Source organism: Grammomys surdaster, unplaced genomic scaffold (assembly GCF_004785775.1).
Source record: "Grammomys surdaster isolate TR1022 unplaced genomic scaffold, NIH_TR_1.0 172, whole genome shotgun sequence".
In the NCBI taxonomy this organism is placed as follows: domain Eukaryota; kingdom Metazoa; phylum Chordata; class Mammalia; order Rodentia; family Muridae; genus Grammomys; species Grammomys surdaster.
Window position 1 is genome coordinate 8,559,121 of NW_021604620.1, and position 142,416 is coordinate 8,701,536.

A 142,416-nucleotide genomic window follows, 5' to 3' on the forward strand; every position below is an offset into this window, starting at 1 on the left:
CTTTGACTTTTGCTGTTTGTTTCCTTCCTGTTGTTAGAGCACATTCTGCCGGGATTGTTTTGCAGGTCCACTCAGCTGTTGAAGAGATGGACGGATTAGACGATGTTGAGAACAGCATGCTGTATTATAACCAGGCAGTCATTCTCTATCATCTGCGGCAGTACACAGAGGCCATATCTGTTGGCGAAAAACTTTATCAGTTCATTGAACCTTTCGGTATGTTATCTGTTGAGCCAGAAATATCCTCTCTTTCTTGCAAATTTCTCTATTGCTTTTATCTAGAGGACCTAAATCTGAGCTGTATGTCAGCATTTGAAGAGGAAAAAGAATCGGAGAGATACATAACTCAGTAGAGTACTCGCCCTGTGAATGAGAGGGCCTGAGTTCAATGCCACATGCAAATAGCTGGGGAGGCACACACAGGAGGATGTGCTGAGGTTGCTGGCCTGGCTTTCTTTCTTTCTTTTTTCTTTTTTTTCTTTTTTCGAGACAGGGTTTCTCTGTGTAGCCCTGGCTGTCCTGGAACTCACTCTGTAGAGCAGGCTGGCCTTGAACGCAGAAATCCGCCTGCCTCTGCCTCCCAAGTGCTGGGATTAAAGGCGTATGCCACCACTGCCCAGTCTGGCCTGGCTTTCTTAACAAGCTCTGGGCTAGTGAGATACCTGCCTCAGAACACTAGAGTCAAGGGCTGGAGAGATGGCTCAGTAGGAAGAACACAGCTGCTCTAGTGCACAGGTTCAATTCCCAGCACCCACACACGCTGCTCACAGTCATCTGTCAATCTGAGAAGATCTGATGCTTTCTTCTGGCCTCATCAGGCACCTGGCACGCATGGAGTGCATAGACATACATGCAGGTAGAACAACGAAAGTCAGCAGTCGCTAAGGAACAACAGCAGAGATTCCTCTGCCTTCCACACACATGTATACACATACTCAACTGCACACCTGTGTTACACACATAGAAGTGACCAAAAACAACAAAGCTGTTTCCACATTTCTGAATTTGTTTTCAGGCTACAGAAGGTCAGTTTTCCTTTAGTACTCTTACCCACCTGAGCTTTTAAGGTCCCCCACATGCTGTCACATGCCTGTAATCCTAGCCTCCTGGACTCTGGCAGGAGGACCAGATGTTCAGGGCCATCCTCTGATGCATTCTAGGTTTGAGACCAGCCTGGGCTTCATGAGACCCTATCAAAAAGGAGGGAGGACAAAGAGGGAGTGTCTACAAATGAACTGTTGGTTAGGAAAAGACTTCTTGTCTCTTCTTTGCTGTTCAATACTCCCTTAGAGACCTGGAGCCTCTTTTTACCTTAATTTACATGGAAGGTTAGGAGGGCTGGACAAATGGCTCGGTGGTTTGGAGTACTTGCTCTTGTAGAAGATCTGGGTTTGGTTCCCAGCCCTACATGGCAGCCAACAACTGTCTGTAACTGCAGTTCCAGGGGATCCAATGCCCTATTCTGGTCTCAGCATGCACCAGGAAAGTACATATGTACACACAGGATTTTTGGTCATTTTTGATGTGTGCACACAGGTGTGCAGTTGAGTATGTGTGTATATGTGTGTGGAAGACAGAGGAATCTCTGCACTAGGAATACACATATAACACTCATGTACTCTTTGAGTCACTTCTCTAGCCTCTTATTTTATTTTTGAGACATGATCTCTCTGTGTAGTCTGACTATGTGGACCAGCTTGGCCTGAAACTCTCAGAGATCTTCCTGCCTCTCCTGAGTGCTGGGATGAAGGCATAGAACACCATGTGCAGCTAAATTTTGTAATTTTTTTTTTTTTTTTTTTTTTTTGGTTTTTCGAGACAGGGTTTCTCTGTGTAAACCTGGCTGTCCTGGAACTCACTCTGTAGACCAGGCTGGCCTCGAACTCAGAAATTCGCCTGTCTCTGCCTCCCAAGTGCTGGGATTAAAGGCGTGCGCCACCACCGCCCGGCAAATTTTGTAATTTTTACTACTCGGGCTTTGTTTTCCTTTGAGCAATTTTGGGCTCATAGCAAAATTGAGAGGAAAGTACAGCTGTTTCCTATTGCCTTCCCCGGCAGCATTCGTAACTCCTCATAGTAGCCACCCCTTGATGGGCAGCTTCAGTGTGATGTTACAGTGGGTGAGCCTCACTGATGCAGTCCTGGCTTACATTAGCATTCACTCCTGATGTACATTTTGTACACCTGGACTAAGTACCTACCGACTGAGTAGGACAGTCGCTGCTCTGAAGTGCAGTTTTCTGCCTGTCTTCTCTCCTCTCCCACAGACAGTGAGCTTTCTGCTAGCTTTATAGTTGGACTTCTTCCAGAGTATCTGAGTTGTGACCCTGATAATTCATGTTCTTCATATAGCACATTTATTGAGTGCATAGACCAATGCTGTGAGCCACGGATGGCTCTGGAGAGTGGAGGTGTAGCGGTGAGCTAAACAGGAAATCGTGACCCTTGTCACTCTTGTTGAAAAAAGAGCAACACAGATATAGTGTGAGGTAGCTGCATGCTGTCAAGTAGTGCAAAATCAGCTAAGAAGATAGAGATTAACTAGGGACTCAGTAATCAAGCAAAGCCTCTGACCTGCCATGCGTACTCTGGTACATATATGCACCCCCACACACACACAGTGTCACACTAGAATAAATAAAAATTGGAAGTGTTAGGCGAAAGTGCTGGACTTGAGGCTTCTTCCCACTGCATGGCTGACTGTACAATGTATGTGTGTAGATTGTACATGTACAGGTATAGATTGTACAGAGACCACTTGCTCACTGACTCCCATGAGAGGCCTGGAAACGCAGTAGAATAAGTGTGGTGCTGGGATAGCATGCTGCTTTCAGTCGTAGCTTTAGTGGCATCTTTTGCTTAAGGAAAGATGTGTTTCATTTTGCAGAGCTGTGTCCTGTTTCTGGGTAAGCAGAGATATGTGCTCAACCTTGGATTGTAACTTTTCCTATTTGTTTGTGTGTTTGTTTTGCCAGAAGAAAAATTTGCCCAAGCAGTGTGCTTTCTGCTTGTAGACTTGTATATATTAACCCACCAAGCTGAGAAAGCTCTGCATCTTCTTGCTGTCCTAGAAAAAATGATTTCACAGGGTAGTGGCAGCAAAAACGGGAAGAACGAGGTGAGTTCCAGGAGTCGGACTTGGAAGTGTGACCAATGTCTGTTGTGTGAGAGAGTATCCTAGCAGCTTATGGAGATGGAATTCACAGAAACCAGTATATGTCTGACCTTTGTAAACTGCCATGTCAAAATATTCCATTTATTAACGTTTGCATGTTTTACAGTTTTCAACCCAACAGGTGTGTGTTAGAGATTCTGGTTGAATGCTCTCAGCATTTTTCCTAAACTTTGTGTTGTGAACTATTTCATTTTCATATTTGGTACTTGTAATATTTGGTGAAATAGACCTTAGTTCAGTAGGGGTGTGAGTGTGTGTCGGGGAGGGGAGGTTGGTTCTGATCTGACAGTAGAAACACTGCATGCAGTCTTGTCCTCTAGGCCCTCTGCTGGGAAGCAGGGGCGGATGGAGTACAGTGAGCTCAAACAGTCTGACCTATCAGGAAGGGAGAGATGGAGCCCAGTAACTGGTGGAGAAAACACCACAGTGGGGTGAATGGTGGAGAGCCAGGAAGGGAGCAGTGTCTGGAAATGTGGGGAGTGGCTGGGGACATTTTGTCACTGCAGGGAAAGTGGGTCTGAGGTCAGGACCCTGGGAAATTGAGGGCTTCCTCAGGAAGCTGGGCTTGAGTGGTATTGGCCATGTTTATAGTAGAGAAGGGTATACGGAGACAGGATCTGCCTTGAGTTTTAGAAGGTTAGTCTGAGGGGCACCTGTGATTTCTAAATGGGTCCGTGGTTACGCTCATCTGTGAGTTTGCTGTTAGCATGCCATGTGACTCTCAGTCCCTAGCAGTAGGCTCTGCAGTGGGTTCCATTTGGAAATGGCCTCTGGATACTTGACTTGGGCACCCCGTACTTAGCTCATCTGGAAACGAGTGACAGTCATAACTATTTAATTGACTTTGTTTCTTATTTTATAGACTGGCAATAACAGCAGCAAAGACAGCTCCAACCCCAAGGCTGAGAGTGCAGCTCTAATAGAGGCTGCCAAGTCCAAGATACACCAGGTATGCATGCTCACAAGGTGGCCATGTGAGAGGCACATGAGCACTGACTCAAGGCCGGGTGCCACCTTGGGTTCAGAGGCTTGGAGTTGAGAGTGCAGTTATCCCTCTCAATACATTTTGCTTGAGTTTGAAGTAGCCTGTAGTGTATGATAAGGTAATATATTAAATTTTAAAATTATCTTATGCAGATTTGGATTTGTAGGTTTTGCTCAGGAGTAGAATGATGGCCTGCAATGCATGAAACCTTAGTTTCTATCCCCTGCACCACAAGAGAAGAAAAAGGAAACAAATATTTAAGATAATTTTAAAGTTGCTTTTGCATATCACTGGCTTTGACTAGGTTGTACGCAAATGAGGCTTAATGTCCTGGACTGGCAAGCAAACCTAAGCGTGTGTAAGTGACCCACCCCTCTCTTGTGTTTCCATTCCTCATTGACAGTACAAAGTCAGAGGGTATATCCAGATGAAGTCCCTGAAGGCATGCAAAAGGGAAATCAAGTCTGTCATGAACACAGCTGGAAATGTAAGTTCCTCCTGGACTTTCCTCTTGGTTGTCAGTGTCTGGCTTTCTTATTTAGACTATGAGGATTTGTCAGTTTACAAAGGTAAAATACATGTTTCTAACCCCGGCTCTGAGGGGAACAGGAAGGTTCGGGGCTTGCTAGCTTCCACCTACCATTGGAAACATGCTCCAGGTATTCTGAGTTCAACAGACTCAGCAGAATAGGGAGAAAGAGAATAGGACACCTGCTGCCTTCTTGTAGCCTGTGCACACAGATACATACGCCTACACACATACACAAGAGTAAAAAAATCTTGGGGTTTCTTTGTGGAAGGGAAGAATTGTTGTTTGGTTTTGTTTTTTGCTTTGTTTGTTTGTTTGTTTGGTTGGTTGGTTTGATTTGGTTTGGTTTTGGTTTTGGTTTTGGTTTTGGTTTAGTTTTTCCAGACAGCGTTTTACTACTATGTTCTGGAACTCATTTTGTAGACCAGGAATGAGTCCCAAACACTGGGATTAAAGGTGTGTACTACAACCACTCAGCTAATAAATCTTGTTTAAAAAAAACTGATAATTGTTGTGCAGTTTACTGCTTGTACCTGAAGTACCTCTACCTAGAATAATCCCTGGCCTATGATTGCTTACTGACCAGATCTCTGGACAGACAAAAGGCCAGACAGAAACAGAAAGGACTAGGCCATAGATGAGAGCGTGTTTATGAATAAATCTTGGCATGGAGCTTCTCAGAGGACAGTGTCCAGACCTTGGTGTTCATTTGCATTCTAAGTCAGCCCTCTCTGGAGGCCCTCCAGTGTAAAGATTTAATGAGAGTAGTACAAAATCCATGCCAAGAATTTTGGAATAGAAAGATTGGTGCCTGCAAACAAAACTTTGTTTGGAATTTCTTCTCTTTATATAGTAACATGGTTTCTTTTTATACTTGCAAGAATAATTGGTTGTTGGGAATTAACAAAAGGAGAACGTGAATCCTAAGAAAGAAAGGTTGGAGCTAGCTCTGATATAGTATTGGCCTAGCACCATACAGTCGTCCTTGGGTTTAGCCTCAAGCTCAGACAGACACACACACACACACAGACAGACAGACAAACAGACACACACACACACACACACAGCAAGGGGGGGTTTCAGTTCTGTCACTTAAGAGGTGAAGGCAGGAGGATCAGGAATTCAAGGCCAACCTGGGCTGAAGTATGACCATGTTAAAAACAAGAGCTGGAGAGTTGAGTCCGCAGTTAAGGGCACTAACTGCTCTTGCAATGTGAGTTCGATTCCCAGCACCCACATCAGGCAGCTCACAGTTGCCTGTAACTCCAGTTCCAGGGGAGCTAAAACCTGTCTCTAACCTCCAGTAGCACTGTACTCGTATACATACAATAATTAAAAGTGAAAATAAAATCTTTAAAAAAAAAAAAAAAAGACATCCATCTAGAGTGTGCACATAAGTAAAAAGCTTGGGTGTGGTGGCCCAGACCTACAGTACCAGCGTATGGGTGGTAGACTCGGGTGGATCAGAAGTTCAGGGTCATCCTTGGTTAGATAGCAAGTTCAAGACCACCTTGGGTTCCTATGTGAGGCCATGTCTTTAAAAAAAGCAAGGGTGGGAGGCTGGAGGGATTGTTTAATAATCAGGAGTACGTACTACTATTACAGGGAGACCTGAGGTTTTTTTTCCCATCAACCATGTTGGGTGGCTCACAACCTGCTATAACCACCAGCTCCAGGAGATCTGACATCATGTTCTGGACTTCATAAACACCCATACTCAGTGTGTCCCTCAATCCCACGTACACTTACACATAAGTTAAAAAAATAAAGCTTTGCCTTAAAGCCTATTGCTGTAAAGAGAGTTCATGACCAAGGCAACTTGTAAAAAGAAAACATTTAACTGGGGCTTGCTTGCCGTTTTAAGGTTTAGTTTGTAATCAACATGATGGGGAGAACAGAGAACAGTGGCATGCAGAGAGACATGGCACTGAGAAAGTAGCTGCGAATTCTATAGCAGGATCCCCAGACAGCAGGAAGAGCGAGACCTGGCTTGAGCTTGTGAAACCTCAGATTCCCCCCTCCCTGACATACTTCCTTAACAAAGCCACACCTCCTAATTCTTCTCAAGTAGTAATACTGAGGACCAAGCTTTCAGATATACGAGCCTGTGGGGTCATTCTTATTCAAACCATATAATCTTTTTTAAAATCAAAAGAAATAAGGAAGCCAGGCAGTGGTGGCGCACGCCTTTAATTCCAGCACTTGGGAGGCAGAGGCAGGCGGATCTCTTGAGTTCAAGGGTTCAAGGCTAGCCTGGTCTACAGAGTGAGTTCCAGGACAGCCAGGGCTACACGGAGAAACTCTGTCTCGAAAAAACTAAAAAACCAAAAAAAAAAAAAAAAGAAAGAAGGAAAACCACTCTCTAATTACTGTTCTACTGCTCTGAGAAGACACCATGACCAAGACAACTTACAAGATGAATTGTTTAATTTGGGGGCTCACAGTTCCAGAGGAATAGAGTCCATGACCATCATGGCAGGGAGCATGACAATCAGGCAGGCGTGGCGCTGGAGAAGTAGTTGAGAGCTTCCATTTGATCCAGGAGCACAAGGAATAGAGCTATCTGAGAGTGATTCCAGCTTTTTAAACCACAAAGCCTGGCCCCAGTAACACACCTCGTTTAACTAGGGATCAAGTTCTCAAATATATGAGTTTGTGGGGCCATTTTCATTCAAACTACCATGACCATCAATTTTGCAGTGACCATTAAAAGAAAAGTCCTAGTTTGTGTTGTAAAACTGCCTTTCAGGTAAGCTAGGCCCAGGGTTCTGTGCTTGTGTTCTCAACTCCTTAAGAAGCTTAGGCAGAAGATCACTTGAACATAGAGCAGGCCGGGCACAGGGAGGATGCTGGGAATGAAGACAGTCTATTGACACAGACTTTTCTCTTTGAGATTTTGGTATTTTAAATAGATAGCAGGTCAGTGAGCATTTAGAAATTGTTTTCTGTGGCATGATTGAGCTGATTGATTTATGTCCTAAACACTTCCGTGGACAGCAGTATGTCACAGTCGTGCAAAAGACAACTGAAAACAAATTGTAAATCACTTTCATATTCCTTTACAGTCTGCACCTTCCCTGTTTCTTAAAAGCAATTTTGAGTACTTAAGGGGCAATTATCGAAAAGCGGTGAAGCTGTTAAATAGTTCAAACATTGCCGAGCATCCAGGCTTCATGAAAACAGGTAAAAGAAAACTGGAAACCTTTAGTTAATCTATTCCTTCTTGCTTGGGGTGTTTCCCCCACCCCTTACACACCACAGGTTTCTTCAGAGTGACTTCCATTCATTCTTAGGTAGAAATGTTCTGAGCCTAATATGGTAGCACACTGTGATCCCATCACTGGGTAGACTGGAGGAAAGGCTCTTGAATTTTAGGCCAGCCTGGGGCTGCCTTTCAAAACTGTCTTAAAAAAAGGTTTTCATATTTCTTCCTGCAGAAAATGTATTGAGATTTTAGTGTATACATTGTTTCCACATTGAAAGAGGGTTCATTACATCTTTGCTTTATTTTAACCTTACCTGTTCCTCCTCCATTTTTTGTGGGAATGCTCAGGTATTTGGTTTTGTTTTGGGTTCAGTTCAGATGTGTATATAACCTGTACCTACAAACATGCTTCACCCTGCTCTACATTACTGTCTTGAGTTCTCTGGAGAGTGGAAAATGCCTCTACTCTCCTATGTCCCATTCTTTTAAAGAACCACTCTAATCCTTCTAGGTTTGTATAGCTTTGTGTCTTGTGTATCATCATAGGCTGGCTCAGTGTATTACCAATGACCTTGAGGTTTGGGTCCTCTACCTCCTCAGCAGTAGAAGTACAGGCCTGTGATGCCAGGGATGGATCCCAGGCCTAATGAGTGCTAGGAAGCACCTGACCTAGGAAGCCATATCCCTACCCTATTCCCCTGGGTTTTATTTCTGGTGTTTTTGTTGTGGTATAAAATGATCTCTCAAATCACAAGTATGCCATGAGGAAAGTCTCCTGCATGTTAAGAGCCAGGCATGAGGTGGACATTGAGTCAGTACAATTGTCCAGGTTGTTTTTTGCTTGTTCCTAATGTTGAAATCCTTAATTTTTATCCATTATGTAAATTTTGGTTTTGTTGTTGATAAGATATGCTTATTAAAGAATATTTAGAAGATAAAAATGTAGCTTAAATTGCCCATATGCCATACCTAGAATGAGTCCATTGAAACATTTTAGTTCTTGTCTTTTGTTTGGTTGGGCTTTTTTGGTGTTTTGTTTTGTTTTGTTTTTGAGATAGGGCTTTGTTGTGGGGCCCAGGCCAGCCTTCCTCTTGCTGTCTGTGATCAGACCCAGAATCTGAGTCATAAAACAGCTTTTCCATCACTGAACTCAATTCCCAGCCCTTTCTCTTCTTTTTAATATTCCTGCCTCATTTAAAGCTCAGGAGCATACAGCTTTGGGAATCCGGCAGTGAATATCCTGTTACCAACTCCTCGTTATGACCTGGCGTTTTATATCATGAGGGTAAAGTAGGGCGTGCTAGTAAATCACATTGACTGTAATTTTTCTTTGTTTTGAGATAGAGTCTCACTGTATAACTCTGGCCAGCCTCAAACTAGTAGAGTGAGATCTGACTCACTCCACCTCCCTAATACTGGGAATAAAGGTGTGAAACACCTTACCCAGATTCACATACAGCAGGCTGCCTTTGAACTGGCTGTGTAACCAAGGATAACCTTGAATGTTGATGTTGCTACCCCCACCTCTCAAGTGCAACGATTATAAGCATGTGCTGTCACCTCTGCCACCATTCAGGGCTCAGGAAATGATTTTGGAATGTTCATTCAGAAAGTGAAAGCTAAATTTAGGTTATTTTCATTAAGTCAAAGGGGAAAAAAAATTTACCAAAGTAAAGCATTGGAATGTAAAAATAAAATAAAAGCACAGATGGCTCAGTGGTTAGGAGTGGTGACTGTTCCTCCAGAGGACCTGGGTTCAATCCCCAGCACCCACATGGCAGCTCACAATTGTCTGTAACTTCAAGATCTAACACCCTCATATACACATACATGTAGGCAAAACATCAGTGCAGATTAAAAATTTTTTAAATGAAAGCACAGAAGGAAACTGGGATGAATATTCTACTTTGTGGTGAAGAAGGCTTACTTGAACATTACCCAAAATCTTGGCTAAGTAGCTAAAGATTTGACTACAAAATATGTTCAGTTTTTGTGATTAAAAGCACAAACGTATGTTAGCACACACCTTTAGTCCTAGCACTGGAGAGGCAGAGATTCATGTGAATTCAGGGTTGGCCTGGTCTACAGAGCAAGTTCCAGGACAGCCAGGACTACACAGAGAAATCCTGTCTTGAAACAAAAACAAAACAAGCCGGGCGGTGGTGGCACACAGCTTTAATCCCAGCACTTGGGAGGCAGAGGCAGGCGGATCTCTGAGTTCGAGGGTTCGAGGCTAGCCTGGTCTACAGAGTGAGTTCCAGGACAGCCAGGGCTACACAGAGAAACCCTGTCTCGAAAAACCAAAAAAACAAAAAAACAAAACAAAGCAAAAAACCGTACATGATCAAGTCACAGAACAAATGATAACTGTCGGTGGACATGAGTTTTTGAAACATGTGATATGTGACAAAGGCTTCTGTGACAGTCTCTGACTTACTAGTCAAGGAGCAACTGATAGGCCAGATGAGGTAGTACGTAAGCTAAGAAATAATGCCAGATGGCTCAGTGGTTAAGAGCACTGACTGCTCTTCCAGAGATCCAGAGTTCAATTCCCAGCAACCACATGGTAGCTCACAACCATCTGTAATGGGATCTGATGCCATCTTCTGTTGTGTCTGAAGACAGCTACAGTGTACTCACATATATGAAATAAGTAAATAGATCTTTAACAAAGAAAAGAAATAATGCCAGTTAGGTATGGTAGATGACACCTGCAATCTCTGTAGTCTGGAGGCTGAGGCAGAGAGATTGCCAGAAGTCCCAAGCCAGCCTCAGTTCCATAGTGAGTTGTAGGCCACCAGGACCAGTGTGAGACCCTCTCAAATAATGAGAATAGTGCTAGGGTCCTATCAGATGATAGAGTTCTCTATCATACGCAAAGCCCTAGCTTTCATCTCCAGCACCACACAAACCAGGTGTGCTGGTATCTGTGATCCCTACACTCGGGGAGGTAGAGGCAAGAGAATTAGAAGGTCATTTTCAACTAGAGAGAGTTCAGATGAGGCCAGCCGTTTCTGCACAAGGTCCTGTCTGAGGTGGTTGGTAGTATGATGGACGGTAGGTGGATAGATGGAGTAAATGGAGTGGACACTTGGGCTTAAGATGAAGCAGGCTTTGTGGACTCTGTTTTACTGCATACATTCTCCCTGCTACTCTTCACTTAATATATTCTAGCTGTTTCCATATGTGTGCATGTTCAACTCAGGACCTCATACATGCTAAGCCAGCTCTACCATTGAGCTAAACTCTAGCCTCCTATGTTTAGATGCTTCACGGTTTGCAGTTTGTACAGGATTTCAGAATTTCAGTGTGGATGTATGGCATATAGATTAAGTTACTGGTTTTTTTTGTCACTTGCTAAAAAAAATAAGATCAATAAAAAATAATATTTAGGATTGTTTTAGAAATCCACTAAGACAGGGTATTATCCTGTCAAGCACTTTGGGTTTGCACTATGCCTCATGAACTGTCCTGTAGGGACTAACTGACTTTCCAAATAGGTTAGCTAGCTGACAGCAACTAGGTCTGCTGTTTACATAAGGGACTAAAAAACCAAATTCTATAGATAAAGTAGTTTGTGTTGTTTTCAGGTGAATGCTTGAGATGCATGTTCTGGAATAATCTTGGTTGTATCCATTTTGCCATGAGCAAGCACAATTTGGGGATTTTCTACTTCAAGAAGGCTCTGCAGGAAAATGACAATGTCTGCGCCCAGCTCAGTGCGGGTAGCACTGATCCAGGTAAACTAGCACTGGGGACCTGCAGTGTCCTACTTGAGACACACATGGTTGAAATAGCAAGCATTGGGGAAGAGATCTGGAAGGTGGAAGATACATTCAGTCAGGGCTTGGAGGAAGAGACAAGTTTTGCTTTAAGATGTCATAATCAAAGGACTAGCAAGCATCCAGTGGACAGACTTGGCTCTGCAGAGTAGTTCCAGTCTTAGAAAGCAAAGATGAGATCCTGGAGCGAACTGACCAGCGCTTTCAGGGGGCCTCAGTTTCTTTAAGAGACCTGCCTGCAAGAATAAGACAAAAGAAGAATTGAGAAAGAATCCTGACCTCAAGCTTGGGCTTCCACATGTACACACAAATACACACATGAAAACACATAAGCATGACGGAAAATAAGAAAAGACCAAAAAAATTCTGTTACCCTCAGTTTGTTATGGACTTAAATCAGTAATCCTGCATGGTATGTCATCCAGTGTTGATTAGTCATTAGGATTTCTTAACTGTGGGCTAGCATTATTATAAATTGTTGGCAGAACTTCACAAGTGATATTTTGGTGGCATCTAATAGCCTTAAAACAACTTGCTGAAGTTTGTAATTTACATTCAGATTATATGGATCTTTGATCAGAAATGCTTAAAGTCAAGCAACTTTCTAAGTTTTAAAACCATAAGCACCTATTTAATTGACGAAAAATATATTTTAAATGGCAAGAAATCGTATTGTAGACTCTGAGTCACTGAGAAAGTGTAGCACATGGTAACAAAATGGCCAAGCAGTCTGAAGGAGGGTAAGGTGCTGTAGTTCAGAAGCCAGTGACTCACCTCAGCTCTCGGCCTCCTTGAAGCAACACTGTCAGAAGAGCTGACACAAGCAAGGACATCTCCATCCTTCCTAGCACAGACAGCTGACATGACTGGCAGGTACTTGTGGAGTTAGGCATGGAGAAACCACCTTGGAGAGAACAGTTACAGTTTCACAGTGGAGTTACTGGTACTAAACATTTACTTGCCCTATTCTCCAAATTTTATCACAAGGCAAAAAGTTTTCTGGAAGACCCATGTGTACATTGCTGACCAACAAAAGGTATGAGCTGCTGTATAACTGTGGGATCCAGCTGCTGCACATCGGGAGGCCTCTTGCTGCCTTCGAGTGTCTCATTGAAGCTGTTCAGGTGTATCATGCGAATCCTCGTCTTTGGCTACGGCTGGCTGAGTGTTGCATTGCTGCCAATAAAGGGGTAAGTACTATTGGAGTAGCTCTTTGAACCTCTATTTCTGCCAGGCGGTGGTGGCGCACGCCTTTAATCCCAGCACTTGGGAGGCAGAGGCAGGCAGATTTCTGAGTTCGAGGCTAGCCTGGTCTACAGAGTGAGTTTCAGGACAGCCAGGGCTATACAGAGAAACCTGTCTCAAGGAAGAGAGAGAGAGGGGAGGGGGAGGGAGGGAGGGGGAGAGAGGGAGAGAAGAAGAGAGGAAGAGAGGAAGAAGAAAGAGAGAGAGAGACTGCCTCTATTTCTACACTTGCTACATGGAATCTAAGACCTCATTGTAATGGGTGATATTTAGAAATACCACAGCACGGTATGGCTATCTAATTGGTGGGGTGGCTCTGCTTAGGTCTGGCTGCCATGTTCCACCTAGAAATTGCCAGAAGCCAGCTAGAAGTGGCCATAGGCCAAGCATGCCACAACTAGACCCACGAGACACCAGCATTGGGGATGGCTGTGCCAATCTGCCACGCTGTCCACAATGCTCAGCTGAGCCCAGACCATTCCTGCTATGGCTGAGGTACCCAGTATAAATGAAACTCTTAAAGCTTAAAGATTATCCAGTGGATTTATATATTTGGAAATGCTTAATTAACAAGATGCCCTCATAATTAGAATAGTTACCCAATATCTAACCTTAAATATAAGTTGCTACCCAGTACTGCTCTGGACCCATCTGTCTTCCTCCGTGGTCAATAGCTTCCTTCCTCCCAACTCCTCACTCCGCCTACCTTTCATACTGCCCAGTCACTGAGCTTTATTGCAAATGTGGTAGTGGTGGGGGGGGAATATCCTGCTACATCTCATTTCCTTTTTAACTGCCACCGAACATAGCAGTGCTATGCTATGCATTCACTGCTTAGCTCTATTTCTTGGCAAAGAGTTGATGGCAGTGAGGAGCCTGTGTCAGAACAGTAGTGGCTCCTGCTGGGCCTGGGCTGTGCAGTCTGCAAGCATGAGGATGGTCTATGTCCTGGGTAGTCAGAGAATACCTGGTTCTGATGGAGCAAGGACAGAGTACATTAAACAGCACTATAGCACTCCAGTGACGCACGTGGCAGTCACATCCTCTCTGACACACCAGTCCTCAGTGTCTAAAAATGGGTTGCCCCACATTGTTATCTCTGGGTTGGTAGCAGCCTTCTGAATCTCTGGTTGAGCGGGTTCGGTGTGAATTGGGTGAAATAAGAACTTCCAGGTATCTGAGTTCCCCTCGTCTCTCTTCCCATGTTCCCTTGGTATGTGAAGGTTGGAGCAGTTGGCTTCCTAAGCCTGGCACGCCTGCCCGCCATAGGTTACGTGGGATGTTGAGGTTCTTTACTGAGCAGCATTTTCTGATGAGCGGGTGGGGTTAATAGAAGCCCCTGTGTGAGGGGCAATTTTGCACCCAGTGTTTAAGTAGTTGACTTGAATGCATTGAATGCAGCAGAGAGGGGACTAATGCTCTCGGAAGGCTTTGATGACTTTTTTTGGGAGGGGGTTAAAGGGAGGGAGGGAGAGAGAGAGCGAGCGAGCAAGCATGTATGTACACGTGCTGGTTCAAACTCAGAGCCTTGTGCATAACAGGAAAGTACTCAACCACTGAGCTACTTCTTTAGACCTATACTTTGGGGTTTCATTAAGATTTATTTTATGTATATGAGTGTTTTCTCTGCTTATATGTGTGTACCACATATGTGTGCAGCCCACAGAGGCCAGACAAGGTCATCAGAGCCCCTGAAACTTGAGTTGGCGTGTGGGTGCTGGAAACAACCGGAATCCTCTGCAAGAGCAGCATGTGCTCTAAACTACTAAGTCAGCTCTCCCGTACTTTAGGTTTTAAAAAGTTTTTACAGAAGGCTTCAGGCAGAAGATTCTGTACCACACTGGGTATAGCTTGAGCATGTATTACCTATCTCAAAGCCAGCTTCCACAAGAGCCACACCCACTCCAACAAGGCCACACCTCCCAATAGTGCCACTCCCTGTGGCCAAGCATTGACACACAGGAGTCTATGGGGGCCATACCAATTCAGACCACCACAGTTCTATTGAGAGACTCTGCCTCAATAAACAAATAGGAGAAAAGCCTAGCACGTCTCCATTTTACCCTCAGGCCTCCAGACTCACAGACAAGCACATATGCATCACACATACAAATACACAGTGGGTGGGGGGATGTAGTTTCACAAAGTGGCTGTGACAGTAATCCTAGCACACAGGAGCCTAAAGCAAGAGAATTGCAATTTTGAGGCCAGTTGAGCTACAGAACAAAACTCTACTCACACAAAACACACACTCTTAATAATTCCAAAATTTGGTGCTGGAGAGGTGGACATTTGTTTCTCTTGCTAAGAACCTAGGGTAGGTTTGTAGTAATCACATGGCGGTACATAACTAACTGCCTGTAGTTCAGGGGATCCAGTGTCCTCTTCAGCTTCCGCAGGCACCAGGTGCACAGGTGCTACATATTCATATCAACAGGCAAACATTTGTGTACATAAAATAAATACATTTATAAAACATAATCATTGGGGCTGGAGAGATGGCTCAGAGGTCCCGAGTTCAATTCCCATCAACCACATGGTGGCTCACATCCATCTCTAATGGGATCTGATAATCTCTTCTGGTGGGTTTGAAAACAGCTACAGTATATTACTCATAAATAAAATAAAACTTTAAAAAACCAATACTTAAATTATTTGATCATGCCGGGCGGTGGTGGCGCACGCCTTTAATCCCAGCACTTGAGAGGCAGAGGCAGGCGGATTTCTGAGTTCGAGGCCAGCCTGGTCTACAGAGTGAGTTCCAGGACAGCCAGGGCTACATAGAGAAACCCTGTCTCAAAAAAACCAAAAAAAAAAAAAAAAAAAATTATTTGATCATATTTTATGCTATTTCTTATAATTTCTTACATTTTATCTTAAATATTTTTGTTTTCTAGACTTCTGAGCAAGAAACTAAAGGTCTTCCCACCAAAAAGGGAATTGTACAGTCTATTGTTGGTCAAGGATATCACCGGAAAATTGTTTTGGCATCGCAGTCTATTCAGAACACTGTCTACAAGTAAGTATTTTGCCATGAGCCACTCGGTCTCTATAAAAACACTGTTAATGCTGTGGTTTTAGTGGGAAGTAGCTTGGGCTTGATCGTTTCGCAGGAGGTGACATTTCTCTGTGATGACATTGCTACATCAGTAAACAGGCCCACACTGAGTGAGTTGCTCCGTCTACTCTAATTACGATTTAGTGCATCTGTGGGTGCTGAAACTGTCCAGATCGTAAGGAAGCAGGCTGTTCATCGCCAAGAATCAGAATGTCCAGAGAGGGCTTTTTTGTGTCTCCTTTTTAGATCATGTCTGCTTCCTACCTAGAGAATTGCCGCTCCTCACCCTTGTCCAAGGATTCAGCCAACCTCTGATTAAAAATATTACAAGCAAAAAAATTATAACAGTGTTGATCATGTGCTGACTTAGGTTTTCAGTTTCTTGGGGGAATAATTTGTGGGCATTTATGTGTACCACATGCATGCCTGGTTCCTATAGAACCAGTTCAGAAGAGAGCATCAAGTCTCCTGGAACACAGTTACACATAGCTCTGAGCCACCATGTGGATGCTGGAAGTCAAACTCTAAAAGAACAGCGGTGATCCTCACTGCCGAGCTGTCCCCAGCCCACCCCACACCCTTGGGTTCTTAGCATTCTTGTTCTTCCTCTGCTCTCATGGCTTCCTCTACTGTTCTCTTGCATTAGTACTGACAGTGCAGAGTCTCATCCTGTCCTGATGTATGTATTTACAGTCCTTTGTACTTTTATGTCTTGTATGAGCTTTAGGGTTGGGTTCTTTACCATTTGCTTATAACAGTTTTTGTTAAACTTTTTGTCCATTAGAGAAAGTTCAGTAACAGTTAATGATTCTGTTTTGTTTTATTTTGTTGGGATAGGATTTCTTTGTTTTAGTCAGCAAGGAGTGGTACTATTTAAAAGGATTAGGAGGTGTAGACCAGGCTGGCTTTGAACTTACAGAAGTCCGCCTGCCTCTGCCTCCGAGTGCTGGGATCAAAGACATGTGCCATCACAGTTAATGATTCCTTATAGCGGCAGAGTCTGGTTTATTTTTCTACAATCCGTTGAGCTTATTTGTCTTGCTCTTTGAAGTGATGGACAGTCTTCAGCCATTCCTGTAGCCAGTGTGGAGTTTGCAGCCATCTGTCTCAGAAATGCCTTGTTGCTGTTACCTGAAGAACAGCAAGATCCCAAGCAGGAAAATGGCTCCAAGAGCAGCAGCCAGCTTGGAGGGAACGTGGAAAGCAGCGAGAGCAGTGAGACGTGCAGGTATGCCTCCTACTCACCCTCTGCCCTGTCATTCTCCATTGCTGTCATGAACACTGTGGCCAAAAGCAACGTGGGAAGTGTCTTAAGGTGTCTGTTGCTGTGAAGACACACCATGACAACAGCAGTTCTTTTTTTTTTTTTTTCTTTTTTTTTTTTTTAAAGATTTATTTATTTATTTATTATATATGAGTACACTGTAGCTGTCTTCAGACACACCAGAAGAGGGCATCCAATCTCATTATGGGTGGTTGTGAGCCACCATGTGGCTGCTGGGATTTGAACTCAGGACCTCTGGAAGAGCAGTCAGTGCTCTTAACCGCTGAGCCATCTCTCCAGCCCGACAACAGCAGTTCTAATCAAGCATTTAATTGGTGCCTACTTACAGTTTCAGAGGTGTAGTCTATTCTTGTCACGGTAGGGAGTGTGGTGGCACACAGGCAGACATGGTGCTGAGTTCTACATCTGGATCCAACCGCAGCAGGAAAAATGAGATGCTGGGACCTGGCTTCAGTTTTTTTTTTTTTTTAAAGATTTATTTATTATATATGAATACACTGTAGCTGTCTTCAGACACACCAGAAGAGGGCATCAGATCTCATTACAGATGGTTGTGAGCCACCATGTGGTTGCTGGGATTTGAACTCAGGACCTCTGGAAGTGAAGTCAGTGCTCTTAACCACTGAGCCATCTCTCCAGCCCCTGGCTTCAGTTTTTGAACACTCAAAGCCCACCCTTAGTGACACACTTCCTCCAACAAGGCCACACCTCCTAATCCTGACTAAGCATTCAGATATATGAGTCTAAACTCAACCCATTCTTACTCAGCCCACCCTGGGAAGGCAAGGGTTCGGTCTTGATCGCATACTATTGAGGGAAACTAGGACAGGAGCTGAAGCAGAAGCTGAGGAAGAACTCTGTTGCATGTGGTTTTAAAACACATGCCCCTGCCTTGACAGCAGGCCTGAGTTCTGGCCCCTCCTGGCTTAGCTCCAAGATCAGAGCAGGGCTGCCACTAGCCTCATTCAGGGCTTGCCTAGGAGCTGCTGTTCTCACTCTACCAGCTCACTCTCAGCTTCTCTTGTGTTCCACCTGGCTTAGCTTCGCCAAGCTGCCATAACCAACCTGGCTTCTCTGTCTCCCCACCTTTGCTCCTCAGATGGAAAACACTCAGTTTTATTACTTTACAATTTGCCTACTAGCACAATTGCTAGGCACAGAATCTCCTGCCCTAAACTTATCAGCTAGCCTGTATCAGCTAGTCTCTGCAGACCTCTGGTGGCAGCAGCCGCTGGTTCTAGCTTCCCCAAGAGCTTACATGATTGTTTCATGCTTCTCCTTCCAAAGCCTGGCCAAAAAGCCCCGACTCTTTTTCTTCATCTCCTTTTCCTCCTGGGACCTGGAAATCTCACCTGTCCCTTTTGCCCAGGAATTGTCTCCTGGCCCCCTTTATTGACCAAGTCATTAACCAGTTAGGGGACCAGACCTCAGTATCAGCACCTCCTCCTACAGAACTCTGTTATTCCACATGGCTTGCTTCCCGTAGCTCACTCTGCCTTTTTACACAACCCAGAAGCATCTGCCCAGACTGCACCACCCACAGTGGGCTGGGTCCTTCTGTATCAGTCAGCAGTCAAGAAAATGCCTCTAGCCCTTGTTTCAGTTGAGGTCCCTCTTCCCAGGTTATTCTAGCATGTGTCAAATTTCACAAAAAAAACCTAACCAATGTACCCCACTTGGCAAAAGTCCTTCAGGACTTCTTTAGCAAGCCTGTCTGTCTGTCCTTTAGATAGTTTCCCAAGCTTCCTCCTGCAGTTCCAAAATTCACTCATACCAAAGGAAACACTTTCTGAAGAGAAAAAGCTAAGTAAGCAGAGTGCTGTGAGACAAGGTAGGCTTTTAGTTCTTTAAGGAGCGGCTTTGAGACCAGAGTCAGATATGATGGCACACACCTCTAGCCCAGTTCTGGGCAGCAGAAGGACAACAAGTTGTATACTAGCCTGGGATATGTAGCAAAACCTTGTCTGAAGAAATAGGAAAGAAGAGAAAGACCGTTAGGTTAACAGTGGGGATATTTGAAAGTCTTGTGGGTGTCAGAGACAGCATTTTTTTTTTACATTTGTTGACTATGAGGAGCCAACCTGGGCTGAGGTGGAATGTACAAGCACTTGGGAGACAGAGGCAGGCGGGCCGCCACGTGTGCTCCAGAGCGTATCTATGACTACAAATAATCACATACATGTAGTTTTTAAAACACATAATTTTTTTTTTAAAACATACCAGCTAGAAGTGGTGGCCACACCTTTTGTCCCAGCCGTCAGGAGACATGCTTCTATGCATGTTAGACAAGCACTCTGTCAACTGAACACAAAACAGTTCATTTACTAAAGCAATTTTGAGCTGGCCAGTGGTGGTGCACACCTTCAATCCTAGCACTTGGGAGGCAGAAGCAAGTGGATCACTTGAGTTCGAGGCCCTGGCCTGGTCTATAGAGTGAGTTCCAGGGCAGCCATGGATACACAGAGAAACCCTGTCTAGAAAAACCAACAAAGAAAAGGGAAAAGAAAAAGGTTTTTTTGTTTGTTTGTTTTTGTTTTTTTTAATTTTTTGTTGTTTTAATTTTTTTACTGAAGAAGAAGTTAAAGTGTGTGAAGGTTCTTATGTAGTAGTAGACATGTTTGCAGCTGGAGACTGTAAAAGTACAGTTGTGTACTGTGGAAAATACAGTAGTACAGAGGTTGGCTGTATGGAGTTAGCATGTTTGTAGTGCTAGGTCTTGGTGGGGTGGAGTAGGAAAGGGAGAACAAATGCACACACTGGTCTTTACATACCTAAGAGTCTTCCTCTGTTTCAGCAGTAAAAGCCATGATGGAGATAAGTTCATTCCTGCTCCACCGTCTTCTCCACTGAGGAAACAGGAATTAGAAAACCTCAAGTGAGTACCTGAGGCAGCGAGCATCCGCTGTGATGAGCACACTGCTCTTGACCTCAGCACGCCACTGCATATGCATAAGGACCTGTACACGGTGGACCCCACTGTGTGGGTCTGCACTGCCTGGGAGCATCCCGCATGACCTAACAATCCAGCCTTCCCTTCCCCCACGTCATTGCTGAAGCTCCGGGTTGTGCAGCCACGCCTGCCTTTTCCATGGGTGCTGGGAAGCAAAGTCAAGTCCCCACACCCACACAGCACCTGCTCTTACCCACTCTGTCAGCTGCAAGCCCTGTAAGCTTATCTCAACAAATTGGGATGGGGAGGCTGTGGTGCTGGGGAGGTAGCCAGGGATTTGTGTATGACTGGCAGAGGCTGCATCTCTACCATGGAGCTCAGCCCCACCCCAAGTTACAAGATCCTGGTTGGCTTTTATTGGACAACACTTTCTTCTCTGAAAAAGTAAGTTTTCTAATGAGCTAAACAAAGGATGTTGGCTCATATACAAAAAAAGGACTGAAGAAAACAAAGATAAATGTCTCAAAACTAGGAGCTGAAGAGATGGCTCAGGGTTTAAGAGCACTAAATCTCCCAACACTAATCCAGTTCAGGAAGCAGGAGGTCTGGGACTTGGCCTGCCTCTGCCTCCCACGTGCTTTTGGGTTTGGGGTTTTGTTGTTGGTGGTGGGTTTTGTTGGTGTTGTTTGTTTTTAATTTTTTAATATCACTGAGCCAGCAAGATGGTTTAGCCAGTAAAGACTTTTGCCCACCAACTCATCTCTTTGTGTTCAGTAACACTGAAGGCATCAGTACTGGGCCGTTTCCTATTTTCAACACAGCCAATGTGGGTAAGTCATCCTGACCATTTTTTAAGATATATGATCAATCTCTTTATTTATTTATTTATTTATTTATTTATTTATTTATTTATTTTTATTATAAGTACACTGTTGCTGTCTTCAGACACACCAGAAGAGGGCATCTGGTCCCATTGCAGATGGTTATGAGCCACCATGTGGTTGCTGGGAATTGAACTCAGAACCTCTGGAAGAACAGTCAGTGCTCTTAACTGCTGAGCCACTTCTCCAGCCCTGATCAATCTCTTGAGTATCCATTTTTTTTTAGTTTTTTTTTTTTTTTTAGATTCATTTATTTATTATATATACAGTATTCTGCCTGCATTTTTTTTGTTTTGTTTTTTGTTTTTGGTTTTTTGGTTTTTTTTTCGAGACAGGGTTTCTCTGTGTAGCCCTGGCTGTCCTGGAACTCACTCAGTAGACCAGGCTGGCCTCGAACTCAGAAATCCGCCTGCCTCTGCCTCCCAAATGCTGGGATTAAAGGCGTGCGTCACCACCGCCCGGCTTCTGCCTGCATTTATGCCTACAGGCCAGAAAAGGGCATCAGATCCTATATAGATGGTTATAAACCACCATGTAGTTGCTGGGAATTTAACTTGGGACCTTTGGAAGAACAGCCAGTGCTCTTAACCTCTGGGCCATCTCGCCAGCCTGAGTTTCAATTCTTCATTTGCACATAAAAGAAGACAAGTCCTAAAAAAATTCATTCTAAACAGGCTAAAGGCAGGTGATAGTTGAGGTAGTTACGAATCAGAGTCTCCTTCAAAAGCATCTAGGTGCTGAGGGTGGAGTTCAGTTGGTAGAGTGCCTTCTTGGCATTTACAAAGTTCTGGGTTTTTATCCCCAAAGCTAGCCCTGGTCACACAGGCCTGTAACCACAGCACGGTGAAGGTGGAGGCTGGAGGACAAGGTCAGGGTCATCTTTGGACATAAAGCCATCCTAGAATAGATAACACCTTGTCTCAAAAGAAAAGAAAAAGGCAGGCATGGTGGTTCCTGCCTCTGATCCCACCAGCTCAGAGGTAAATACCTGGTGTGTACATGGTAAGGCCCAGGACACCCAGGAGGATTCCATCAGGATCTGGAAAAGACGACAGCAGTGCTAGGGAGGTATAGGACACAGTGCTGGAACCAGCATGGGAAACATCTGTACAGGAAGTTAAAATCAAAGCACACAAAGTAAAAATGAATTTTAATTTGTCTTTTTTAGTAAGAGGTCCCAAATTGGATAAAAGGAAATGTTCAGGACAAACATAATTAGGCCCAGAGTAACTATTGTACAAGTATAAATCACGGGAGGTTAGGTAACTCCCTAGATCCTTTGAGTTCTTCCTCCATTGATTCAAAAGACTTCCTAAGGACTGTTGTTCAGAAAAAGAGTTCAACTGATAACTGAGGATATGCACAGTGCAGGAGACAAGCGTGTTTAAGGGTTATATTTGTCTTGAGATTTGTCCCAGGGCAGGGTTGGAGTAGGTGTGACCTGCTGGGTAGTTTGCATTGCCTGGTCTTTTCTGTACTGTCCTTCTTAGGGCTCAACCTACCCCTCCCCATTTCAATTGATTTTGGGGTTTTTTATTTTGTTTCTACTTGATATATAGTCATACTGTGTTACCTCTAGTGATTCTCCTGCCTCAGCATCTCTAGTGCTAAGGTTACAGGTATCTTATGACTTGAGTATGGTCCTGCTAAAGCATGCCTATCCAGTAGATTCTCCAGAAAAGAGCCTGCCCTGTCCTGTACCTATTTTCACTGTGTCCACCTTTGCACCATCCCATGTGCCTCCTGGAAAAAAAGGAATCCTGAGCCGGGCGGTGGTGGCTCACGCCTTTAATCCCAGCACTTGGGAGGCAGAGGCAGGCGGATCTCTGAGTTCGAGAGTTCGAGGCTAGCCTGGTCTACAGAGTGAGTTCCAGGACAGCCAAGGCTACACAGAGAAACCCTGTCTCGAAAAAACAAAACAAAAAAAAAAAAAAAAGGAATCCTGAGAAAACAGTGGCTCACACCTTTAACCCAGAGCTAGTGTGGCAGAGGCTGGCGGATTTTGTGAGTTCAAGACTAGCTTGGACTACTTAACAAGTTCCAGGCTGACCCAGGGCTAAATAGTAGGACCCTGTCTCCTGTAGGTGTGGGTGTTTTAGCCTGGCATAAGGTCTGTGCTTGTTATCCTAGGACCTAGGAGGGTGAGGGAAGTGAATGGAGAGGCCAGCTGAGGCTACTTTAGCAGAACTCAGAATGTGGGCAGGGCCTCTTGGGGACTGTAGATGTGGCTCATTCCGTAGATTGCATTGCAAGTGAAAAGCCCCTGTTTCTGATCCCCACCACAGCATAGAGGATATGGTGGTCACACTCTGGAGGTAGAGGCAAGAGAATCGGGAGTCAGAATATAGCTGACAAGTATATTATTTTTTTCTGAATTACTTGTAGAGAAGTAGAATAAGCTTGGCAGTTTGGAGGCTGTTTGTAGTTTTGTTTCTTCAAAATCTTATATTTTTCTCTTTGTTATGCATTGGTATTATTAGCCAAATTTTCAAATGATACTTGTTGTGAAATTGCATTGTAAAGACATTTTCTTTTGGAAAATGGTGATTTTAGCCATGTCAGCTTCTTTACCTTTAGTTGGAGTTTGCTGTATCTGGCTCGCTTTCCTTTAGTCCCCAGGGTATCCCTCAGATTTTATCCCTGGTTTTTAGTGCCTTGACTTCTGCCACTGATGGTGACTTGCTGCTTAAGGAGCCGTCCCCTTCGCCTTTTCTTCCTTCCTTCTCTCTCTAGTTGTTGTCTGAGGACTTAGCTAGCTCCTCAGGCCTGTGCTGTGGAGTGAGGGTTTTGTCAGATTCTCCACGGGGGTGGGGGGAGGCAGAAGCTCCAGTGTCTCTGCCCTTGCCTCTTCCATCTTCCAGTCCAGTGAGCTGTCAGATCCACTGAACGTCAGGGAAAACGGATCAGACAGCGACTCCAGGGTGTAGTGTGTGTTGGGGATGGGAAATATTTTAAGTAGCAATGATCGAAAGTAAAGTGTTTTCTGCAAGGGCTTAGTAGATAGAGCAGGGCATGTTTCTTTTTGTTGTTCAGAGCCTACGGGAAATACTGTTTTCTAACAGGAAACTGTGTAGAGAGGGTGCTAAGAAGTGATCTGGAGTGCATATCAGGCCTCAGGAAGAGGCATCATAAAAGTTGGTTCAGGGCAGTGAAGCTGCCTTAATTCCATAGCCCTTGCTCTAGATGCCAAGCAAATTTGTTGTATTTTTGGTGCTGAGGACTGAGGGTTAGCCAAGGTATCTACTGCTGAACCATCCCTGACCCCGGTTTTATATGGACATATTTAATGTTTTAGGAGGTTGTTTTGACTACTAGAATCTTAATGGTGCTGTGGTAAAGGCTTGGGAACATTCGCTCTCTGACACATAGGTGTGGTGTGGGCTTGCTGGAGACTGTCCTGCTGCAGAGCTTGCATGATGACTTCTGGACCCAGAGCCAGCTTGACAGTGGGCGGAAGCAGTAATGGCCACCTACTGTCAGGAAAGGCGAGGGCAGGTCCTTCCCGGTGAGCCTGCTCGTGTGGTCCTGTTGTGGGCACCAGGGCTTGCCATGGGAGCCAAGGAAAGACGGTCTGATGAAGCTCTTGCTTTCGTTGTTTTTCTTCTTCTTTTTTGTTTTTTTTTTTCAAGACAGGGTTTCTCTGTGTAGCCCTGGCTGTCCTGGAACTCACTCTGTAGACCAGGCTGGTCTCAAACTCACAGAGATCTGCCTGCCTCTCTGCCCTACAAGTGCTGTAATTAAAGGCGTACACCAACACACACGGCTTGTTGTTTTTCTTGAGACAGGGTCTTGCTGTGCAGTCCAGTCTGCCCTTGAGCACTGTCCCCCTGCCTCTGCCCCCAACGGCTAGGAATACAGAAGTGTACCACCGTGCTTGACATACATAGCCCATGTTCTTCAACAGTTACCTGTATACCTCCTAGAGAGTAGTACAGTATTGTATAAGTGTAGAAAACTGTGCTGCTGCTCTTAAAGAGCTTACTTTTGGCCGGGCAGTGGTGGCGCACACCTTTAATCCCAGCACTTGGGAGGCAGAGGCAGGTGGATTTCTGAGTTTGAGGCCAGCCTGGTCTACAGAGTGAGTTCCAGGACAGCCAGGGCTACACAGAGAAACCCTGTCTCCAAAAACAAAAAACAAAACAAAAACAAAAAAAAGAGCTTACTTTTTGCCTTCATTGGAAGAGCCACCAAAAAACTGGATTAAAAAAAGATTAAACTTTGTGAGCATCATTTAAACCCTGATGGTCTTCTTCAGCTGCTGGAGACGTGTATCCTCTGGCTGCATGTGCAAGGGTCTGTATTCAGCCCTAATACTAAATAATTTTGTTTTCCTTTCTAACAATACATGTGTGACTGTTAAAATTTGTTTTCTTTATGTGTATGTGTGGTTTTGCTGTGTGTACCTGGTGCCTATGAAGGACAGAAGAAAGTATCCTATCCCCTGGAACTAGAGTTATGGACAGTGCTGGGAATCAAACCCAGGTCCTCTGCAAGAGCACTCAGTACTCAACCTCTAGCACCCCCCTCCTTCTTTTATTTTATTTTATTTTATTTTTCTAAGTGTAACCCAGGTGGCCTAAAACACACTATCCTTTTGCTTCTGCCTCCTGAGTGCACTGGATACTTTGAGAATGTATGAATAGTGATTGCTGTTTTTGAATAAAAACAAGGAGGTGTTTGGACATGACCTGGAAGGTAGCTCAGACATGCATGCTAGCTCATTGGCTGAAAAGTGCTTGCCACCAGTAAGACCTGAGTTCAGTCCTCAGAACCTACATGGTAGAAAGAGAGAACCACCCCCAACAAACTGTCTCTGGCCACCACCCATGTAATGTAGCACATACATGTTCTCCATGTTCTCTCTCTCTCTCTCACACACACATACACACACACACACACACACCACACACACACAAGATAGTTTTATTCAAGTAAAAAGATTTTAAAATAAAGTAGAGGTAGGAAGATTGATGTGGCTTAGTTGGAAGACTTGCCTGCTACCCGTGAAGCCCTGGGCTCGATCTCCAGCCACACAAAGTAGTCAGATATCTCCAGTCTTAGTACTCAGGAGGCGGAGGCAGGGAGATCAGAAGTTAAAGTCGTCCTCAGTTACATAGTGAGTTGAAGGCTAGTCTGGACTGGATGAGACAATATCTTCTTCTACTTCTTCTTTTTTTTTTTTTTAAATTAAAATCGAAACAACCAGATACAATGACCCATGCCTGTAATCTCAACACTCAGGACACGGAGGCAAGAATAATAGGAGTTCAAGGCCATCTTTAGCCACAGAATGCATCTAAGGCAACCTGGGCTACATGAGACCTTGTCTTAAAGCACCACTTACTTAATCAAATAAGTAAGATCAAATAAATAAACAAGCCAAAAGAAGTATTAAGCAGCCTTGTCTTGTCACACAGATGTAACTACTGACATGCTTCTGGAGGTGAGATATGCCCGACCAGTCACTGTTCCCCTTCCTTGGTCTGCCAGGCAAGAGATGCCTACTCTAGGGACCGTAGCCATGGGGCAACCCCCTTTCCTCAAACCAGTGGAAGATTCCAGTAACCAGTAAGCGAGTAAAGTGGTAACAGGAGGTGGCGCAGGACTAAAAAGCCACTAGCTTGCCCCTAGTGACCCCCTTCCTCCAGCAAAGTTACACCTCCTAATGGTTCCATAACTTCCACAAACAGTGTTCCTGGCTAGGGTCCCGGTGTGCAGATACATGAGACTGTAGGGGACATTTCTCATTCAGAGCATCACAGCACTTTTTTCTTTTTGTAGTACTAGAGACTAAATTCAGGATTTTCCCTGTGCTAGGCAGGTACTCTACCACTAAGCTGTGTGTCCACCGTAAATTACTGGGATACTTATGTTTCTCAAGAATGAGATGGGCAGCCCAGCATGGTGGTGCATGCCTTTAATCCCAGCACTCAGAAGGCAGAGGCAGGTAGTTACCTGTCTTGAGTTTAAGACCAGCCTGGTCTATACAGTGAATTTCAGGACAGCCATGGCTATGTAGAGAGACTTTGTCTCAAACAAATAGGAAGTTTAGAGGGGCTAGAGAGATGGTTCAACAGCTAAGAGCACTAGAAGACCTGGGTTCAATTTCCAGTACCTACTTGATGACCTTACAAGCATCTGTATCTACAGTCCAGAGGCTCTGATGCCCTTTTCTGGCCTGTGAAGGACTAAGCACACTTGTGCTGCTCATACATGAAATAAAAAATAGTGATTAGGGGGAGAGGAATTGGAGAAAGCCAGGTGCGGTGACCCTGAGCTTTCGTCCTAGTACGCTGGAGGCAGAGGCAGGTGAATCTCAGTTTGAGGCCACTCTGGTCTGTCTAGTAAATGCCAGAAGGTTTGCATACAATCCTCTAACACTGGGGAAGCTGAGACAGGGGAGTTGCTGTGAGTTTTGAGACCAGCCTAGACTACAGAGTAAGACCCTGTCTTTGAGCAGTTGGTGGGCTCACGCCTGTCATTCAGCACTGGGAGCTCATGTGTACGGCCCATCTAGACTGTAAGTGTGGGGACAGTCTGTACTTTAGAGTAAGACCCTTTTCCATCCTCTAGTTGACGGTGTGTATACGAATTGGATCAGTGCAGAGACTAGCACGGTCCTGTAAAAGGACGCCATGAAAACTTGGGGGAGAGGGATGGGTATGAAAGGGAGCAAGGAGGACAGAATACACGGGAGGGAGAAAGGAGGGAAATGATGTCATTATAAACTCAATAAAAATATATATTAAAAAATAGGAACTATTTTTACAAGCTCGCCATGCAGCCCAAGCTGGTCTCAAACCTGAGACCCTCCTATCCCACCTTAGTACTGGAATTCTAGTGTGTTACCAAGCATGGAAATACTTATATCCATATTTGAAAAGTATATTTGGAAACATATGTCCTACATGTCACTTCACGTTTAACCTTTGTGTTTTACTTAGTCTCCCTGTATTTTTTTAGTTTACCTTTTGAGATTATGGTATAATTATATCATTTCCCACCCTTGCTGTCCTCCAGCTCCCCCCAACCCCCCAGATCTGTACAGTCTGCTCGGTCCTTACACCGATACTTGTTTTTGCAGCCTTTTAGTATTGGACAAAGGTACTGTCGACACATGTGTGACTCTAGTCTGGACTCCTCTTTTTATGTTGTAGGTGCTCCATCCTTGCTTGCAGTGCTTATGTGGCTCTGGCCTTAGGTGACAACCTCATGGCTTTGAACCATGCAGATCAGCTCCTGCAGCAGCCCAAGCTGTCTGGCTCTCTTAAGTAAGTATGACTTCACCTTCACTTTTGCTTGTTTCAGAGTTTCTTTTTTTTTTTTTTTTAAAGGTTTATTTATTTTATTGTGAGTACACTGTAGCTGTCTTCAGACACACCAGAAGAGGGCATCAGATCACATTACAGATGGTTGTGAGCCACCATGTGGTTGCTGGGATTTGAACTCAGGACCTCTGGAAGAGCAGTCAGTGCTCTTAACCACTGAGCCATCTCTCCAGCCCCTGTTTCAGAGTTTCTGATTGCTCTCTATGTGTCTTGCTTTTACTCTTCAGTGGGATATGTGCCACTGAAGAAAACACATGGGCAGGTGGAAGACTGTTTGTTAATCGTGGGACTTAGGAGGTGGAGGCAGGAGGATCAGGAATTCAGAGCCAGTCAGATACTTACCAAGTTATCCTGAGCTACTTGAAACCCTGTCTTGGGTTAAGAAAAGGCAGGAAGGAAGAAGGACAGACAAGCAATGGTAGCTCATAGCTGTAAGCCTAGAACTAAAAGTTAAGACTTTTAGGAGGAGGATTAGTTGCTTTTAGTTCAAAGCCAGACCAGGACCCTATCTTTAAAACAAAAAGTAATACCAAAAAAAAAAAAAAAAAAAAAAATCCCACAACTGCGGCTTAGGCCATAGTGTACTTAACCTTGAATGCATGGAGCCCTGGGTTCAGGTGCGGCATCCACATAGCCTGGACCACATGTGGCTGTCATCCTGGCAGTGGTGGTCTCGTGGGGCAAAGGGACCAGAAGTTAAAGGCTTGAGGCAGCCTTGGAAACATGGAGTCGCACTGCGGAATTTACTTCTTTTCAGACAGGACTTCAGTACGTGGCCCTGGGTGGCCTGGCTGCCTCCCTGTACTAAGACTAAAGCTGTGTCCCACTGTGCCTGGCTTAGGATGTGGGTTTTGTCTGTCTGTTTTCTTTTGTTTGGGGGGTTTTAGATTTAATTTATTACTAGTATGTGTGTAAATGTAGGTGTGTAAGGGCCACAGCATGTGTGTCACACTTAGCGGGAAAAGTCAGAGGACAGCTCCAGAGGCAGTTCTCAGGCTCCACCTTGTGGAGGCCAGCGTCTCTTGTGGGTTCTGCCATGGCACTGTGACGGGGTGAGGGCATGACATCACAGGCGGCCAGTCAGATGGCAGGCATGGGCTTTCCATGGTGCTCATACGGAGCTTAGAAGATAGCTTTGCTTGCAATTAGTTTTTCTTCTGACTTCATGGGGATTGAACTCAGATCCTTCAATGTTTTTGTTCTTGGATCTTGTTGTTTTTGTTTTGTTGGGGTTTTGGTTTTTTGTTTGTTTTTAGTTTGGTTTGGTTCAGTTTTCAAGATAGAGTTTCTTATGTAGATCTGTCTATCCTGGAACTCACTCTGTAGACCAGGCTGGCTTTGAACTCAGAGATCTGCCTGCTTCTGCCTTCCAAGTGGGTATGCACCAACCACCACCACCACCCAAGCTGTTGTTGTTTTTTAATTGTATTATTTATTTGTTTGTTTCTCTGTGGCATTTCTACTGATGGTGACTGAGGTGGTACATATATATGTTGGTGTGCATGTGGAGATCAGAGAACAGCTTACAAGGCTTAGCTCTCTCTGGCACATGGGTTGGATTCAGGAAATAGGCTTGTTGTCAAGAGTTAGCCTTCTTGCCGGGCGATGGTGGCGCATGCCTTTAATCCTAACACTTGGGAGGCAGAGACAGGCGGATTTCTGAGTTCGAGGCCAGCCTGGTCTACAAAGTGTATTCCAGGACAGCCAGGGCTACACAGAGAAACCCTGTCCCGAAAAAAAAAAAAAAAAAAAAAAAAGAGTTAGCCTTCTTGCTGGGTTAGAATAACCTAAATAAGTTTAGGTTTCAGGCCAGGGATGTGAAGTATGTGAAATGCATGCCCAATGTCTATACATTAAGCATTTCTGTGATGACCTGTTATTCAGACTGGAATTTGCATTTTCATTTCAGATTTTTGGGCCATTTATATGCCGCAGAAGCCCTCATCTCCCTGGACAGAATATCTGATGCCATTACGCACTTGAACCCAGAGAATGTCACTGATGTCTCCTTAGGGATCTCTTCAAATGAACAGGACCAAGGTTAATGAGGACACATTTGATCAGAGCTCGTCACTGTTGCCACTTCCATCCTGTGTAACTCAGGATGGGTAGGCCCTAAGGGTGTGGTCGTGAAGGGAAGGAAGTCTGAAGTCAGCTCTCTGTGCTTATGGCTATTGTTACTATGTAGTCATTGCTAAGTAAGGCTGGGAACTGCTTGTCACGTGGCCTAAATTCTCACTCAGAGGCTGATATGTTAGGATTCTTCCCTTCCCTTCCGTTCCCTCCTCCCTTCTTCATTCCATCCTTCCTTCTTACCTTACCCTTCCTCCCATCCATCTGTCCTTCCTTTCTTCTTTCTTCCTCGCACCCCACACTACCCCCCCCCCATCTCTTTTAAAAAGATGTAATCTCACTGTCTGCCCAGGCTGCCTTCAAACTCCTGGGCTCATGCCATCCTCTGACCTGGCTGGACCTTTTGAGTGCTAGGATTGCAGATGTTTGTGCCAGCTCACCTGGCTTAAGATTTATTTTGGTTTGGTTCTGACACTTTTTTTCTTTGATCTGATTCCACTGTGCAAGAGGGAATGGAGACATGGTTTTCAAACAATTTTCAGTCACGGTTAAGTTTCTGATTATGTGAAACCATGTGGTCCCCTCTGCATGACTAACTCCCGTGGGGTGGTGGTGAGGTTGCGTCCCGACACCTTTCACAGAGCCTCCACAACACCAAACGCAAATACCTGCACTCAGTAAGCTCCTACTTGGTAAGAACTTAGGTGTTTAGAAGATGTGCTGTTGTCCTGCCCTCAGATTTATTTTCATGTATTTGTAGGATCAGACAAGGGTGAAAATGAAGCAATGGAATCCTGTAAGTAAGAAGTTTTGTAAATCCTTAAGTAGCCTGGCCTGCATCCCAAAGATTTAGACCCTGCATCTCTGTGTCCTTCGTTATCTGTCAGCCTGAGGACTAGTGCTTTTGTTCCAAGTGCTCAGCCGTGGAGCGGTGCTCTCTGTCCTCTGCACAGGCCTTCATCAGTGTCTACGCTCTCTCCTCAGCTGGCAAGCGCGCCCCTCAGTGCTACCCCAGTTCTGTCAACTCTGCCCGGACTGTGATGCTCTTCAACCTGGGCAGTGCATACTGCCTGAGGAGCGAGTACGACAAGGCCCGGAAATGTCTGCATCAGGTGAGAGAACATGGAGGGGCAGACTTCGTCCACACCAGCCATCAGAGGACCTGGGTGTTTATGATGGAGTTTGTGAGTTTTTGATTGAGGTTTATGGTCAATTTATTAAACACTTGAAATATTTTTCCAGGTTTAAAATATTCTTGGGAACATGGTGGGACACTTTTTTTTATATATATATAATTTTATTTATGTATATAAGTATACCATTGCTCTCTTCAGAAGAGGGCATCAGATCCCATTACAGATGGCTGTGAGCCACTGTGTGGTTGCTGGGAATTGAACTCAGGACCTCTGGAAGAGCAGTCAGTGCTCTTAACCACTGAGCCATCTCGCCAGCCCGGGACACATTTTTAATCCCAGCAGTTGGGAGGTAGAGACAAGTAGATCTCTGAGTTCAAGACTAAGTTGACCTATAAAGAGTTCCAGGGCATCAGAGCCACAGTGAGACCTTGTGTGCTGCCTGGTTTGTATTAACTTTACAGAAACTAGAATCATTTGAGGCTCCTTAATTGAAAAAATGCCTCCATGAGATCTGATTGTAGGACATTTTCTTATTTACTGATTGATGGTAGGTGGTGCCATCCTTGGGCTGGTCTCCTGGTTCTATAAGAAAGCAGACTGAGCAAGCCAGGAGGAGCAAGCCAGTAAGCACCACTCCTCCATGGCCTCTGCACCAGCTCCTGCCTCCAGGATCCTGCCCTGTCTGAGTTCCTCCTGACTTCCCTGAATAATGGACTGTAAGCTGCAAGTGGAAATAAACCCTTTCCTTCCCAAATTGATTGGGTCATGGTGTTTATAATGGTGCATGCCTTCCATCCCAGCACTCAGGAGGCAGAGGCCGGCTTGGTCTATGGAGCCAGTTCCAGGACAGCCAGAGCTACACAGAGAAACTCTGTCTCAAGAAACAAAGATACATCATGAGAGAACCTGTTTTCTCACAGTATTAGGGAGACTGACACTGAGACTGACCCGACTCCCAGGAGACATAGCAGCTTCCATACATTGTTGGCTCACAGAGGTGACCTTGGAGTGTGTACAAGTTATGGGCTATGTCATGGAAAACAATCATGTGAGAGTTTGGTGGTATTTAGTCAGCATTTCAAGTACAAAATCAAACGATTGCTGCTGACCTCTCCAGCGAAACTTTGAGGGGCTGAGCACATGAGCTATAAACTGCAAAGAGGTAAAATGTCTTGTCAGTGAGGGAGCTTGGTATGCACAGCCCTTCTGATGCCCCCTGACCTCAGCCCCTGTGGCCAGCAGGGCTTTTGATCTGCGGTTAGTGTGTTGATCCCACTCAGGTTCTCATACGGCAGGTGGTCGTGGCTGCTGCCATGCAGGAAGAGACAGATGAGATCAGTCCTGTTGGGGTTTCAGGTTTGTTTTTGGTCTCTGTTCTTTGGGTTAATCCAGTGGCAGGGCCATTGTTAATCGGGAGGCCCACGGTATCTAGGACAAGAGAGCAGTGACCTGGAGAGTCAGAAAGGGCTCTGAGCTGAAGCTTCCAGAACCTACCCATGATTCCCAACAGTCAGCAGCCAGGTGCCATTAAGTCTCAGGAAGCTGTTACCTTGAATTCTCTTATTCTAGTAAAGGCTATTTAGAGAGACTGTGGTTGATACAAAGAATTACAGCAAATGGCCTGTGTTTACTAGCCCTAAAAGAAAATAGAATTTAAAGAAGAATATCATGCACATGTGTGTGTGTAAGTTGGAAGACAACTTAAGGTCATTAACTTAGTTATTTCCTTTACCCCGATCCATCTCAACACCCCTTTCCCCAAAAAATAAACATGTGAGTATACAGAAAGTGCAGCGTTGCTCCTGCACACATACAGCCACCCCTGCAGGCATAGATGGCACTTCCACTGTCTAGAGCTAGCTGTAGCCGCCTGTGACGGGAGAGGGAAGAGGTGCCCACCCCACTTATGGGGTGCATCTTGAGAGTGAGTGCAGTCTCTCCGGGCAGGCATGGTGGTGCACTCAGAGGCAGAGGTGGCTCAGCTCTGGGTGAAATGTGCAGAAGCCACACACCTGCATCCCCCCTCAGCCTCCCCAGCACTTCACATTTTCTGCCTGTCAGATAGGTGTCTACCTTACAGAGCAGTCATACAGAAAGAAGCTTCTTCCCAGCCCATATTCACATGTTCACTTGCCTCTCTTCCACTTGGGTGAACTTTGGTTGTTTATCATCAGGGAGTCTCCTGTCTTAGCTGGGCATAGTGCCATGCACCAGTAATCCCAGGAAGTCTTACTAAAAATTTAAAGCCAGGCTGGGCTACAGAGAGAAACCTTGCCTCAAGTAAACTGAAGGGGGGGAGGGGGGAGGGCAGGAGGAAGAAGTATTTGTACAAGAATATTTTCCTACTTGGATTAAAGAAAGAAGCAAAGCGGTGGGGAAACAGAGAGCCCTGAGACTCCAGGGGACAGACACAAGGAATTTACCTGTAACCTAAGCAACCAGACTCCGAATTTTAGTCCAGCATCAGAGGGGACTGCTGGTGAGCTGTGGTGCTGACACAGATTCAGTGGCAGTTTCTGCTTAAATCTGCAAGTTACTCCACTCAGGAAAGCACACAAGTGTTTGTTGAACTAGAGTCTTGCTTTGTAGCCAAGGCTAACCTCAAACTTGTGTTCTTCCTTTTGCCTCCCTTGTCCTGGGGGTGAAGCCTCTGCCGCACCATGTCTATCCTCATGCAGATGGTGGGGTAACTGCAGCTGTGATCTGTCCTGAAGAGAACAGCCAGGACTACACAGAGGGACCCTGTCTCAAACAAAAACAAATAATTAAACAAACTAGCTAGGCCTTCTGATGCACACCTTTAGTTCCAGCACTCAAGAGGCAAAGGCAGGTGAAACTCTTAGTCTGAGGCCAGTTTAGTTTACAGAGTTCCAGAACAGCCATTGCTACCCAAAGAAACTGTCTTGAACCCCTACACTCCCAAAAAAATTTTTGTCCTGAAGAGATAAGAGTAAACCTGGTCATGTGACCACAGTGTAGACTCAGTAGTGTGCAGTACAGCAGAGACATAGTAAGAGCTCCAAGGAAAGGAGAAATACGGCCTGTCTATACAGCCCTAAAACCCCTCCTACTGGGGAGACTGAGGCAGGGTGATTGAAATGTTAGGGTCAGCTTGAACAACTTCATGAGTGACCATCTTAAAACAATAAGAAGCTTGGCACAGTGGCCTTCAGTGGAAGGTGGACACACAGGTAGATCATTGAATTTAAGGACAACCTGATCTACATAGCAAGTTCCAGACATTCCATGGCTATGCAGTAAGAGACCCTTTCAAGAAGAAGAGATGTAAGATAAAAAGTCAAATCCATGAAGCAGCTGAGGTGGCTCAGCAGTTAGAGCATATAGAACACCCGTGTTAGGTGCTGACAGTCACCAGTAACTCTAGCTCCAGGGATCTGAAGGGATGAATTAAATCTGACCTCTGAGGAAACAGGGCCAGGAAGATGATTCACTGGTAAAGTCACTTGCTATCAAGCCTGATGGCCTAAGTTCAACTCTCTCAGGACCCATTGGTGGAAGCAGCTTGTCCAGTTGTCCTTTGACCTCCACTGTGGACTGTGGCACATACACTGCCCCCCCCACACACACACACTCACAAAGGAATAAACAAGGAAAGGAATTGGGCTCTAGAAAGATGGCTCAGCTTCTTTTGTTTGGTTGGTTTTGTTTTTTGAGACTTTTGTTTGTTTTCAAAACAGGGTATCTCTGTAACTCTGGCTATCTCAGAACTCTCTCTGTAGACCAGACTGGCCTTGAACTCAGACACCCACCTGCCTCTGACCCTTAATCTCCTGAGATTAAGGGGATCTGCTGCCACCACCACCTGGTGATAGCTCAGCTGTTAAGAGCACTTATCCGCCGGGCAGTGGTGGCACACGCCTTTAATCCCAGCACTTGGGAGGCAGAGGCAGGCGGATTTCTGAGTTCGAGGCCAGCCTGGTCTACAGAGTGAGTTCCAGGACAGCCAAGGCTACACAGAGAAACCCTGTCTCGAAAAATAAAATAAAATACAAAAACAAACAAAAAAGCACTTATTCTTGCAAAGAACTCAGGAGGTTTGGTTCCCAGCATCCACCTGGTGGGCCACAACCATCTATAACTCCAGTTCCCAAGGATCTGATGCTTCCTTCTGACCTCCTCAGTTTGTTGGGCATGGATATTGTGCACATACATACACATGCATACATACATACATACATACATACATACATACATACATATAAAACACATACATAAAAATAAACTGATCTAAAAAAATTTTTTAAACAGATAAGTCATACAGACCTGTAACTCTGAGCAGATAGAGGTCAGGGTTAGAAGTTCAGGGCCATCCTTGGTTGAATACTCTGGGATTTCTGTCTCAAAAAATAACTAAGAAGTAGGGGAGCCAAAAGCAGTGCTGGAAAGTGGGTGGAGGCTGGGTAACCTACATTTTCATGCCATACATAAGGAAAATACATAGAGTTTAATAGTAGGTAGGCTTCCAGAAAAGGCTATGCTAAGTGAGGTAGCGTGTTACTGTACCCTCTACCCAGGGTATGAGGCAGGAGCGTCACCCTGTGTTGAAGGCCTGTTATCCCCTTTTGGCCACAAACAGCCAAGCATAATAACATAGCTCCAAGCACAGGACACTCAGTGTGAGGCCATCCTTGGCTATGATATGAGACACTGTAAAAGCAAAGGCAGCTAGGAGACAGCACAGGTGCCAAGGGGTCCTGAGAACAGGACTCCGAAGTCAGCTTGCAAGCTTCTCATGGAGAATGTCTCTGGGGACTTTGTGTCTGTTGTGGTACTTAGAGTTGTATCTTAAATTGTTGGTTCTCACTGGTTGCGCTCTCTCTCTCTCTCTCTCTCTCTCTCTCTCTCTCTCTCTCTCTCTCTCTCTCTCTCTCTCATGGGCAAAGGCGGCATCGATGATCCATCCTAAAGAGGTACCTCCTGAGGCCATCCTGCTAGCCGTCTACCTTGAGCTGCAGAATGGTGAGTGAGTCTCTTCAGGGTGTTGACCTTCAAAGTACTCAAGAGTTTTGGTGTATCTGCCATCTCTCTTCAAATTCAAACTCAGGACAAGGCATGTTGGTTTGTCCCTATAATTAAATAAAGCCTGGTTCTCTTTAATGGACTGTTTTTCTAGGTAACACGCAGTTGGCCTTGCAGATGATCAAGAGGAACCAACTGCTGCCTTCGGTAAAAGCACACTCTGACGTGAGGAAGAAGACAGTATTCCAGCCTGTGCACTCCGTCCCGCCCATCCAAATGCCTGCATTCACCACCGTGCAGAGGAAGTGAGAGCTTGCCTTGGGGGAACTCTTACCTGAGCCCCAGGGTATGTTCAGGAGCCTTTCAATTGTCCTACAGGAAAGCCAATAAAGAAAATACAGTGGCAAAGGTGCTGGTTTGGAAGACAGTTTGAGACTATTGTACCGCTGGGTTTTATGCCAGAGGCTTACTTAAAATTAAGGACTCATAACCCACTTTCAGTTTTTACTTAATCTCTGCCAGTCTTTTAATTGTGAACCATTGTGTTGGTATGTCTGTGTCTAGGCATTAAAACATGTTCTTAACAGAACAGTTTTGTAGTCTGTTTTGAAATAGTTGAGCAACAGATTTATTGTCAAAGTTGGGAAAAAAAAAAACAAAAAGAAACATCAACTCTAACCATTTCAGAAGTTGACCTTGGAGTATTGGAGGTGAGGTAAATTCATGCTCACCTTCAGGGTCTTCTTAGTCACACTGCTCTGTTGCTGAGAAGAGATGCCATGACCAAGGCAACTTAGGAAGGAAAGCATTTAACTGGGGGCTGGCTCACAGTGTCAGAGGGTTAGTCCATTATCATCATGTCAGGGAGCTTGTGGTACATGTGGCTGGAGCTCAGAGCCACATCCTGGTCCATAGGCCAAGAGAGGCTCTGGGCTTGGTGTGGGCTTTTGAAACCTCAAAGCCCACTCTCGGTTTCACACTGCCTCCAACAAGGCCACACCTCCTAATCCTTTCAAATAGTGCCTCTCTGGTGAGCAAACGTTCAAATCTATGAGTCTCTGAGGCCGTTCTCACTCAAACACCACAGGATATAATTGAGTTTAAAGGAGATAACTAATACAATAAGAATCACTTACTGAAAAATCCTGACAGTAGGAATGGACAGATGGCTCAGGTGGTGAAGATCACTTGCTGGTCTAAGGAACCAGAGTTCTGTTCCCTCCACCCACGTGATTCACAGCTGCCTATGGCTCCTAGCCCCAGGAGTATCTGACAGCATCTTCTGGTCTCTGCAAGCACCTGCACAGATGAAGTGCACATAAGCTCAGTGCACGCTCACATGTGGAGAGTTTCCATCCAGCAACACGGGTGTTCTGGGAAGGGATCACGCCCAAAGACCTTCTGGGTCTGTGTGATCCAGCCGGGATGCAGACACACCCATAGTACACATCTTTAATCCCTAACAGTGAAGGTAGGGCTAGTTTATAGAAGGAAGCAGCCATGTTTGAAAGCGATATCTAAGTGAGGGGCTGACAAAGTGACGAATCTGAGAAAGATTTAACTGAATGAGTCAGGACACACCCAATTCTCACAAAAGTCAGAAAAGGTTTATTTAAAGCAAGGGGGGCAGGGTGGTGCAGTTTTGCAGAGACAGGTTACAAGTGCAGACAGGATGAGCTAGAGAATGAGAAGGATCCAGAAGATTAGAACAAATTACCAGAGTTTGAGGCCAAAAAGAACAATTCAGTGGGGAACTGAGAGGAGCCAAATTGAATCAGTCAGCCTGAAGAGCAGTTTGAGCCAGAACAGCTGAGTTAAACCAACCTCACAGTTTAGAAAAGATGAGCTTAGTCAGCAGTGACCCTCTAAGACGACTATTACATTTGTCGAATAAAAGTTACTTTTACAGCCGGGCAGTGGTGACGCACGCCTTTAATCCCAGCACTTGGGAGGCAGAGGCAGGCAGGTTTCTGAGTTCGAGGCCAGCCTGGTCTACAGAGTGAGTTCCAGGACAGCCAGGGCTACACAGAGAAACCCTGTCTCGAAAAACCAAACCAAAAAAAAAAAAGAAAAACAACAAAAAAAAAGTTACTTTTACACACACATAAATGCATAGATTGATAGGTAGATAGATATCTGGTATGGTGTGGCACTCCATTGATCCCAGCAGTCAGGAGGCAGAGGCAGGCCATTGCCTATAAGTTCATAGTGAATTCCAGGGCAGCCAAGGCTACATAGTGACACCCTATCTCAAAAGCAAAAAAATAAGAAACAGACAACAACAACAAAAACCCACCTCCACCACCACCAACAACAAAAAGAAACAATAAATGAAAGTCAAAACCAGAGAGACAGGTACATCCGTGATCTGACCTGCTTCAGCCTGTTCTAGTCTTAGGAACCTTAACAGGCACTTCAAGGATTCTTGCAGATCCCTTTACAAAGGAGCTGGCTATGTAGCCGTTAGTACATTAGTAGAATGCTTGCCAGCATGGACAAGGCCTTGATTTCATCCCCTGTACTACATAAACTTGGGTGTGGTGGTGCAAATCTGTAATCCCAGCACATAGGAGGTGGACTAGGAGTTCAGGTAGGCCTTGGCTACCTGCCAAGTTCAAAAAGGCAAGCAAGAATTTAAAAGTTTAAACGCTTTTCCACAATATGTGTTTTAAGATTGCCATCCTAACAGTTTGTTGATAGGCCACACACTAACTTTAAATCGGAAAATAATGTAGATATCCTTTAGAAAAGGTGAATTCCCTCCTCTGTTTACAGGTGTGGTGCTGGGCAGGTGTTTGTCTTGGTGTCTTCCCTCCCTTCAGACCCTGGGGTGGAGACCACTTTACCTCGGGAAGTGTATGTACCAGCTGTCTTAATTATTTTGGCAGCAGATTTGGGGCTCACAGTTTCAGAGGGCTAGAGTTTGTAATCATCACAGCAGGGAACACTCCTGGAGCAGAGCTCACAAGGCAGGGAGTGGAAACTTCACAGTTGGCCCTTGATGGCAAAGCTCCTCCAACATGGCCACACCTAACCCTCCCCAAGCAGTTCCACCAACTGAGAGACTAAGGGGCCTGTCATCATGTAAATCATCACAGCCACACCTGCTGGCTTCCCGAGCCCAGTCAAAGGCAAATGGTCAGAGAGCTTCTTCAGAATGGGTTTCACACTTGGCAGCTCAGGTGAGGCACATAGTGGAGCCAGGCTGCTTCAGGGGCTGTGGGAGAGGAAGGTTATTTGCAGAGGTTGTGAACAGAAAACTGAACTGAGCTCTGGCCCTCCATGTATAGGTGTTTTTCTGGGGTTTCAGTTACAGGCGCTTGTGAGCCATTGCTGAGTATATTCTAGGGTTGGAGGAGCAGACTATGGTCTTGTTTGAGACAGGGGTCTCACTCTGTAGACCAGGCTGGCTTTGAATTCACAGAGATCCACCTGCCTCTGCCTTTCAAGTGCTGGAATTAAAAGCATGTACCACAATGCCCTACTCAGCCTCCAAATACTGAGATTACAAGGTGTCTACCATCATGCCCAGCTTTCCTAACCCATTTGTAAAGAGCAAGTACCTTCTGTTAGCAACCAGTGTGAGGATTAAAGTGGGGTCCTTGGGCAGTGTTGTGGCTCACTGGGCGAGGCTCAGCAGCATGCAGGGAGTGCTGGGTCACATCCCAGCACTTCACAAGATTTGGGGTAATGGTGTGTGCCTGTGGTTATGGTGGCAGCATTCAGAGATACCAGAAGGTAAGGAATTCAAGGCCAGCCTGGGCTACAGAAGAGGCTGAGGCTGAGAGGCCAAACCTACTCCATCTTGGGACCAGCTTCCTTCTTAAGGGGGTTGGGGGGGAGCCTGAAGAACCCACAGCTGAACCCAAGCTGCATCCAAGTACCAGGAAGGACCCACGGCCAGAGTTACTCCCTAGCTGCTTCATAGCAAGTTAGTCAAAGATGAGTCTGATTGTTTCAGATGTGCTTTCAGACCATTTTTTATTATATAGGGTATTGCTTCAGAGCACCCACCTGTAGTCTTACAATAGTCATTCAATTAATTAGATGCTTGTCAGGATGGACACCCCCTCATTTGCTCCCATTTCCTATAAAACCTTGTCCCTTGGGTGGGGCTGCTTCACCAAACCATCTTGTGAGTTGGCGGTAAGTAAGCCCAAAACTCAAGTTTGTAATAAAGAGCCCTGACGTGATTGCATGGGAGTCGGCTCCTGGTTGGTCTTTTGGACTCACAAACGAGGCACAAGGCCAGCCTGGGCTACATAGGGCTCCATCTCTTTTAAAAGGCCAGATGAAATAGTTCAGTGGGAAAAAGAATTTACCAACAGCTAGATGGTCTGAGATTATTCCTGAGGTCCCACAGACTCAATGAATCCATTCCCCCTCTGCTGCCTGTGTGCCCTGAACAGTTGAATTCACACTGTTCCCCCTCCTTTGCACAAGTCTCTCTGAACCCTTGTTCTTGAAAGCCAACTGGAAAAGCTACTGAAAATGTCATGGACCCCATGTCAGTCTTGGCACTTGATTCTTTCCCTGGGACAGGCTTTACCTGGAACCAGAATCTTGGCTTTGTGCCTGAGCTTTACTGAGTGGCAGGGATGCTGTGGTCCGTGGAAAGAAAGGACCTGTGTTGGTCGACTCCACACAAACCAGTCACCTGGGAAGAGGGAATGTCACTTGAGGAAATGACCTCCCCAAGCTGACCTGTAGATAAGTCTATATGTCATTGTTTTGATTGTTGATGGATGTGAAGGTCTCAGCCCATTGTGAGCTTTACCACACCTCTGGGCAAGTATAAAAATGATATCCCGAATTAAACCTGGGAGCAAGCCCAAAGCAGTATTTCTCCATGATTGCTGCCTCTGCTCCTGCTTGAGTTCCTGCCCTGATATGATATATATTACATATATTCATTAAAAAGGGAGTGGGAAGAGTTCGAGGCTAGCCTGGTCTACAGAGTAAGTTCCAGGACAGCCAGGGCTACACAGAGAAACCCTGTCTCGAAAAACCAAACCAAAAAAAAAAAAAAAAAGGGAGTGGGACAGTGGTGGTGCACACCTTTAATCCCAAAGCTCACAAGGGAGAGGCAAGTGGATCTTTGAGTTTGAGGCCAGCTTGGTCTACAGAATGAGTTCCAGGACATCCACGAGTACTCATAGAAACCCTATCTCAACAAAGTAGGGGGGGGGGGTCCCATGTAGCCTAAGCTAATGTAACAACAAAACAACTAAAACTTTATTTACTTAGCTATTTTTCGGCAGTTGTCTTAGTCACTGTTCTGTTGCTGTGAAGAGACACCATGACAACAGCAACTCTTATAAAGGGAAACATTTAATTGGGGCTGACTTACAGTTTCTAAGGTTCAGTTCATTATCTTCACTGCAGGGAATATCGTGGCAGGAAGGTGGGAGTGGTACCGGAGAAGTGGTTGAGAGCTACCTCCTGATCCATGCACAGAGAGAAACCCTCAGTGACTCACTTCCGCCAGCAAGGCCACACCTCCCAATCCCTTTCAAGTAGTGCCACTCCCTGGTGATCAAGCCTTCAAACACACAAGTCTATAGGAGTCATTCTTGTTCAAACCACCACAGTAATGGAGATTGAACCTAGCACCCAAGACCATTATCAATAAGTTTTCTTTGGTGTTTTTTGTTTTGTTTTTTTTGAGGGGCATGGGGTAGAAATCAGGTACACCCATGCCTACCTTCAGCGACTCAGAGGCCTTAGCAGCTAAGCTGTGTCATCAGCAGATCCTTTAAAAGGTTCTGGCTATCATTCTGGCTCTCTCTTGGTGTCTCTGTCTCTCATGTCCCCTCTCCAAGACTGCCTTTCACCCACCCCCTCAATCTGCTTCATAAGATACGTTGCATGGTGTGATCTTTCTGGTATATCTTGCCTGTAATTTGCCAAGATACTCACTCCCACAGCATAAATCCTAACGGTAGTGGTGTTTGTTTGTGACCCAGGTTCTCTCTATGTCCTTGAACTTGCTATGTAGACCAGACTAGCCTCAAACCCACAGATCCACTTGTCTTTGCCTCCCGGCACAATAAAAAGCAGAGAATGGCAGATCTCTTAGGTCAAGGCCTGCTCGGGCTACAGGCTACAGAGTGAGTTCCAGGACTACACAGTGTAACCAGGGCTACACAGAGAAACCCTGTCTCAAGCAAACAAAAACCAAAAATTTACAAAATTGGAGTGACGTTGAAATATGGGAGACTGAAGCCATTCTGGTCTGTATAACAAATTCCAGGCCAGTCGGGGGTTCATAATGAGACCGGTCTCAAAGGGGCGGGGGTGGGGTGGGGTGGGGCTAAGAAGGAAGAACACGGGGCAGGGGTAGGGGAAGCGGAGCTGGAAGTATGGCATGGTTACATAGAGTGCATTTCGTGCAGATGACGGGGCTCCATTCCCAGACCCCACATGGTGGCTCAAAACCACCTATAGTTCCAGTTCAATGGATCTGACGCCCTCTTCTGGCCTCCGTGGGCACGTGCTGGCAAAATTCTCATAACGTAAAATAAAATAACACGCTATTTTTCTTTCTGGGCTTAGCGGTATTACAGGGTTGAAATGAGGCGTGCGTGCGTGTGTGTGTCTATGTGTGTGACCGATTACATAGCCCCATGGTTCCAGGGCCCTCAGTATTTGTGCCCCTCAGGCCCTTGTGGAGTGAAGATTGAGCAGTGGTTCAGGATAGGTGCCTTGGTTATTGGTCAGACTGGATCCTAGAAGCCAACTGGTCCGGCCTAAAGTAAACACACGCTGACTCAAAGCCCGGAGAGGGGCGCAGAAGCTCGGCCGGGTGCGAGTGGACTGCCACGGGAGGAGGCAGTGAAGTTCATTAGCCTCCTCATTTGGGGCAAAGCGAATCCGTGTGGTGACACACAATTGTCTTGGAGGATTTAGGGGGATTTGCCCGAGTGTCCCGGTGGGCCCCTAGCCTCCTCCTAATCCCGTGCACATTTCAGACTACTTAGGAACGCATTAAATGTCAAAGCCGGCGTTTAGGGAAATATCTACATTTCGTATGCATCGCCCGAGTCAAAAGAAAAGCCGAAACGAACCTTCCAGCATTTGGCCCGAGAGGCACTCTGTGTGGTCCCCAGTGTGAATGGGGAGGGCCGGGCTCCCCTCCTAGGAATGCAGTCCTTTCTCTTGGAGAAAATGCTAATGCTTTGTTCCCGCCTTTGCTTCCCCAGGCGCGGGGGCGCCCTGCGCGATTGTCACCGCCACATTAGCATGTGAGCAGCCCCTGTCCCCACCCCCACCCGCACCCCCCAGCGCGGCCCTGATTGGGGACTTCTGGGACTCGGGCCATGGCCAGCTGCCAGCATCTTGCCACTGTCCACATCTCCACTGAAACTTCAGGAAGCTAACAGAGGCAGCCCGCAGGTGGGGAGTTTTCTCTCCATACATGTTGACCCTTTAATATACGAGAAAAAGAACTTGATTGTGACTTTCCTACCAAGGAAATCAAAATCATTGGAACATCTGTGGTCCAGCTGCAATCTGTGTCTTTATGACCAGGGTATCCTGCACACGATGCGACGCTTCCTACGACTTCCAAGCTGTTTCCAGCGGGGACAACCGGGAAGGGGACACAGTGTAAAGGAATACAGCCCGCCCGCGGGATCCTCTTGGGAAGCAGCAGAGAGGCGAGGCTCGGGACGCAGGCAGCAACCCTCGTGAACCCCGGGACGCCGAGCGCCTCCTAGCGACAGCGCAGAACAGACGTGTCTGTCCTGTCCAGCCACCCAGCCCACCAAATTCTCCATTTTTCTTCACTGATAACTAAGCTTGCTTTACTCATTCCTTTCCACTTTATTCACTTCTTCTTCTATTTATTTTGTTTTACTTATTTGACTAATTATTTAACTAGTTTGTTTTATATAGCTTTATTTCGCCGGGCAGTGGTGGCGCACGCCTTTAATCCCAGCCCTTGGGAGGCAGAGACAGGCGGATTTCTGAGTTCGAGGCCAGCCTGGTCTACAGAGTGCGTTCCAGGACAGCCAAGATATATATATATCTTTATTTCACTCACGTCACTTCCGCAGTTAATGACCTTTAGCTGAGTAAACATGTGAGCCATTTCTTCTTCGGCCTTTTGTTTTTTTCATTGTTTAGATTTTAATTTTTGCCATAATATACGACTTGATGTATTTCATTTGCTTCGATTCCTTGACTTATCTTTGCTCTGTGGGTGAAGGTGTAAGATCCTTCTCTTTACTTTTCTGGGTCGTTTCTGCCTGAGTTTTTGGAGAACGGTTAAGAAAGGAAAAATACTTAGCTAAGTACTCCAAGTATTCATCAAGGGCAATATTTTATGCCTTTATGCCATCACTGGGCCAAGCAAGCATCTATTAATTGTATAAATACCATTAATAAGTATTTCAGCTGACATTGTGACAAACTCCTAAAGTGCCTATCATCCCTAGACTGAGGCAGACGGAATGCTCAAAGTTTAAACTTGGCTACGTAGTGAGTTTCAGGTCAACCTGAATGATGGAGTGAAAATTTGTCTCAAAACTCAAGCGATGGGGACTGGAGATATGGCTCTACAGTTAAGAACACTGGCTGGCTGCTCTTCCAGAGGACCTGGGTTCAATTCTCAGTTCCCACATGCTGGCTCACAGCTATCTGTAATTCCAGTTCCAGGAGATCCGACACCTTCTTCTGGTTTCCCCGGGGAACTGCAAGTGGTGCACAGACATACATGCAACCAAAACACCCATACACAAAATATAAATAAAATAAAAATCAAAGGAGGCTAGGAAGGTGTGGTTGGTTACTCGTGCCATTAATCCCAGCACTCAGAAGGCAGAGGCAGGCAGATCTCTGCAAGAGCAGTCAGTGCTCTTAACCACTGAGCAATCTCAGCCCTCCATCCCCTCTTCTGACTGCCACTTGCCTTTATGTAATTTGCAGACATACATTCAGGCAAAACACTCATACCCATGAAATAAAATAAATTTAAAAGAACAAACAAACAAACCCTGTCTATTTGGGAGAGTCAGTTTTCTATTGGTATGTAATCTCCGGTAGGTTGCCCATGCTCCAGTGGATGGCCCCACACCCAGACAAATAGGTACAGCATTAATTGGGCTCAATGGGAAACTATTTTTTTTTTTAAGATTTATTTATTTTATTTATGTAAGTACACTGTAGTTGTCTTCAGACACACCAGAAAAGGACATCAAATTCCATTACAGATGGTCGTGGTTCCTGAGAATTGAACTCATGACCTCTGGAAGAGCAGTCAGTGCTCTTACCCGCTGAGCCATCTCTCCAGCCGTCAATGGGAAATTTGAAGAAAAGGAGGGGGCATGAAATCGGTAGGGTAGTGTGGAGGAGGGGTCCAGTTGAGCTGGAGAGTGGACTGTGGATGTGTAGAATTGAAATACATGGTGTACATTCATAAAACTCTCAAATAGTTAGTTAAAAAGCATTACATTTTTCCATTTAAAAAATGTACTGGGTGTGTGTGTTTTGCCTGGATGCGTGCAGGAGCCATCGAGGCCAGAAGAGGGCGCTGGATCCCATGGTACTGGAGACAATTGCTTCTGCCTTGTTAGTGCTGAGATCCCATGTTTGCCCTTTTAACAGTGATAAAGGAGGCTTTTCTTTTCTTTTTTAGATTTATTTTATTTATTTATTTCATGTATGTGAGTACACTTTCACTGTCTTCAGACACACCAGAAGAGGGCATCGGATCCCTGTTACAGATAGTTGTGAGCCACCATGTGGTTGCTGGGAATTGAACTCAGGACCTTTGGAAGAGCAATCAGTGCTCTCAATCACTGAGCCATCTCTCCAGCCCAAGGAGGCTTTTGTTGTTCTTACTATTATTATATTCATTGGTGTTTTCCCTAAATGTCAGTCTCTCTGTGTGTGTGTGGGGGGGGGGGGCTAGATCCTCTAGAATTAGAGTTACAAACAGTTGTGATCTCCCGTCTGGGTGTTAGGAATTGAACCTCGTTCCTTAGGAAGAATGGCCGGTTCTCCTATCTGCTGAGTCATCTTCCCACCCCCTAACATAGGCTTCTCTTTGCTTTGCTGGATTTTAAAACTGAATGCCGAGGCAGATAGCAGGAACACAAGAAGACACGTTTCTTCCAAGCTTTATATAGACCAGGCCGGCCTGGTGCTCACAGATACCCGTCTGCCTCTGCCTCTGCCTCCTAAGTGCTAGGATTAAAGGCCTGTGCCACCACCGCCCTAAATAAAGGGTAAACTGACTTCACGAAAGCATCCTTCGTCTGTTGGTTTCCTTTGAGACAGACCATCAGTCACTCGGTAGCCCTCCCTCGATACCCTGGAGCTCATGATAATCTTTTCCACCCTTCCAAGCGGTGGTATGACAGGCACATTTTATCTGTTGGATTCCAATTCTATTACTAAAGCTCGCCACTGGGGGGCAGAGGTGAGCTGACAAAAGAAAAAACAGAACAAAACAAACGCACCAAATCCCAGCTCCCTCTCTTCCTCTTCCTAGCTGTGTGAGCCTCCTGTGCTCTTTGGCCTCTCTAAAGTTGTTGCCACTACAAAATGAAGGATGCGCTCACTTCCAGGGCAAGACAGAGATACTTAGTTATGGTGCCAAAGAAAGTGGGAAGAGGCCTCATTGCAGCCCCTGCCTGGCGGGAGGAAAGGCCCCTTCCTTTTTTTTTTTTTTTTTTTTTTTTTTTGGTTTTTCGAGACAGGGTTTCTCTGTATAGCCCTGGCTGTCCTGGAACTCACTCTGTAGACCAGGCTGGCCTCGAACTCAGAAATCTACCTGCCTCTGCTTCCCAAGTGCTGGGATTAAAGGCATGCACCACCACTGCCCGGCCCTAAAGTACATTTTAAAAAAGATTTATTTATTATGTATACATTGTTCTACCTGCATGTATACCCACAGGCCAGAAGAGGGCACCAGATCTCATGATAGATGTTTATGAGCCGTCATTGGGTTGCTGGGAACTGCACTCAGGACCTCTGGAAGAGCAGCCAGTGTTCTTAACCTCTGAGCCATCTCTCCAGCTCCTAAAGTCCATGTTTTTTTGTTTTGTTTTATTGTTTAACAGTCCATAGTGGAACATGCTTTTAATCTCAGCACCCAGGAGGCAGAGGCACATGGATCTCTGTGAGTTCAAGGCCAGCCTGGTCTACAAAGCAAGTTTCAGGATAGCCAGCGATACACAGAGAAACCCAGCCTCAAAAAAAAAAAAAAAAGAAAGAAAGAAAGAAAGAGTATTTACTTGTGGTCACACAATGGAGAGAGACAAAGGGACAGCACCTGTGGGGACATATGTTTGCCACAGATGAGTGGGATCAGGCAGGACTGGTTTGTCTCTCAACTTGTGGGTCCCAGGTATTCAACACGGGGTCATTGTGCTTGGTGGTGAGTGCTCTTATCCAGTGAGCCATCTCCTCAGCCCAAGTGAAGTTTAAAGTTGGCAGGGCCAGGGTGGAGAGGTGGCTCAGTGGTTAAGAGTAATTACTGCTTCTCCTCCAGGTGACCCAAGTTTAGTTCTCAGCACTCACAACAGTCAGCTCATGAGCTCCTGTTACCCTAGCTCCAGGGAGATCCCACACCCTCTTCTGGACTCCTTGAGAGTCTGCACTCACATGTGCATATACCTACACACAGATACAAGGATATGCCACATTAAAAACAAGGCCAATCGTTTACGGTTTTTGTTGTTGTTGTTGTTGTTGTTTGGTTTTTCGAGACAGGGTTTCTCTGTGTAGCCCTGGCTGTCCTGGAACTCACTCGGTAGACCAGGCTGGCCTCAAACTCAGAAATCCACCTGCCTCTGCCTCCCAAGTGCTGGGATTAAAGGCGTGCGCCACCACCGCCCGGCGGGTTTTTTTTTTTTTTAAAGATTTATTTATTTATGTATGAGTGTTCTATCTGCATATACACCTGCAGGCCAGAAGAGGGCATCAGATCCCATTATAGATGGTTATGGACCATGGTGCAGTTTCTGGGAACTGAACTCAGGACTTCTGGAAGAAGAACCAGGGAATCATTTACGAAGCAGGAACAAAGGAAAGCAAGTGGACACAAAGATGTGCCGTGTTGTGTGCCTCAGGGAAGTCATAGGTCCATTGAGTCAAGCTGAATAGATCCAGTCTGACAGCTAACACATAGGTTTCCTCTCTTAGGCAAGAAGAGGGAAGGGACTCTTCATTACGATGCAAAATGGGGGTGTTAAGTAGCGTACCCCCCAGGATCCCACTCTTCTTGAACAGTAACCCTAATTAGGTGCACCCGTGAGGGTCCACCTGCCGGACCGCGAAGGCAATCCCACTGAATTAAGATTCAATTAATCGAACTTTAAGGGCAAGAGAAAGTATTTGTTAAAAAAATCATTAAACAGTACATAAAAGGCTTTGAGGGGCTGGCAGGGACGGGAGAGCACAGCCTGGCTTTTGTTAAGGTACTTCGGGCCCAATGAGTTAACTTTTTTTTCAGGAATTTTAACAAGATAGTGGTCAAAGTGAAATTTGTTCGTGTGGTTTATTTAAGGTTTTACAAGGCCCTGCAAAGAGTCCGTCCCCTGGGTCTGGAAGCACAGAGCCGCTGACAGAAGTGAGATGCGGTGAGAGAGGGAATTTTCGAACATGTGGGCCACGAACATGTGGGCTGCCACAAAGAAACCCAAATGGAGACCTCGCAGGGTCCCGAAAGAAGGGCTGCTGGGAGCTGTCTTGGATCCAGGGAGCCTGAAAACTCTGCACTTGGGATCCTGGGAAGGAAAAACAAACGCAGACAGGAGATTATTGGGACAACCGATGAAATGTGAACGGACTGTGGATTAGATAGCAGACTTGTATCAACACGGGATTTCCTGATTTTGATAACCGCACATCGGTTGTATAAGATAATGCGCACCGTCCTTAGGAAACGCACCCGGAAGTGGTCAGGGTGAGAGGGCCAGGAGCAGAAGCAGAGAGTTGATTCGTAATTGGCAGAGCCTGGGTGGCCAGGTGCCCGTGAGTTAGTAGCATTATTATGGGTTTTGTGGCTGGGGTCTGTGTGCGTGAGATAGAGTCTTTCTATGTAATTCAACACAGCCAGGAACTGATGGATCCCCAGGCCTCCCAAGGGCTGAGATTGCAGGTTTCGGGAGTTTTCTTTGCAGGGTAGACATCTGGAAGGTGGCTGAAGCTAGAGCCACGTGCAAGCTAAGTATTGAGCTGTATCTTCAGCGTTCATTTTATTATTATTATTATACATGCCTATATGTGTATTTGTGTGTGAACGTGTGCGGGTACACTTGCACAAGTGTGTGTGTGTGTTCACACACACGCACGCATGTAAGCCAAAACAGATTGATATTCTCATCATCATCATCAATTACGTAATTTTGGCACTGTTGGCGATCAAACTTGGCACCTCCCATTGAACTATATCTTCAGACCCAAACCTTCCTTCATTTTTTCAATTTTGCCTTTTTAGGTTAACTTCTTTTATGTTGCTTTTGCCTGCTTGTAGTGCCTATGGAAGCCAAAAGAGGGCGTCAGAACTCCTGGAACTGGATTGCCCAACACCTTATTTTCTGAGACAAGGTTTCTTACTAGCCTAAAACTCATCAATCTGGCTGGACTTGTTGGCCAGCAAGCCCCGGAAATCCTTCTGTCTCTGCCTCCCCGTCACTAGGATTAAAGACACACTTCTGTGCCAAATATTTTATTTTATTTTACTTTATTTTATTTTGAGACAGGGTCTCACTGTGTAGCCCTAACTGGCTCACTACGTAGACCAGGTTGGCTTATAAAAGTCATATAAATTCCACCTGCATCTGGCTTCCCAAGTGCTAGGATTAAAGGTGCACCAGAATAGCCAGCATGCCCACCTTCTAAAAGGATGGTTGAAGTCTGGTGGTGTTAGTGGTGTTAGTGCACGCTTTTAATCCCAGAAACACTCAGGAGGCAGACACAGGTGGAATTTATATGAGTTCTAGGCCAGTCTGGTTTACACAGTGAGTTCCAGGACAAACTGCCTTTAATCCCAGGAGCACTCAGGAGGCAGATGCAGGCAGATCTCTGATTGAAGTTAGCCAGATCTATAGAGTAAGTTCCAGGACAGTTAAGGCTACTGAGAGAAACCCTAGATACAAAACAAAAGACAAAAAAAAAAAAAAAAAAATGGAAAAAATGTTGAGGGCCTGGAGAGATAGCCCAGCAGTTAAGAGCACTGACTGCTCTTCCAGAGGTCCTGAGTTCAATTCCCAGTGACCACATGATGGCTCACAACCATCTGTAATGGGATCCGATGCCTTCATTTATTGTGTCTAAAGACAAGCTACAGTGTACTCAAATACATGAAATAAATAAATAAATCTTTAAAACAAATTAAAACTAATTAAGTTTATTTTTTTAATACTTAAAAAAAAAAAACAAAAAAACCTCTGGAAGAGCAGTCAGTGTTCATAACCACAGAGCCATCTCTCCAGCCCCCAAGTTTATTTTAGTAATTTGTTACTTTTTTTTTTTTTTTATGTGTATACCGTGCACATGCCTGGTGCCTTCGGAGGCCAGAGGAGAGCATTGACTCTGCTGACAGTGGAGTTACACACAGTGTTGAGCCTCCATATGGGTGCTAGGAACCAAGCCTGTGTTCTCTTGGAAGAGCTGGCGTTCTTTACTTCTGGGCCTTCTCTCCGGTCCCTACTTGTTTAGTTAACTATTAATGTTAAGGTTGCCGGGCATAGTGGGACCCTGTAATCTCAGCACTCTAAAGGCAGGTAGATCTCTGTGAGTTTGAGACCAGCCTGGTTTACATAGTAAGTTGCAGGACAACCAGAGCTGCCTAAATAATAAATTAATTAATTAATTAATTAATTAATTAATTAATTAATAAGTTGTTTTAAGGCAAGTTCTCAGGCTGGCTTTGAACTCACAGAAACCTGTCTGCTTCTGCTTCCAGAGAATGCTGAGATTAAAGGAGTGGGCCACCTTCCTGGCTTGTTTTCTCTTTCTAAAATGATTTTCACCATATTTATTTAGTGTGAATAGGTGTGTGCACCTGCATTGCTGTACACCCACGGATGTGTAGGGGTGACTTACAGGAAGATGCAGGGCTCTCTTTCCCTCCATGGAGTTCTCAGCATCAAATGCAGGCTTGAGACAGTCTCACTGTATAGCTCTGGCTAAGCTTTACCCTGTAGCCCAGGCTGACCAGGCTCCTGTTGAAGTCATAGCAATTATCTTCCAGCTAAGTGACTGCAGAGATCCCAGGTGTGTGCCGCCAGGCCTAGACTCAGTGGCGGAGATCTGAAGGAGGATAGGTCACAGGATTGGGAAACTACAGACAGGGACAGGTCCCAAATACCGCCAGGCTAGGCTTGAGCAGACAACCTGGAGCCTCAGAGTCTGGCCCAGGTATGGTTTCGCAAGGGGCTCATTATCAACTGCCTGAAGGCTGCAGGCCCAGTCCCAGGGTCCCCTAGGATGGAAACCTCTGGAAAAGAATGTTAGAGAAAATACACCTGGTATAGTTACTGAGGCAAACTGTAAAGTTTCCCAGTAAGGCCAGAACCTGATAGCAACCTTACCCTACTGCCAAGCCTGTACCCAGAGGAGCCAAACTCAGCCCGTGGGAGAGATTTCTTGAGACGATTTATTACTTTTTTTTTTTTTGGTTAATTTTGGTTTTTCGAGACAGGGTTTCTCTGTATAGCCCGGGCTGTCCTGGAACTCACTCTGTAGACCAGGCTGGCCTCGAACTCAGAAATCCGCCTGCCTCTGCCTCCCGAGTGCTGGGATTAAAGGCGTGCGCCACCACCGCCCGGCGATTTATTACTTTTGAGACGATTTATTACTTTTATTTTTTTTTATTTTTTGTTTTTGTTTTTTTTAATTTTTTTATTTTATTTATTTATTTTTTATTTTTTTATTTTTTTAATTTTTTTTTTATTTATTACTTTTATATGTATGAACATTTCACCTGGGCTGGAGAGATGGCTCAGCGGGTAAGAGCACTGACTGCTCTTCCAGAGGTCCTGAGTTCAATTCCCAGCACCCACATGGTGGCTCACAACCATCTGTAATGGGATCTGATGCCCTCTTCTGTATGTCTGAAGACAGCTACAGTGTACTTGTCATGTATATAAAATAAATAAAATCTTTAAAAATAAAAAAGAACATTTCACCTGCATGTGCACCACCTGTGTGCCTAGCACCCTAGGAAGTCAGAAGTCAGCCTCAGATGATCCCTTGGGACTGGAGTTATATAAGGTTGTTACCTACCTTTTAAGTGCTGGGATTTGAACCCAGATCCTTTGGAAGAGCCACCAGTGCTCTTATCCACTGAGCCATCTCTCCAGCCCTATTAACGTTATTTTTGTGTGTATCTGTGTGTGGACGTATGCACACAGGAGTTGTACCTTCAAATGCTAGATCCCTAGAGCTGGACTTCCAGTTCATTTTCTTTTTGCTTTGTTTTTTGTTTGTTTTTGTTTGTTTGTTTGTTTGTTTTTCAAGACAGGGTTTCTCTGTATATCCCTGGCTGTCCTGGAACTCACTCTGTAGACCAGACTGGCCTCGAACTTAGAGATCCACCTGCCTCTGCCTCCTACATGCTGGGATCAACTATGTTCAGCTCAGCGACTTACTTCTTAGCCTCTAAGTCATCTCTCAAGGCCTAATTTGGTTTTCAAAAAGGAAGGAAATCTGCCTTTTATGACAACATGGAAAAGCCTGGACGACACCAGGCTAAGTGAAGGACGCTGAGCACAGAATGACAAACAGTACATAGTCTCATGTGTGGAATCTGAAAGCCGAGCACTGGCATGCATCTGTAATTCCACTTATTCAAGAGGCTGAGGCGGGAGAATCAGAAATTTGAGGTCAGCTTGGGCTATAGAGGCAACATAATGAAAATCTATTCGTAAAAGAAAATTGTGGGGCTGGAGAGATGGCTCAGCGGTTTAGAGCACTGGTTGCTCTTCTAGAGGACCCAGGTTTGACTCCTAGTGTCACATGGCTGTTCATAATTATAACTGCAGGCTCAGGGATCAATTGCAGGCAGATCGCTGGGAGACTGAGGGCATTCTGGGCTATGTAGTGAGTTCTACATAGGAAGGAAAAAAGAAAGTTGGAGTGGTTACGCCTTTAATCCCTTCACTTGGGGGATGGACGCATATGGATCTCTGAGTCTAAGGCCAGCCTGGTCTAAAGGAAGGAAGAAAGGAAGGAAGGGAGGGCTAGAGGGAGGGAGGGAGGGAGGGAGGGAGGGAGGGAGGGAGGGAGGAAGGAAGAGAGGGAGGGAGGGAGGGAGGGAGGGAGGGAGGAAGGAAGGAAGTTGTATAGTTAGTTGAGTCTGGTAGTAGTAAAGTGTTTGCCTAGCATACAGGAAATCCTGAGTTTGATCTCCAATAATACTTAAACTAGACCATAGTGGTGCAAGCATTTGGAAGACTGAGGTAGGAGGATCAGAAGTTCAAAGCCATCCTCAGCTACACACTCAGTTTAGAGACACTGTCTCCAAAACAAGCAAATAGCCCTCTTCCCTCAAATAACAACAACAAAACAAACAAAAACCTGTCAAGCAAAACTGGACCACAGCATGAATTAACCACAAAGAAATGATTAGTTTGTCAAGGTCAGGGGCTGAGGATATCTCAGGGGCAGAGAACTTTGGCCAACCCAAGGGAGACAAAGGGTTCATCCCTCCAGGGAAGGGAGCCTTAGGTGCACTGATCAGACAGAGGCTATAGGGAAAGCTGAGGGTAGGGTGGGGCTCTATTGTTCTAATGATTGATTTATACCTAGCAAATGACTTTACATTTTAGTAACACAGAACAATTAGGAAACTGGGTTTAGTGGTTCAGACCTGTGATCCTCACTCTGGAGAGGCACAGTCAGGGGAATTGCCACACATTTCATATCAGCAAGGACTAAATAATAAGATCCTGCCAAACAGTAAGGGTTGGCAAGATGGTTCAGTGCACAAGGAAGCTTGCGGCTGAGCCTAAAGATCTGCACTCACTCCCCAGGATCTATATGGTAAGTGGAGAGTGCCAACACTCACTGACTGTCCCCTGGGCTCTTACATGTGTGCACACATGCGCATACACATACACATATAAACAGACATACAAAAAATAAATAAAAATTTAACAAATTCAGGGCTGCAGAGGCTGCTCAGTGGTTAAGAACACTCTTGCAAGGCTGGTGAGATGGCTCAGCGGTTAAGAGCACTGACTGTTCTTCCAGAGGTCCTGAGTTCAATTCCCAGCACCCACATGGTGGCTCACAACCATCTGTCGTGAGATCTGATGCCCTCTTATGGGGTGTCTGAAGACAGCTAGTATATTTACATATAATAAATAAATAAACTTTTGGGCTGGAGCAAACAGGGCTGGATCTGAGAGGGAAAAGGGAAGGAGGATAAAAAAGACCACTCTTGCAAAGGACACAAGTTCAATTCTCAGGACTCACTTGATAGTTCACAATCATTTGTAACTTCCGTTCCAGGAGATATAATGTCGTCTTCTGGTCATGGGCATCAGGCATACTTATGTAGGCAAAATATTGGTCCATCATTTTAAAATTACATTTATCTGTCTATCTATCTAAGGAGCCATCTCCAGTGCCATGCCAAATACCAGTGGATTTGTGTTACTTCTAAAATTTACTCTGATAGTCACTATAATTGGGAAAAAGTTCAAAGATACTTGCAGGGTATTATAATTCTAACAACTTTCTGGATGTTTAGTTTTGCACACTGAGATTATGAATTTAAAGAATGCTGCTCCACTGAGCTTTGATCCTGGAGATACTGCTGATAAAATTATCCATAGCTGAGGTCAGTATTTTCATCTTGGTCAAGCTTCAAGAATGGTGTATACATAGCTTGATCATGCTAGCCCTTTTTGTCCTGGGAATACTTTTATTCCTGCCCATTGTGTTAAAGCTGTCTTTAACAACATCAACATGTTGGTGGCCAAAGTACATGGCTTGAAACTGAAAATGGACCCCCAGAGTTATTAACTTAACAGGCTGGCAAGTCAAGAACGGGTAAGATTCTGTACAAAGCCTTATGAACCTAAGACAGAAGTGTATTGCTTTTGATAATGCATATTCCAGGATGGGTAAGGAAGGCATTCTTGTCAGAATGACCTAAGACAGGCTCAGTCTTGTATATAAAATAAAAAAGGGAGAGAGGTGAAGAGCTTATGGGACTGCTTGGCAGGAATCTGACATTGGCCAAGGACAAGGAAATGGGCTTCAGGCAGGAATCTGACATTAGACCATGACAAAGAAGTAAGTTCAGGCAGGAATCTAATTTTAGGCTAAAACAGGGAAGTAATTTCAGGCAGGAATCTAAATCTTAGGCTAGAACAAAGAAGTAGGCTTCAGGCATGAATATGATTTTGGGCTAAGACAAGGAAGTAGGCTTAGATATTTTGGTTATCCTGACAAGCCCTTAGAAACAGTGATCTGCGGGACTGACCACAGGACTTTGTTTATTGCCTTGTTCCTTGACTATTTGCATTTATTGTATTGCTAGTTCCTCAACCTAGAACTGACCTTAATACTTGCATGTAATTAAAATGATATAAAAGCAAATCGGGGAAAAAATAAACCTGCCTCAGCCTCAGAACTGACTGAGGCTACAATGTTGTCTAATGGTCTTTTTTCTTTTTAATCCTCACTCCTGTGCTGGAGAACCTGTTGACTGACTGGTCTGGCCTGGTCTCTCTCTCTCTCTCTCTCTCTCTCTCTCTCTCTGTCTCTCTCTCTCTCTCTCTCTCTCTGTCCCATCTATTTATTGTGCATGAACATATGGGTGCATGTACGCCACAGTGTTTGTGGCGGTCAGATAACAGCTTGTATAGAATCAGTTCTTTCCTCCCACCTTGTGGGCCTCAAACTCATGCTGTCAGGTTTAGTTGCAAGCCTCTTTACCTGCTGAGCCATCTAGGTGGCCCTCCATCATTTCATTACAGCTCACAGTTTTGTGGATTAAGAATTCAGACTGACTCTGCTGGGCTATTTATTATCAGCTTGGAGAGGTTTCTTTCGAGGTGACTTCACTCATATACCTGTCTGGACAGCCAGGAAGCTGAGTACCAGTGACTCCTCTCTGTTCCATGTAACCTCTGGGGCTCTTGGTGGCTTGTCTCCAGGGTTAGGCTGAGAAAGCTGTGCTTCACCTCTTCTTTCAAAGCAGTGCCAGTTGGCTTCTAGGGGAGGGGCTTACAGACCAGACTAGAGACAGACTGGAGGGAGAGGACTGGGTAGGGACTGTCAGACCAAGCAACTTGAGGTCCATTATTTACTTTTTTTTTTTAAAGATGTATTTATTTATTTTATTATGAGTACACTGTAGCTGTCTTCGGACACACCAGAAGAGGGCATCCAATCTCTTTATGGATGGTTGTGAGCCACCATGTGGTTGCTGGGATTTGAACTCAGGACCTCTGGAAGAGCATTCCATGCTCTTAACCGCTGAGCCATCTCTCCAGCCCCCCATTATTTACTTAAAGGGGATCCCTGAGTGGAGGGACCAGGAAAAAGACTGAAGGATGATATTTAACAGAAACTGGGAAAAATGCACACAGCTTTTCCACCATCCATTCAGATAGCATTTAGAATTGTTTTTGGTAGTGTTTATTTTGTGTGTGGTGGCCTGTGGGGAAATGTGTACTGCGGCATGCACAGGGAGGTCCTAACACAATTCACAGTAGGTTCAATCCTTCTGTATGAATCCTGGGGTTCAAATCTAGGTTGTCATACTTGGTGGCAAGCTGAGCCATCTAGCTGGGTGCCCCCTAATGATTATTTTTAAAAGTTTATTTACTGTATGGTGGTGGTGGTGGTGTATGCATTTAATCCCAGCACTCTGGAGGCAGAGGCAGGTCCCTGAATTCAACTCAATGTCAGCCTGGTCTACAGAGTGAATTCCTGGACAACCAGGGCTACACAGAGAAACCCTGTCTCAAATAAACAAAAAGCAAAAAACAAAGTGTATTTATTGAGGGATGGAGAGATGGCTCAGCAGTTATGAACACTGGCTGTTCTTCTAGGGGACTCAGGTTCAGTTCCCAGCACCCACAGAGTTGTTCACAACCACTTGTAACTGTCGTCCTGGAGGATCCACTGCCTTCTGCCCTGCACAGACACTGCACACACATGGTTCATGGGCATACAGAAGGAAGAACACCCATACATATAAAAAGACTTACAAAGACTCTATTTACTGAGCTTATACGTGCCTGGTACTATGGGAAGCTCTGTACACTTAGAAGCTTATTTAATTCTGATTGGCTATTTGTATCATTACCCTTCTGTGGACAGAAAATTGGATGTACACAGATTAAGGAATCTCTTCCAAAGTCACAGAGTAATGGAACCAAAACTGGACCCAAAACGAGAGTTCTAGATCTTTTCTGTTTCTGAGACAGAGTCTCATGTAGCTCAGGCTAGTCTTGCCCTTGCTTGTATAGCCAAGGATGACCTTGAATTTCTGATTGTTCTGCCTCCTCCTCTTCCTCCTCTTCTTCCTCCTCCTCCTCTTCTTCTTCCTCCTCCTCCAGAGAACTGGGATCTACAGTCCCATACTCAGCCTTTCCCTCCTCTCTTTTCCGGCTAGTCTGAGCAGTTGTGCTTAGGAAACCCATTTAACTACTGCAGTCAGGAGCCACTTCTGCTCAAGTCCTGGTGCCTACTCATGTGGGTCTGGACGCTCAAGGACTCAAAGAACTGTTAGCATTTTTTCCCATTGTGTTATTTTTCTTCTTTCTCTCTTTTAAGAATTTATTTCTATTTTATGTGCACTCGTGTTTCACCTGCACACATGTCTGTATGAGGATATCAGATCCCCTGGAACTGGATTGCAGACAGTTGTGAACTGCCCTGTGGTTGCTGGGAAGTGAGCCTGGATCCTGTGGAAGAAGAGTCAGCGTTCTTAACCAAGAGCCATCCTTCCTTTCTTTGATGATGGTGGGCTGGCCTCTGGAGCCATCTTCTTTCTGACACTTACCTTCTTCCCCTTTCTAGCACCTCCCCCATCTGCTGACCCTCCCTTCCCCCCCATCTGCCCTCCCCTCCCCCACCTGCCTTCCCTCCCCCATCTGCCCTCCCCTCTCCCATCTGTCATTCCCTCCCCCATTTATCCTTCCCATCTAGTTTGCTCACTTTGTTTCAGACTTAACTAGGATTTTTCGAGACAGGGTTTCTCTGTGTTGTTCTGGCTGTCCTGAAACTCGTTCTATAGACTAGGCTGGCCTCAGATTCAGAGATCTGCCTGCCTCTGCCTTCTGAGTGCTGGGATTAACCGTGTGTACTGGTCCGTTTTAAAGTAACAAACCAGAAGCCTAGGAATTAGACTAGCCACTGGATTGCTTACTTTGAATGCAGGAAAGCTTTGATTCTTAGCACATAATAAAACTAGCTAATTTCGGCCAGGTGGCAGGGCTGGCTTGTGCTTTCACTCTTCCCCCCCCTGCCCCCCAGACAGGGTAGCCCAGGTTCTCCTGGAACCTGCTCTGTAGATCAGGACAACCTCAGACTCACAGATCTGTTTACCTCTGCCCAGCAAATTTTTTTTTTTTTTTAAGAAAACAAGTAACAAAACCTCAAAACTACAACAACAAAACTAAGGTCAGTCACAGAAAGGAAAAGAAACAAACTGAAAAGTACTTAAACAATGTTTACAGGCATGTCTGCATAGTAGAAAAGTACAGGTGCCCACAGATTCATCACTACTTTCCTTTTAATAATTTATTTTTAGGGGGCTGGAGAGATGGCTCAGTGGTTAAGAGCACTGACTGCTCTTCCAGAGGTCCTGAGTTCAATTCCCAGCAACCACATGGTGGCTCACAACCATCCGTAATGAGATTGGATGCCCTCTTCTGGTGTGTCTGAAGACAGCTACAGTGTACTCATAAATAAAATAAATAAATAAATCTTTAAAAAAAATAATAATTTATTTTTATTTTAGTACACTGGTGTTCTGCCTGCATGTATGTCTATAAGGGTGTCAGACATCCTAGAATTGGAGTTAGACAGTTATGAGCTGCCATGTGGGTGCTAGGAATTGAACCCAGGCCCTCTGGAAGAACAGCCAGTGCTTTTAACCACTGAGCCATTGCCCCAGCCCCACTACTTTCGGAATATTAATTTGTTTCTGAGACAGGTTCTCACTATGTACCCATGATTGTTTTGGAATTTGGTAGATAGATCAAGCTGACCTTGAAGTCACAGAATTCTGCCTGCCTCTACTTTCTGAGTGCTCAACTAAAGTTGTGTGAAGCGGTTCCTAGACAATTTTTTTTTCCAGGATGGATGTATGCATCTAAGAATCTTGTCTTCACGTATGTATGTGTATTGTGTGTGCCTGTTCCCAAGAGAGGGAGTGGGATCCCTGGAACTGGAGATACAGAGGGTTATGAGCAGCCCTATGGGTGCTGGGAACTGAGCTTGGGTCCTCTGGAAGCTCTGCATAGCAAGTGCTTTCAACAGCTGAACCCCTTTTCACTTCCTATCTCTTAAGATTACAACAGAAGAATCCTCTATTGCCAACAGGCATGGTGACCACTGTCTCAGACACTTGGGAGGCTAAGGCGGGGTGATTATTGAGGTCAATATGAAGAAAAAGTAAGATACCACAAGAATGTCCTTCCAGTGTATACCTCTCTCTCTCTACACACACACACACACACACACACACACACACACACACACACACACAGAGTTTTCTTTTCTTTCTTTTCTGAGACAGTGTTTTTCTGTGTAGCCATGGCTTCCTGGAAATCACTTTGTAGACCAAGCTGGCCTTGAACTCAGAGATCCATCTTCCTCAAAATTCTGGGATTAAACGGGGTGTGCCACCATTGCATGGCCACCCTGCAGCTTATTTTTTTAAGACAGGGTACCACTATGCAGCCCAGGCTATACTGAGCCATTAGGTTTTGTTAACTCAGCCTCCCAAATGCTAGCATTTCAGGCTGTGCCATCATACTAAGCTTTAGCCCCTAATTTTATTGCTTTGTCTTTTGAGATATGATCTCAATTTATAGCCAAGGCTGGCCAGGAACTGACAGCAATGTTCCTGCCTTAAACTCTGTGTGCTGAGATTACAAGCAGTGAGATGTCATGTCCGACTTTTGTCCCTCATTTTTATTAATACAACTTTTAGGTGCTGTAGAGATGATTGAACAGTTAAGAGAGCTTACTACTCGGGCGGTGGTAGGCACACCTTTAATCCCAGCACTTGGGAGGCACAGACAGGCGGATTTCTGAGTTCCCGACCAGCTTGGTCTACAGAGTGAGTTTTAGGACAGCCAGGGCTACACAGAGAAACCCTGTCTTGAAAAAAAACAAAACAAAAACAAAAAAGAGAGAGAGCTTACTGCTTGTTTTACTTAGGGTTTTACTGTTGTGAACAGACACCATGAACAAGGCAACTCTTATAAAGGACAATATTTAATTGGGGCTGGCTTACAGGTTCAGAGGTTCAGTCCATAATCATCAAGGCAGGAACATGGCAGCATCCAGGAAGCCATGGTGCAGGAGGAGCTGAGAGTTCTATGTCTGAAGGCTGCTAGCAGAATACTGGTTTACAGGCAGCTAGGATGAGGGTCTTAAAGCCAATGCCCACAGTGACACACCCACTCCAACAAGGCCACACCTCCTAATAGTGCCACTCCCTGACCCAAGCATACACAAACCATCACACCACTCCACCAGAAGACTGGAGCTCAGTGCCCAGCACCCATATCAGTAGCTTGAGAGATTCCTGTAACTCCAATGTCAAGACATCTAACACCCTCTTCTGTTTCCGGTGGATACCTGTACACACACCTGTACAACGTAATAAATCTTTAAATAAATTTGCATTACACTTTACATTTATTTGTGTGATGGACTCTTGCTGCCACAGAAGATAATTTGCTTTTCTCCTTCCACCATGTGGGTCCCAGGGATGGAACTGAAATTTCAGACTTAGTAGCACATGTCTTTCCTTTGCAGAACGATCTTCTGTGCCCAAATGGTTGTTACAAAAATTTTTTTTGAGGCCTCCCCAATAATTTTATTATAAACAGAAATGAGAGTTTCTTCTGGTCCTCATTTTGACATTATAAAGTCTCCCATCTTTGTTTAGGGGAGCTCTGCTCTGTTTTGGAGGACCAATGGCTTCTTCACTTCCACGTCCTAGGAGCAGAAGATGACAGATGTTCGATGGTGTTTGACCTGTGAAGCTCTGAAAAGCAGAGGGTCTCTGGTCTTTCTTCCCATGATGCTTCAGGTCACTTGTGGGCCAGGGGAGAGCCTTCATCCCTGCAGCATCTGAGCCCTGAGGGATCTGCTTCTTCAGCAGCCTATCCAGTTGAATTGATTCATGTTTCCAGAATATTCTTTTCTGTTGCCATTGTTGTTGTTGTTTTCCATGAATAAAAAGGCAGTATCTAGAAATTGTACCCTGTCCTTATCATTACCATCCAGGAATGCTTACTCAGATTGGAAGCTAAGTCCGCTTCTAGTCTTTCTTTAAAAGAAAAAAAAATGTGTATTTTTAAAATTATGCATATCTGTGTGTGTGTGGGGGGGGCGGTGGATGCAGATGAATCCAGGTGCCCAAGGGCAGCAAGAAGTTCAGAGACACCCAAAGTGGGGTTCTGGGAATTGAACTGTCCTCTTGACAGACTGCTGAGCTACCTCTCCAGTTCTTTCACCGCTTTCTGAGAGGTCTCATGTAGCCCAGGTATTGAACATCTGAGGGTCCAGTGTCCATCTTTTTTCTAACAGTATAATTTGCAGAGTGAAATTTTATACACAGCTTGATGGCATTTGTTTATGTATTTTACTCACGCGTTAATTTGACAGAGGGTCTCACTCTGTAGTCACCCTCAGCCTCTAGCCTGCTGAATTATAATGGGTACACCACCACACCCATTTTAAATAGCATTTTAAAAAAGTTCTGAGAGTAGCCTTTCCAAGTCATTCTTCTGAGAGCCTTGAAGTTCCACCCTCAGAACCGCCTGGGGCACCACCCAGATGGCCGCGGGGACGTCAGTGGGTCGCCTTCTCTTAACAGCTGCCTGGGCTCCCATTAAAACTGAGAGCAACCGGCCCCTTGGACGATCAGAATTCAGATTCGTTTAGTTCCATGCATCCAATTTCACAAGTGTGCGATGCTTCGAGGTCGGTCTCAGCTTTGTAGAGTCCTAGAGAAATGTAAAGGAAAGGGAAGAGAAAAAAAGGGGGTGGGGGGTAGTGTTGAGGGGGGGAACCCTAGCTCTCCGGGGCAGTGACCATCAACCTCCAAGAGGCAAGGTTTCAGAATTAAAGTCTTTTTTTCCTTTCTTTCTTTTTTTCTTTTTTTTAAATAAACGGAAGAGTCGCTCTGCGTTCCTCGCCCAGGAGGTTCCAAAGGTCGTCACACTGAGGCCTGGGGGGCGATCGTCTCCCCCGCGGCCGGAGCGGGGGAGGAGGGTGGTGGGAGGAGGGGAGGCGCACACAAAAGCGGGCCGGGCCAAGAGGGCTAATGTTTCCTGTTTGCCTGGAACCCCCTCCCCGGCCTCCCCTCCCCCACCTCTGCCAGCACTCGGGCGGAAGTGAGTTTGCTCCTTTGGAGATTAAAAGGATTCCGAATTCCGATCAGTCCCAATAACCCGCGTTCCGAGAGGCGGCAAAGCGGAGAAAGAAGGGGGACACGCGCACGCTCACAGCCCCTCGTTCGGGGGAGTTGTGCAAAATAAAGCCCAAAGCAACCCAGGAGACCAGGGCATCGGGAGAGCCTGAGCCCGGTAGGCGCAGCGCAGCCGGGGCCACCCGCATCCCCGCTCGGCGACTCGTTCATAGGAGGATGACGCAGGCGGGAGCCGCGGGCGGCGTTGGCCACGCGGCACCCGAAGTGGCCGCGCGGGTCCCTCGCGTACTCCTCTGATTCCACCAAGCCCGGGCGGGAGACTCGGTTCCCGAGGCTCCGGGATTGAAGGGGGGACCCAAGCGAGGGTGAAATGGCCCGATGACAAAGGAAATGTGATCTCCTTCGCTGCCCAGGTTTCGGAGAGGACGGCCGTGAGGAGGAGGGGCGCGCGGCGCGCGCGGAACGCGGATAACATTGCACGACGGCCCCGCGCGGAGCGGGCGGCGGGTACATCCAATATCTTCCCGCCGATGAATAATTCAGGGCGGCCCGCGGGGACCTGCGGCCCCGCGCCGCGGAGCGCCTGAGGCCGGAGAAGGGTCGGAGCGCGCGCTAGAGAGAGAGCTAGGAGGCCGGGGGACACACGGGCGCCGGGCCGCGTGGGGCGCGCGTGCGTGTGAGCGCATAGAGACCGCGGCCCGGCCGGGCTGCGCACAGACGCGGACTGTGTGGGGCGCGCGTGCGTACTTGGCACGCGTGCTTCCGCGGGCCGGGGGCCCCCGCACGAGGTGCAGCTGCGCGCCCGAGCCGACCGCGCCGCGGGGGAGTTTGCGCCTCGGCCGCCACGCAGGAGCTCCTGCCGCCGCGTCATGCGGCGGGGCGGCCGGCGGCGCGCGCGGGGACTCGGACTGCTGCGACTCCGGGACGTTTTCCCCTCCCTCCTGGAGACTCAATCCATTTAGCCGGAGGGCAAAAAGGGAAAAAAAAAACCAGGCAACACAAGCAAGACTCGTCGGGACCAAATTGTTTTGCGCCTCGGGGACCGGATTCCACGGCGGACTTTGAGACTTGTGCGGGCGCTCGCTTGCTGCGGTATAACAGTGCAATCCCGCCCTGCCGAGGTGGCTCAGTGGTCGCCTCCACCGCGTCCTGGATGCGCTCTGCTGAGTGAGCCGCGCGCCCTCTTCTTCGCCGCACGCCCTCTGCTCTCCGGCCCGCCTGCAAATGGCTTCGTTCCCCGAGACCGACTTCCAGATCTGCCTGCTGTGCAAGGAGATGTGCGGCTCGCCCGCACCGCTCTCCTCCAGCTCGTCCGCCTCGTCGTCGTCCTCGCAGACGTCCACGTCGTCGGCGGGCGGCGGCGGCCCCGGTGCGGCGCCGCGGCGCCTACACGTCCTGCCTTGCCTGCACGCCTTCTGCCGGCCGTGTCTCGAGGCGCACCGGTTGCCGGCTCCCGGCGGCGCCGGCCCTGCCGAGGCGCTGAAGCTGCGCTGCCCCGTGTGTGATCAGAAGGTGGTCTTGGCCGAGGCGGCCGGCATGGACGCGCTGCCGTCGTCCGCCTTCCTGCTCAGCAACCTGCTGGACGCCGTGGTGGCCACCGCCGACGAGCCGCCGCCCAAGAACGGGCGCGCGGGCGGCGGCCCCGGGGGCGCGGGCGGCCACAGCAACCACCGGCACCACGCGCACCACCCGGTCCAGCGCGCCGCCGCTCCGGCGCCGCAGCCGCCGCCCGGCCCGGCCGCCTCCCCCGGGTCGCTGTTGCTGCGCCGGCCGCACGGCTGTAGCTCCTGCGACGAGGGCAACGCCGCCTCGTCGCGCTGTCTCGACTGCCAGGAACACCTGTGCGACAACTGTGTCCGCGCGCACCAGCGCGTTCGCCTCACCAAGGACCATTACATCGAGCGCGGCCCGCCGGGGCCTGCGGCCGCCTCGGCGGCACAGCAGCTGGGGCTCGGGCCGCCCTTTGCTGGTGCGCCCTTCTCTATCCTCTCGGTGTTCCCGGAGCGCCTCGGCTTCTGCCAGCACCACGACGACGAGGTGAGTGCGCGTGGGGCGCGGGCGAGGGGAAAGGGACTTTTTTGGTGGATTTGTATCATCTCCATCCCCCCAAGTTTCTCGGAGAACCAGGACTTGACGACTGTTTCCTTCTCTGTGCATGTCCGAAGAGTCCCAAAAGTCGAGATTCCCTCCTTTTTTGTTTCATTTCGTTTCCTTTCAGTGGTGAGGTTCGAACCCAGGGCTTATGCTACTCAAGTCTACCCCGGATTCTCCGCCTCCCTCTTTTTTTTTTTTTTTCTCTCATTTTTTACTTATTTGTACACGAGGGTGTAGGTCAGGAGGTAATTTTCAGGAGTCGCCTCTCCACCCACTAGAACCCGGGGACCCAAGTCAGGTCTTTCAGGCTTTACGGCAAATGCCTCTTAATAAGTCATCTCTCCAGCCAAACTTCATTTATTAATATTTTTTCTCCTGTGCGATAAAATGTGCAGTGAGTTTATCTTGTTAGGCACGAGTGGTGAGGAGTTAAAGTATGTTTGTGGAGTCGTGGACTTCTTTTGTGTGGGCCCGCCAGAGGCCGCCCAACGTGCAGAGAGGGCTCTGGGGTGGGGAAGGGATGATTGCAGTGCAGGGTGGCTTCCCACGTGCGAGCTTGGCCGGACGACTTGATTTTTTTGTTGTCAGTTGCACAGGTTGGCATTTACCGTGTTGTCTGCAAGGATGTTGGTAAGGGGCCTTGACTGTGACATTTTACTAAGCAAGGAACCCCGTAATAAGTCCTTATTTTTGCTTCTACAGTTGTTTTACACACTATGTAAAGCATGTTCTGGTCGGTGAGTACCCACGTGCAGTGACCATGTGGCCTCCTGGGGGCCCTTGAGAGAGATAGAGGCCAGATTGGGACCACCGCAGTTGGGTCTCTGGCGCTGTTCCCAAGCCGGCCCCATCTCCTATCCCGCGGGGACCCTGTAGCCACCCTGCATCGTCATCCACAGGCGCTCAGTCTGCTTGCCTTGGAAAAACGCGGAGCCTCCTGCAGCTCGAAATGGGGGGGTGAGGTCTGAGTATCTGAGGGCAGCAGTGCAGCCCTCGGACCTGATTACTCCTTTGGGCATTATTTTTATTTTGGTATTGGACCACCTTCGGTTCCCGCGATCCCCACTGGAAGCTTGAGGGGAGAGGCTAGGCGGGACCACCCTTAGTCTTGATGGGTTAGGTAACCTTGCCTCGATCTGCATGTAAATCTGAGACCCTGTGCGATTTGCAGTGGAATTCCTGTCGTTTAAGGACAGCGGGGGGGTGGGGGGACAAACACAATCCCGCGTGGCTTAGCGTGGGATTGCCGGCACCGCCGCAGCGGGGTCCACATTCTAACGCGTTATTTGGGGAGGAGGGTGGAGTTATCCTCTGTCGTCCTTAAATTGACTGAGATTGGAAAAAAAATAATTTTAATGCTAAGAGAGTAAGCTTTCTTAAAAAGGTTTCTTTTGAAGTGAAGTCGATGACTCACTTCGGTTTTCAGACCAGGGTTGACTTCTGATTTCTCGTATTTGTGGTTGGATGTTTCTAGTATGTTCTTTCATTACTTTTAGAAAATCCCCTGAGCAGGAAAATAGAGCCAATTTACTTGATCCTAATCTTAGGATCAAATTCGAGGACCAGGCAGGGCAGAGCCCCCTGAAACCTGAATTGTTTCCCTCCACTGGGGAGAGGAAGTATTGAAGTGTCATCTTTTTTTGTTTGTTTGTTTCGTTTTGTTAATTTTTAGTCAAAGATGCTTCAATCGGCTGTAGGTGTTTGGTAAGGCTGATTTGAGAAGGACTAACTCCCTGCCTATTTATTTTGAGATAGGGTCTTGTCTTTTTAGCCTAGGCTGGTTTGGAACTATGTAGCCCAGGTTGGTTGGTCTCTGATGCAGTCAGTCATCTCTTCTCCCAACTTCCCAAATGCTGAGATTACAGATGTGAGCCACCATGATTGGCTTTACCTCAAAACAACACAAAACATTTTGGAGTAAGCAGATAGAATGAGTCTCTTGACGGCTTCTTCGTGTGAGTGCTTTCCTCTCCGCCTCCTATCACCTGTTCTCTGGCTCAGTTTTCTTCTGATTTCCTGTCATAAATACATACCTACGTTGGGGGTCTGAGACCATGTGGCTCTGTGGTTTTCCTTCCCAGCTTCACGGAGGTGGTCTTCTCTGCACACCTTTGAAGCCCCCCTTTATCCCTACAGAGGCCACCTTGAGGGAAAACCAGGCTTTTCCCTCCTCAGGGGATAGAGGCTCCTTTCCCATCCGTTTCTCTGCAAATGACACAGTTTCATTATTTCCCATGTCTGGTTTATCCACTGTAAATTATCGAAGCATTTGAACCACGTGGGAGAGGTGCTTTCAAACCTGGGCCGAACCCCAGATGTCTTTAAAGTCCCTTTCGGCGGCATGTGTGGTCAGGAAAGGTTAAGATTGGGGTCTATTGAAGGGAACCTCAGGTTTGCTGAGTGAGTTTTCTCAGCTTTTCATGAAAGCAAGACGCTTGGAGATTGTCAAGACTCTTGAAGGTGACAGAAAGGTACTTTGGATAAAAAGACCCACACGCCTCCTTTTCCCTCTGATGGAACTGATCTTTATTCTCCTGACTGGGAAAGAGTACCTGAGTCTCCTCTGTGTGTGTGTGTGTGTGTGTGTGTGTGTGTGTGTGTGATTGATAGGTGGGCTGCTGTCTTCACTTTGGGGGTGTGTGATAGATGGACCCCTGTCTTAGCTGTGGTACACAGAGCATCTCCCCTGAGTTCCACTGTGCCATCCTGTGTTTAAAATATATGACCGTGTTAAGTTAATCTCTCAACAGGACGAAATGATTTGGGGTGTCTTTCCTTTTGGAGGACTGACGGTGATGTGGCTGGAGTCCCTTGGTTGTCACCCAACTTCTCAGAGAAAAATGCAGTCTCTCCCTTGGGGAGATGACCTATCTTAGGTATCCCCCAAACCTCCAATTTGGAAACTGAGGCAAGATGTCTGAATATTCAATTGGTTTAAGTAAAAGTTACAAGGACTTTAAAACCCAGAAGAAGCCCGACAATTGGGTTATACCTGTAATCCCAGGATGAGTCAGGAGCATGGCTATGACTCTGAGGCAAACCTGGTCTACAAAGTGAGAGCTTATTTCAAAAGACTAAAAAATAAATAACAAATAAATAAAAAGTAGGCATTTAGGTTTCAGTCAAAGGGAGACATGCTCGCTTGGGCTTTTGCCTAGTTTTGTGCCTAGAGAGTCACTGTGTACACTCAAGAAGAGGGAGAAGAAAGTTTTCTGATTCTAGGGACAGGTCCTCATGACCACATGTGAAAAGCTCAAAGCTTCTGAGATTTTTCCCGTTTTCTGAGGTGTGTCACTGAGCTGGCTGCTACCACAGCCTACTGGGGACTCTTTCATCCCCCCCTCTTCCCAGTGGCAACCTAGGATGTGAGCCTTTTGCGACTTTGGAAGCCATATTGGGAAGGAAATCGGTATGCGTTGAGTGTCCCAGGGCTTGGTTCAAATGGCAGGACTCTTGGGGACCTGAAGGACAGGTAGGTGGTGCTGTATGACATGGCTTCCGGCTGTAGGGGAGGCCTCCCTGGGATTTGGCGGAAAAGGATTTTGAAATTTTGGATGGAAGGTGGGGTGAAGGTCCTGATGAGAGGGGTTCATTCTGCCTGAAGCTGGGTTCTGGAAAGATCTAGAATTCAAAACTGACATCTCAGAATATGGAGTCCTGCTGGGACTGACTTTCCCCCAGAATCCTGATCTGGCTCCAGGGTTCCCATCCTTTTGAACAAGGTAATTTGCTGCCTAAAATAATAATTGGTAAAGTTAGTTGTCTGAGTTTCTGTCTCTGATCTTAGAGTGAGCATCATCATGCCTGTATTCTGTATTGCTGCTGGTTTGTTGTTGTTGTTGCATTGAAGCTGCTTTTGACATGCAGGGACTCAGTGTCTGTATCAGTCTCTTAAAATTGTGTATTTTTGTGTGACTTACAAAATCTATGCAGGATGGTTTTAAAACCATAGGATTTTGTTTCTCATATGGGAAGATCAGAGTATTTTCTCAATACCCCCTCCCCCTGTTTTGTTTTTTAAGTCCAGATCTTCCTCCATATACCATACTGGTCTTCCCTCTTCCTGATTCTCTGTCTCTGCAGGCCAAAGGGTGCTGGATTACAGGAACACCATCCAGATAGACCAAAAAATACTACCCTTTCCTCATCCTACTGTTTCTGGTGGTCCTATTTATGGTAAACTTTGAATTTCTACCAAAAAAAAAAAAAAAACAAAAACAAAAAACAAAAAAACCCCGGGATTTAAATAGGAATCTCATTGATGGGAGAGAGATGGAGGTCCCAGGTCACACACAGTGCTCGAATCTCATTTGTGGGCCACAGAACTAAACTTTGAGTTCCTCGTATGTGATTACAGAGGCTGGTGCCTGTAGTTCAGCAAGAAAATACTTTCCATGAATGTAAAAACATGGCGGACACTTGCTGACTGTTAAACTTTGTCGATTGTTACCTGGGATAGTCATTGAAGTGCATAGAGCAGGCTTTCATTAGGACTAGTTTGGCCAGTCCATTCGTGCTGATAAAGCTGCCTCTGGACACAGGAAGAGGCCATAAACTGGAATAAACGGAGGCTATGGTATCTTCCCCGTGTGGGGACTCTTCTGCGTATGCTTCTGAAATTATCTCAAGGAGGGGAGGAAAAATCTGGAAATTGCGTAGACTTGATGGTTGTTTATAAAATTTGGTTTTCAGTGTTTGGATTATGTATTTTGGATATCAGTGAAGATATTTTAGGGGGGAGAGGAAACTTACAGACTTCGCTTTCCTTTATCAAGAACATTTTTCTTAAATTGTATCTGGAATAGGAGAATCTTGAAAGCGTTTGGAGACTAATGAAATTGCTCACCCTAGCCCCTGTGGTCCCTTTATTTTAGTCAGATAGATGCTATCTTTTTAGGAGAGAGTCCCAGCCCTTCATTCAGTAGTCTTGGGTTTGTTAAAACCCACCCCTTAAAATGGCTGCAAGTTTCTCCTGAATGCCTGAGCCTAGCCTTTTGTCTTTTAAAACACAACTTGATCGAGTGTGTGTGTCTCCTTGTAGGAGCGGCTAATGTGGGGCTTTTTTTAAGTTTGCCTGGGTGGAAGGTGTGTTGTTTTAATTTATTCGAGGTTTTGATTTGTTCCTCCCCATCCTTCGGTTTTGCTATAGTAGGCCCCAGCTGGCTTCAAACTCAGCTTTCCTGCCTCAGCCTCCCCAGTGGTGAGAGGGGACTCACTTTTTCAGGGCCACCTTGGTTGAGCTGTGCAGTTCTAAAGTTTAATCCCCTCTGGCGGCTGAGTCACGTGGTTCGCTCGCCCTCATTGTTTCTCCATCCAGTTCCAAACACAGGTCAAGGTTTATTGGAGTTGGGTTCATTCTTAGCAAACAGTGGTGGAAGATCATTGAGACGAATTTTACCCTCAACCTATAACACAAAGATGGCGTCCCAGGGGCTGTTTCACCATCTCTGTTTTGAAAGACCGCAAGAGAAGGATAGGGTCTAGAGTTACGGTTGCCATCGACGCAGCCTGATGAAGACCCTCCACAGCCTTTCTGATTGGTTCCCTCAGCTTTCAGTTTTTTCATCATCCCGCCCACCTGAGACCGGCTTGCTCTTCCTTGTGTATCCGTGGTGTGTGTGTGAGCGCGCACGTGCGCGTGTCTGTCTGTCTGTCTGTCTGTCTGTGTTTTCCACTGTGAAAGAGTGTGTTCTTAATCACCTTCTACTTTCATCTTTGAGACCCAGGCCTCTCAGGGAGCCTGGCTAGTCAGAAGTCCTGCCTGGAACCCAGGTCCTCAAGAATGACCAGAAGCAAGGTACCCCCTACCAGCAGTCTTCCAAGCCCATTTATTTGGTTTGAAACCAAATGAGTTGACTGGCTCTCGGATTAGGGGGGCCGTAGGCAAGGTGCTAGTTTATTTGCATCTGAAAGTGACTTAGCTTCCCTTCCTTGGGTTCAAACTTGGAAACAGGACTTGTTCACTACTGGTGTAGAGAGTCCAGAATAGGGAGAATGAACAGTTGCCTGGGGCTCTCCTTCACTGGAGCCCACTGAGTATTTTTGAGCTCTATATTAGGTTGCTAGTAGACTACTTGTTTTTTTCTTCCTTAAAATTTCTCAGGATTAGTTTTAACTGATGCTCAGGTCAGCCCGACCTATTGGTGTCCCCTCTCCCAGCAGCGATCCCAGCTTAATTATCATACTGACCCCCACCTCCAAATCTTGCTAGTTCTGTAACTCAGATGGCTCTGGAGGAGGTGGCCTCTGAGCCTGTCTGTTCTCTGTTAAAAGTTGATCGGGCGGTTTTGTCACCAATTAGTTCGTTCTGTTAATTCTGAGTGGGTATTGTTTTATTTATTTATTTATTTATTTTTGTGGTTTTGCTTTTTTTGAGATAGAGTCTCACTATATGTAGCTCTTTGGCTGATTTGAAACTCAGATCCTCCTGCCTCTGCCTTGAGTGCTGGAATGAAAGGTGTGCACTACCAGGCTCAAACCCTGTAATCTTTTTTTAAATTAGTTTTATGTGTGAGAGTACTTTGCCTGTGTGTATGTCCCTGTACCACAACATGTTCTTCAGGCTGGTGGGGGTTAGAGGAGGATGTCTGGCTGTGAGCGACCACGTGATACTGAGAGGGGTCCCTTGGAAGAGCTGAACCATCTCTCCAGCACCTCCTGTTGATTTTTGGTGACAGTCATTTCTCTGTAAGCATTTTCTTGGGATAGCTTGCGACCTTGGTAACAGTTTGAAGCAGAGATGACAAGAAGGAAATAGACTCAGGAGAGGGCCTTGTGGCTTTGCCTCCCTGTGTGTGTCTTGGATTTTGAAGCATTGGCGAGAAGCCCTAAGATGGGACAGTGATGGCTCAAACCTTTACTCAATCCCAACTCTCCAGAGGCAGAAACAGGCAGATCTCTTGAGTTCAAGAAGAGTCTGGTCAACAGAGCCAGTTTCAGGACAGCCAGGGCTACACAAAGAAACCTCCATCTTGGGGACCCCCCCCAAAAAAAAGGAAGTTTCGCATTGCCAGCTCCATTCTATAGCTAGTTAATTATGGGATGTCTGATGAGTTGCTTTCTGGCCATAACCATTTGCAGAGGTGAAAAAAAAAAGTTTTCTCTGGCAGATGGCTCATTCCTTAAGTTCTGTGCCTGGCACCCACCCCTGCAGCACACAACTGCCTCTGTGTGTGTCCACCCTTGTGTGTACATACACATAATTAAAAAAAAATAAGTTTTTCATCCAGGTATGGTGGCTCATGGACCAACCAGCTCCCCTGCAGCCCCTTTTAGTCTGAAGGCTGCGACAGGTTAGCCTGAGGCTCAGACTGCAGACTGCACCCAGATTCTGTACAAGTAAACCCCGGTTGTTCTGTCTTTACCTTTGGGCTTGGAAACCAAGGCCTCCTGTGAGCCACAGAGCACCTCTCCCTTGAGCCGTACCGCCACATTTTAACACCTGCAGTTTGATTCTGTGCCCTCTGGGATCCATGCCAACGGGAGGGAGATAGTGTTGATTTAGAATCCATCCTTGGCTTCTAGCCAATGTCTTTCCCAATGTATGCATAAGTGTGGGGTAACACGGTCAGGTATAGTAAAGATAAGTAATGCATTATTTTGTGTGTGTGTGTGTGTGTGTGTGCGCGCGCGCGTAATGTGTGTGGTGCACAGCGGAGGTCAGAGGACAACTTTACAGATGGAGTCCATTCCGTCTGCATGCCTTCAGATGGGGTCTCACTGTGTAATCCTTGCTGGCCTGGAACTTGCTGTGTAGAGCAGGCTGGTCTCAGTGAGATCCACCTACCTCTGCCTTCAGAGTGCTAGGATTACAAACTGGTTTCCTCTACCTTTATTGGCCTACTCATTCAGCCTTTTCTTGATGTAAGACATCGGTAGCCCAGGATAGCCTCACGCTCAGACATTGTGTCGGGGATTACAGTTGTGGTCCACGCCTCCTAGGTCCTGCTGGTGCTCCTTGTAAAACAATATTTTGTAGTTAGTTGTACCTGCTGCTGAGGCAGGGGGATTAAAAGTTCCCAGGCCATCCTAGGTTATTGCTTGCAAGACTTGCTTTTGGGGCAAAAGTTTCTGGTTGATGACTAAAGTGATACACTGAAGGGCTTTGGGTGGCTCCTTAGTCACACAGCCTGTGGCTGGAGAGGAAAGGGAGTAGGTCAGGAAGTCTCAGCCTTCTCAGTGGTCTGTTACTGAAATCCGAGTGCTAAGGATCATGGTAGCACCGGACAGGTCAGCTGGGTGGGTGAGGGGCTGAAAGTCTTGGAGAAGGGGGGAGGGGGTTAGATGTTGGCCTGACTCCACCTGCTGTGGGTGGAGTCTAGGAAGTGTGTTGGGATGGGGAGCTTCACCCCCTTTTTAACCCCTCAGGAAGGTATGAAGTTCCTCTTCCTGGAGCCTGGTGGACTATTTCAATGTATCAGCTAGGAAACTGTAATTCCGGTACCTAGGAGGCAGAGGCAAGAGAAATAAATTCAAGCCCAAGCCAAAGCTACATAGGGAAGACCCTGCCTAGACAGGATCAGTCAGATGGCCAAATTGGTCAAGTCTATGTCTGCCAAGCGTGAAGACTTGACCTCAGTGCCTAGGATCCCACACGGCAAGAGGGGAAAACTTAACCCCTTGCTGGCTATCTGGTTTGTCAGGCCATGGGTGCAAATAGAAGCAAACGGTGGACAGCAGCTTCCCACCCAGGTAGAAAGGTGTGGATTCCATTGAGTGGTCTTTACGTGGGTTCCTGTGGGCCATGGCTACGTGGCTACTCAGTTTGTGCTGAGTGCCACAGCTACTGGACCACAAGCCATTGCTGGTGAGACATGGTAAAGCATCTGTTGATTAGGGGAAGTCGAGTTTGTTTGTTTTAAAGATTTACTTATGTGAATACACTGTTGCTGTCTTCAGACACAACAGAAGAGGGCATCAGAACCCATTACAGATGGCTGTGAGCCACCATGTGGTTGCTGGGAATTGAACTCAGGACCTCTGGAAGAGCAGTCAGTGCTCTTTAACCTCTGAGCCATTTCTCCAGCCCGGAAGTCCAGTTTTTATTTCTTTGTAGACCAGGCTGGCCTAGAACTCAGCAAGCACAGAAGCCTGTCCCCACATTCTACTTCGGTATGGTGGCTCAGCGCTTGCGGGACCAAGCGTTTGGCATGATGACTCAAGCCTGTAATCTCATCAAGAGACTAGAATGTTCTCCTGGCCCATGCACATGGAACCAGCACACTCAGGCCAGGGTCGGGACTCCTCAGGCTCAGCGGCCTCGACCTCTTAACCCACTCACCTGTGAGCCTTTCTGATGACGTCATTGTGTTTGTTGATCATCCTTGCCTGATTGAAGGAAGGCTGAAACATGAGTCCTGAGGTTTGTCGGTGCTGTGTGGGTGGCTGCCCGGGAAGACAGCATGGAGTGTACAGCATTTGGTACTGCGTGTGGTTACAGATGAAAACTCAGTGCTGGTTTCAGGAAGGCACCTCAGCTTGGCACCTCTATCCCTTCTTCTGTCACTCGTGTCTTTGAATGCCTCTTCTGGCATCTGTTCTTCTAGAGAAGTGACTAATGGCTGCCCAGGGACTCTTATTTGGATGGTTTCCTTCATATAGATTTAGGCATATTTTGGCAACACCTGCTCTCTGTAAAAACTGGACTAGTCCCTCAGGTGTGGTGCCTCAGGCCTTTACTCCCACCCAGCCCTTGGGAGGCAGGGGTAGGTAGATCTCACCTGGTCTACATAGTAAGTTCCAGGACAGCCAGAGCTACATAGTGAGACCCTGTCTTCTAAAACAACAAAAGCAAACTACTCACTGTTCTCCAGCCTCTGGATCTTTTCTCTAGGATGCTGTGAGAGGGAGTTTCAGGCGCAGATGGTTACCTCCCTGTGAAGTGGGGAGGACTTAGTGGAGTCAGTTTTTCAGTCTTTTAAAAAAATTTAAAAGCATGTATTGTTATTTTTTTAGAGTTTATGGGTATTTTGCTTGCATGTATGTTGGCAGCGCATGCATGACTGGCACTCACAGAATTCAGAGGAGGACTGGAGTCACAGACGCTTGTGAGCTGCCACCTGGGTGCTGGGGAGCAGTCTGAAGAAGAGCTCCTGCTTTAACTGCTTGTCATTATTTTCAGCCCCTTATTATTTTTTTAAAAAATATTTGCCGGGCAGTGGTGGCACACGCCTTTAATCCCAGCACTTGGGAGGCAGAGACAGGTGGATTTCTGAGTTCGAGGCCAGCCTGGTCTGTAGAGTGAGTTCCAGGACAGCCAGGGCTACACAGAGAAACCCTGTCTTGAAAAAAAAAATTATTATTATTTATGTGAGTACACTGTAGTTGTCTTCAGACACAGCAGAAGAGGGCATCAGATCCCATTACAGATGGTTGTGAGCCACCATGTGATTGCTGGGAATTGAACTGAGGACCTCTGGAAGATCAGTCAGTGCTCCTAACCGCTAAGCCATCTCTCCAGCTCCCTTAGCCCCCTTATTTTTAACTTTATGTATGAGTATGTCTGTAGTACAGTGTTTGTGCTCACACAGAGGGCACAGGAGCCCCTTGACCAGACGCTAAGCTGCTTGGCATTAGTAGTATATGTTCTTGGTTTTCTTTTCTTTTTTTTTGAGACAGGGTTTCTCTGTGTAACAGCCCTGGCTGTCCTGGAACTCTTTGTAGACCAGGCTGGTTTCACAGAGAGAGCTCCGTCTGCTTCTGCCTCCCAAGTGCTGAGATTAAAGGTGTTCACCACTATGCCTGCTGCTCTTAGTGTTTCTATTGCTGTAATAAACACCATGCCCAAAGCCCACCGAGAGGAACGGGTTTATTCCACTCACAGTACATGGAACCATTTCTCCAGCTCCCAGCATGCATTCTTTGACTGAGGTGATACACTGGACTTTGTGCATCGGTTTTTGTGGTGGGTCTTGTTTTTGTCTTGAGGCTTACTCTACTCCAGCTGGTCTAGAACTTGCTCTGTTATGTAACCCAGGATAGCCTCATACTTAAGCAAAGTTTCAGCCTCCTAGGCAGGAGTCACTACACTGCTTTCTACTTTATTTTAATGTATTTATTCCTGTTGGTATAGGATCATTGTGAATGTGTGGTGTCGGCTTGTTCATATAAGCAAACAACTACATTAAGAGTACCCCTTTCCCACACTCCTACCTCCCCTTTCCCACACTTCCTCTACAGCCCTTTATTTTCATATCGTACATATATTTTTCTTCATATTTTGACAGTATTAAGATGATTATTTTATATTCGTGAATGTTTCAGCTGCATGTATGTCTGTGCATTGCATGCATGCAGTGTCTGCTGAGGCAGAAGAGCTAGGTTGTGAGCCACCACCGTGTGGGAGCTGGGAACCGGAACCTGGGTCCTTTTAACCTTGAATCCATCTCACTGGCGTAGTACAGGGAGGGGTGATGCATACATTGAGTGTTCCGAATTCTCTCCTTCCTTCCCTCCTTTCCTCCCACATTAGCATCTTACTGTCACCCAGGTTGGCCTTGAATTCGTGGGGGCTGGGTTTTTCTGCTAATTATTTAGGGGTGACTGGAGAAGCCAAGCACAGTGTTTGGATTTATGATGCTCATCTCTTCAGGGACTCTGCTCTTCGGCCCATAGAGCTTGTTTGTTTGCAGGCTGCAGTATGAAACCAGCTCTCTCCACCAGACCCTTCACTGTCTGCTCTGTGAGTTCTGTGCTCTGTTGAGTTCCCATATTGTTGTGGGGTGACTGTCTCCTCTCTGTTTGAAGCAGGATTGCTCTGTTGACAAGAGATACACAGATGGATGGACACTGAATAAATACTACACAGTCTGTGTGTAACTGGCAGGCCCCTTGTCTAGGACTCACCAAGCTTGGGTAGGAGTGTCCATTTCCAGTATCACAGAAATCCTACTTCAGCTGCTTTGACAGGAGCTTGGGGTGACAGTTTTGTTTGTATAAATCATGCTTCTTCAGTCACACTTGAAGATCTTCTAAAGACCGACCTTCGTTTATAGAATTCACTTACCCATTAGAATGCTGTTTTTCCGAGTCTGTCCAGCCCTTTAATCTTTCTCTGCCCTTCTCCTGGCTGTGTTCGGTTTACAGACAGATGAGTGAAGGTAACAGCTATTCCTGTGGCCGCCTTGTTCTGTTGGTGAACGTACATTCATCTGGCTCCCTCTTGTCCCGATTCGACATACCCCACTGTATGTGAATGTGTTCTTTAGGTTATCTGTAAATTCAATCAACTAGATAAATTCATTTTATATGTATGAGAATTTTGTTTACATATATGTATGTGTACCCACATGTGTGCCAGGTTCCCATGAGGTTTGGAGAAGGCATCAGATGCCCTGGACTTGGAGTTAGGGACTGCATAGCTATCCTGAAGAGCCATCTTGCTAGTCCAAATTTCTTTCTATAGTTTTTTTTTCTTTTATCAAAAGCACCAGATCCTAGTTTCTTCCTAGGAGCCCTGTGTACATAGAAAGTGAGTACTAACCTAACTGGCTGTCTGGTCCTTACTGTTAAAGGCGTGCTTGTGTCTGTCTCCGTCCGTCCGTCCCCTGGTCCTCACTCTATTGGGCTTGACAGGGATGTTTGGTCCTTTCCAGCCTCTCTGGCCTGGTTCCTGACTGCAGAACTCAAACAGAAGAGGCACATTTGAGATGTTAGGAGGCCCATGCATTTGCTCTTGAGCTGTACCCATCCCTAACCATTTCCTCCCGCTCTGTCTGCCCTCTCTACCACCAATCTAATGGAAGAAGAAAAATGGCCGATCCTGTTTTACTTCACCTCTCCCTGATTCCTGGGAATGACTGGGTGTATTCCCAGGAATGAGCTTTCTTGTGCTCTACTACTCATTTGGTATCTACTCATGTACTCTGGCCAATTTCTGATTCTCTTTGAGAATTCTGTTGTATTTATTTTTACATTGCACGGAGGTTAGAGGACAATTTGGAGCTTGTTTTTTCCTTCCACCGTGTGTCTTGAGGGTTGAAACTCCGGTTGTCGGGGCTTAGCCGCAGACTCCTACCGGTTGAGCCATCTCAAAGACCCAATAAAAATAGATTTTGGGGGAGGTGGTTTTTTGAGACAGGGGTTTTCTTTGTAGTCTTGACGATCCTGGAACTCACTCTGTAGATAGACCAGTCTGGCCTTGAACTCAGAGATCGCCCTGCTTCTGGCTCCCAGAGTGTTGGAATTAAAGGGACCCTTGACCAATAAAATAATTTTGATAAGAACATCAGCAATGATGGGTCTTGATGGTAGAAGTTGCCGTGTCCTGGCTCCTGTGCAGGATGTCTCCACCTGGAAGCCACGTAGTCTCCAAAGAAGAACCGTCAGCCTCTCTCCCCACCCCCTCTATTACAAACTTTTTGCAGTTTCTGGGCCAAAATGCAAATGGCCAGGCAGGGCACATTGTTTGCTACTGAGCAGATGCCCGCTGGGAGGCCAATTCCTCGAGGACTGCCTGGAAAATGTGGAGGTGAAGTCCATCCCATCCAGACGGTTCTCACTGACCACTGCCTTGCCTGACTCTCTCCTTTTGGGTGTTTAGGGACACAAAGAAGCAGAGTTAGTCTGGGAACCCTTGCATTGCTAGATTAGGGAAAGACAGTTACCCAGCAGCGCTTAGGGTATTTCATTGGTAAAAGTGTTTTATGCTTAATGGTAGATATCTTTAAAAAGTTAATCGAGCAGCTACACCGGGTAGGTGGTAGAGAAGCAGAAAGGCAGCTTTTGTGTCCTGTTACAGAGGTGACCAGGCAGGACAGGGGAGCCAGGAGCTCCCTTTGGCATTGACAGCTTGTTTTCTACAGGACTAATCTGTCTGAGGTCAGTTTCCTAGGCCAACAGCAGTTTTTTTCTTCAAAAAATGTTGATTTTTTTTTTTTTTTTTAGCTTCTTAACAGGAATGTAAACTGTGCAGAGGATGAAAATGGGGGTTGGCTAGGCAGACACTCTGCCAACTGAGACGTTTCCCTGGCCCACATCAGGACACTCTTCCCTCGGACCAGCTATTGTAAATGCCTTTCAGAATGGCCTTCCGCTGGTGATGAGGTCCCAGGGGAAGTGACCTGATCCCACCAGTTGGGAGCACGTGACTCTGGTTTTTACAGTAGGCTGCAGGCTGCTTCCTTCCTGCGGGGTCTAGAGCCCTCCTTTCTCACCCCAGAAGCCTGGCTGTGGAGGAAGGCTCCCCAGGACAGCCCTGTCAGGATGCAGAGTGGATTTCTCAGCTTTATTTCTTGTAATTCTTTCCTCCTGGGGAGTAGGATCTGAGTCTGTGGGAAATGGGTGGGATACAGGAGGAGTTAGGCCACGTGATGGTCAGATTTGGGGGGGGGGACTGTGGGTGGTACCCAGGGAAGAGCCAGCAGTGGTGGTCCCAAAAGACCTGGGAGCCTTTGAGTGATGGGTCTTTGGAAATCTGGCAAACGCCTGGGCACTTAAAGCTCATCTCCATAGACTATGAGTTCAACCAGTGTCAAGTTAATTAGACTGGCCGCAGGAAGCTGTTGTGTTCCACTGAATATTTGGTTAATTAAGCTGATTAAGTTATTTGAGAGAGTCTCTCACAGGCTATCCCCAGGACCCGCTGTGCAGCTCACGTTCTTGAACTTGTAGCAATCCTCCTGCTTCAGCCTTTTTAGGCCTAGGCTGTTAGTTGCTGTGCCTGCCTGGGTTGTCCCCACTGCTCTCAGAGAAGAGAACCATGTAGGTGTGTAACCACCCCCACCCCCACTCCCCAGAGCCTAGGTGGCTCAGCTGTCTCTCTCCCCCACCATGTGATCACCCTAGAGTCGGCAGGCAGGAACAGAGATGACCTCTCCTGCATTCTCAACTGCAAAGAATCTCTGGTAGAATCTCCCTGAATCATCTCCTATGGTGATGGTGATGCGAGCTCATGTTTAAACAACCCCACCTTCCAGGCTTTGAAGGGCAGGAGTGTTTGCCCTAGTTACCGCACCGAAGGAACACAAAGGAGACCCTCGAGAAGCAGTTAATGATTAAATCCAGGGCTTTGGGCATGTTTTCCTCTGAGATTGTTCCTTCCTGAACTTTGCTCCCTCACGCCCTGGGACTCACCCCACCTCAGCCAGCTTGTAGACCTTGGTTTTGAGGTTCTCCTGGAGCCCAGCATCCAGAGGACAATGGGTTTCTTGGTATCTCATGCCCTGTTATTTATTTTTCCTGCCGACCTGCATGGTCTGCTGTAGGAATTCCTCTCTGGGCTTTTCCCCAAAGGCTGGGAATGACTGCCGCTGCAGTGTGGGATAAAATGGCCTTGCCTTGGATTCGTGGCATCACAGAGTCTGGCCCTGCCCCTCAGGAGTGGGTATACCTGGCTGTGACTGGACCCCTTAGACACCCCTAAATTGGACTTAACCAGTTAGCTTATGTCCTGACTTCCTGGGTTTCCTTAAACAAAAGGCCTGTGAGTGCCTGTAGAATGTTCTACCCATATTAGGCTTAAGTTGTGGATTGTCTTAAATGCCAGCCTTTTCCTGTAAGGTGTGACTCGTCCCCACAGTTTATCAGGGAACTTCTTCCTCACCAAATGTAGACTTGAATTTCAGACAGACAATGAATTATTCTCACTTTTAGTATGTGTGTGTCCTCCCTCCATGCAGTGTTCAGGACGGTGGAAAGTTGCTCAGTTCCTGATGTGTGTATGTCAGTCTCATGCAGGAGATCCTGTAAGTGCCCCCTAAGGATCCATGGCTCCAAGCGTCATTTTCAATGTCCTTGAAGAGGACTGGGGTTAGCTGAACTGACCTCCCACCCATTCATGCTCCAGGCGAGGGAGGAACCCCATGTTTAGGTTCTGCCGGATGTGGAGAGCAGCCGGAAGAGCAGCCTGTGGCTCCCAGAGCTACAGCACAGGATTATGTGGACAATGACTCCCGCCATTCCTTGAGCTCTCCTTGAGCTGAGCCAGCCATGAGTCCACAGATTGTAATTCCAGAAGAGGATTTTAGGATTCCATTGTATTGTGTTTCTGTTGCTTGTTTTTATTCATTCATTCATTTTTTTAAAAAAATTTTTGTTTGTTTGAGATGGTTTCTCTATATAGCCCTGGCTGTCCTGGAACTCACTATGTAGAACAAATTACCCGTGAACTCAGAGATTCACCTGTCTCTGTCTCCTGAGTGCTGGGATTAAAAATGTACCAACGAAACCATCTGGCTTGCTTGGAATTCCTGAAGGTCCTCTGTCCCGCCATGAAAAGTATTAGCCAAGACTTCATAGCTCAGAGAGAAATTGCTGCAGGCTTGGGTGGGATTTGGTGCCTGGCCAGATCCTCACCCCGCCCTTTCTGGATCAGCATTGGACTGCCCAGTGAGAAATCAGATTTATCCTGTGTGGCTTTGTTCCCTGCGCTGGAGGTGGGTGAGGGTCTGTCCTCTTCCCCTGTCTGTCTGATCGTGGTATAGCTGTGTAGGTATGGATGGTCTATCAGGAGGCTCAGCGTTACTCGGGCCCCCAACTGGTAGATCTTTCCAGTCAGCATGCTTCTTAATTTTTTTTTCCCTTTTCTTTTTCGATGTGTGCATGTTTTGAGACAGGGTTTCTCTGTGAAGTCCTGGCTGTCTTTGAACTCACTCTGTACACCAGGCTGGCCTTGAACTCAGATCCTCCTGCCTCTGGTTCTGGAATGCTGGAATTAAAGCATTCAGCACCACTACCTGACACTTTTTTTTTTTAATTTAAAATTTATCTGTATGGATGTTCTGCCTGCATACATATCTACACACTATGTGGCAACAGTGCCTGCAGAGGTCGGAAGGCAGCAGGTGTCTCAGGAGTTACAGGACGTTATGAGTTGGATTGAGCTCAGGTCCTCCGACAAAGGATCATTAACAGCTGAGGCATCTTTCCAGCTCCTCTCACTCTTCTTGACTCTGCCTGCCTGTTTTGTAATTGTTTTTCTGTGCCAGGTGTGTGTTGTGAGGTATTCACCAGAGAAGACTGCTCAGATGTGGCTTTAACCCAATAGAAAGTCTTTATTAGCCAGCTGACAGCTACACTGGGTATTTGGGATTCCAGCGTAGCGCTGAGCCTTTTTTAGGGTGAGCTTTTAAGCACAAAAACCATGTTCTGGGCTGACATAGTTAATAATAACAACGAGCTAGAAGCAGAGCTGTAGAAGTTAAAAAAAACCAACAAGATTAGTACATTTTTAGGCTTTCCTGGAACTGTATGGGCTTTGCTGGATTAAGCCTTTGTTTTAGTTTTGGCAGGACTGGATGCTCTCTCTTGGAGGCGCTCCTGCCGCTTATAGCCTGAGTGGTACTTCTGTCATGGAGTCAGGTGTGCTAAGGTCTGGGGCCCTGTTATAGTGTGGTGGTGCTTTGGGCCCAAGCACCCCTGTGGCAGAGGCCATTCCTGCCACATGGAGGGAGTTCACTCAAGGCTGCTTTGGGTTTGTGAAACATGGGGCATGGCTGTGTATGAATCCCAGCGCTCAGGCAGAAGCAGGGAAGATCTCTGAATTGGTTCTAGGCCAGCCTGGGTGAGACCACAACATCTCAAATTGTGTGTGTGTGTGTGTGTGTGTGTGTGTGTGACTTGGCAGGCAGAGTTGATCTCTGTGAGTGCAAAGCCAGCCTGTTCTACATAGTGAGTTTCAGGACAGCCAGAGTGAAACTTTGTCTTAAAAACCAATCAAACAAAACAACCAAAACAAAATGGGGGGGTGGGTGGGTCTGATTTGAAGGGTTATTATCACCCAGGGTAAGGATAGTTTTTGATACAGCAGATCTGACTGATGGAATGTACAAGAGTTAAGCCATTGTACCGTCTCAGCACTTGGCAAACAAATGCTTACTTAATCCCTCAGTGCTGTGCTCTATTCTTGGACAGAGTCCAGACCCGTGCCAAGGGGCGGGCCAAGAGGACTTGGTAAAATAGCCACACCAAGCTCGGACTTGGCGTGGAAATCAAAGCATGAGGACCTTCAGGGTTGTTTCCTCCCTCCTCCCTCCCTCCTCCCCAGCCAGGTGTAGACTCTTCTCACAGCATTGCCTCCTCCTTCCCCCACCCTAGAACCTTCTATTCTGTAATTTGGTACAACTTGAAACCCCTTCTTGAGGTGGGAGGAAGTGGTTAATCCCCACTTCCTTCCCTGGAGTTTTATGAGCCTCTGGAAGCCTGCCTTACCCTGCCTTAATGGTCATAAATGACCTTCTCCTCTGAAGGCAGGGCCAGGCCCCTATCATTCTGTGCCTGAACCCCAAGCGGTTTGGCTTATTAAGTGCTTTTTGATGGCAGTAGCACTGATCTTCTGTAACTGGGAGGTGGAGGGGAAGCTTTAGCATCACCGCCATGGTTGCTGGAAGGCCAGCTGGGAATGCTGTGCCATGGCCAGCGTGGGGCTGCCAGAGTGTTGGAGCCGGGTTGCCAAGCAGTTGCTGGAGTAGGATGTATGAATGGGGTTGTGGACAGCCACGGCCTCAGCCTCCCAGCCTCTCTACTCCCAGCTCACTATATCTGGCCCAAGAGATACTGGACTGGTGTGTAGGAGACTATAAATGAAAGGAGGGAAAATGAGCTTTTGTGCTCTGGACATTAACATTGTTTGGCAGCTCTCCTAGGGTGCCTGAGTTTTGGTGCAAATGGCCTTTGGGGTTGCGTGACTCCTGGAGGCTCCAAGTGGTGTTTAAGTGCTGGGATGAGTGGGCGTCTGTGCTGTGCTCTCCACATGGACGTTGGTCAGCGGAGGGTTGATTAGCAGCAGTGCAGCAGTCACCACCTGTCCTGCTGATAGGTCCTTCTTCTCTCTGCCAACTAATAATCCTCCTGCCAGGGTTTTAACGACTGCTCAGTCTTCTCCAGGAAGAAGGCTTAATGCCCGCCTGTGTATGCTTATTCTGTTACCCTGCTGGGTTTGAGAGCTGATGCCAAAGAGGCACCCCCTCTAGCCTGCCCTCTTTCAGAATCTTCCTGAATTTTAGTGTTGCACAGATAACTCCAGGCCGTGGAGTCCTGGCTAAGTACTCAGTGCCCCAGTGCAAAATGAGGTATCAGAAAGACGACTCCTTCCCAAAGAAACAAGACTGGCTACCGAACTGAGAGCAAACCTCCTGCCTTGGCTTCCAACGTAGAAGGGGTAACGGGCATAGTAGCATCTTTAATTGCTACCTGCTTGCATGCTTGTCATATTTATTACATTCTTGGTTAGTGTGAGCCCTTAAATCAGAACCCTCTCTTGTTTCCTCTTTAATAATGAGTCGGCTGAGGCTGGAGCATGGCTGTGAATTGCAGGTGCCAGATGCTCTTCCTAAACTCTCAGATGTCCCCAGAGTCCCCGACCTGGCTTCTCCTAGGGAACAGGTTTGCTGTAGGTCTTATGGGTACTGCCCTCCCCCCACCAGATTCAAGAAACAGAATCACCTTGGGATCTTTTTGAGTGAGTGCTTGCATGCAAGCCATTGCCTTGGGCGAAACTTAAGCTGTTTTAAGTGGGGATGAGACTAGCTATCAAGCTGCTCCGCCCGTCTGTCCGTCTGTCCGTCTGTCCGTCCGTCCATCCATCCAAAATGTCTCTGAGCAAGAAGCATTACTTACTAGTGGTCCATTTAAAACTTTACACACACACACACACACACACACCCCTCTTACGTTTTTTTTAAGACATGGTTTCTTTATGTAGCCCTGGCTGGCCTGGAACTTGTTCTTGTAGACCAGGCTGGCCTAAAGCTCAAAGAGATCCCCCTGCCTCTGCCTCCCTAGTGCTGGAATTGAAGGAAAGGTGTGAGCCACGACCGCCCTGCTAACATTTTTAGCTCATCCCTGTACTTACTACTTAATTTTCTGGTGAGAAGACCTCAGACTAACTTCAGCAATTTTGAGGTAAGCAGTTCATTCACTGAAGTGACCAGTGCTGTGCAAAATGCTTTACTTGACATATTATTACATATGTGTGTATACGTACGAGTGTTAGGGTTCCCAGGACAACTTCTGGGGTCCTTCCACCGTGGATTCCTGGGGCTCATCAGTCAGCGTTGTGTAAGAGCTTTTTACCTGCTGAGCTGTTTTGCCTGGCTCTCAACTTTTTCAAATATTAATGAATAAAAATCATTTTGAGACAGGGCTTTGTTAGAGCTTTGGGTAGCCTAAGTCCTGATCTTCCCCCCCTACCCCCAGTGGGTGTCTTGAGTGGTGTTTGCAGTGCTGGGCATTTAACTCCTGGTCACCAGGTTCATCCACTGAGTCATTTGCCACAGTGCAGTGCAACAGAAATAAGATGCAGTATTTGCTTTTTGGGATGGTGTCCCCTAGCTGTCACAAATGATGGAATTTCTTGCTTGGGTGTTGGTGGCGGCACATGCCGTGCCCTTAATCCAGGCAGAGGCAGGCAGGTCTCCCAGTTTGAGGCCAGCCAGGTCTACAGAGTAGGTTCCAGGACAGCCAGGAATCCACAGAGAAACCTTGTTTCAAAACAAAAATGAAGGATGAAGTTTCTTTTGAAGAAATGGTGGAAGGAGTGCTCGAGAATACATGCTTTAGTTGGTAGTGTTAATCATAGAAGCGCAAGGGCCTGGGTCAGATCCCCAACACCCACATAAATGGTGGACCCGGTGGCATGTATGATGGGGGTGGGGTGAGGGGGGTTGAGATAGCAGATCCCCAAGCTAGCCACCAAGCAGTTACAGGTTCAGTGAGAGACCAACCCTGTCTCAAAAAATTGGGTGGTGTGTGATCAAGGAAGACACTGGCCTCTGGCTTCCACATATAGGCTCATAAAACATACACTATACATGTGCAGGGACAAAGTTAGGGCTGAAAGCTAGGCATAGCAGCATGGCGGCTTATGCCTATTGTAATCTTAGCACTTGAGAGCATTGCTAGGATATTGGGGTAGCCTGGGCTAGGATAGCCGCCTCCCCTTTCTCTTTAAGATGGTGGTGGTCCTTTGTTACTGAGTTTTTGTCCCTGTCCTATTGGCTGGCTGTTGATCTTGTAGATGATGTTTTCCTGATATGAGGGTAGTGAATATTTTCACACATTAAGTGTGCTCGGAGGATAATTGTGTTTTTCGTGTTTTGAGAGACTTCCACGTAAGCAGCTAGGCCACAGCTGTCTGCTCTCATGTATCTGGCAAGTGTGCCTCTGTCTAGCCTCCGATTTGTTCTCTGCACTCACTTGAGTGTGTGTCCTCTGCACTACCCCCAACACACAGGCGCGCTCGGAGACACACACACACACACACACAGCTGAGGTTAGCCCTGGGCCTGCCTTCTCTCCATCTCCATATGGAGCTCTGCTCTCTCAAAGTCATACCGGGAAACTCCCGAAACATGTTTCACAACACTTTGTGCAAGAGCAGAAAAGAGCTGCTCACTGAATGTGCTTGGCTCTCCTGGCCTTGGATTCCTGGTTGACAGGCTCATACCTCTGTCCTGCATGAGCAGGAAGCTCATCTCCAGCTGTGCTCCTGGGCCTGGGGCGTGTTCCTCCCTGCCCTCTTGTTCTGGGGTCAGAGGAATCCTGCCTAGGGAGTTCTGCAGGGTCTGGCCTGCCAGCTCTTATCTGGTCTCCAGAAGTCAGCTGGTCTGCCACTGTCCCCACCCTGCCCAGTACCGGAGGCTGAGTCATCAGGACAGGCTGTGCTGCTGGGGCAGGGTCCTCCTAAGAAAGGCAGGACACCTGCTGATTCTTAGCTCTTCAGTACTTTCACAGCTGACCGGTCCTGTCATTCATACAAATATTTGGGCAGCAATGCCCTGACCGACATTCCTTTAGCTTTGTCCCAGGCAGTATACCAATGCCCTGTCTCTCTCCTTCCCCCACCCTTCCCCTCTCCCCCCACCACACACACTCCTCCTCATTTTTTTTTTTTTTTTTGAGACAGTCACTATGCATCCTTGGTTGTCCTTATAGACCATGTAGAATGAGCTGGCCTTGAGCTCACAGATCTGCTTGCCTCTGCTTCCAAGTGCTGGGATTCAAGGTGTCTACCACCACACCTGGCAAATATATGAAGGTTGGAAAAGGGGAGTTTGGGCTGGGAAGAAGAGTTTGACCCAGGATACTAAAAACTTGCAGGGTTGTGTGGGGGACAGCTCTAGGCAGATCCTGTGGAGGCCTGAGCACATTCTTGGTTATTGTTGTTTTTTAATTTTGTTGTTTTTCAAGACAGGGCTACTCTGTAGAGCAGGCTATACTTAAACTCAGAAATTGGCCTGCCTCAGCCTTCAGAGTGCTTCATTTTCCCTGATTCCTGGGTGTCCCATTTTGGTCATGTGATTGACACTCTCTCATGCACTCTAAACTCAGCAAGCACACGGCTACTTAGGACTTTAAAAAGAGAGCCAGTCTAAACTTCATTATGTAGCACAGGCTGTCCCAGAATGGGGTGTTTCTGCCATGTTGTCGTCTTCCTGACTGGTAGGCACACCCTACCAGACCAGAAAAGTTATGCTTGTAAGAGATTAGAGCAGTCCTTCTCAACCTCTTGAGGTCGAATGACCCGAACCATAAGGGTCACCTAAGGCCATTGGAAAACAGATTTACATTATGATTCATAACACCAAAATTACAGTTATGAAGTAGCAACAAAATCATTTTATGACTGGGGTCGCCACCGCGTGAGGAACTGTGTTAAAAGGTCAAAGCATAAAGGTGGTTGAGAATGCTGAAAGGAGCCTGGGTAGGGCCTAGGAAATAAGAAATTACTCTTAATTAGACCATGGCTTTCCTCCAGCACAGTGGCCTCCTGTAGGACGTAGCTAAGTAAGATAGACAGGGTCTGTAACTCCAGGCTGGCCTGAAACTCAAAGATTGTGTGTGTATCTGGGAAGCAGAGCACTTTCATAACTGTGCACACAAATTGGGGGTTGTCCAGCCCTGGGATTATCAGAAACTTGTGCATACACTTTATTTATTTATTTGCCTGATTTTGAGACAGGCTCTGGCTAGCTTGGTACTCACTGTGGAGACCACACTGGCCTCAAACTCACAGAGACTTGCCCATCTCTGCCTCTTAAAGTGCTGGGATTAAAGGCATGGGCCACCAGGCCAGGTTTTGCTGTGCACACATTTAAATATTGGTACTATCTAGCAAAATGATGGTAAGCTTTTGTGGCTCAAAATAATCTTGGGGGGGTACTTCACTGCTATTTAAAGCAAGATAACCATCTGTTTGATTTCATAAGTGGAAACCAGAGGCCATTGATGTCTGTCTCTCTGTGCCTATACCAAACATCTAACTTCCCAAGTAGCTTTTTTTCTTGTGCATGTACACATGTGCCTTGGTGCCCCTCAACACACTCTCGCACGTGTACACACACACACGCACGCGCACACACGGGGTTTCTCATGTAAGTAACCCTGGCTGTTCTGGAACTCCCTCTGTAGACTAAGCTGGTCTTGAGTGCAGAGGTCTGGCCGCCTTGCCTCCTGGGTGCTGCTGGGACTGAGGTGTGCGCCACTACCCTGCCCCAAGCAGCTCTTTTAATGATTTATGTGTATGAGTGAGTGTTTTGCTTGAAGAAGGCATCAGATTTCCTAGAACTGAAGTTAAGGATTGTTGTGAAATCCACCATGTGAGTCCTTGGGACTGAACCTAGGCCTCTGCTGAGTAGCAAGCCCTGAGCCTTCTCTCAGACCCTCAGCACTGGTCTCTTAAGGCTCCCAGTGACAATCCACTTGAGTCCGGTACATGTTTCAGGGGATATGATAGATAATGGGTCAGGAAGACAGAGGCCGTTCGGAGATTTTGTATAGGAACCTGTGATTAAATGAGAGATACACCATTAACTAGGAGTATAGATTTATTTTTGTATATGATTCTCCTTAATAGTAATTGTTTAAAGTAGGGGCAAAAGCTAAAAGAGAAAATCATTTTAAGGCCTGGGGGAGACATTCCCCGTTAAGCTTGCTCGACTTAAATACTTTGGGAGTGCTGATGTCAAGGCAATATCTTAAATAGATTCATAATATTCCTTGCTCCCGTTATTACCGGCATGATTCCTGTCAGAAAATGGAGATTACCTAGAATGTCTTAGTTGCACTTACGACTGCAGTCATTCTCCTGTCCAGCTCAATTCTGGATTCTGGCCAGGCAGTGGTGGAACACAAAATCAGTCTGGATCAGGGAGGCAGAGGCAGGCTGAGTTAGAGGCCAGCCTGGTCTACAGAGCAAATTGCAGGATAGCCAGGATGACACAGAGAAACTCTGCCTTGAAAAACAACAACAAAAACCAAACAAATGAATCCTGGAAACTGTTTGCAACTATTGCAAGGTAATCAGCTCAGTGGCCTCTGAGAAAAACTAGCTTGTATACAGACTGGCCCTTTGGGTTTTAAGTTCACTTTTGTGGACCAGTTCTCTGAGTCCTTGAGCCATCATTCTCTGGCTCATCCTTGTGTGTCTCTTGGATTAAGTCATTTCCTTTTGACCTTATGCTGGGCTCCTAACATGTTGCCTTGATCACATCCCTCCCCAAATCTCATTTCCCTCCACCCCCACCCCCTCTGATAGAAATCCTGAGAGCTGGAGGGCTAATGGTTTGAACAGACTGTAATTTATGAGGATGCAGAGCGGGAAAGCAGATAGTCAGTGTTTGGAAATGACCACCATCTTTCTGGATTTTGCTGTTGTTTTGAGCAAGTCTTCTCAAGCATTCTGAAATGCGGCTGGAAGCCCCGACTTCAGATGCATTGAAAGACTTCTTAGACAACTCGGCATTTAAGAGCACTGGCTGCACTTTTAGAGCATCCGGGTTCAATTCTTAGTGCCTACAACTGGGTTCCAGAGGCCTCTGAAGCACCAGATAGCACACAGTACCCGTGCACATGTGCACACACGGAGGCAAAACAAATGATTCTCACTGAAATGCATAGAAAGTTGACTCATGTCCCACTGTGACACTCCTCCCAGAGGTTCGTTTTTACTATTTAACAGTGTAGCCCAGCCTGACCTGGAACTTGACATGTATTCTAGATTAGCCTGGATTGTACGTGGAGAGTCTCTGCTTCCCAAGTGTTGGAATTAAAGATGTGTGCCACTACACCAAGCTAGATTTATTTATGTTTTTCTTTGATGTGCATTTTCCTGCATGTAAGTGTGTGCATATCTGGAAGAGAACGTCAGCTCCTTTGGAACTGGACTGAGGTAGTTGTGAGCTGTGCTGGGAACCAACCTGGGTCTTCTGCAAGAGTACTCTGAGCGGTCTCTACCCAGCCTCTTAAGCACACTCCAAGGTCTAAATTGTAAATTACAGTTAACGAAAAGATCTTGTGGGCTTGACGGAGCTGATGGTACTTGTCTTTTGATTGAGAATAGATTTGGGACCCGCTAGGGTAGGCGTCTTTTTAGGTCTCTGGCTCCCTACACATTTTTCCTTACTAGTCGTACATAGAACCAACAATTTCAGGGTGCCAAAAAATAGGGCTGGGAATACATGCAGACAGTGGGCTGCTGTTCTGTCAACCTCAGAACAGCATTCTTTCTTGGTGGGGTCACAAGCGTTCCGTTCCCTCCCCACTGGTCTGAACCTGCCTGGAACTGTCTAGTGAGGAGGTAGGAGCCGAGGTCCTGTTCTGGACCAGCTGCCATCCTGGGCCAGGCTATTTCATCAGGATCTTCTGCTTTGGACTATAAATTGATCATAGGCTCCCTGGGGTGGTAGCCTTTTGGATTTTGGGGGCAGGATAATGTCATGGCCTGGGCTGGAGCATCTGGGGCCCCTCTTGGAAAAAGACACTGAGGGTGGTGTGTATCCTTGTGTCAGACCAGAGGGAGGGTGGGGGTTGGTTCGTTCCAGTATCTCCATTTCTGCTGCTGGGTTTTTACCCCTGAGGGGGTTTCAGAGAACTCTGAGGTATTGGGAGAAGTCTTGCAAGGAGGTGGGACTGCCGAGTGAGAAGAGAGGAGCCAAAGACTTAACAGGACAAGGCATGGCAGCATCTGGCCAGAGGTCTCACCCTACCAAATGCTCCGGAGGTAGGCTATTGATGTCAGGCCTGGTTTACCCAAGAGGAATTTATTCTGGACCTGTTTGTGACATAATGGGGAGCCACTGGGCTGCCGAGCTTCAACAAAGAGGTTGTCAGTGGCTGTAGCAATAGTTGGATTGCAGGGGCCTGACTGGATAGGTCTGGAGAGGAGTCAAGTTACAGCCTGCCAGGCAGAGGAGCCTACTAGCTTCCACACTGACCTGGGGCCACTTTCTAATTGTGTCCCTGAGCAGACTAACTCATGCATGCCTGCTCTTCATCTATAAAACAGTGGTAGTGAAGTAGCCATCCCATAGGGTAGTGACCAGAGCAGGACAATAAATACTTGAAGCACCTCCGACAGAATGGTTACCTGCAAGAGTGCACGCTCGCACAACAACAACACACACACACACACACACACACACACACACACACACACACGGCAAATGAATGTCTCCTGGCTCAGATAAAGAAGCTTGGATGACTGGCCCACCAGAGTACCCTTACCCCTATTAAAAGTTTCTGTGTGTCTTTTATGGAGAAATATAGTGACTTGAGGTAGTCCGAAAGGGTGGTGTGTACTAGTTCTAGTTCTTAGGGTTGGATAGAGACGACGTCCCCAAGGTTCAGTTAGGATCACTACGGGTCACCCTTGTATCTGATGCTTTCCCTCGGTGTACCATGTTAAGATCTGCAATTATTACTATTATTTAGATTTACTTTTGTGCATATGACTTTTTTGCCTGCATGTATATGTGGGTACTACGTGTAGATCTCTGAGGGGTCTTAAGAGGGTAGTGGATCCTTTGGAACTAGTGTTTTGAAAAGCTGTGAGTCACCATATTGGTGCTGGGGACCAAACCTGGGTCCTCTGTAAGAGCAACAAGGGCTTTTAATGACTGAGTCATCTCTCTGGTCCCTGAGAGAGAGTGGGTAATGAGGGAGGGAGAGAGAGTGGGATAGGGTGAGGCTGTGTAGTTCAGGCTGTCCTCAAACTTAGGAAGACTTAGACTGACCTTAAACTTACCTGCCTCTGCTTCCTGAGTGCTGAGATGAAAGGTGTGAGCCACCACATCCAACTTCTTCTGGCCTGAAAACCAGCAACACAAGATGATGTCATTTGTCATGGCTCAAGCCTATAATTCTAGCTAGCTATTAGGGATGCTGAGACAGGAGGATGGCAGTCTAGGGCAACAGCCCGGGTAACTTACTGAGTCTCAACTCTAAAGTGAAGAGGGGCTGTCGCTGTTCCTTAGTGGTAAATCTTAGTACAACCAGTGCCTTGGGTTGAACCCCACCCCCAGTTCTATCTCTCAGGGCTGCAGCACTGCAGGATACTGCTCAGTGGTAGACCCCTTGCTTGTTCCTGGCCCTGGGTTCTGTTTTTTGTTCAGTGGGTAATGTAGGTTGTATGAGGAGGAAGTGTTGGTGTTGGCTTTGAGCCTGTCCTGAGCCTGTCCTGAGCCTGTCCTGGTTATTACATTTTACTAAAATAGTTTTGCAGAAAGCAGTTCCAAAATGTTGCTTAGACTGTGGGGACTGGGGAGCTATGGCTGGCACTTGGTTATTGGCTATTCTGGCTTTTCCTCTGGGTGTTTTGCTATACAAAGGCTGGGGTGGGGGTAGAAGCCACACCCCGTTTTGATGGAATTATTCGGATAGACTGAGCCTTTTGAGTGCCCGAATTCATTCTCCTAGGTAGCAGCCAAGGCTGGTCAGAGATAGCCAGGGATTGCCCCAGTGTATTGTGACAGCTAAATGGTTTTTCCTAGGGTTTGGTACGAACTTCCATCCAGACAGTCGGTAGTCTACTGCCCCCGACCCCGGGTTCTGACGTGGTTGCAGTCAGCCCGGCTTCCAGCCGCTCACATGCCTGCCCAGCTTCAGCAGAGTCTTGTACGAGTTTCCTGAGCTGCCACTTCCTTTACGTCTGTGGGCCTGACAGATGGCAAGGCCCGCCCACATCTCAAGGGGAGGGAACTGTCAGTGCTTTTGTAGGGAAAGCCTGAAGATTCATTCACCTTCTCTATTGGAATCTACAGTCTCTCAAACAGCTTACATTTTAAAACATGCTTCTGGTGAGCTAGTTGTGTGTTTTCTGTCAGGGCTGCCCCTCTTATCTCCCTTTTTTGGCTTCTGTTGTTTGTAGGGGTTGCATGTGCTTTGCAATTGCCTGCCACTCTGAGGATTCCCTGTCAAATTGCCAATAGGTTAAGGGGTATGTTGCGTCTTTCTGTCAGAATTTTATTCTGGTAAGATGCCGGTCCATTCCTAAATTGAACCATTGTCCAGAAACCATTGTTTCCTTCCTTCTACTCCTCAACTATTTATCGAGCTTGGAGCTACCAGATGGTTTCTAGGGCTGCAGTTAAGCTATGAACAACAACAACAACAACAACAACAACACACACACACACACATGCACAAAAAGTGCTAAGAACGAACTACGGGTGGGTGGCACAGACCTGTTGCCCCAGCTAATTGAGGCCTGTGTGAGAAATTACTTGAGTTGGAGGTCAGCCTGGACAGCACAGGAGAGAGACCCCAGTACAAAATAAAGAAGGGAATGGAATCGGGGTTGGACCAGCACCATGGTTAGTAGTGGGAAGTGTTTGCGGAAGTGATGTGAGGGGAGCCACAAAGCAGGGGCATCTGAGCAGATGGTTAGCCACCTTCGGATGACTCTAAATTCAGCAGTGCGTACAGCATAAGGAAGAGAATTCTAGTTCAGAGAAGGGCCGGTTCAGCTCTGGTGCTGACTGACGGACATGCAAGGTGGGCCCTAACTTGCTTTTTCCAAGCACAAGGACAGGAATTAGAGCATACACTGCCATGCCTAGGTCTTAGACCTTTTAAAGGGCTCTGTCCTCTGCTCTGCATGGCGTCTGGAGGTCCCAGGATTTTCTCGATTGTCTCCCTCACGGGTTTGTTGGGTTGCGACACAGGTAGAACAGAGCACAGTGAGGAAATGTGCAGTTTAGAATCTGTCATCAGGAAGAGCCAGCCGGCCACTGGTTCCTCGCTGGAGCTGGGCAGCTGCTAGCCTGCAAAGGAAGTTGGACACTGGGGCAGTGTCTGGGGCCGTCATTTCAGCTCCTGAGAGCATTCAACATTCTTTTCAGCGGGCATACAAATTACTGAGGCTAGAGAATGCTGGCCAAAAGGTCTTGTGATACCTTCTTCCCCAGACTGGGTCTCCGTAGCCCAGGCTGGGTGTGAGTCTGCTCCTTAAAAACTCTTATCCTCCTGCCTCCACTTTCTGAATGTTGGAATTATAGGCATATGACCTCACATCTATTTTACGTGTTACTGGGGATCAGTTAAAATTAGCCAGAGCTTTGTGCAAGGCAAGCCACCACTCTCCCAGTCGGGTTACACCTCTGGGCCGAATCTCCCGGCCACATCCTTCTATCACCTTTTCAGGCTAGGGTCTTACAAGCCGGTGAGCACAACTACTCTTCCAACTAGAGTTTTGCTTCCAGTCTCACGATTCTGTTAGCCCAGGCTGGCCTTGATTTCCTCCCTGTATAGTTGAAGATAATCTTGAACTTCTGGACCCCCTGTTTACACTTTTCAAGTGCGGCGATTACAGATGTGTGTCACCAAGTTTAATGCAGTGCTCGAGATTGAACCCAGGGCTTGTATGCTAGTCATATCCTGTCAAGACCTTGTCATGTTCTTTTTGAGTTTGGGGTGTGTCTCAGCCGTCCTGGGGTTACACTGGGACACACTGTGGATATGCAGAGCTGAGAGGCCACATGGAGTCTTCTGCTTCCTGAAATGATCCCCTTCGCAGTTTAAACACAGTCCTGCAAACACTTGGGTTAAGAATGTCTCGCTCTGCCGGGCGGTGGTGGCGCACGCCTTTAATCCCAGCACTTGGGAGGCAGAGGCAGGTGGATTTCTGAGTTCGAGGCCAGCCTGGTCTACAGAGTGAGTTCCAGGATAGCCAGGGCTATACAGGGAAAACCCTGTCTCGAAAAACCAAAAAAAAAAAAAAAAAAAAAAAAAAGAATGTCTCGCTCCTAAGACTGCAGATGGATGTGACCCTGTAATTAGGAACCCAGAGGCTCTCAGAGAAGGCCAGTGCTCCTCCTCCCTTTCACCCCAGAATCGTGATGAAGGACCCCAGCTACCAGGATGTAGAAAGAGACAGTTCTGTTATTTTTGACAGTAGAAAAGTCTGGTTTTGGGGATATTTATAAAACCTTGTGTTACTAGCTGAATTTTTGTTTGCATGCATGCATGCTCGTGTGTGTGTGTGTGTGTGTGTATGTATGTATGTATGTGGAGGTGTATGTGCAGGTGTCCTGCGTTGCTGGAGTCATTCAATCTCCTGGAACTGGAGTTTCAGGGTCTGAGCCCCTAACTGAATTCTCTAAGAGCATACTGTTCTTAATCAATGAGCCACTTCAATGGCTTCTACAAAACAAACAAACAAACAAACAACCTAACTACCCACGCACATGCAGGGCGTGTTTAGTAACTCAGTAGGTTATGTCCTAGGCCCTTGTTGGTATCTGAGTTTTCTTCTCATCTTGGCCAGTTTGTGTTTTCCCTTGCTTTCAAAACCATCCATCACCACGGCCCCACCAAGCAGGCAGCAGTCCCAGGAAGGAAGCCTGCTTGACTACTTGAGGGAGTAAAAGGGTTTCAGGTCTACAGTCCTGTTAGGTGGCAAGGGATGGGCCCAGTTCCAGGCCATCTATTGAGTCCAACCCATTCTAAAGTCAAGTCCCTAAGGTTCTGTCCACTTCTTGCTAGAACACAGCCAATTGAGGCTGCACCCTGTTCATACAGTCCCAGAGGCAGCAGGAACTAAAACTCTAAAATATCCATGTTAGGTGCGTCTGGTTTGAAAATCTATAATTTACATCAGCAGCAATCTCCCTGTTTGGACAAATCTCTCTTATTTCCGGCTGGAAGCTGCATAAACCGCTCATTAGCACGCCAGAGGTCAGATGCACGCCTGGCAGCAGCTGGGTCACTAATGATTTCATAGGCTTTGCGTGACCCCCCTGGCCAGGGGTGCTGTAAATCGAACTGGAGATTCTAATTTTTTTTTTTTTTATTTCCTTCCCAAACCTCCAGGGAGTTGGTCTCTGCTTGCCTCCCGTGGGATAGAACTTAAGGTAGTATTTCGTGTGCGGACACAGAAATGACAGCCAATGAGAGATTGTGGAAAGAACCTCGGTAACCCCTTAGGAGCAGGTTGTGTGGGACCTCCAGAGCTAAGTTGTTTAGGGGCTGCTTATTAGGAAGAGTTTCTCGGGGGAGTCTGATTTTGAGCGTTGCTGGAATCGGGGTGTAAGTGTATAGTTTGAGGTTTTTGGAGTTTGTTTTGTTACTAATTTTTCGGATTGATTAATTTTTATGTGAATGAGTATTTTGCTTGCATGCATGCATATCTGCACAGCATGTTCATGCCTGGTGCCTGCTGAGGTCAGATGAGGGCTGGGATCCCCTGGAGCTGGTGTTGGGGACGGGACGTGAGCTCTGATTACATACCTGTGTGAGCACTTCTCCCCTGGAGGGTTGGGCTTGTTCTCCATCCTCTTTGGGTCCCAGCTCTTCTGTCCGCAAAGAGGATTGATTACTAGATTCATCTCTGTATTGACCACTCCGGTAGCTCATTTCCGTCTGTGTAGGATAGCCCGGATAGCTGCTGCAGAGGATTTTTAGTTGTGTTTTTGATTTCTTTTTTCTTTTTCCGAGACAGGGTCTCACAGTGCAACTCTGGCTGGTTGGGATCTCAGTATGTAGACCAGGCTGGCCTCAACCTGCTTTTGGTCTTCCAACTGCTGGGACCAAAGATGGCCATGTTTGAACAGTTTTTTTTTTTTTTTTTGAGACAAGGTTTCATGTACCCTAGGCTGCCTAGGCTGATCCATAGCTTGGCCAGGTAGCTGAGGATGACCTTGATCCTTCCCCCCACTGATGGCTGCTGAAGGCGTGCACCACCACGGCTGTGTGTCTGCGTCTTGCTGGAGATTGACCAAGGCTTCCCTCACCCGTGCATGCCAGGCCAGGCCTACTCCTGTAGCCATGTTTTTATATTTAAGTTGCATGTGTATCAGTGTAGGGGAGCAGCATGTGCTGCAGCACACACTACATGTTAGACGTTCAAGTACAACCTGTGGGAGATGGTCACTTAACGTGTCATTCATATAAAGAAATTTGGGGCTGTGCATGGCGGCACATTCCAGCACCCCTAAGGGTTAGAGGCTAGCCTAATCTACATAACAAGTTCCTGGAATATGTGGAGAGACTTTGTCTTACTCCTACCCCAGAAATAAACAAATTTGTTGGGTATTTTGGAAGAGTGGGACTAGATCTTAACCATTGTGCTGTCTCTCTATTCCATGGCTCCTTAGGCCAGGTAGGTACTGGTTACATTAGCTGTGATTTGCTCATACGGCCCCCCGCGACTATTTGGCCATGATGAAGTGTCCCAGAACATTCAGGAAGATATTTGCCAGCAATCTCAGCATGTGGGAGACTGAAAAAGGAGGATGCAAGTTTCAGGCCAGCCCTGGCTACTGTGTGAGGCTGTTTCAACCACAAAAACTTGCTAAATATTTCTGATCACAGTTGGGGCTGTAGGCCAGCAGGAGGGAGCTTCTCTAAGCATATGCAAGGCTCGCCCTGGATTCCTGGGTGCTGCTTAGCATGCAAAAACATTGCAGTGATTGCAGTGCACGTAGAATACCAGATGCTCTGTGGTGTCGTCAAAAACCAAGCAGCAGGTGGGAGGTTTTTCTTCTCTCTCTTTTTTTTTTTTTTTTTTTTTTTTTTACTGTTTGAAAAATTGTCCTACCGGGCTGGAGAAATGGCTCAGTGGTTAAAAGCACTGACTGCTCTTCCTAAGGTCCTAAGTTCAATTCCCAGCAACCACATGGTGGCTCATAACCATCTGTAATGGGATCTGATGCCCTTTTCTGGTGTGTCTGAAGACAGGTACAGTGTAGTCATATAAATAAAATAAATCTTAAAAGAAAAAGAAAAAATGGCCTCAGTCAGTGGTGACACACGCCTTTCCTTTAATCCCAGCATTTGGGAGTCAGAGGCAGGTGGAGCTCTGAGTTTTTGAGGCCACCCTGATCTACAGAGTGAGTTCTAGGACAGCCAGGGCCACACAGAGAACCCTTTTCTTGAAAAACAAGGGAAAGGAACAGTTGGCTTCACTGCATTGCCAGTGCTGGCTTCCAGCTGCAGAGCTGATCTTCCTGCTGGGTGCTGAGGGTCTGGACAGCCAGGAGCCTGTCCTCCGTGAGCTCTGGATGGGGGAGATTTAGGAGAAATCACTGTACTTACTGACGGTGGTAGAGGACTTGGGCAACCAGCAAGAGAGTTAGAGCCCTTGGATCCAGAATTCAATGTTTCCATCAGACTAGACCACTCTGGGCTGGAGGGATGGCTCAGTTGTTCAGGCCACTCACTGACTGCTCCTCCAGATAACTGACGCCCTCCTCTGGCTTCTGAGGGCATTGTATGCAAAACATACACACACACACACACACACACACACACACACACACACACACACGATCAAAATAATAATGAAAACCCCACACCACCTTATGGTACTAGTTTATTGTAGCATTAGTTTATTGATGGTGCCGAGCAAACACAACATTATTTATTTTATTTACTTCTTTATTTTTTGAGACAGGGTTTCTCTAGCCTTGGAACTTGCTATGTAGACTAGGCTAGCCCCAAACTGACATCTTCCTGCCTCTGTCTTCCAAGGGCACCTCATCCAGTAGTAGCATTACCCTTCTTTTAAAAAAAGTTTGTGAGCTGGTCCGTGGTGGCGCACGCCTTTAATCCCAGCACTTTGAAGGCAGAGGCAGGTGGATTTCTGAGTTTGAGGCCAGCCTGGTCTACAGAGTGAGTTCCAGGACAGCCAGGGCTACACAGAGAAACCCTGTCTCAAAAAAAAAAAATTGTGAATTACCCTTCTCTTTCTGCCAAAGAAGTGTTCATGGTATACACGGTTTCCTCCCAGCTCCTCAGGCCTCTCAGTTGTGGGGTCACAGGCATATGGCTCCTGCTGAGGGCTTGCTTGCTTTTTGGCTTTAAAAGTTCTGGCTTTTCCCTTTAGGTTATTTTTTTCTGCAAACACGTGTTTGTGTGTGTACCCAGGGAAAGGTTCTCTGAGCTGCCATTTGCCAGGCTTGGCAGCAATCACCCTTACCCACTGAGCCACAGTGCCAGCCCGGCCATAAAGCTTGGTTTATGATTTTTGAAGCAAGTCTCTGGTCCATGTGCAGCCCGCAAGCCCACAGAGCAGCACATGGATCCTCAGACTTGACTTTAGCGGAGGTGATCAATGGCCAGTGCGTGCTTGAGCCTTTCCTTGGGAGAGACCAAGTGTCTTGGGTTATTGGAGGAGATAACAGACTTACAATTTTTTAAATAAATAAAATGATAAACTGGTTGATAATATGTTTCAGATGAGACATTTTGACAAACTCGAGACCACGTGGCAATCATGGCTTGCGCCTCCCCCATCCCTATTTTAATATTCCTTGCTGATGTGGGTCGCTGTGATTAGCCCATGTTTCCCCGACATAGCCTCTGATGTGTGTGTCCCAGCCTGTGCTGGATGGAGGACTGAAAAAAAAAACCCACAAACACACACACACACACACACACACACACAGTCTTGTTCACCAACAAAGCATTTTTTATTTGAGGAGGTACATAGGCCAGCCTGCCTACCTTGTGTTGTTATTTATTTTTTTTCTTTAGTCTTCCCCACCCCCTTCCCTGTTCCTTTCCTGCTGGGCCCACATTCCTAGGTCTTTGTCTCTGCTTGGTATTTTAGAAATTTTGGGAGAGGAAGGCTGGGAGGGGTGGGACGTTCTAGAAGCTGGGGGCAGGGAAGGGGGTGGTCACTTGGAGGGGCAGAGGTCAGGCTAGCTCCATTTAGCTAGAGCAGCCAGATTGTCGCCAGGCTCGAGGGGGCGTGTCCACGCATCTGCCGGGGTAGCCCCAAACAGGCGGCACGTAGGCCCTGGAATTTCTGCCACCAGCGGACCCCACCCCTTCCCTTTCTGCTCCCTCCCCGAAGTGGCTACCACTTGGGGGTGGGGGAGCACAGGCTCCTGTCCAGTATACTCATCCATTTTTCTTTCTTAAAAGATTGCTACCAAGGATTCCCCCATATATTTTTCAGTTACATTTGGTTAGTTTAGGGATAGGTTGTGTGGAGAGCCTATCTGATGTAGTCTGTTCTGCCCACGTGTGGATCCTGGGATCAGACACTGCCGGCCAGGCTTGGCAGGCGCTGCCTTGATTCCCGAGTCCTCTCCTGAGCCCCCAGTCTCACTCAACCTTTGAAGCAATCATCCAACTGTTGAGCGATTTTTCAGAGCGTCCTTTCTCACGCATTGTATATAGTTCTAAAATTCTGCCTTCCCGTTCTTAGAAATACCGGGTAGATAACTGTGAGACACTCAAAAATATAACCCTTAACTCATAACTAGAAGACTTAAAGGTGACCTTATTTTATGGTTTTGCAGCCTTAAAGTTGCATTGTCTTTTAAGTTTTGATGTAAAACTTAATGATTTAAAAATGCATTTTAAAATTGTATTTTATTAGTTCCTAGCACGCCGAGGCTGTTCTATGTACCCGTAGATTTTATTACTAGTCACTTGGGTAACGCTGCCCCTCCTCAGGCCAGCTTGTCTGCATTCACAATGTATCTGGACTTGACTCCCATCCACTGTGACCTGAGTCCAGGCCACGTTTCATGAAGGACTCCCTTTGACTCATTTTAGAAGCATTTGGGCTGTCCTGACACCACCGCCTGCTCTGGCCAGGATTTCTTTCCCATATTTGTAGAGTCCTTCCTTGAGGCCTCAGGGGATCTCCTGTGCTTGGCATCCTGTAAGCTCTGTTGCAGGGTGGACCGGGCCTAAAGGCCTGGGAGGTTCCTAACAGGGGGACAGTTGCAGCTTGGAGCCCAGTTTCTTAACTCAGCCCAGAATTACTTGAAAGCTTTTTGCTTCCTGTTGTCCAGTCTCTACACGGGCTGGTTCCTGAGATTTTGAAGGTTGGGAAGAGTCTGCTGAGGTAGCTAGTGAGACCCCATTTGTTCCCAGTTTAGAAGCTCAAGGCAGGCAGAGGAAGTCACTGGACAGGTGGTCCTGGCTCAGGAGCCTGAGGTGTGTGCTAACCTCTGCCTGCCCCTGGAGAGAGTCGGTTGCTTTCACTTACATCTGGAGAAAGCAAGGGTGCCTTTGAGTCCACCTGGCCAACACAGCTTAGAAAGGGGGAAGCCCTTAGCCCAGTCTATTTCAATGTAAAAGGCACCTTCTGATGGGAGGCTTTCATGCATCCATTTGGGGGGGGGCATCCCTTTCTTCTTCCCTTGTGGGAGGAGGAGGAGGCTGGGCAAGGGAAAGTGGTAGGATTGTTCTTGCCTCGCATGGAAACTTGCTAGGGGTTGCTCTGATCCATTCAGCTCAGCGTCTTTTTTGCTAGTTATTTGGAATTCTCTTGGGAATTTTTAGATGAGCCTAAAAGGACAGACTGTTGGTTAAAAAGTGATTAAAATTGGTTACTTGATGACATTTCCTTCTACAGACCCTACAAAAGATCGAATCCATTTCTCTTGTGAGATAAAAAAAAAAAAGGGCATCCTAAATCTCCTATCTCTGGATGCAGGATAAATTACCCATCACTCACAGGACAGCAGATTTCACCCCTCCAGGCACTCGTGGGGGTGGCACGGGAAACAGCATCCCCCTCACCATGGCCCTTTCCAACTCCACTCTGGGGATCTCTGCCTAAATGATCTTCTCTTAGCCCCTCCTCCAGCCTTCAAAGTTGTCTCCCATCTTTTCCTGGCTACTGGATGCAAGCCTCCTGTCGAATTTTGTTGTGGGTGGGGGTAGCAGCCATATGCTAGCTTGGAGTGTCCCTGCTGTGTGGTCCAGAGCACCTGCACCACCTCCTGTCTTCACGTGGAGATTTAAGTGTGTTGCTGCGTGTGGCAAAGAATCCAGCTTACACATCGATTCCTTGTGTCGCGTGTCAGCTTTCCCCCGCCCCCAGCTGCTCTTGAAATCAATCCAGCAGACATTTACCGAGGGAAGAGAGTGGCTGGTTTCCATGCCGAGCCCTCTCTCCTGAGAGCCTCTTGTCTGTCAGCAGGTGAGGGGTGTCCAGCCCTTCTCTTCCCCCCAGCTCATGGGCTCTTAGGGAAGCCAGTTCACGTGAACTGGCTGACCTTACTGTTAGCTTTTGGCCTCAATCCCAGAAGCCTCCTCCTGTAGCTTGCTGGAGTGCCTAGCAGGCAGACTGCCTACCTGACCGAGGGCCGGGAAGTACTGTGCTCCTCTTGACCTTGCTTCACAGACAACAACATAACTCTTCAGACCACCAATCCCAGACCAGAAAACCATAGAACTTTCTGAATCTGTTGAGACACAGGAACTCTTCTCTGCTTAAGCCCCCCAGACTGCCTGTATGACCCCTGACTTCGTGCTGTCTCAGTTATGAATCTGACTCAGGCTGGAGTGGGATAAGGCACCTGGGTTTGGGACATCGGACATGTGGGGAAGGACACTGGGCATTGACTATGACAGTTTTGTCTGGATGAGAGAGGGGCACACATTGTTTGGAGGAGGACTCTGGCTGGGATCTAGGATCTAGAGATGGGACTGTGTTCACACCTGTCTCTCTGGTCCACAGGTACTGCATCTATACTGTGACACCTGCTCTGTCCCCATCTGCAGAGAGTGCACGCTGGGCCGCCACGGTGGCCACAGCTTTGCCTACCTCCAGGATGTTCTACAGGACTCACGAGCACTCACCATCCAGCTGCTGACTGATGCCCAGCAGGGCCGCCAGGCCATCCAGGTCAGTTACCTGCCTTGTTGACCTTTCTGGCCCCTTCTAAAGGACATGTAGAAGATGGGTAGGCAGATGTACTCCCTGGGGTCATAGACTAGAGACCAGAAGGGGTTGACACAGAACTACTGAGGTCTCTGGAGGGCACCCAGCAGTCAGTGTTCAGAAGATGTTAGGTATGTGTTCCCAGTGACTGGGTCACTTTTGCTGGTTATTTCAGCTTTCCCCTGAAGTTAGCAAGCATTGGTTTTCATTGAGACGGCAGAGAGCATGGGTATTTGATGTTCTTTAGTTGGTTAGGTGTTTGGCACATAGATTGAAGGCTGACACCTGAACACAGGGCATTGAATGATCAGTGTGTTGGAACTGTCCCTGGGTCATAAAGTCCTTGTGATTTGATGAATGTTTGTCCTTTTATAGTTGCGTGACAGTTTGAGAATTGGCTAAGTTCTCCTGCCTTGAGCAACGGTGTATTACATATAGTTGATTGAAGTTGTTCTGCCTTTTATTCTACCTGACAAGCATTTAGGAAATTATGACATGTTTTTTCATGAAGTACAAGATAAGTCTGAAAGACAAACCTGTAGGAAGCTCCTTGTTTACATTTTGAAAATACTCAGGTTAAAAAAAAATTAAGTCATGCTTTTGTGAGGGAGCTATAAAGTTAAACAGTTAACAGTTTGCAGGGTTTATTGATAAAGTTTCTTGGTAGCGGTCAGGTTTGTATGTGTGACATTGGAGAAGTCTTTTTCTGATTAGATTTATTTAATTTCCTTCCTGATGAAACCTAATGTTCTCCAGAACAGCCAGGACTACACAGAGAAATTCTGTCTTGGAAAAACAAAACAAAAACAAACAAACAAAAGAAATGAAACCTAATGTTCAAGTACAAGTTAAAGGATTTATTTCTGGCGTGTCAGATCTTGCCACTAGGATTGTTATTTTATACTTGTTTGTTTGTTTGTTTGTTTTTTGAGACAGGGTTTCTCTGTGTAGCCCTGGCTGTCCTGGAACTCACTCTGTAGATCAGGCTGGCCTCAAACTCAGAAATCAGCCTGCCTCTGCCTCCCAAGTGCTGGGATTAAAGGTGTGCGCCACCACCGTCTGACATACATTTATTTTTGAAATGATTTTATTTCATGATTGTTTGTCTCTGTGTGCAGTGCTCATAGAAGCCAGAAGAGGGCCTTGAATCCCCCCAGAACTAGGAGTTACAGATATTTAAATTAGCCATACGTTGGGATCCAAATCTGGCTTCTCTGCAAGAGGAAGTACTCTTAAGCCATGAGGCCTCTGAGCAGCCTTCTTTTAAAATGTCTGAGCAGCTCAGGGGACTAGTGTCCCTTGACCTGGAACTCTGGATTCCAGGCAAGCCTTGGCCACATGAGGCCCCATCTCAAGACAGAACAAATAAACAAAAGGCCGGTGTAGAGCCCGGCCTCCTTCAGTTATTGTCTCTCCATTGTTCTGCTTTGTGTTGACAGGATTATGTTTCCACAGATAACAAACCCAGTGTCTTCTCTTGCACTGTTAAAAAGTTAGGATTCTCTAAGACTGTGTTGCCCTGTCTCCTGATAACTGTGTCCCTGGTCACTGGCTCTGACCCGAGGCTAAGAGAGCTGCAGTTACCTGGCCCACCTTCTAGATCTTTATATAGTCTTGAAACATCCTTTTTCTCCCTTCCGTGTTTTGTTTTTAAGATGAGACAGGATCTTTCTATTGACCCTTGACTATTCTGGAACTGGCCTCATTCACAGGGGCCCTCCTGTCTCTGCTGGGATTCAAGGAGGTGCCACCGGATCTGCCCACCTTTCTGTGCAGAGACTGAGTATACTCAGGCAGGCCAGGGGCCCGGGGTAAAATTAATGATGCCCATTGTTTGTTTTTGAGACAGGGTTTCTCTGTGTAGTCCTGGCTTCTCAGTAGACGAGGCTGGCCTCCCCTTAAAAGCTCTACCTGCCTCTGCCTCCTGAGTGCTGGGATTAGAGATGTGTACCAATATTGCCCAGTTTAGGCTGTTTAATTCTTTGTGCTTCGTGGGCTCAGCTACTCCAGGGAGAGAATTGACTCACCAAGATTTGATATAGGGGCAGCAAGATGGCTCAGCTGTTAAACCTGGGCTTTTGCAGCACCCACATGGTGACTCGTAACCATCTATAACCCCAGCTCCAGGGATCTGACACCTCAGGAGGTGCACATGCATACACATGTGTAAGAAAACAGCTCTATACATAAAATTAACTAAAAGACTTAAGCTTCATAAATTTGCTGCTGGCTTAAAGTTAAATAGTGAGATCCGAGGTGCAGAAGGCTTTCGGCAAACGAAGAGTAGGGGGGTAGAAGATTTGTGTTCAACTGTCTAAGCAGAAAAGTAGGCCTTGGGGTTTTCTAAATGTTAGTTGGTGGTCAGTGTCCAGTGTGGGTCTGGAGATCGTGAGGCATGCTGGGTAGAGGAGCAGGGTGACAGGTGGGTGCCTGCATTGGGCTGGAGGCATGTGCTAATGGATACACCTTCACAGACTGTGTGCCCACATGTATGTGAGCATGTCCCTTAATTGGGCTGAGTGTTTCTTACCTGAGGTGCCAGCATGGGGTGGGTAAGGTAAAAGGTGAGGTCAGCTGGCTTTCCTGAAGCCATAACTGCTAAGCTAGTTTATTTCCAGCATGATTGTCTCCCAGGACAGAAGGTTGGTGTGCCCCAGTTTTCCCAGCATGCAAATGTTTACACCTGAACTGCTGGTTAAGACCGGACAGAGTTTGGTGTTGCTAAATACATTGCTTAGGAACCAGGCAGAGGTCATGGTGTGTGAACCCTACCACCACACAGAGAGCAGTTTGACTGCAGGTGATACTGTACATGTGGGCGGAGTCTTTGCAGTACGTTTAAGTCACAAGAGCACACACATCATGAAGTCATCAGGAAAAGGCCGCGGTAGCGCAACAGTTCTGTCGTCGTCGTCTGTTTTTACACAGGATGGTACCGTGTAGTTCATCCAAGATGGTACGGCACATTCCCGTGCGTGCTAGGTGTGTGGATGTGTGCCTTTATGCGTGACCATCTCTTGTTTTTTTCTATGAGAAATGTCTGAATTTGCACATGGAATGGATATATGTCTGTCCTTTGGTGCCCGAGGCCTGGGAAGATGGGTCAGCCACTGATCCACTAGTTGGATCTACTCATCAGATGTTTAAATGTCTCTTAAGGCTTTTGTTGCTCTCACAGAAGACTCAGGTTTGGGTCCCACCCCCTGTGTAAGGGATCCAGCTCTATCTTCTGGCCTCTGTAGGCACTGCAAGCATGTGGCTCAATGGTTGAGGGCACTTACTGGAAGCCAAGATAGCAGAGGTGAACACCTTTAATCCCAGTCAGTCCTCAGGCAGAGTGTTAGGGTCCGGGAGTCGTCCCACAAATCAAACAAACACCGATCTCAGTTAAACAGTAGGCCAGTAGTCTGCCCTGACTTACGCCATTTTAGATAAAACAGTTCATATTGATTTACCTTATCTGATGGTCCTACATGAAGTTTATAGTTGTGGAATTTCTTAAGACTAACAAACCTCATACAGAACATAACAGGGTATATATGTGGTCACCATGACCCAGCTCTGAGGTGAGTTATTTTTCTGCGTCAGTGTACTGGCATGGAACAAAATGGCCACAGCTAAATGCTGGGGGGAGGGGCCAGGCCTCAACAAGAGACAGATGGATCTCTGTGAGTTCAAGGCCAACCTAGTCTGCAAAACAACTTCCAGGGTAGCCAGGACTACATAGAGAAATACTTACTGTCCTGAAGAAAAAAAAATTCAAAACCCCTAAAACAGAATACTTACTATTCTATCAGAGGACTAAATCTTAGATGCCAGTGCTGACGTTGGACTGCTCTTTCTTTTTTTTGTTTGTTTTTGTTTTGTTTTGTTTTTCGGGACAAGGTTTCTCTGTGTAGCCTGAGCTGTCCTGGAACTCACTCTGTAGACCAGGCTGGCCTTGAACTCAGAAATCCGCCTGCCTCTGCCTCCCAAGTGCTGGGATTAAAGGCGTGCACCACCACTGCACCACCACTGCCTGGCTTGGCCAGCTCTTTGTAACTCTTTGATTTGGTGGCCTGCTTTGGCATTCATCTGGATACACACATGCACGTTCACTCGTACACATAAAACAACATGCCATTCCTAGTAAGAGAGCGAGGAGAGAGAGCCGTTTACTGTCTCTTGAAAGTATCACATAGAATGGAAGCCCTTCATTATGTATTTATTTGTACATACATATTTATATATTTAAATTGTTTTATGTGCATTTTTTTATTTGCTTGCATGTATGTCTTTGTAAGGGTGTCAGATCTTGGAGTTCCAGACAATTGGTGAGCTGCCGTGTAGGTGCTGGGAATTGAATCCAGGTCCTCTGAAAGAGTTGTAGGTGCTCTTAACTGTTGAGCCATCTCTCCAGCCCAGTTAACTTATATTTTTGAAAGCCCCTTAATGAAATTCTTCTCTTCCTTACAGAAAGATTTCACTGGCGTCTTAGTATCGTGTTTGATGGGGTAGGCACTGACTGCTGTAGGGTGGGTGGGAGCTTTTGATTTCTACTTACTGGCTTCTACAGCCTCTATGTCCATCAGTGACTTTCACAATTTGCTGATGTTCTTGAATAGTTGGAATCTTTCCCTGTAAGCATCTGGGTTTGTTTTTGTTTTGTTTTGTTTTGTTTTTGTTTCATTTTGTTTTTTTTTAATTTGTTTGTATTGTATGTTTTTTGAGATGGGATTTCTCTGTGTAGCCCTGGCTGTCCCGGAACTTATTCTGTGGACCAGGCTGGCCTTGAACTCACAGATTTTGAGTGCTGGAATTAAAGATGTGGACCGCCATTTTTTTTTGTAAATCTAAGTTTGCAGCCTGCCTTGGGAGACTGAACATTAAGATGGTCCTGTAAAGAGAACCCTTAGCCCTCAGTATTATGAGGTCTGTTCAGTGCAATAATACACACACACACACACACACACAAATATGTAATATTTTGGTCATAGATGTTAGATTTTATTGTTGTTGTATGTATAGTTGGCTGTGGAGGTCAGAGAACTGCTTGTAGGAATTGGGTTTCTTCTTACAACATGCAGGTCCCAGGAATTGAGCTTGACAGGAAGCACATTGAACATAGTTCTTGGTGTTACTGTTTTTTTTTTTTTGTTTTGTTGTGTATTGCCTGGAAAGCCATGTGAATGCTCAGTGCCCATGGGAACAGAAGGCGGCCTTGAACCCTGGAAGTGGAGTTACACGTGATTGCTAGATTGTTAGCTATGTTAATGTGGTGGACTGTAGGAGTGTCCTGCTCCCAAATGGAGAGTCTTTGAGCAGCCAAGTTCCTGACCATACGGAAACAGGTTTCATCTCAACCCCTAACCCACACAGAGTGGCTGCCGCTCAGCAGGGAGCAGAGTTGACTGCCCTGGTTTCTTATCTTTTCTGCTGATGCCATCTAACAGTTGAAAAATGTCCATGTTAGCTTCCTCTTATCCCGCTCAAAAACTGGCTTGCTCCAGGCCCACTTCTAGCCTACGTGGACACAGCAGGCTTTTGGGGGACAGACAGACATACGTACATGCAGACAAACACTCGTACACAAATTAAAATAAAGATAAAATAAAATTAAAGGCTGTTTTCTAAATAAAGAAATTTCTAACGGCTAAGCCTGCCATGGAGTCCTTCGCTCTTTGCTACTTTGCCACCCCCGTTCCAGGGCCCTGCAGATCCAGTACCCACTGGAATGTGATCAAGACAGACTCCTCAACATAGAGTCCTTTTTATCATCCTTAGGAATGCTGTGACCCTTGCTCAGGTGCTTTTGTGATTGTTCAGGTACCATTATAGGGACCTTTTTACCTGTTGGAAGAAACAGATCTTCTAGGACAATCAACAATAAACACAGAGGTCTCTGGGGACGTGCTAGGACACACACACAAATGACTAAAATTGGTCAAAAGAGAGCACACCGCCCCACGCCCATGTGAAAGAGGTAGACATTATTCCTGCACTCTGCTGGTCTTGCCTGGTGGAAGAGTCAGTTTGTCCCTGAACATGACATTTGCATAGTGTGTTGACTACTTTTGTTCAGCTTGACACAAGCTGGAGTCCCTGAGAAAGAGAGAATTGCCTACAGCAGACTAGCCTGTGAGCGAGTCTGTGGTACAGCCTCTCCTCCCAGGTTGGTTATTGTCCTTACGGGTTTTATCAAGCCCTGAAAATCCTAAGACGCAGTTGATACATTTTTGAAAATCACTTTAAAGATAATGATTGGCATAAAGATGGCATCACATTAACATAAAATATTATAGTTACTAAATAAGCATCTGGTCCATGTAGTTTTGTTAGGTAACTGTATGTGGGGAAATGTATGTACCGCTATGGTCATATGGAGGGAGGTCAGAGGACAATTTTATGTGTTCTTCCGCCACTTGGGTCCCTCGGGGTTCTAAGCAGGTTGTCAACTTGCAGCAAGCACCTTTACCTACTGAGCTGGCTTGCTGGCCCCTCATTTGCATATTTAGGAGTGGTTTGTCCTTCCTGCTTCCTTTTTCCTCCCCCCTCCCTTCTTGCTTCCCGTTCTTCCTGCTTGTCTTCATTCTTGTCTCAGGACAGCTAGGACTATGTGGAGAGACCCTGCCCTGTCTTGAAAAAGAAGTAGAACTGTAGCCTGATCAGCTCGTTGTCTCTGTGTGTGTCTTAGTGACAACCCATCTGAAAACAGGATTGATCATTAAATTCTACACTATGGGGTCTGGATGTAGTCCTGGCTGTCCTGGAACTCTATAAAGACCAGGCTAGCCTTGAGATCTCCCTGCCTCTGCCTCTGAGCACAGGGATTAAAGGTGTGCACCACCACACCTGGCAAGGGAACCTCCTGGAAACAGGGGCCCCTTAGAGCTTGGTTTAGAAGCACAGACTTCATAGATGTTAATAAGTTAAGATGCCCCTGAAAGGACTTGAACTTACGTGCTTTTACTCACACTCGCACACACATACATACATTTAAAGTACTGTCTTAGTTAGGGTTACCCTGACTTTATATATATATAAGACAGTATAACTGTCTTCATTAGGGTTTTACTGCTGTGAACAGACACCATGACCAAGGCAAGTCTTATAAGGACAACATTTATTTGGGGCTGGCTTACAGGTTCAGAGGTTCAGTCCGTTATCATCAAGGCAGGAACATGGCAGCGTCCAGGCAGGCACGGTGCAGGAGGAGCTGAGAGTTCTATGTCTTTATCTGCAGGCCTCTAAGAGAAGACTCATTTCCAGGCAACTAGGACTAGGGTATTAAAGCCCACACCCACAGTGGCACACCTACTGCAACAGGGCCACACCTTCTAATAGTGTCACTCTGTGGGCTAGCATATACAAACCTTCACAAGTAATCCAAGATTAAGCTGGAAGGACTGGAGATTGCTCTTGCAGTGGACCCAGATTCAAGCTGCAGCACCCATGTTCACAGGCATCTGTCACTCTAGGTCTAAGGGTCCAATACCTTCTTCTGACCTTTGCTGGCGTTAGGCACACACATGATTCATAGGCATACATTCAGGCAACATTCAGACGTAAAGCAGATCTTTTAAAAAAGAGTAAAGATGGAGCAGTAAGCTCCTGAAGACAGGAATTGGGTGCTTTCAGCCTTAGGAAGAGAGTGAAGAGATTCCTGAGCTCAGCTTAAAGTTGGGAAACATTTAAGAAGACAGAAGGCATCCCAAGTCATGGACCGCTGTAAGCATCTAGTCTCCCCAGAACCAGAGAGGTTGGGGTTGACAGCAGCCACTCGAAGCCAGTGGGTGCTGAAGGCAGGCACAGGCACACTGTAGTTGTGGCTTGCACAGTACTGATGTGTCCCTTCTAATCCAGTCAAGAGATGGCATGTAGGAGTCCCAGGCATGCCTGACAGAATAGGTAAAGAGGACTGGCCTTCCTGGCATGGAAGAGGGTTTGTAAACGGTAAGACCCGCCGTGTGTTGTCCACTTGGAGAGGCGGCTATAACACCAATAGATAGGTGATTCCTACAGTGAGGGGAGGGGAGTGCCGGCGCCTGTTACTGCGTGCAGGGTTTGTTTCGGGGAACAGAATTCTACTCTGGTGGTTGGTTGCAGAATGTCACTGGTAGTAGTTTCCGTTCTTGGATTTTGCCATAAAATGAAAAGAAGTTTGAGTTGGAGGAAGATGACATGGCCCGGTGGGAGAGACTTCTTGCCAAGCCCAATGGCTTGGGTTCCATCACTGGGACCCACATGGTGGAGAGGCTGCTGAAAGGTGGCCTCAGACCTCCACAGGTGGGCCTGGTTCATGTATGTGGACACCACACACACACACTCACTCTCTCTCGAGTGTAATTTAAAAAGAAAATCATGGACCACATACCTCCGATTTTTACATATCTCATTTACCAGCCAAGAGCTCAACCACAAACAACAGCCACGTTTGACTCTGGCGGGAGCTTGGCTCTTTGCATGTTTGTCTCAGGTTTCTTTCAAGGTCTATCACCAGGGCTTGAGAGGATTGTGGTAAATGCCTGCTTAGAGAACCTGGGTTACCTTCATAAAATACCTTACCAGCCTAAGTTTCTGATGTCCTACCAGTTATACCACATCTCACCTTGTATCCAGGGAGTCCTGCCCAGGCAGGTATCTGTCCACTGCTTCTCATCAGCTCAGCTCCGACATCTGTGTTTTACGCTTTTTGTACCTACCGGGTAGGATCATCTGCTCTAAAACGGGGTCCTCTGACAGTCAGGTCAGAATCCCAGTCCTTGGTGTTCCGAGGAAATCCTTTCTGCCTTTTTGAGGCACTTCATGTAATATTAACGAACACATCAGGCCTTCTGTCAGAGTTAATTTTTTATGAACAATATGTCTGATTAAGCTGCCTGATGTACTGGGGCTGGTACTGTAAGATGTGGGGTCCTGACTGCAGGGCGTGATTAAGGATTTTCTTAGGTTAGATGAGGTAATGCTCCCAGAGTGCACATGTAGTAATTGGCTTAGGAGAGATGGCTGGAAACTGACGGACATGTGGTGGAGAGACCACTAACCTCCGTGTTCCGTTCCCTGCGCCCCCGTGAGGGAACCTCTCTGGCCTTCAGGTGTGGGAGAGTCCGTCCAGGAGCTCAGAGCTACTTTACATCTGACCCTCCTCCCAGTATTCCACAGAAACCCAACCACACGGGTGACCCTGTTGTTAAGAGCATCCCTTCATAGTCTGATACTCGCCACTTCTGAGACAAAGACTCAGCCTTTGCCAGCAACTCTCAGTTACACACCAGCAGGTGCCAGCAAGCACGAGCCCTGCAGGTCTCTTGGAAGCTGCTGTCCTCCAGGTAAGAGCTGACACCCCTTCCAGCGCCTCAAGGTTTCTCTTGCTTTTCCAGCTGAGCATCGAGCAGGCACAGACTGTGGCGGAACAGGTGGAGATGAAGGCGAAAGTGGTCCAGTCGGAGGTCAAGGCCGTCACAGCTCGCCACAAGAAGGCTCTAGAGGATCGTGAGTGTGAGCTGTTGTGGAAGGTACGGGGTGCACGGCTTCCCCAGTCAGCTCCCTCAGGCCTGGCCCGCACAGAACTTGAGCCTCGTTTCAAGATCCGAGGCCCAAGCTCTAAGTTTAGAAAGAGGTGCTAATTTCCAGAAAGTTTGAGGCGCGGGGGTTCTGGTGGGGGTGGGGGATATGTCCCTGGAATGCTGGGTGTCACTCATGTAGCAAAACAACAAGAAATCCTTTCAGAAGGGCCGGGGAAACCAGGAAGGGCCGGGGCTCAGGTTTTCTGTTGTGCACTCTGAAAAGGAGGCCAGCCAGTGGCAGACAATCAAAACTCTTGTTTAGCAGAAGGGTGGGTAGGAAACTGTCCTTATTTTCCGTGTCCCAACACCCTGAGTGGTAAAACCTCCACCAAGGTAGGGGTGTGTGTGTGTGTGTGTGTGTGTGTGTGTGTGTGTGTGTGTGTGTGTGTAGTCCTTCCTGTTGAAGGCAGGGAAGATAGCTGAGCACACTGTGGGCTTTCTGATAACAACCAGCTGGGAAGACACCTTAGCCTTTCTGGTTGTGTGTCCAGCCATGGCTACCTTTTGGCTGGCCCTCAACCTGAGTCTTTGGCTGCTCTGAACACAGGGTTGCAAAGTTGACTTATAAGAGAGGCCTCTTGTTGGGTGGCTAGTACTGTGGTAGAGATAGCTTCTTAGTTCCTCCTCAGAAAATACCCTTAAAATTAAAATTTTTAAAAACGTGTGTGGGCATGTGAGTAGGTGCCTGCAGGGGCATAGGGGTGCCTCTAGAACTGGAGTTTCAGGTGTAGTGGCACATGCCTTTTAGTTAACTGTACCTGTGGAACCCAGAGCAGGTGGGTTTCTGTGAGTTCAAGTACAGCTAGGTTTTTTTGTTTGTTTGTTTGTTTTGTTGGTTTTTCAAGACAGGGTTTCTCTATGTAGTCCTGGAACTCACTTGGTAGACCAGGCTGGCCTCAAGTATTAGGTCAATCAAGACTACATGACTAGTCCCTACCCCCAGGAGCCACCCCCCACCAAACAAAATATGAAACAAACTAGAAAAAGTCTGCCTGCCTGTCTTTTAGTCAGAAAACGAGAGAGAAAACTTACTGCTCTTTCAGGACCAGAATCTTGGCTTCCTCTGGATCCAGCACCTCTGGCCTCTGGACGTCTTCACTCATGTACATACAAACACAATTAAAATAATAAGTTTCTGTGTTTTTAAATTCAGACCTCAGAAAAGTTGTCCCATTTCCATAGGTGACTTTCTGTAGCTCCCAGCTCAAGAGCACTGAGTGGTCATGGTCCTAAGCAAAGGATGTGGGTTGGTTTTTACTTCAGGGTGTGGGGCAGCTTACTTGAAATGGGTGACTGTTAGGATTTGAATGCAGAAAAGAAAAAGGAGGCACTTGTTCTGTTTGTTGGGAAATACTTTCCCATTTCTGCCCCCCACTCCAGATCAGGTGGGTTCCTCACACTCCGCTCTCCGAGCTCAGTTGTAAGTTTCTGTCTCTTTCCTCTCCAGGTGGAGAAGATACGCCAGGTGAAGGCTAAGTCTCTATACCTGCAGGTGGAGAAGCTGCGGCAGAACCTCAACAAGCTGGAGAGCACCATCAGTGCTGTCCAACAGGTCCTGGAAGAGGGCCGAGCCCTGGACATCCTGCTGGCCCGAGACCGGATGCTGGCCCAGGTGCAGGAGCTCAAGACCATCCGGGGCCTCCTGCAGCCCCAAGAAGATGATCGTGTTATGTTCACGCCCCCTGACCAAGCCCTGTACCTTGCCCTCAAGTCTTTCGGCTTTGTCAGCAGTGGGGCTTTTGCCCCGCTCACAAAGGCTACAGGAGATGGCATCAAGCGAGCCCTTCAGGGGAAGGTGGCCTCCTTCACTGTCATGGGCTATGACCACGATGGTGAGCCCCGCCTCTCGGGAGGTGACCTGATGTCAGTTGTGGTCCTTGGCCCTGATGGAAACCTGTTTGGTGCAGAAGTGAGCGACCAGCAGAATGGGACTTACGTAGTCAGCTACAGGCCCCAGCTTGAGGGTGAGCACTTGGTGTCGGTGACACTGTACAACCAGCATATAGAGAACAGCCCCTTCAAGGTAGTGGTCAAGTCAGGCCGCAGCTACGTGGGCATTGGGCTCCCAGGGTTGAGCTTCGGCAGTGAGGGCGACGCTGAAGGCAAGCTCTGTAGGCCCTGGGGTGTGAGTGTGGATAAGGAGGGCTACATCATTGTGGCTGACCGCAGCAATAACCGAATCCAGGTGTTCAAGCCCTGTGGCTCCTTCCACCACAAGTTTGGTACCCTAGGTTCGAGGCCTGGGCAGTTTGACCGACCAGCTGGGGTGGCCTGTGACGCCTCCCGCAGGATCGTAGTGGCCGACAAAGACAATCATCGCATTCAAGTCTTCACCTTTGAGGGCCAGTTCCTTCTTAAGTTTGGTGAGAAAGGAACCAAGAACGGGCAGTTTAACTACCCGTGGGATGTGGCAGTGAATTCTGAGGGCAAGATCCTGGTCTCAGACACCCGAAACCATCGCGTCCAGCTGTTTGGACCTGATGGGGTCTTCCTGAATAAGTACGGCTTCGAGGGATCTCTCTGGAAGCACTTTGACTCTCCACGGGGTGTGGCTTTCAACCAAGAAGGTCACTTGGTAGTCACCGATTTCAACAACCACCGGCTTCTGGTTATTCACCCTGATTGCCAATCTGCCCGCTTCTTGGGCTCAGAGGGCACTGGCAATGGGCAGTTCCTGCGACCACAGGGTGTGGCCGTGGACCAGGAAGGGCGAATCATTGTAGCTGATTCCAGAAATCACCGAGTGCAGATGTTTGAAGCCAACGGCAGCTTCCTGTGCAAGTTTGGTGCTCAAGGCAGTGGCTTTGGGCAGATGGACCGCCCCTCAGGTATTGCGGTCACCCCGGATGGCTTGATCGTCGTGGTGGACTTTGGCAACAATCGAATCCTCATCTTCTAATTGTCTTCTGGGTTTTTTCTGTGTTTAGGGTGTGCATGTGTGTGTCTCTCATTTTGAATTTCAAAGAAGAAATTGTCTCAGGGATATTTCTTTTTCTTTTTTTTTCTCCCCCTCCCCCCTTTATTTTTATTATTTTTTTAAAGAACAAAAGTACAACATTGCCTAAGTCCTACCTCAGCTTTTTTTTTTCTTTTTTTTACAGATGAATGTAATTCTCTTTTGTGCAGGGATTGAGCCTGTGAAGTGATAATTTCTATCTACCTCAAATCTTTGCATTTCCTTCTCTAGCAGCCCTCTTTGCTCCTCTGTGGAGCTCACACCCCTTCCCTCCCAAAGGCATAGTAGGCACAGACCAGCAGTCCTGCAGCCTTGAGGGCACTGAAGGCATATGGTGGGGTACATTTTGTGAATTGAGCCAAGGAAACCCAAAAAACTACTAAGTAAGAAAGAGAAGTATAAGATGTTGGAAAGATAGGATTTAAAATTCATAATTGTAGTGTATTTGTGTTCTTGAGCATACTGTGTTTTTATGGGGTTAGGTTGCGTGGTTTGCTCTTTTTTAGGGGAAAAAAAATCTTTCTTTTTTTATATCAATGCAACAGAGCTTTTCTCTGTTTACCTCTGTGTCTAACATCCTCATCCCTAGGAGATATGGCTGTGGCTTGCTAGCCTAGAAAAGCAGACTATTCATATTTTCGGGTGTCTCATCTTTGTATCTGGTAAGGAAGAGTGTTTATGCGTGCATGTGCGCGCATGTTTGTATTTCAAAGCCATCTTTGCTTGAGGAGAAAAGTTGGACTTGACACGTGATATCCCAAGCAAACTTCTTCCCAGTTTGCTAAGAATATAGATTTAGCTCAGGACTGTCAGTTGAAAGTGTTCTCAAAAGTTAAGTATCTGTGTTTTTGTTGTTCGTTATAAAGACTTAGGTATAAGGAAATAAGTTAACCTTGTTCTCAGAGAGAGGGGCTTTTCAGATGTGGACCAGGGTGCCACAGAAGGGGGGGGGCTGAAGAAGTGAGGGACTGTTCAGGAGGGCGGGAGTCCCAGTCCCAATGCAAGAGGGTATGGTAGGCAAAGGGATATATTTTATTTGAGAAGCACAATTTTTTTTCCTGCTTTGGAAGTTCAGGGAATATAGAAGAATGTCTGAATGACAAGTAGGAGCGCCCATTTCCTAAGCCCTTGACTCAGGTCTCTTTCTCAGGAGCCTTCTCTGTATCTGAGTGGAGTCAGACCTCAAGGTTAACCCAAACCCCCATTCCTCCCCCAAAGGCCTTTGAATGTAAAGGATTTACAGACCAAACCACCCCAACAGGAAGTGTTGGACACAGTATATGTCTTTTTTTAAAAAAAACCTGTACCAAAGAATAGAAACTTGGGAGTGTGTGCCTCCCGTCCCATTGAGGGTGATTTATTGTAAGCCACAGAGTGGGTCTTCTCGAGTTCATCTGTCTAATGAGGACCTACGGTGGTTCTCTGTACTCTCCTCACTACTGAAATCAGACCAGGTTTGAAACAGGCAGAAAACTGCCCGAAACAGACCAAAGGCTCAGGTCCTGCCAACAATGCATAGCAGAAACTTCCCAGAGGAAGAGGATAAGGGGTCAGTCAGATTGCTTTTGGTCGTTCAGTTTGTCTGTGTGAACTACAACGTTCATTCACATGAGTTAATTTCAGGATTTCAGAATGGTCTAAAATGAGGCGGCAGCAGGTGCTGGGGTCAGCAGGGAGAATGGTACACAATCAAGGAATCCCAAAGGTAGCTTCAGCTGCTGACCCCCACTTTTTAGGTTCCCGGGGATGCGAAAGAGGGTTACAAGCTCCTTTTAAAATTTAAGCGGGTCCTTCCCCAGTTTATATCCCTTTAGCCTTTATTATGTCACCTAAATGTTAAACTGATTTTTAAAAATTTTGTAGAACAGGACAGCCAGGAGGCAGCTGCCTCCTCTTCCCTCATCTTCCTAACAAACTGCCCTTAAACACTCAATATAACTGGCTTTGCATTCTTAATGATTCTAATTGAACAAATTAATCTTAATAGCTTTTTCAGAAACCTGATTTTAATTGTGGCTGGGGAAAACTGCTTTCCAATGCTAAATTTAAGTCATATCCCGTGCTCCTTGGGTGTCCCTCCTCGCAGTTCCTCTGTGGCAGGAATATTGGCTGTTTAGGGAGAACTTTTTCTGGTGACTAACAAATAAAATACTTGACATTTTACTTAGGATTTGCTAGCTCGGGCCAGGATCCCATCTTGTGGCTGAGATGGTTGGGTCTTAATGAGTACATAGATAGACCAGTGTGGGCCTAGAGCACAGTGGGTGTGTCCTTGGAGGTCTTTGGCTCTTTACCTTTCTATATCCAGAACAGTGTAGGGCTGGCTTCTAAGGAATGTGGTCATAATTGGAGAACTTTTGTTTTTAAAACAAGTGGCTATTTGTGGCTGCCTGAGATTTGACTCCTAGCCTGTGGAGGAATTGGTGCTAAGCACTTTGGAGAGTGTCTCTTAGATAATGTGGGCTGTTCCATATCATGATGCAAGCCATGTTTGGTGTGCACCTGCTGCCCATTCTGAGGTGATGTCACATAGGTATGACAGGAAAGAGACATCCTGGGTGCTGGATGGATGGAAACCGTCTCTCAGTGAGAGACTGACAGGTAACGGCCCCTGTGTAGATCTAGCCTGGACAGGTGGCAGAAGCTGGAGAGGCTGGGGACCAGGAGATTCCCATTGGAAGTGAATTATCCTAAGTTTGAGTGCTAAACGCCTGGTTGCCACCTGCTTAACATTCCAAAAATCTAATCTGAAAGTAATCACTAATCTGTAACTTTCGTTTATGAGAAGCCACCCTGTTTTGTCTTCAGACCTGTCCTCCATTCGTACGGCTGGCAGGTACCTCCTCATCTTGGCTTGAGCCTAGTAGTCTAGGCTGTTCCCCAAGTGCACTAAACTTCCTCAATCGATACCCTTGTTAAGTCTAACTTATCTGGGGAAGCACACAAGGGTACCCTAAATGGAATTGGACAGTGTTGGGCCATAGAGGTTGCCGGGGTGAAGGCACTTTGTGATGGATGGCCCAGTGTGTTTCATGTAGTTAAGCCAAAGCTTAATCATTTGAGTTGGGAAGTCTTTTAAGCTTGAAGCAGCACAATACTGTCTGTCTGTGTGTTGTCTTTTGGGTTTGGAAGATTCTAGGGTTGCTGTGTTCTGGTAGGTATTAAAAGGAATGCCAAAGTTCTAGGTTTTTTTTCCCTATTGTCTAAGAAGTGTGTATGTGTGTCTGTGTGTGTCTGCGTGTGTGTATACATATATATATATATATATATATATATATGTATACACACACACAGTGGTGCCAAAATGTATTTATTTAGAACATCTCTCCTACTGAGTTTCTGACAGTCTATATGAAGATGACACCATCCCTGTGTACAGTTACATAGGGCTGGGGCTTTCTCTGGCTTTCTGTGAGCCAGGGTCACAGAACAGGGCACCGTCCCAACCACACTGATTTGTCTATTATGGATTTTCTACCTCACTTTTGGCGAGAAGTTGTCTACCTCACACCGGCACCTGATGGGTCTTGAAAGGGATAGTGTTAATCCAGTTGGGGAGGGGGTGGACGTGGGAGACCCCTCTAGAAGACAATGTTCAGGAATGCAGGATTGATTTCTTTGAGTAGACAAACGTCTGACCTTGAACAAGAGCTGTCTGGTCAGTGTAGTCATTCACCCAAGTAGTTCTCGGCCAGTCTTGCTTTCCCTGCCGCAGAGCTACGTCTCTGACCTGATGGAGAACCTTATTTCAATAAAGGCCTTTAGGTCTCTTCTCTTCAAGAGAAAGCTGTTTTATCTGTTAGGAGTGTCTGCAGGCATGCCCTTGTAGTGGGAGCCCTACAGGTCTAATGGGAAGCATCAGGTATTTGAAGGGAATGAGAATCTCTGACTTCATGATTGTATTTGAAGCTCTCTGTGCCCAGCAGGATGTCCGTCACTGTGGTGCAGCCATTTCTACAGCGACCGGTGACCTGTGTATTGCTTTTTGTTTTGATTTGTTCTTCCTACCAAAGGCAACTCTTTGACATTTGTTGTTCCCCATCTCCCCCCTTTGTTCTTGTTTGTTAAATACTTGATAAATTGAGAAGCACGTTATCAGGAAATGCTGTACTGTTAACTTTCTCCCTGTTTGTCCCCGGTAACGTTCTGGTCTACCTGGATGAGAACATCCGGTAAGCCGCTGGACTAATCGGGTTTTGGGTTTATAAATAAATGTCACCGTGAAGAAATACCTCAATAATGTCTATTTTTAAAAAACTGGTGTTACGGGTTAGCAATCCAGCCTGGAGGGCTGTTTTCCCACCGTCATTTAACCAGTAATGGTTCTAAATGTTTTTGTGTATCTGCATGGTCTTAGACCCCTTTTAATGATTGTATTAAATCACGAGCTCAGGTCGTATCTTAAGGCTATCTCAGAGCACACTGGCTAAATATTGGCACCTCTGGCAGCAGCATGTTTACTTTCACTGTAACCAACTTTGCGATGGTTCTTGGTGTTTCTAGCAGTCTGTAGCTGTCCTCCTCCTTTAGAGGGAGACCGTTCACATGTATGGGTGGGGCTTTCTTGGTTTTAGGGTGGTAAATGTCTTTCCCCCTTTTCCCTTAACGTCAGTGCCGGTGAGGGTGGGTGGTTTAGCAGTGTTTAACTAGCATGTTACATGTAGATGTGGGTGGGAGGGTTGTTCGGTTTTGTTTTAATGGATCTTGTTTGATACAGTCCATTAGCTCTCTCATGCCTGGTCAGCCAAAAAGAGAAAAAGCTTTAATTTTTTTGTAACTATAGAATACACGACCCACTTGGGTCTTTTTGTTTTAAGAAAAGTGAATGCACGCCTTTCCGGGTGGAATTCACAGAGGCATGTTGCCTGATGCTAGAATGACTAAGTTAAGTGTCTTAAGCTGGACAAGCTGACTGAAGGAACACACTGTCTCCCCTGGCAGCAGAGCCCTCTCTGCCTCTGCCACTTTTGGGATTGTGGTGGCAATTAGGAGCTTGTCAGCTAGGGGGATTTCCCCCCCAAACCTCAAGGCAAAAATGTAATTTTTTTTAATTATTTTTTTGTAAGCCCCTTTCCCCTCTTTTTGGGCTTTTACCTTTAAAACCTTCAATGTTACTATTGCCAGCCACAGGCATGACAGGCAGTGAGCAGGTAAAGAGCCAGTGGAAGAGCGTTCCAAACCTCCTGTGAGCTAACAGGCTTCTGAATGTATCTCTGTGGTCCACAGAGAAGGCTGGGGGGAGTAGCAAGGAGATGCTGTATCAGCTACTGCAGCCTTAAAACAAAGCCGGTGTCTCTTTGGACTTTAAAATTGTTCCTATGCAGCTTATTTTATTTTTGTTTAATCAAATAAACAGAGGGTTTTCCCATGAAAACTTGTGTCTGTGTGATCTTTCCATCTGGATTAGGTATGGGGTACCACTCTTGGTGGGGGTGGGGGGAACTCAGAGGTCTGGCTGTCCCAGGACTTTTCATGAGCACACATGCTAAACGGGTGTTGCTAGTTTTTTTTTTTTTTTTTTAAGGAAGAAAACAAAACAGGCTGGGGTGGTCAGACATCGTGCCTGTAATGTGCTTGCCACCACGTTTGATGGAGAGAGTTGAGTTCCCAGGACCTAGTAGAACAAGAGAACCAACTCCCACAGTCTGATCTCTACATTCACACCATGGCAACACCCCCCCCCCACACACACACACACACTCGTAAACGGCTGTGTGTATCTGTATTTATATACAGGCTTTATATCCCTGTCTTTGAGTTTCCCAAGGAAGGATAGTAACAGCTGTCTCTCCAAAGGGTAAGTGGCTGTGTGTGACTCACCAGCTGCCGTTGTTGCTGCTGCCTCCTTTTTTTCTGGTGGGTTCTGGCCTTTTAACCTCTTCTTGGGCTGATGGAGAAGGACCCATTTGAGGACTGTGCTGTGGCCCCAAGGAAACCAAGCAATTCATCTCTTGATGGTTCTTGATTGTGGGGGCAGGGAGGCAGGCAGGTGCTAGAGAGATTAGGAACTTCGCGATCTATGTGGTAGGCACATGCCTCTAATCCCAGGATGGCTGAGGCAGGAGGATCACGAGTTTGAGGCCAGCATGGGCTGTGTAGTTAGGCTCTGCTTCAAAACCTTAAACAATTGGAAAGTGGTGTAGGGGCTGGAAAGATGGCTCTGTGGATAGAGCCCGAGGACCTAGGTCAGGTTCCCAATTCTAGGTCCAGAGAACCAGATGCCCTCCTGTGGCCTCCAGGCACCTGGTGCACACGTGTGCAGGCAGACATGGAGGTCAAATACAAACACTGTTTTTTGTTTTTGTTCAAGCTAACCTCTGTGTGTTCTCAGCTTGCCTTGGAATTTGCTTTGAGTGGAGCTGAGTCTTAACCTGTTTCTCAAAGCAGGTAGCCTCCGGTTTGGGTGGAGGTCATGAGGGACTAGAGGTGACCCATGAGACCTGATTGTCTACTTTTTTCCTAAAAGTGTTGTGATTTGCTACTCTCCTAAGGTGGCCAGAGTGGAGAACTCTGGGATTGAACACCTCCTTGAGAGATTTCTGGAGAGCCCTGTGAGTTCAATGATGGACTCTGCCTCTGTTCCTCTTCCCTGTCTCCTTTTATTTCTGTTACCTGTAGCTGGGCACTGGGGGAGCCTGTCAAACATGAGGGTTGGGGGAAAGGGTCCTCTACATTTTCCTAAAGTCTGGCATGGAAATTGACAAAGCAAGTGAGTTCTGAAGGAAAGACTGAATGAAGTTCATGGGCTGGCAAGATGGCTCAACAGGAAAAGGTGACCCTCGTGGACGTTGTCCTGACCCACATGAGGGCTGTGGCATGTGTGTGCCCACATTCAGGTTGGTTTGTATTTTGAGACAGGGTTTCTCTGTAACCCTGACTGTCCTGGAACTCATGAGATCCACTTACTTCTGCCACCCAAGTGTACCACCGCCACCTGGCGTCTGGTTTTTTTTTGTTTTTTTGTTTTTTAGAGATAAAGACTCAGACTGTCTTTAGTTGCATGTGTGAGCTAAGGTCTAAAGGGCTGAGCTAATGACCCCTCAGTAGCAGGCCCCTAACTGATAAAGAGCACTAATAACAAATACAAGTATTTCACAGGGATATGGGGGAAGTTGGAGCCTTTGCTTCTTGCTGGTGTGGTTACAGAACCAAATATGAGCATGGTTTAGCTGTTTCATATGGCGAGCATAGCAGTACTTATGTCTGGTATATACATCTAACTGCACACCTCCATGGGATTACTGCGTGAATTTCTTAGCACCGGTATCCTGATAACCAGGAAGTACAGGCAGGAGGAAATGCCCCTCCGTTGGGGTATTCAAAGGGTGGGATATCACAGATGAAGGATTAGGTGTTATGATACATAGGTGGAGTTTAAATGGGCTGGGTGGGCACTTCATGTATGAAGTAGCTGGGAGGCAAAGACACAGATGGGAGGCCATGGGAGCCGGAGGCTTTGCACACGGAATCTGCCCGGGTCTCTAACGTGTTTGCTGAAAGATCAGAAGTGTGTTCCTCATCTTAGTAATTCCAGGCAAGTACAGTTCTGCCAAGGTGTCTTCTAGGACCTTCTGAATATTGGCTTTTCCAGTTATGGGGGGGGTAGGGAGGAAGTGGTGCCCTTATTTGCTGTGGGTACATACTGGAGAGTGAGGGCACAAGAGTGAACCTCAAGATGGTTGGGACAGCCTACTGGAGTTGTCTTCACGGTACTGGCCCAAGGGTTCTAATCATCCAGACTTGACAGTATGCCCTGAGCCATTTCACCCAGCCCTTAATTTGTGTTTTGAGTGAACTCGGACTACCAGTACAAAATACCTATGTATATAAAGTAACTTAAAAAATTGTCAGGGCTGGAGAGATGGCTGGCAACTGCTGCATACATAATAAATAAATAAATCTTTAAAAAAAATTTACGCCGGGCGGTGGTGGTGCACGCCTTTAATCGCAGCACTTTGGAGGCAAAGGCAGGCGGATTTCTGAGTTCGAGGCCAGCCTGGTTTACAAAGTGAGTTACAGGACAGCCAGGGCTACACAGAGAAACCCCGTCTCGAAAAACATACAAACAAACAAACAAAAAAAAATTAGCCGGGCAGTGGTGGCGAACGCCTTTAATCCCAGCACTTGGGAGGCAGAGACAGGAGGATTTCTGAGTTCGAGGCCAGCCTGGTCTACAGAGTGAGTTACAGGATATCCAGGGCTACACAAAGAAACCCTGTCTCGAAAAACCAAAAAAAAAAAAAAAAAAGCCCTTTGGGATGTGACTAAGAAACTAGTAGTCCCTGAAGTATTGACAGATGTGAACCTGACATTGTCAGAGGTCAGCCATGCTTTTTTTGTTTACACATTTTTTATTTTATTTATACACTTGCCTGTTAGGTCCTGTAATGTGAATGCATTTTCTGCTCTGTTAGCCCTCATGGGACCTGCTAGGACAGATAGCCCAACAACAATTTTATTGTTCTTGAGTGGAGTAGTTTCCTGGGGTTTCACTGGAGAGGTAGCAATCTTTATTTCAGACAAGAAGGCTTTAAAAAGTCCTTTTTAGGGCTGGAGAGATGGCTCAGCTATTAAGAACACTGAAGGTTCTTCCAGAGGTCCTGAGTTCAATTTCCCAGTAACCACATGGCAGCTCATAACTGTCAGTAACTCCGAGATTTGACACCCTCACACTCAAACATACATGAAGGCAGGACACCAATGCACATGAAATAAAAATAAATGAATAAGATTTTTTTTTAAAGTCTTTTTTTAAAAAAAAAAAAAAATACTTAGGGGCCGGGCAGTGGTGGCGCACACCTTTAATTCCAGCACTTGGGAGGCAGAGGCAGGCGGATTTCTGAGTTCGAGGCCAGCCTGGTCTACAGAGTGAGTTCCAGGACAGCCAGGACTACACAGAGAAACCCTTTCTCGAAAAACTAAAAAAAAAAAAAAAAAAGGATTAAGTTAGCTGATGTTAGCTCTGCAAGTTGTAGTTTTGCATTTAGGAGACCCTTTATAAAACAAGTTGAATATTATTATTATTAGTTAATATTAATAATTAATAGTAGTATTGATTATATACCCATTGCTGTTGGAAGTGAGCTTTGTAACTGAACTGGACCTTCAGTCTGGACCGGACTCTTGTTGGTTTGAGAGTTTGGTTTGCATTAAGTTTGGGCACAGAGCTCAAAGGACCGACAGTAATGGAAGCAGAAGGGCAAGGACCACCTGAGTGGTCCACTCTTGTGCAATCACAGGGCCGAGGCCAGTGTGGGTGCTCCAGCAGCTTCCTCATATATGTCAAAACCCTTCCAAGGGAGATGAAACAGTCTACTCACCCCAGATAAGGAGCCCAAGGCAGACTAAAGTACAGATCCCACCAAAGTCCAGCCTGGTGAAGCAATGGGTTTTATTGACGTTACTTACAGGAATATGGGTGAGGGGTAACACTTACGGGAGCAGCAATGTTTAAAAGACAGCTGCATCATGAAGGCCCACCCCAGCCTGAGTGACAGCCCTCAGAAGCTGGGAAACCTGGAGCACACTGCACAGCCTGCAGGCAACGAAGCAGTCGGAGACGTCTTCCCAGGCGCCTCAGTTGATCCTATCTCTTCCAGGCAGCTCATCTGGTTTCTGCTTCTTCCAGGCAGCTGCTCTGGTCTGAGTCATCTTGCAGAAGGTTCTCGTCTCTTCTCATGAGAGTTGGGAATTCAGCTTGTCTGAGTTGCCCGCTCAGCTCAGTGAACTGGGCTCTGCTTAGTCTGACAGGGAGAGGAGCCCAGTGAATCTGGTCAGGTTGAGGGTGTTCTTGTTTGGTTGCTTACCTCCCTGTTTAAGGAGCTCCCGTGCAGGGTGGAGTTTTCTTTTTTTGTTTTTTTTCCTTTTTTGTTTTTTGTTTTGTTTTGTTTTTCGAGACAGGGTTTCTCTGTGTAGCCCAGGCTGTCCTGGAACTCACTCTGTAGACCAGGCTGGCCTCGAACTCAGAAATCCACCTGCCTCTGCCTCCCAAGTGCTGGGATTAAAGGCGTGCCCAGCAGCGTGGAGTTTTCATCTGGAAACTTATACAATACTTCTTAAGAATGCACAACCATCAGGCACCAGAGGGGCACGTGGAGCTGCAAATACCAGACAAGTATGGTGTAATATGTATGAAAGTGTCACAATAAAATCCCTTAACAAATCTCTTCAAATTGAAAATGGAAAAAAAATCAGGGGTGGGGGGTGGGGTCTAGGTGTAGTATTGGGTCCCAGTACTGGGGAGGCAGAGGCAGGAGGATCTTTGAGTTAAATGCCAGCCTGGTTTACAGAGTGAGTCCCAGGACAGCCAAGCTGCACAGTGAGACCCTGTTTCTTTCTTTTTCTTTCTTTTTTCAAAAGATTTATTTATTCATTTAATGTATGTGAATACACTGTCTTCAGGCACACCAGAAGAAGGCATTGGATCCCATTACAGATGGTTGTGAGCTACCATGTGGTTGCTGGGATTTGAACTCAGGACCCCTGGAAGAGCAGTCAGTGCTCTTAACCGCTAAGCCATCTCTCCAGCCTTGAGAACCTGTTTCAAAATAGAAAAATCAGGTTTCTCTCCCCCGACCTTCAGAAGTCACCGAGAGAAGTGAGGTTGTGTAGAAGACCTTCCTTAAGTTTGCCTATTCTATTACTTTCAAGAAAGAAGACACACCGGGCAGTGGTGGCACACGCCTTTAATCCCAGCACTTGGGAGGCAGAGGCAGGTGGATTTCTGAGTTCAAGGCCAGCCTGGTCTACAGAGTGAGTTCCAGGACAGCCAGGGCTACACAGAAACCCTGTCTCAAAAAACAAAACGAAAGAAGACACATAATAATTTATCACTGCAGTTTTTATTGTGTTTCTGTGGGGTGTGTCTCTGTGTGTGTGTTCATGCACCCGCACATGCATGCCACAGAGCCTAATGTGGCAGGCAGAAGAAAACTCCCAGAAGTCAATTCTCTGTGTCCCAGTGGGTTCTGGTAATCAGGGTTAGATCACCAGGTTTGCACTTTGAAAGCTGTTTTACAAACTCAGTGACTCTACACAATACTTAAAAAAAGAAAGAAAGAAAAAAAAGGAAAAAAAAATTTTAATGTAACTTCCCCCTTGTTTTAAATTTCACATTCATTTTCAGGATAATTGTCATAAATTAGCTCAGAACACAGAGGATGTAAACCTACCAACTGGTTCCCAAGCCCTTCTCTGAGGTTTGTGGAAAAGACTCTGGATTGAGAGAGAAGATTCTAGAAAGAGTGAAATGAGTTTATTGTGTGGGGGTGGGGGAGGTAAGGGGACATTTCAGTTAGCACCTGTAGTCCAGAGGTTCTGGGGGTGGGGAGGAAGGGTTTTTGGAGCTTAAACCTTGCTCAGCATGTGGCTTGGAGGTATGCAATAATTAAAGAGCAAAACTGGTCAGTCAGGTGCAGGAGCCCAGTGTGGTGGATGAAACAGGCCTGGAGGGAGGACTGCAGACAGGTGGGAAGAGCTCAAGGAGAGACCTGAGAGCAGAGCTTTGGTAGGGACCAGCTGGAGTTGAAGATCTGCTTGGAAGACTGGTTCTAATTCATAGGTCAGTAACTTGACTAGGTCAGACAGGGCCTGAGTCCAGCTGTGTTCCTGATCCCTGTATCCAGTCCTGCAGAACCAAGGGAGGGCGTCTCTCACCTTAGGTGTATCATGTACTCTCAGGACATTCTGTGGGCTTGATGTGGTCAAAAACCTATCTGCATTTGGGGTTCACTTTTCTTCTAAGTAAACCACAAGCTGTGGCTCAAGTCCCTAAGCCCCACTCTGGCTTGCTGTGATAAAGTCCATCCATCCAATCTGCAAGCTTTCCTGGCAGCTCTTCAATTGCATAGTGGGTGATGGTGGTAGCCATTGTGACAATGTCAGGTGCCGGAAGAAAAAGAGTAGTCTTGCTAAAGGTGTTGGTGGTGGACACCTCACTTCCACAAGACAGTCTTTTATTGAGATAGGGAGATAGATACCTTTGTAGCTCTGGCTAGAGTCCAACTCAAGATCCTAGAGTGCTGAGATTATAGAGTACCTTCTTACAAGTGTGTGTGTGTGTGTGTGTGTGTGTGTGTACTTGTACACTTAGGTGTGGGTCCCATGGAGGCCAGAAGAGAGAATTGGATCCCCTCAAGAGCTGGAGTTAGATGTTTTTTTGAGCCACTGGGTACTGGGAACCCAACTTAGATCCTTAGGAAGGACATCCAGTGCTCTTAATTGTAGAGCCATCTCTGTAGCCAGTGATCCATGGAGTCGGGGAGATGAAGGAGAGGTAAGGAAATAGGTATCATAAACAGACCACTATTTTTTTTCTGGTGGGTAGAGAAGCGGGGATTTGAGCCTGGTACGAATGTGCCCTCCCCCAAAATACTTTCTGTGAAGAAAAGTAGGGCAGGCAAGATGGCTCTCCAGGGAAAGGTGCCTGACACCAAGGCAGACAGACAACTTACATTTCTGGACTCACAGGATGAAAGGAGAAAAGGAACCCCCAGTTGTCCTTTGACCTCTAGTGTGCTAGCACACATACACACTAAATAAATAATTACTTAAAAGGTTTTCTTTTGCGATAGGATTTTACCGTATAAGACTGGGCTGGATTTTGAACCCCGAGAGATTGGCCTGCCTCTTCCTCAAGAGTGCTGGGATTAGAAGCATGCTGCCACAGGCCCTCCGTTTCTAATTCTTAAAGGATGGTAAACTGGAAAACGCTGCCATCTGCTGGTCGTTATAGTTACTAGGCAGCAGGCAATTTGGGGCTAGCAGGCCAGCCCGGCCTGTCTGAGCCACAGAAGAGTGATGGAGGAGTGTCTGGAGGGGGAGTTTGTGAGGCAGGACAGGCCAGGTGAACGTAAGCAACTTCTGGAGTCCTTGTGGGTCTCAGGCTCAGGGATGTTCAGCAGCTGGCCCCAGGTATAAAAAATGGGACCAGGAGACCCCGAGAGGTGAAGGATCTGAGTTCTACATGAAGTTTATCTAAAGAAAAGCCAGGATCGTCCCAAACAGGAGGGACCTGGCACCCAGTCGTAGTTACATGAATACCCCTGACCCGGAAGCACCCTGGAAATGACGGTGGCCCACGAGTGAGGGAAGCCATCTTTCCTGTGCTTCCCGGCAGCACTTGCGGCTACGACCTTTCCCAGCAGCCACCGTGGCAGAGGAGCCCCTCACCCGAGATGCTCAATTCCGTTAGTTCAAGGCCAGCCTAGTCTACGTAGTAAGTTCCAGTACAGCCAGGGTGCACAGAGAAACAGCCTCAAGAAAACAAAAGAAACAAAAATGATGGTCACCTTGTTTCCGTATTCCCCAGCCAAAGATTAGAACGGAGCTGAGGTGACATTGTGACCCCCAACCTTCGCTCCATCTGTCCAGTAGGGCGGGCAGACACAATCATATTTATGAGTTTGTAGACTCATAAACGTTGCCAATCTCCGTGATTTTGTCCTGTTTCTCAGCCCTGCCGTTTATATATGCTTTTCATTATATTAATCTTTTATTAAGCCAGACGTAGTGGTTCTTGCTTTTAATTTCAGCATTTGAGTGGCAGAGACAGGAGGATATCTGTTAGTACTAGCATGATCTACATATTGAATTCCCGACAGACAGTACAACTTAGTGAGACGATGTCTTAAAAAAAAAAGTTAGAGTGATCTATTTTGTGCAGATACGTGTTTTTTGTGCATGTGTGTCTGTACCAACTGCACTGCGGGCGCTCTCAAATAGGACACTGGATCCCCTGGACCTGGGAGGGAATCTACACCATGGGAGTGCTGGGAACTGAACCTGGGTCCTTAAGAGAAGTGTTACAGCTGAGCCGTCTCTCCAGCTCTCTCTATATTTTTGACTCATTAAGCTTGTCACTTACAACGTTTGTATTTTTGTTTCCTGCGGGGTAGGATCCCACGAGCCTTGAATTAATAGATATGGCTGACGATGACCTTGCGCACCTGGTCCCCCTGCCTCTACTTTCCAAGTACCATATAATCACGTGGCACCATGTCCAATTTGGGCTCCGTTTTGAGTCCCTGGTTTGATCCAGACTGTTCTTCTGTCAGCAGCTAAATTCACATTCCAAATCTCTTCCTTAGGCAGAGATTATGCTCCAGAACCACTCTGTAGAAACCCCATTCACCTCGGGCCAGGGGTTAGATGGTAGGGGTTAGACCCAGAGCTCCCAGTTATCCCAATTAGCACATCAACAAAGCGCCTAACTAACCTCACCCACGAGTACCTCCTACGCTGCTTCCTAGCGCGTGCGCCTTCCTAGCCTGGGCAGCCTTGCTTGGCCGAGTTCTCTCACTTCCAGCTGTTTCTGGCTGCTTAGCCACTGGAAGCATTTACTTTGCGTCTTTGCTGTTGGAATCAGTTTGGTACACTAGGGGTCGCTACAGTTCCATGCTGGACACTGGCCTGGCATGGTGGTGTATGCGCAGGCTTTTTTATTGAGTTTTGCTTTTTCAGTCGGCTCCTTTCTTAGAAATCAAGACTAGCTGGGCAGTCAGTGGTGGTGCACGGCCTGACAGTGGTGGCACATGCCTTTAATCCTAGCACTTGGGAGGCAGAGGCAGGCGGATTTCTGAGTTCGAGGCCAGCCTGGTCTACAGAGTGAGTTTCAGGACAGCCAGGGCTACACAGAGAAACCCTGTCTGGAAAAACAGAAACAAAAAAACAAAACAACCCCCCCCCCAAAAAAAAGAAAAAAGAAATCAAGTCTAAGGTATCTATGAAAGTGTCAAGAGCAGGATTGTAGGCCCAACTGTGTCTGCCAGGCTTGTGATGTATCATCTTCCCTTTCTGCCTTCCTGTTTCTTCACATATGATCTGGACATTGTGAAAATTTTTTACCACTTTTATATGTATTTATTAATAAATCTTTTCTTTGTCAGTTTCATATATTACGCAATGCATTCTGGTTACCTGCTCAATTCTGTTTTTTGTTTTTTGTTTTTTTTGAGATAGGGTTTCTCTATGTAGCCCTGGCTGTCTTGGAACTCACTCTGTAGACCAGGCTGGCCTCAAACTCAGAAATCCGCCTGCCTCTGCCTCCCAAGTGCTGGGATTAAAGGCATGTACCACCACTGCTGGGCTCAATCCTGGTTTTGATTTTTAGTTTATTGTTCCTGTTTTTTTTTCTTTTTTCTTTTAAGGGTTATTTATTTTTAGTCAAGTATAGTGGCACACACCTTTAATTCCAGCACTTTGGAAACAGAGGCAAGACAGATCTCTGAATTTCAGGACAGCAGAGGCTATACAGTAAGACCTTGTCTCAAACTTCATGCCTCCTGCCCCAGAAAAAAAAATGTTTATTTATTCTCATGTGTATGTGGATGAGGCTTTGGCCTACATATATGTAAGTGTACCACATGTGTGCAATAGCCACACAGACAAAAAGAGTGCCGGATCCCCTAGAACTGGCGTTACAAAGAGCTGAGGACAGCGCCTCTGAAAGAGCAGCCAGTGCTATTAGCCACGCAGCTATTTCTCTAGACTTTGATGTTTAGTTTGAAATCCTTCCCTCAGGAAGGCCTCATGGTTCTTCAGGATTGTGATGGCACTATGCCAGGCTGACTGCTGGGTATCGGTGGGGTAGTAACAGCTTGCCCATCTCACAAGCCTGAAAGCTGCCTTGAGTCTCAAGACCAACTCATGGTCTACCTGGCAGCTCAGTTTCCGGTTTTATTTGTTTATATGGATGGAGGTTGTGCCTCCATGCAAGTTCCTGCATCGAGTTTGCACCACGGCCAGCAGGGGGCAGCAGATCCTCTGGTATTGGAGTTCCTGGTGCGGTTTGATCCCCCTTTTTGAATCAAAGAGGCTGACAAAGTCACCTCTCTGTCAGACACACACAGATCAACTTTGTCCTCCTCTGCATGTTGAGCACCTGTTTTTGTTTTGTTTGTTGTTTTTGGTTTTTTGGTTTTGCTTTTGCTTGTTTTGTTGTTGATTGTTTTGTTTCTTTTTGTTTTTGTTTTTTGGTCCTCCTTCAGAGCTGAAGACCAAACCCAGGGCCTTATACTTACACATTTGGTCCTGGGGATTGAACCCAGGGTTTTGATCACACTAAGCAAATCCTTTGCCTCTGTGTTCCATCCCTAACCCACAACACATACATTTTACAAATTTGAAAAGCTGTAAAGTTTTTCTTTTTATTCTCCATCCCTGATCCTTCCCTCCAACCCCTCCTGTCTCTTTTTTTTTTTTAAAAGATTTATTTATTTATTATATATGAGTACACTGTAGCTGTCTTCAGACACACCAGAAGAGGGCATCAGATCTCATTACAGATGGTTGTGAGCCACCATGTGGTTGCTCGGATTTGAACTCAGGACCTCTGGAAGTGCAGTCAGTGCTCTTAACCACTGAGCCATCTCTCCAGCCCAATTTTTTTTTTTTTTCGAGACAGGGTTTCTCTGTTGTCTCTTCTTTTTTAAGGCAGGTTCACATGTAGCTCAGGTTAGCCTTAAACATGCTATGTAGCCAAGGATGACCTTGGGCTCCCAACCTTCCTGCCTCCACCTCCCAAGTGCTGGGATTAGTCTGCACCAGTGCACCTGGGTCTTACCTTCTTTTCATTTTTCTTCCTTGCCACAGAAGAAACTACACCAGCCTAGCTTTGGGGAAATGAGTCACTCAGGGTTTTTTTTTTTTTTCTTTCTCTCTTCTTCCTTTTGTCAAGAAGCCCCACATGGGTGAGGGAAGAGTTGATATGTCACAGTGTCACAGGAAGTCACATACCCTTCAAAGCACCTGTGTTGCTTCTAGGATCCTGGCATTGCCTCACCGACTGTCCTCGGGACCACTCTCAGAAGATCAAGGTAGGTGGAGACAGGGACATTTGCAGGACCTGTGGTTAAGCTGCAGCAGGTATGTGCAGCTGCGGGGAGCACGGACAGGTGGCTAGCCACCTGCCCAGCCCCACACTCAGGGGTTGTTTTTTTTAATCTTATTTAATGTGTAAGAATGTTTTGCCTGCATATATGTAAGTGCTCAAGTGTGTGCCTGTGCCTGAGGGGGTTGTAAGAAGAGGGTCTCGCATCCCCTGGCACTGAGTTACAGATGGTTGTGAGCCACCATACGGGTGCTAGAAATTTTGAAGCCATGTCTTTCCTCTTCGAGAGTAGCCAGGGACCTTAGCCACCGAGCCATCCCTCCAGCCGCACACTCAGGCTTCCTAATCCTGCTGGTGCTCACTGGCCTCTATCTTGGAGCACACACATTTCCTACCTGTCTGCAAGCCGCTTAAGGCTTCATCAGCCAGGCATCCTCTACGACTCGGCCCACACCCTCAACTCTGACCAGGACTGCAAACTTTTCTGCTTGTTCCAGCAAGCTTCTCAAGCCAAGAAATATCACATACCAGGAGTTACAGAATTGCACGCAACTTATTTACTTACTTATTAATTTTCTTTGGAAACGTATTTTTTTACTACATTACTTTATGTAATGCAGGTGTGTGTGTGTGTGTGTGTGTGTGTGTGTGTGTGTGTGTGTGTGTACATGCATACCAGGGTGCCTATGTGGTGGTGAAAGGATAATTTGCAGGAGTCTGTTTTCTTTCTACCGAGTGAGACCAGGGAATTAGACTCAGGCTTGATGGCAAATGTCTCCATTTGCTGAGCTAAGCATCTTCTTGGCCTCACTTGTTTTTGAGAGTCTGATACGGTGTAGGCTGGCCTCAAATTCAAGGTGTTGCTGAGGCTGGCCATGAACTTCTGGTCTTCCTGCCTCTGCCTCTCAAGTGCTGGCATATAGACACAAGCTAGTAGGCTGGGTTATCCTCTTTGTTTGCTGGTTTGTTCTTCTGAGCCTATCTTTTTCATTCCTCTGTTTTACTGATTTTTTTTCCTCTTTAAATCTCACTGGTAAAATAATAGCAACACAGATAGTTGTTAGTCATTGACAAGCTTCTCAGGAGACTCTCCCATGTAACAAGTCTTCTTAGTGCCTTTGGTGGGGGGAGCAAATAAACAAAATCTTTTTTGAGAAACGCCAGGGGCTGGGGAGACCATCCAGTGGGCAAAGTGTTAGCAGCATAAGCACAGGAACCTGAGATCTCCGGCAGGCGAGCAAAAGCCAGGTGTGGCTGTGCACGCCTAGAACCTCAGAGCCCTGGGAGGTGGAAATGGGCAATAGTAGGTTCCTTGGCCAGCCTGTCTACCCAAATCAGAGAGTCCAGGGTTCGGTATTGAGACGGTCTCAAAACACAAGTTAGAGAGTGATAGCGAAAGATACCTGGCCTCCATAAATCCAGGCACAGCTGAAAGTACACTCACACAGATGTGTACACATGTGTATACCACATATACATACACATAGAAACAGTAGAGTGTTTGGGCATGCAGAACTGAAGATAAGGAGAAAGACTGATTAATTGTGAATTACTGAACAAAGCAAGAAGTGTTTAATAGGGACTGACAGGGTGCCATAGAGACAGAAATCAGGAAGCGAGGGGGGTGGTCCTGGATCAGAAAATCCTTCATCCCACATGGCCCAGGTGAGTATGTGTGTGAGTAACTGCAAAAAAGATTTCACATGTGGATCCATGATTAATTTATTCATTTTAAAAACTTGATCATCTACCTGTGTTTCTGTCTATTTGGGACAGGGTTTCTCTGAGTAGCCCTGGCTGTCCTGAAGCTCACACTGTAGACCAGGTTGGCCTCGGACTCAGAGATTTGCCCGGCTTTGCCTCCTGGGATCAAAGGCATGCAGCACCACCTTTGGTAGTGTGTGTGTATGTGTGTGTGTGCGCGTGCATGTGTGTGTATGTATCACAGTGCCAGTGTGGACATCAAATGACAACTATGGCACCTGGCATCTTTTATCATGTGAGGAGCCCAAGAGACTGAACTTAGAACTCAGATTGTCAGATGTAATGACACATACCCTAGCCCACTGAACTATGTCATCTGCCCAAGTTTTTTGTTTGTTTGTTTGTTTTTAAATTTTTTATTTATTTAATTTTATGTGTATGGGTGGTTAGTGTAGTTTTATGTCAGGGCACCTTAGGAGACCATAAGGGGACATCAAATCCCCTGAAACTGGAGTTATAGATGATTGTGAGCCACAGTGTAGGAGCTGGGAACCAAATCTGGGTCCTCTGGAGGAAGAGGAACCAGAATTCTTAACCACCAAGCTACCTCTCTAACCCTGTCTGTTCTTTTTTGAGATAAGATCTATCTATGTAGACCTGGCTGACCTGGAACTCTCTACGTACATAAGGCTGGCCTCAAACTCACAGAGCTCTGCCTGTCTCTGTCTCCTGAGTGCTGGATTTTCCTTCAATTCTGTGGTTCCTAAGGGTCAGTGAGGCTCAGTGGCAAGTACCTTTACCTGATAGCTCATCCCGCTGGACACAGAGACAATCCATTGGAAACTATTATAAACTGTACCTCCTCAGGGGGTTGGAGGTTACTATCCTCATCTAACCATGAGAGAAATGAGTTCCCAGCATAAAAGCAGAAATTCAGAATGTGGGCATCCCATCTGTCTGACTCCCAAGGCTGACATGATTTCTTTTTGAACTTTAGGTTTCTTCCTGACAGGGTATATGACAATTTGGGGCAACATCACATGCAGCTAGAGATATGCCTTGTATTTAGTATTCTTGATTTATTTTCACCCTCACAGGCAGCTCAGTTGTTTTTTTCATTGGCTTCTTCCACTGGTACCCAGAGCCTGCAGAGTCCAAAGATGAATGCTACAGATGTCACAGACACCACACAGGATGAAACTGCATACAATAGTTACTACTTCTATGAAAGCATGCCGAAGCCTTGCACCAAGGAAGGCATCAAGGCATTTGGAGAGGTCTTCCTGCCTCCTCTCTACTCCCTGGTTTTTGTGTTGGGTCTGTTTGGAAATTCTGTTGTGGTTCTGGTACTGTTCAAATACAAGAGGCTGAAGTCCATGACTGACGTGTATCTGCTAAACCTAGCCATTTCGGATTTACTGTTTGTGCTGTCCCTCCCTTTCTGGGGCTACTACGCTGCCGACCAGTGGGTTTTTGGACTAGGTCTGTGCAAGATTGTTTCCTGGATGTACCTGGTGGGCTTTTACAGTGGCATCTTCTTCATCATGCTGATGAGCATAGACAGATACCTGGCCATCGTGCACGCAGTGTTTTCCTTGAAAGCAAGGACTCTGACCTATGGCGTCATCACCAGCCTGATCACGTGGTCAGTGGCTGTGTTTGCCTCCCTTCCAGGCCTCTTGTTCAGCACTTGCTACACAGAGCACAACCATACGTACTGCAAAACCCAGTACTCGGTCAACTCGACGACATGGAAAGTCCTCAGCTCCCTGGAGATCAATGTCCTGGGGCTGGTTATCCCCCTGGGGATCATGCTGTTTTGCTATTCCATGATCATTAGGACCCTGCAACACTGTAAGAATGAGAAGAAGAACAGAGCAGTTCGGATGATCTTTGCTGTGGTGGTCCTCTTCCTCGGCTTCTGGACGCCCTACAACGTGGTGCTTTTCTTGGAGACTCTGGTGGAGCTTGAAGTCCTTCAGGACTGCACCTTGGAGAGGTACCTAGACTATGCCATCCAGGCCACAGAAACCCTAGCCTTCATTCACTGTTGCCTTAACCCCGTCATTTACTTCTTCCTCGGGGAGAAATTCCGCAAGTACATCGCCCAGCTCTTCAGAACGTGCCGGGGTCCTCTTGTGCTCTGCCAACACTGTGACTTCCTTCAGATCTACTCGGCTGATGCCTCCAGCTCCTCTTACACGCAGTCCACCGTGGATCATGACTTCCGTGATGCTTTGTGAACGGGGCGAGGGGTAACATGGCATTGACAAGCTCCACACACTCAGCACCTGCTCGCCTTGTTTCAGTCAGAACAGGTGTCTGAGGAAGAAAACAAGTAAAAACCAAGATCATGGCAAGATGGCTTCTTACCTTGCAGGTGGCTCCCAAGGATGCTCCCAAGAGGTTCTGAGCCCTGACGGGTAGAGGAAATCACCCCTTCATGAAAATGAGCCCTTGAATGGATCTCTAGTTTTGTTGAACTACCTAGAATTCTTGGACATGCCGTACTCCATGAATCCAGATGTCTGGAGAACTGAGGATCCTACATCTTGACTCTCTTATTATAGAGGATTCGTCACTGAAGCCTGGTTACCAGGGTAGAGAGAAGGATGCTGGGATGATCCCTTTTCCACTTGAAACAAGGCGTGCAGAACATATCTGTTGAAATTCGAGTGCAGTTTTGCTTGCTGGTATATGTTTTAATTGTGACAGGTGGTTATTCAGATTGTAGAAGAAGCTCATTGGGTCAGAGAGGGGCGAAATGCCTTTGTAATCCTAGCTACTCTGGGGATAAGGCCAAGAGATCTTAGATTCAAGGATTGCCTGGACAATACACTGAAAGCCTGTTCCCAAATCAAATCAAAACAAACCTAAACCCAAACCAAACCCAAACCCAAGCTAAGCCAAGCCAAGCCAAGCAGTACCCCAAAAGTTAGTTCTGAAATGCTCTTGTGAGCACCCTAAGTTCATCTTTCTTTTCATTTTCTTTCTTTTTTTTCTTCTTCTTTTTTTTAATATGAACTGTTACGGGGCATGGTGGCAAGTGTCTTTAATCCCAGCATTTGGGAGGCAGAGGCAGGAGTATCTCTTAGTTTGAGGCTAGCCTGGCTAGCCTGGTCTACAAATCTAGGTCCAGGACAGATAGGGCTACACAGAGAAACCCTGTCTTGAAAACAAACAAACAAACAAACAATGCAAGCTGGATGAGCCTGTGATGGTGCACACCTTTAATCCCTGCACATAGGAGGTAGAGGCAGGTGGATCTCTGTGAGTTTGAGGCCAGCCTGGTCTATAGAGCTAGTTCCAGATCAACCAAGGCTATTTAGTGAGACTTTGTCTTGAAAAGAAAGGAGGAAAGAAAGAAAATACTAAGTATATTAATAAAGTATGGCAGTATTCCTTTAATCATTTTAAAGGGTCATGCCGTCCATTCAGACACAAATGATCAGTTAAAACTCAATACAGGTAGGGTGTTAAAATAACTATTAAATTATGAAGTTGTAAAAAACATCCTTTGTAAAAAATTGGCTCTAATTTCTAAATATCAGTTGTATCAAAAGTTAGAACATTCAGGGCATGATGGTACACATATTTAACTTCAGCACTCCAGAGGCCAGGGTGTCTCTATGGGTTCAAGTCCAGCCTGTTCTACAACATAAATTCCAGGGCAGATTAAAATTAGAACAGCTATTCTTGTTATTTCAATTATTTAGCATGTTATATCATTAAGGTAATTTGCTAAGTTTGCTTTTTATTCAAGCCATTTAAATATTTTTTTTAAAAAATCACTTCATGTGTATGAGTGTTTTGCCTGCATGTATATCTGTGCACCATGTGTGTGCCTGGTGTCTGCAGAGGCCAAAGAGGGCATTAGATCCCCTGGAACTGGAATTACAGATGGTTGTAAGCTATCATGTGGGTGCTGGGAATTGAACACAGGTCCTCTAGAAGAACAGCTGGTTAAGAGCATTTCCCCAGCCCCTTGTTCTGTTTTTGAGACATTTCACTCTGTGGCGCAGATTGCCTTGGGACTTGGTATGTAGCTAAACTGGCCTTGACTTTTTTCCAATCCTCTTGCTTCATCGTGCTGGGATTGTAGGTGTAAGGCCCTTGTCCAGCTGCATCTCTCTGACTGCTCAGAAGCTCCAACAGAACTTGTGAGAGTCGATCCCTCCGGCCTTGAGAGGTACTGAGTTCAATGCTTCCGTTAAGCCTGTACAGTGTAGCACCGCGGCCTTTTTAAAGAATGCATTTCTAGACGTTTACTTTCTGAAGAGTGGCTTTAAGAGAAAAATTTGATATTGCCTTTATAGAAAACAAATAAAGTTACGCTTAGCTGTGCTAAGCCTTTTCCCGATCGCGTCTGTGTGTGGTCTTCCGGTGTGGATAGAGGCAGAATTGCTGACCCACCCAAGGGTTAGCCATATGGTCCAGGCCCAAGGGAAGAATGAATGAGCTGAGCGTTGAATTCACATGGGAACTGGCATTATGGCTCACCTGGCAAAGGTGCTTGCCACCAAGGCTGGTGACCACACACACACACACACACACACACACACACACACACACAGATCCAGTTGGGTCAAGAGGAGACCTTGTGTTGTACACCAGAAGATGAGAGGCTGTAGAGACAAGAGCGGATCCTAACTCTATGTGTATATAGATATAAAACATTGCTTCCTCCCCTGAGGAAATGATCAGTCCCTGTATCTACAGATATGATTCATTACACATTGCATTCATACATTAGATTACCACACTGTAGCCCATAAATATGTATATACATCCTACACACATCAAGAACACAACAGAAGAAGGTATAGGTTTGGTCCAGCTGTTTGTTTTTTTTTTTTTCTTTTTTTACCTTTTTGGTTTTTTGAGACAGTTTCTCTGTGTAGCCCAGGCTGTCCTGGAACTCATTCTGAAGACCAGGTTGGCGTTGAACTCAGGGATTTTCCTGCTTCAGCCTCCTAAGTGCCGGGAATAAAGACATGCACCATTGCAGCCTGGTTTAGGAGTGCCTTCATACTTAAAGGCAGTTTTCTTAGAAAACTTTACCTCGTGAGGTTCCTGCAGAGGATGTGGCATTTGCTTAGCCAGAGGCTGTCTCCCTTTTCTTGGTAAAGCTTTGCTCATTTTAGCATGGTGACACTGGAGCTTGGTGGATGCCCAAAGGTCTGCTGTCTGTTCTCAGCACACACAAGGCTGGGCAATGGTGAGCTGTGCCCCATGGCGTCCATCTTTGTACCCATGGTGGCTCTGGTATCACCTCCACTCACTCACAAAGGAGGCAGCTGTACAGAGTGACGAGCAAGCTGCCATCCTGCAGTGGCCTCAAAGATGGGACACCTGCCTGTCCACTTCATCCCTGCTTAGGACAAAAGCATTCACTCTAATATTTATTAGGCTGTTGGCAGCCGATAGCTCTGTGCCACTCTTTCTTCGTGGGTCAACTTCTCCTGGGGACAGTTTGTCACTTGTGACTGCTCTAAGAGTGGAGACAAGCATGTGTCTCCTCACTGAGCTGTGGGACGACTCTGAAGGGTCCTAGCCTAGTTGAGTCCTCTAAGCTCATGTGAGGCTGCTGTTACCCCCTTCATGGTCAGCCTGCCTCACTGGCCAAGCCCGTGGCCCGCATATCCACACAGGTGTTTCCAAGAAGGCGCCATGAAACTCCCTGCTTGCTGCTTTTGGAGTCTCAGGCTGATTCCAGAAATCTTAACTAAAATGGAATGAAGCCACGTGTCCTCGCTCCGGGGCATCCTTCCTTCCTCACGCCCTGAACACCTGGCACACTCTCGTCTTGCTCCTGTACTCTTCAGGCCCGGGTGACTTGCCTAAACTGTGAAGTATTTCCTCTATGGGCACTGTGCCCTTGGCCAGGAGGCATCTTTCTGACAGGTACTGCCTGCCAGGGACTGCTCCCTCAGCCTTTCCTCAACAAAACAGACCAGATAAGCTGAACTTCTTTCTGTGATCACAGCACATTATGTTTTTTAAAAAATGACACTTATTTGTTGAGTGGGTGTGGCAGCACGTGCGTGCCACGGTGTGTAAATGGCATTCTGTGGATGACTTGCAGGACTCACTTCTCTCCTCCCTCCACGTGGGTCCTGGGATAAAACTCAGGTTGTTAGGTTTTTGTCGTCTCCCCACCCCACAATGAGTGACAGCTTCAGAAGTTCCTCTCAGCTCCAAATCCCCCTTCAGAACACCAGGAGTCCACCAAGTACTTTCACAAGTTGCAACTCATTTCAGACTTTCAAGAAGGAGATATGGTCACTTTTATGATTCCAAGAACTGAGAGGTTCAGGGTCCTGGGGGATGCAGCTTGGTAGGCAGAGAGAGTGCTTGACTAGCAGGAGTGGAGGTCTGGGTGTGGCCTCCCTTCCCCTGCTACTAAATAAAAAGGGCTTACAATCACATGTTTAGGAGGCTCAGCACCCTTGGAGGCCGGAGAATCAGTTTAAAACAACAAAACCAAAGCTTTTTGTTACATTTATTTGTTTAGTGTGTGTGTGTGTGTGTGTGTGTGTGTGTGTGTGTGAGAGAGAGAGAGAGAGAGTGTGTGTGTGTGTGTTGTGTATGTGTGTGTATCTGTGTGTGTGTCTATATGTGTATGTGTGTGTATCTGTGTGTGTGTCGATGTGTATGTGTATGTATGGCTGTGTATATCTGTGGGTGTGTCTCTGTGTATTTTTTGAATGTATATGTGTTTCTGTGTGGGTCTGTTTGTGTGTCTCTGTGTGTGTCTGTATGTGTGTGTATCTGTTTCTGTGTCTGTATGTGTCTTCATGTAGGTTTGTTGTATGTGTGTGTATCTATGACTGTGTCTGTGTGTGTGTCTATGTCAGTATGTGAATGTATGTGCCTGTGTATTATCAGTATGTGTGTTTCTGTGTGTGTGTGTCCATGCCATAGCATATATGCATATATGGTATTCACATACACATACACATTGACACACAAACAGATACACACACATACACATATAGACACACACAGATACACACACACATACACAACACACACATACAACACACACACACACTCTCTCTCTCTCACACACACACTAAACAAATAAATGTAACAAAAAGCTTTGGTTTTGTTGTTTTAAACTGATTCTCCGGCCTCCAAGGGTGCTGAGCCTCCTAAGCATGTGATTGCATATATGTGGTATTCAGAAGACAGCTAGCAGGAGTCAGTTCTCTGCTTCCATCATGTTGCAAGGATAGAATTCAGGTCACTAGGTTAGGTAGTGCACCTTTACCAGCTGAGTCAGCTCACTAGCCCAGTGATCAGAGGTCAAGGTCATAGGCACCTACAGATTGAGTTCAAGGCCAGCCTGGGCTACGTGAGATGATAGAAAATAAACAAATAAATAAATAAATTAAGGTTCAGGGGAACAATATTCTAACCGTGAATTGAACTAACTCCACCAACTGTAGCCTCCAGGTCTAGGTATAGTGAAATGTATAAACAAAACAGTTGTTGGGTATTTTTTATTGCATGAATGAGCTTCTTCTGTCTGCCTAAGGCCTTTCTGCTCTAGTCAGTCCAGTTTCTGTCTAAGTACACAGAGTCTCTGACACTTATCTCTAAAATTCCCCAACTAAGTTTGTGATAAAACTTTATGTGTCCAGATTCAAAGACTGACCAGATTGTTTCAGAAGCAGTAAGTAGATTTGGGATAAAAAAAAAATATTACTTCATTGAGACTTTTGACAGCTGTGAGAGCTGAGAGTCTGTAGTTTCACCTCTGGGAAATTGTAAAATAACATCAAGAAGAACAAATGTAAAAGCCATAAATTCCTGGTTTTTATTTGTTGAGACAGGGTCTCACTAATGCATAAGGCTAGTCTTGAACTCACAATCCTGGTCCAGCCTCCAAATGCTGAAATTACAGGTGTCATCCACTGAGCCTGACTAACAAGACCCATACTTTTTATTTTATTTTTTGGAGTAAGGACCTTATGCCTGTAGACAAACCCTCCTCCTGAAGCTGCACTCTCACAAAGCTTAAAGACACAAAAGGAGATGGAACAGGGTTTTGTATAATCAAATATTTTATGTCCACACAAAATCATAAAACAGGCAAAACTAATCTACAGAGGAAAAAATTTTTTTAACAGTGCTTGATAGAATTTTGCTGTATTTCATTGCACATAGGAGACCTGGGTGTACACATCTCCAACATTCTTACATATCACATGCTCAAAATATGCGTGTTTGAGTTAAGATGGAAGTACACACCTATAAACCCATTAGTTGGGATACATCTGTAATCTCATTAGTTGGGGGGGG

The 142,416-nt window shown here is 46.6% G+C and overlaps 3 protein-coding genes across 6 annotated transcripts in view; all 3 read left to right on the forward strand.

The window, feature by feature from the left end:
- The window catches only part of Cnot10 (CCR4-NOT transcription complex subunit 10), a 50,103-nt gene extending 12,962 nt beyond the window's left edge, over window positions 1–37,141 (forward strand). For 2 of the 4 annotated variants that reach the window (XM_028767360.1, XM_028767363.1), the window contains 16 exons: window positions 66–216; window positions 2,976–3,118; window positions 4,038–4,124; window positions 4,564–4,647; window positions 7,755–7,872; window positions 11,485–11,634; window positions 12,664–12,866; window positions 15,819–15,940; window positions 17,031–17,207; window positions 20,059–20,139; window positions 28,193–28,306; window positions 30,273–30,403; window positions 31,197–31,232; window positions 31,421–31,548; window positions 36,477–36,552; window positions 36,707–37,141. In XM_028767360.1, the coding sequence (XP_028623193.1) occupies window positions 66–216; window positions 2,976–3,118; window positions 4,038–4,124; window positions 4,564–4,647; window positions 7,755–7,872; window positions 11,485–11,634; window positions 12,664–12,866; window positions 15,819–15,940; window positions 17,031–17,207; window positions 20,059–20,139; window positions 28,193–28,306; window positions 30,273–30,403; window positions 31,197–31,232; window positions 31,421–31,548; window positions 36,477–36,552; window positions 36,707–36,861 (1,956 nt within the window). In that variant the 3' untranslated portion in view covers window positions 36,862–37,141. The remainder of the gene's footprint in view (window positions 1–65; window positions 217–2,975; window positions 3,119–4,037; window positions 4,125–4,563; window positions 4,648–7,754; window positions 7,873–11,484; window positions 11,635–12,663; window positions 12,867–15,818; window positions 15,941–17,030; window positions 17,208–20,058; window positions 20,140–28,192; window positions 28,307–30,272; window positions 30,404–31,196; window positions 31,233–31,420; window positions 31,549–36,476; window positions 36,553–36,706) is intronic. The other 2 variants (XM_028767361.1, XM_028767362.1) reach the window with 2 other exon arrangements.
- A 25,970-nt stretch (window positions 37,142–63,111) lies between these two features.
- On the forward strand, window positions 63,112–116,869 carry Trim71 (tripartite motif containing 71). Its single transcript, XM_028767440.1, has 4 exons — window positions 63,112–65,179; window positions 102,873–103,040; window positions 112,436–112,570; window positions 114,069–116,869. Exons 1-4 carry the CDS (start codon window positions 64,367–64,369, stop codon window positions 115,518–115,520), a joined length of 2,568 nt encoding a protein of 855 aa, XP_028623273.1. The 5' UTR covers window positions 63,112–64,366; the 3' UTR covers window positions 115,521–116,869.
- A 15,435-nt stretch (window positions 116,870–132,304) lies between these two features.
- Window positions 132,305–137,145, forward strand: Ccr4 (C-C motif chemokine receptor 4). The gene is made up of 2 exons (XM_028767400.1): window positions 132,305–132,391; window positions 135,207–137,145. Exon 2 carries the CDS (start codon window positions 135,270–135,272, stop codon window positions 136,350–136,352), a length of 1,083 nt encoding a protein of 360 aa, XP_028623233.1. The 5' UTR covers window positions 132,305–132,391; window positions 135,207–135,269; the 3' UTR covers window positions 136,353–137,145.
- Window positions 137,146–142,416: the final 5,271 nt, after the last annotated feature.

What these genes read in the sequence shown, in the direction of transcription:
- Trim71 (XM_028767440.1), top strand. Translation starts at nt 64,367, where the DNA reads ATGGCTTCGTTCCCCGAGACCGACTTCCAGATCTGCCTGCTGTGCAAG. An exon ending in GCCAGCACCACGACGACGAG is followed by an intron (nt 65,180 to 102,872) that starts GTGAGTGCGCGT and finishes TCTGGTCCACAG; the next exon opens with GTACTGCATCTATACTGTGA. An exon ending in AGTGTGAGCTGTTGTGGAAG is followed by an intron (nt 112,571 to 114,068) that starts GTACGGGGTGCA and finishes TTTCCTCTCCAG; the next exon opens with GTGGAGAAGATACGCCAGGT.
- Ccr4 (XM_028767400.1), top strand. Translation starts at nt 135,270, where the DNA reads ATGAATGCTACAGATGTCACAGACACCACACAGGATGAAACTGCATAC.